Source organism: Ananas comosus, linkage group 17, assembly GCF_001540865.1.
Source record: "Ananas comosus cultivar F153 linkage group 17, ASM154086v1, whole genome shotgun sequence".
Taxonomy (NCBI): domain Eukaryota; kingdom Viridiplantae; phylum Streptophyta; class Magnoliopsida; order Poales; family Bromeliaceae; genus Ananas; species Ananas comosus.
Window position 1 is genome coordinate 571,146 of NC_033637.1, and position 121,886 is coordinate 693,031.

Sequence of the window (121,886 nt, forward strand, 5' to 3'; positions counted from 1 at the left end):
TATTAATTAGTCTCTTTCACTTTACAGCTATCAGGGTGTGACAATTAGTTGATTCTAAGCGACTAACTCAATTAGCCATGCTCTTCTCATGCTTCTGTCACTTCAACACTAATAAATTGGTACTAGTCGTATTCTAAAGTATTAGCCCCAAGGCTAATAAACACAAAACAATGGGATAAATGGGATATAGCCCGTACAGGGAGACATCTAAACCTTTAGCTCTAAGCAAATGGGAATCTAGCTTATCATGCTTAAGCTTGATCATTCTTTATGTCTGAACTTTGTCTCTGAAACCACCGGCCTACTAAGTTTTCTAATACCCTATTAGTTTTGAGAACCCACAAACTGAACAAGATTATAAAATTTCTTTTAAATCTGAGAGGAACAAATGGGAGGAAAACAACCATATATCTGTATCCTCGCAAAACACTAAAAAAGTGGTGGTTGTTGTCTGTTTCCCTATTTTCTTGTTCCTCTTTATTCTCATCCTTACATCTTCTAAACCGATGATGATTTTTATTCGTGTGTATATATATATATATATATATATATATATATATATATATATAGTTGATGATTCAGTTGAATGCGTATAACAAAATGATTTATTTTTTTGTTTCACATAATCCATATCATGTGTCAGATCCCAACATTGTAGAGTTCAGTTAATTAATAGCTCTTATGTTTGCTATAATTGACTCATCAACTATATCTTAAATATATCTAGCAGTATCAAATAAATCTATTTACTTTAACACTAATTTACTTTACAATCTGACCATATACTTAGTGTAGTCGGCTAAAATTTAATGATTGGTATTTAAATTTTTAAGTTGGAAGTTTATTTATTTATTTATTTTTTTTTGTTGTTCTTGTCTGGTGAGCAGAACATCCGAAAGAAGCAAGAAAAAGAAGCGGAAGAAAAGTAAAAGAAAGCAAGCGGAGAAACGGAGAAAATGGCATCAAGGTTCCTTCTTTGTTGCTACAAAAGATTAGTAGCTTACAGGAGGTGGGTGGGACCACCTATCTTGCACAGAGAGAGTTTTGTGGGGGACCCACCCCCACGTATCACATCGTTATCAAATCTGATGTTTCCTGAGACCTCACCACCTCCCCCGCGATCCCATCCATCACAAGCAAACCGCCCATTCATTCCTTCGGGCCGGGCCCGCCGTACACCGCAAAATTTTTCCAGAGAAAAGAAGAAAAATAAGAAAACTAACAAATAACAGCAGCAACACGAGCAGGAACAAGCGCTCCTAAAAGAAGTTTCACCTGGGTGGCTCTTCATAGTCTGAGATTTGGAACGATGAGTTTTTTTTTTTTTTTTCCATTTAGTTTGTACATCTTGCTACCGATAAGAAGATTAGTCACATAGGGCAATATGAAAATGTTTTGAGCATTCAAAGTACAGTTTGTTAGCGCATTATTCCGCTGAATATTGAGACTCTAAAGCAATTGATCGGAACGTTATATATTCCTTCAAATCTCGCCTCCGCCGATTCTACGAGCTGCTCCTGCAATAGCATCCAAGCCACAGTTCTTGAGTACTACTTAGTTACAATACTAGCTAGTGTTTATCACTATCTAGGGATTAACAAATGCAATTAAGCTCGGTGCTGCTAATTACCAATAATAAGGTGCCGACGGGGTTGGCTTGCACGCAGTTTGGTTCACTAAACTGAACACTGATCTCGCCGCCTGCGGCGCCTCTTCCAATTCCGGAGCGCACTCCAAATTCACGCCGAACAATCTCAGCCGCCGCTTCGAGTGCACCACTGGGGCCGCCTCCGCCGCGCCCTCCACGGCTCCGTCACCACCATCTCCTACAGTTCCAAAGAGCATCATAATTCGTAAGCTAATCCCTAGCTACAAATTAAATTAAATTAAATTCACAAGTATTTACAACAAAAGCAGCAATTTGCGTGCGTGTTAAATAGATCGACGGACCTGCACGAAGAACGCTGCTGTCGTATGGTTGCACCGAGCCGAGGGAGGCGTACGGACCAGCGGTGGGCGCGGGGGCGGGGCTAAAATGCGGCGCGGCGGCTGCGGGGTGGGGTACGGGCGGCGGGCTATCGTGCGGGCGGCGTCGGCGACAGGCAATGTGGAGGCGGTCGGTGGCGGCGCGCGTGCGCTCGAAGAGGACGACGTCGCCGGCGTCGAGGCGCTTCTCCTTGACGTAGCGGCTCCAGCCTTTGGTGAGCACGTAGCTCTGGCTGCTCGTCCAATAGGAGTAGCGGAAGCACCAGGGCTTCCCCGACTCGTCCTCGAAGCTCAGCAGCAGGTCCTTGTCGCACGCCTCCGACGCCAGAGGGAAGTGCTTCTCCGCGTGCTGCTTCGGGATCACCAGCCGGTTCAGCTTCCCCACGTCGCTCGGCGTCAGCGGCTTCTCGAACAGGCGCTCTCTGCACTGTGTCTGTGCATGGTACTGCTGGGGGTTCATGCTCATGGCCTGCGCGTAATTAGGGAGAGGTGGTTGCTGCTGGTGGTTGGCGGGCATGGTGGTTAGGGGGAGAGATCGAGCTAGGGCCGAGGAATGGTGGAGATGATGGGTATATATGGTGTTCATCAGAAGCATATATGTAGATATTATATATTGTGTTGCATTTACAACCTCTCAAGAAATGAGGGGAACTTGAAATAAAAAAAAAAAACCCTTTATTAATATACAGTTAGGAGAAAGAAGAATAATGCCGAAGAATTAACTAGACATGTAGTAGATACTATATCGATCTCTATGTAAATGTGTGTGTATATATATATATATATATCCTAGAGAGAGAGAGAGAGAGAGAGAGAGAGAGAGAGAGAGAGACCTGGTGAATGTTTATCTATATTAATGAATTATTATATATATTATATTATAGAGAACTGTAGGTGGACAGGGAGAATCAAGGGGTTTAAAGTGTGTAAAATTAATTACTATATTTATTTATTCTAGGGCGGGTGACGATCGAGGGGGGTTTGATGATCAGGCGAGGGTACATACAAATTAAGAGAGTGGTGCATGCCTGACGTGGGCTCATCCTAGCCGTCCATTCGGGAGTGCAGATACATGTGGGTTGTTGGGAGCTCGAACTCGTGCCTGCAGTGAAACCAGTAGCTGGTACACCTGACTCACTGGCTCTGGTCATAATTTGAAAAAAAAAAAAAAAAAAGAGAAAAAAAGGCAAAGAGCTGTTCATGAAGCATGTCCTTTATAATAGTGCTCAAATAATTCGAAGAGAATTAAACTATTGCCTCGACCTATTGCATCTGTACATCCCATGCACTGTTCCATATTATAATTCGAAGCACTTCTTGATCAATTAGATAAGCTATATTATTACTTCACATTTTGGATCAACACAATAATTATCTTAATTCTAGTGCTTCTTTCTATTTTTCTTGCTGTGATAGACATTAAAATGAGCATTTAATTAGATGTCAAATCCATAAAACTCTAGTTCGGAATTCATTTCAAACTCAGTGTACACTTCTGATTAATTGGCAAGATGCCGTCAGCAACTTTTAACAAGAAAAAACAAGAAGAAGAAAAGTTATTAAAAATTCTCTAAATAATTTTTTTCAATACTTTTGCCAGAACCTTTAGCTATAGCAGCTTGTAATTAACATGCCCTAGGTGCTTTTCCTTATCGTAGATTTTTTTTTTTTTTTTTGTATTAAAAGAAAGAAGTTCTACAAAGACTATGGCATCATCTGAGCAATTAATGTACGCGGTACACACATTCAAAGTGACATTTGAAATAAATAGCAGGTGTATCTAAATCAAACAGCCTATGGTACTGCTATATATCCTACTTTGATTTCAAAAATTTGAGGCATCTTAGCAAACTTCGTCCGCACAATGCTAGCTAGCTTTCTTTTGCCAGTCAAAACGTCAGAGAAACTTCATAACAAGTACGACAATGAAGCCATTGTTGAATTCGGCACCTCACCCCTCCCCACTTTTAAAGTATTGTACCTCATAGAGTAGCTAGGGAGAGGTCAAAAACTTCTTAGCTTTAATGGCTACAACCAGTTCACCGTTCCCACTCAGATGCAGATCCAGGTCAACTTGCTTTGGGTTATTTAATTTTCTGTACCATGCACACCAAGGAATTTTTGATAAGTTTAGGAATTAAATATTAATTCCGAGAAGTAATACATTGGCCTAGTCTGGTATTGCGGTGACGGCTGTAGTTGTCATTATAATTTTTTATCATCGAAGAGAAAATATTGAAATGCTTTTTTTTTTTTTATATTTTTTGAGTCTTCCAATGTAAAAGTTGGTGTTTTTGGAAATACGATCCCAAACTAGCTAGAGTAAATGTATGTATATATATATAGCGTGAAATAGCGATCAGATGCATAGTAAAGATCAGATAATAAAATTAATAGATTGATGTATATATGGCATGGAATCAATAGATCGATCTAATATAAGATGTCCCAGAATAGTGTCCAACAACTGGCACAAAGCAAATATTGTAGGGTATTTCTCACGTGGCACGGCATTAACGTTCCTGCTTTTCTGGGTATCCCAAGTTCACAGCACTTAAAAAGAGGAGATATTATAAAAAGGAAATAAAAAGGAAATGGGATCAGATAGGGCCAGAAGAGATGGCCTCACTATATTCCAATAATTAAGCTGGAGAGGAAGAAGATAAGATCCTGCCCAATTTCCCCTTTCTTTTTTAGCTTCTGTCGTGTCCAATCCGAGAACCTCACAAAACTTCTTAATTCCACCCCATATATGTATAAATTCCCTTTTTTCCACTGTTCTCTTTGTATGTATTTGAGTTTCTCCTCCTCTTTTAACTAATCATTCAACCCACCACCTGCCCCTTTTTCTATGGCATATACGACACAACAACTGTAGACCTAGCTCTCGGTGGACCACCTTTTGTCTAAGTTTTTTTTTTTTTCTTTTTTATTTTCCCCCCCCTCCATGCATGTACATCAATGAATGGGTATGTTATGAACATTGAATATGTATGAGATAAAAGAGGATGGCCTTGTTATTGAGATGAGAAAACACACGTAAATGTTAAATATAAAAAAAAATAACGATTATTTCATATTATTTATTATCAGTAAACACACTCATTTTATTTAATCAAAGAACTTTTGTTATAAGGCTAAGTATCCTCAAAAATTATGTAATTCGAGGACTTGCTCCATTTTTTTCTTTTTTTTTATTTTTTAAAAAATAGCATGTTATCGTTTCATTAAAAAAAAGTTGAACTAGAAAAAAAATTAGAAAATTATTTAATTACTATAAGAAAAGTAAACATCCAAAGGAGTTCACAGAAGGGCAAAAAAGAAAAGGAGAAAAAGAAGTTTAACAGCTGCAGAATTTTTTAAAAAATAAATAAAAATTATTATTCCTACCAACGAAACTAACCGTCGAAAATATAACAAAAGAGGTAGAAGGGCTTCGAGTAAAATCAAGAGTAGATTGAATAACTGCAGAGTGAGGACTCAGGTACAACTTAGTCATACAAATTATTGCACTGCATGCATAAATCTCGACTTCTATTCAGGTTAGTCAAAAAAGGTGGCCACATATTAATGTCCACTATAAGTCGCACTTTTTGGTTGCCATTAAGAAGGCTCGGATTGATAAAGGATGGTTATCCAAAGCGCTTTTGATTAAGTCCTCGGAAAACTTATTTACAAGACATTCTATCCATTGAATTGTTGTATATATGTATAGAGTAGAGCTAGAATACTTGTAAAAGTATCACCCAAGTGATACTTGTGTGTTTTTAGCCCTTGGATGGAGAGATGTGAGGTTGAGATGATGGTGGTAGGTGGTGGTAGATGGTGGTAGGTGGAATAGTGTTTGATCCAAGGACTATTAGTAATCAAAAAATAGATCCAATGACTAAAAACACACAAGTATCACTTGGGTGATACTTGTAAAAGTATTCTAGCCTTACTCTATATGTGTATATATATATAGTATATATGGACCGCAACTCAATTTAATTTTTCTGCACCGGCCGTCCCTAGAATAAGTGGCAAAGGGCTTGGTGGTTGGTACCCGAGACCCAAGTTCGAATCCTAGTTGATTCAAATTTCTAACTAAGTTTATTTTTAAATAAGATAAATGAAGCGGGTAGCATGCTATCTATTTCTTAAAAAAAAAAATTTAATTTCTTTGCTAAATGTTTCTAAAAATTGAGTAATAAAGTTATCTACAACCTTTTTCTTTCTTTCTTTTTCACTCTTTATTTATAGTTTTTTTTCTTTTGTGAGAAAATCCGTAGGTTGTTTATTAGCAAATTAAAAGTACATAAAAAATGACAAAGAGTTAGATAATAGATGAATATGATCGTAAAGTTGTATTGGCATGCAATATTAAGAGTATCTGTATTTTAATCTCTTCTAACATAGGAGATAGTAATATTTGGATGCAAGTATAATAAATTTCTACGGTCGCTAATGAGAGGAGCAAAGGGCCCAATTTGACGACAGTGTGTTAGTAGAAAGAATAGTAGAAATTTGATTCCAAGCATAAGTGAAGTATTGCCCACGCCTCTACGGTCCGGCATGTGCGTGTGTGGCGGACCTGTTTCTTTTTGTAACAGTTGGAATGTGGACTTGCGTGTAGGAACTGGTCCAGCCCCTGCTCACTAGAGTCGTAGATAGGTCCCCCTCCCTATATATATATATAGGACTCGGCGTGCTATTCTCCTCAGGGCCCACCAAATCCGTGGCCCGTGGGGTGATGCTACTATGACCCGCGTGTCTCGATCGCCACTACGGCGACGTCGGCGATGGCCCATTCACAATAATTTCATTGGGTCGTGCATCATGTATAGCTTAAAAATGCAAACTCCATGGATTCAGAAGAAGCGGGAGGAGTTTTTCATCTATATGCCCTCTCTCCATTTTCTTAGCAAGCCGGAAGTCGAGAATTGATTTTTATCTCTATGTACCACTCTATTTAAGGCAGGCCTTGACGAATTTTTCGCAAATCGAAGCAGAACAAGAAAAAAAAAAAAAAAAGTCTTTGTCTCCAACTTTATTTCCTCAACTAATCAAGACGGATTCGGAACAGATCATTTATTTATTTTTATTTTTTATCCTCATTTATTGCTCCATCAGTAATTCTTGTCCGTTATCGACTGTCTCTAGCGCAAGTGGCAAAGAGCTCGATGGTTTTTACCCGAAATTCTAAGCTCAAATACTAATTGCTTCATATTTTCAATTAAATTTATTTTTTTCAAAAAATTGAAACAAGTGGTATACTACTATCTTTCTTTAAAAAAAAAAAAAAAAAAACACATACATTCTTTTCCCGCATACTGTGAAACTGAGCTTAGAAATATTTACTTTCAAGAAAAGGCGACGCCAATCAGCTTGACTGTGGGAATAGTTTCTACGTAGTGGTGCGGGACAATATCTCTTGTTGTTGGTGGGGGGAAAAAAAAGGAAGAAAAAGAAAGCCTTTGAGAATTGTGTCAGGTGGCATGCTCTAGTACATGGACCTGGTCCCCTACCAAGTTTGTGTCCACACCAACTCGGGCACATGATCCGAGCCTGACACCGCCAAGCTCAAATCACCTAATTACATAAATGTGGCAGAGCTCTCCTTGTCCATTTTGCAACTTTTCCCCGCTTGTAGGTCCCCAGTATAAAGAAGAAGAGGCCAGATAATTCCAATTCTTTACATGTGAAACACACTATATAAAAAAAGTTGGTCCATTTAGGGATCACAAGCGGAGTTCCTTCCTAACACACGATTGGGCGACCCAAATGGGACCTAGGATATTTGGTCCAAAATGTATAAGCATGATAAGTAACAGAGGTTAGATTTGGATACAGTTTTGTATTTAAGACTTTTGATTCATCTATTTTAGACTCTGTGATTAAAATGAGTTTTACTGATTTTGATAATTATTATTTATTTTATAAGAATTGGATTCTGATTCTCATTTTATTCTGGATTGAAAGTGATTCATTCTATTTATAGCCCAATTTGACTTACTGAAACATGGCCTTACTGAAACTGGCCTCACGGCCCTCACCCCAGGAAAGCAGGACGGTGATCATCCTCCTGCGGAAACCTACCATTTCATTTTCACCTAAAAGAGAGGTACAATATGGTAACATTTGTTGAATCCTTCATGATTTTTGCAACAAAGAACTGCATAAGGTGTGTTGATGATTTTTTGACAACTCGAACATGAAAATTGCGGGCAAAAAGCTCGGCAGGAATACTGAGAACTAGTAACGAGGAAGTATACAGAAGATTGATATGTGAAAATTAGGTTTAAGGAAAAAAAAAAAAAAATCTTTTGTTGCATCACAAGCCAACATCCACAGCATGCAAATTAAGAACTATGTTTGCCATAGAACCAGATCCTCGTATAATACTTAACGGAGGTAGCTAAAGAACATAATAGCAACACATAATACAATGAAAAAAGAAACAGATAAATCCGCGTATAAAAAATATCCACCATTCCAAAAGAATATATAATACCGCTGTTGGTATCTCTGTTATGTCTCTACAATCTCCATCCAAGAATTGGGAACTATTTTCTGCAGAATTAAACAGCTCACCGTCGGCGGGCTCTTCTTCAACATTAATAATTCACAAGCACAAAAAGGTCCCTGTGGCTGCATAATAGAAGCCAGTGTCCAACTCAACACCCCACTAGTTCAAGCAAGAGTGCAATCTGGTAAAATCTGTGTTTAATATAAGATGATCAAAAGGGAAAAGGCAAAGAGCAAACGGCATCAGTAAAATTGTGGACAAACTAAGCCAACATTCCTGTTACAAATTGCTCTGCTTAGAGAATAGCTACCTTTAAAGCAGCTTCAGTCACTGGAACTTGCAAGGCCAACCAGCTTCAGCATGTTGCGGTCCTCCTTAAACCTCTCGAGGACTGTCCCCTTAACAGCATCCAGCTTTTCGCTCTGTGGGCCCCTTGTCTGAACACCCCAACATTCAATTACTTCTGGTCTTATGTTGCTTGTCTTGGAGAGGCACGGACTGTTGAATGTAGTGCATGAAAAGGTGTGGCCCTGATCAAAATTCCCGGAGATGAAGAGACCAAAATGATTTGGCTGCCCTCCAAAGCCGATTCCATTGGGAATGCTATCTGAGCTAAAATTTACAGCACACTGAGATTACGAGCAATCAGTAAGAACATGATTTATATTCAGTTTTGGAGGATCGCTAAACTTGAGGTAAAGAAGTAAAGGATTGCTAAACTTGAAGTAAATACTCTTCAAAAAATGAAAATACAACAGCAATTTGTTACTTGTGATTTATCAACCTAAATATAGCAAGAGATTAGTACACTGATAACAATCGACTAAAAAGCATAACAATAAGAATTATATTAGCAAGTACAGAAATATTATGCATCTGATTTCTTTTGTACAATGAACACCTGTACAAGTAAACTAGGAACAAGTGAATTAACAGAGGGTATATCACTAAATTAAATTACTTATTCATTAATAAATTTCCCCTTCTATAGACAATTGATTGAAAGGAGATGGTATGAGACAATCAATGAAATTTCGGTAATCAACAATCATATTCTGCTATTAAGAACTGCTGGCACCAAACTTATCAATTTTTTATCCAAGAGAAAATAATATCACATAACAAGATGCAAGTAACAATGGACCTGGGAAATATAATAATTTCTTCCATAACTAACATATATCGGAAAATAGTCAAGTAAATGTTATTCTCAAAAGCAAAACCAGATCAAATGTGATAGAAAAATGCTGTTCAATACAAGCATACCCATTGTAAGTTATTGTTTGCTCCTGTAGGACGAAAGATGGATGCTTGAGGATATAGCTGGAAGAGAAAAGACTTCATATCACCATAAAAATCGCTGTGTCTTTCCCACTGCTGAGATGCATACCCTCCGTATATGAAACCTTCTGTATCTTTGATAATCAACACAGTTGGTCCATCTCCTCTCCTGTAGATATAAACAAAGGCCGACCCAGTGCTAAATCAATGGTGCATATGAGTTCTACATGCAGAAGAGATTGCCTCATAATAAGGGCTAAAACTTCGTGGCAAAGTTTGAAACAAATAAGTTCATGTAAGGCTATTAAATTTGTGCAACAGTTTGTGATGGTGTTGTGTATTACAGAAGGCGATTCAGAACCAATATCATATATTTAACCGAGCCAAATAAATATGCCTGAACTACTAAATGTAGAGAATATTGCAGAAAACTAAAGATAAGTTATACAGAGGATTCAGACAGTTAAATGAGGATTTGTAGCAACATTAACCTATTATTCTGTTCTTTCTGATAATTTCTGGAGAAGATAGATGAACCTATACCTGGATAATTACTACAATCCAAATCTAGCCTCATTGTAAGATTGTATAACAGAGAATCAATATCCGTTTTGTGAAATCAAATGACATGGAGAAACAGACAATATCTAATGTGTTTTGACTTGGGTTAAAGGCTTTTCAGATAACAAATCATGTATCTAAATACGACGGGACCATACAGACGGCAAAATGAAATGGCTTTACAGGCTATTGGCGCCATCAGACTTAGACATTGATAATTGAATATGACAAGACTACTTATATTTAGGTGAGTTTTGAATTCCTCGTCGTAAGTGAAAGTAAACAGTTTCATATATCAGTATCACAGAAACACCACACCCCCTAATAGGGCCCGCCTCTTAGCGTTCAAAATCAAACAGATCAAAAAGCGAAAAGGTAACTTTAGGTGCTCACGCTATGTTGCCCAAGAAGGTGTTGAAACTTAAGCCATTAAGTGCACTATGGTCTAAAAGTTTCACTCTTCAGCTTCATTCTGAGAAAGGTCCCCCAATATGCCCAGCATATTCTTTTCTCAAAATTAGCTGCTCCGAGAGAAATTCGCAGGATGCTCCAATGCTGTGAACTTGAAAGCTGGCCTGCCTACAAAACAACGTAAATCAATATTGCAAGGGCCACGTATTATGCACCTTTGCAATTGAATTAAATGGAAATAAGACCTGAATCAGGCGGCATCAGCAACTTCCTAGGAACTTCCTCACAGATGGCACAAGATTGCACGCAATTTCTTAAAATCGGCTAGAGACATAAACTTTTCAGTTTTTCTTCAATTTGCTTTGAAAATGTTGCCGCATTGAGAAATACTTCAAGTGTTTCCTGTTGAGAGTGTGCGCATTTTCATCATTTTCGGGAGAAAATATTGTTTCATAATGGATTTTAGAACAGCCTCTAGATCGGACCTGAAAATTTGTTAGTGCTAAATGAGGATTGTATATGCAGAAGAGAAGAAACAAGCCCTCAACAAGTTGCTTTTTCAGAGAGTATTTACACTACAAAACACAAATTACACGTTCAAATGCAAGGACTCAGATGTCAATTCCTTTCAAGAGGTATAACACAGTGCAGCCATACCTTCCAACATCGCCATCCCCTCCACAATCACACAACTGGTAGATAAATCCCTCAATATCATGTTCGCGACCCCTTCTATATGTTACCTAACATAAACAGGTGACACAAGAGAAGTGACTAAGAATACGGCAATTGCTGGCGAAAACTAAGTAGAGAAGTGCAGAAGCTGCGTAATACAATGAAACATATTCGCGGCAAGCCAATTATGCCTTTTGATTTGATTCAACGAGACAGTTTCCGGCTAAAATGCTAATGATGATAGTGACAATCATTCCTGTCAAATGGACAAAAGAAGAAAATCAAAAATACATCAAATATATTGTTCGTCCTGAAGGACCAACAGAACGCGAGGCATAAAATGAGACTCGTTTTCTGAAAATTAGCGAATAAAAAACAAGTAAACTCAAGCCTAACAATGAGTACAAACATCGAGTAAATCTACATAATTCTTCCGCACCCTCCTTGTCGACTCAAAGAAAAAATAAATTATGCATGGTGATACATCACAGAGATCGAAAGAAAGGGGAAAGGAGCACAAAACTTTGGAGATGATTGAATCGCTCGGTACTGACTTCTCATCGTTCCGCTTCTGCGCCGACCAATTGAAACAACCTCTCGCCCAGCCGCGGCGAACCCCCAAATACGCCTATCAACACCTCATAATCCACCATTAACTGCAAACAAGCATTTGAGCCATTCGATCGAATGGAAGCGAAATAACCCCAAAGTAGTTCGGCTGTACCTGAAACACGGAATGGAGAGCAGACTTGCCGTTGCTCTGCGACTGCGCCCGCGAGGAGACGAAGAGCGATCTCAGATCCTCGAGCATCTTGTGCGAGATAAGCCTTTCCATAGATGATCGCGGGAAAGATTTCTAGGTGTTAGCAGAATGAAGAGAGAGAGAGAGAGATGAGAGACGAGAGAGGAGAGAGAGAGAGACGTCGTTGGTGGGCGGTGAGGAAACGCGGTGTCGGTAGAAGGCGACTGAGCTGCCTTTGCCCCCATCACCTCGACGCAGCACTCCCCGTCTCTCGGCCGGTTGTGAGTTACGTACAACTGGGTCTATAATAATAACTTAGACCCTTCAACTATAGACAATTTGGCAAAGTGGCCCTCAATTATACTTCAAAAGAATTGCGTTGAGGGGGCACCTTCACAAATAATACTATAGTTGGTGACGGGTTCATCATGCAATTATTTCATTTCCTTTTATTATTTTTATTAATTTCGGCGCTTCGAGTGTCGAAGGCCAGCTAACGTTCTCCACGGACACGTGGGCAACTTATGGCCATAACGATCACACGTAAGTCGGGTAAGTGTAGTCATAACCCTGAGAAACCCGGGGGGCAAACCAAGGGAGGTGTGGTCGCGCGCGGCGGAGGGGCCGGGGGCATGCTACGGCCTACCTGGCTGAGCCAGCATACAGAGCTCGAATAACCCGGAAGAATAAACCAAACCCAGACTATAAGTCTTATAACCAGCCGAGCCAAGAATTCGTCGTTCGGCCCACCAGGTGGCGTACGGGCCATTTGTTTTACGTTCGGGCCTCGTTAGTCGGCCTTTCCTTTTTTTTGCCCACACGTAGAATCGGTGTGCCAAACAAACTTCGAATGATTTTTTTACAAGATTATAGTATTACATAAATTTGGCCTTGTTAAACAAATTTTGGTCACAGGCGCTCCAAGAGGTAGGCATCATTCACAAGATGCCGGGTGAAAAAAATCAAAACACATCATTGCGTTGTATGTTCGTCAATATGATATAGAATTCTGTCCGCGGGCATAACACAATTTGGTTATTTATATGTGGAGACCTTTTATTAAGGTCTGTACGAGTTTATACAATTCCTGCAGAGCATCTCATTTGATTCCCTGTGGTACTTGTTGCTTATGACTTCAATGGGATGCGTATGAAGGATTACGGGGTGGCAGGAGCAGTTAGGCTCGTAGATGATTTATATCAAGTTTTTGCAGCTCAAAACACAGTTTCGAAATTGTTTGAAATCACGGAGCGGTAATATGTTCTAATCTGAGAAAGTATAACAATTTTTTTTCTCGACACATATCCATACCAAGTCCCATTTGATAAGTGGAGAGAGAGATCAACCTCTTTCTTCGCCTTTTTTCTTTATCAAGTAATGATTGTCCTCAGGTAGGTGTTTCACGAGCAAGCCATCACGGGATCAGCGAAATCAAAAGCCTGAATGTTTGCACTGAAGTTGCAAAATTTTTTTGAAGAGAAGCGTAGCACGGCTACTCGCTTCAGTTCAGTAAGAAACCTGAATTAATGCTACATGGATGAGGCAACAAGGCTCGAAAGGGGCGCAGAAAGGACCCCCAAAAAAAAAAAAAAAAAAAAAAACTACAGTTGATTCAGTCCAGCGAAAGCTTTCATCCACTCTATCGACAACTGAATGATCTGTAAATACCTACTGTTGATTACTGCAGCTTGTCGGGTGAAGATCTCCCGTTCCGTATTTGGAATTATTATTTTTTATTTTTTTTATTTAACATGCAGAGTCATGCTAGTTAAAAGATGTGTGAGCTGCGGTGAGAAGCCATTTCCACACCGGCAACAACTGGATCGAGATTATTACATGAATAATTGCATTATGCTTTTTCTCTGTACCTTGGAACATTGATTCAACTGTGGGGCATCAAGGGGCTCATAGGATTGTGGTGAGACTGAGTTATAGATGGGAGAAGGAAACAATAAAGCCTTTTTGCTTGAAAGTGGCAAACAACTCCTCAGCCATAAAGATTGCAAAGAAAGAAGGCTTGAATGTTTTTCGGATGGCTTTGCTCACTTTTTGATGTATATTCTTCTTTCTTTTCTTTTTTTGAAAAAAAAGAGAGGTATTATCGTCTTCATATTTTTTTTTAATACATAAGCTAGCCTTCAACAAAATATTAAAATAATTAGCTTCAAACTTGAGAATCTCATGTTTACCAACCACGAACCTCTTTTTTGTCTCTTCGCGCCTAAGGACCGGTCGGTTTCTCTCATGATGTTATTCACTCATCAACTAAGGTGTAGTTTCGTTTCGCAATTGTCAAATAGAAATCAGAAACGAAGTCCATTAGTTTGCTTTTCGCAGTCCTAAAGGCTAGATGGTGTGGATTAGCATTTCCCTCTGGAATAATATCAACTTTGAATTTGAGAGACCCATTAGGAAGGGTTTTAACACGCAGGGCAAGCTATGCTCTATTACCAAGTTGTGTAGTCTATAGTGGATTATTGGTGTTGTTTCTATTTCGAATGTTTACTCTTCATTGAATCATTTATAAGATTAGCTATTGATTTGATTATATGAACACATGCATATGTGACGTAATATTGATTTTCAACATAGGAATATAACTAGTGATTCCAGCACGCATTGTTCGCGTCATAAAATACTGGACATATTTTCAAATCATATCTATGAGTTACAAAAATCGACCGTCGCCTATCGTAAGTGCAAAGGGTTTGATGTTGGTAATTCGAGGTCCAAGTTCGAATCTTAGCTTTGATTTATATTTCTAACTAAGTTTAAACAATCATTTTGCCATCCTTACCATGTACTGGTTTAAATCTTTCTTCTTTTTTTAGGAGAGGAAAGAAGAATTACCTGTCTTCTATTTATTAGGAAAAAAGTAAACGAAACTCTATACAACAAACAATTAGAGGAGTAAAACAAAAATGCAGAAAAAGGGAAAGGTCAAAGGGGTGGACGGTTTCAACAAAAAAAAAAAAAAGATAAGGAGAAAGAAAGGGGCAAAGAAAAGAATAACTAGAAGATTTTATTTTATTTTATTTTTTTATTATGTTGGTTTAGCGGCATGCTTTACCAAAGCCAAGAGCGCTTTGTACACCCCGGAAGATCTGGGGCAGATTCACACTTCTGTATGTGAATATGATATTGTTCTCTCTGAGTAGCGCGCGTTGCCAAAGTATGACAGTGAATTAGGTTGTCTAACAATAAAAATGCGGACTATCCACCGCCCTAGAGCAAGTGCTAAAGGCTTGGTAGTAGTATCTGAGATCAAGTGTCGAATCTAGTTGATTCACTATTTTCAGCTAAGTTTATTTCTAAATAAATAAACCGAACGGGGTAGCGTGCTATCTATCTCTCAAAAAAATAAATAATAATAATAATGTGTAGTTGCTTCGTATATAATATGTTTACCGGATCTATTCAAATCAATCCCACATCATTAGCTTAGTCCAGAAGACAGTAGACCTGCATATCCTCCCTTCTAGGCCAATGAAAATACTCACCCTACCAATTGAAACTTTCAATTATTTCCATAAATTAAATCAAAATATCTATTCCAAGCTCGTGAGAAAAGTGAGGCGCTACTCGGTTTCTACAATCAATGACTCTGCACATTTTGTATATTCCTTCCCTAGTCAAACATTTTCCCACCTTTAATTAATCTCCCTACTTTAGTATCTTCCAAGACAACAGGAACATAAAAATGGGCACATGCCACTTCACCAACCAAGCGGATAAACTAGATCAAAAAATATTAAGCCATGCAATATCCCACCATTAATTTAACCCTCAGTGCTAAATTATGAGCTTGGGACGAGGATTAGTACTAGTTGGTTATACGTCGGGTTCCAAATTCCATTGATTTCTACTATTGACTCTCTTTGTCTTATATTGTGTATATTATAAAATCGTTGGGGGTGGTGGGAAATTTAAAAGTGAGTAAATCCATCGAAGTCTCGCAGCAGCAATAACTTTTGACTGTATCATAGATTCGAAAAACCCCTAATTGCTCTGCTTTTAGACTTAAAGTTGAGCGATTTAATGCTCACTCTCATGGGTAATTAAACAGGCGGCTCTTAATTAATTTTGACTTTGTTCCTGCATCATAATTTTTTTTTCTTTTTAGAGATCTAGGTGCTTTGTCATGTATACATAACAAAATATATCTAACCAATGTAAGCATACAGATACAAAATGTGTGAGGATGCGTTGTGTTGCGTGCGCCGCGACTGTGCATTAATTTTTTGAAAAAAAACCCACCTTTTATGTGGTTAAGCTTCTATTATCAGAAGACTAAGTAAATCGATTTCTTTGAATATCTGAATGGAAGAGCAATGACACGAATTTAGAGTTGAAAATCACGACTTCCGAACTTTTTGCGCCACAATTGTAAATTGCAAGTGAAATTGAATTTTATATATCCCTATCTCATTAGGTCCAAAAGGTAACTCAGGGATAGTTTTCTCATTTATATGATAATCATATCGCTAAGATAGTAAGAAAACTAAGACGGTTTGATTAATAGTAAATTCAGTAATTCAATTTTATTTTAGAAAAAACTGTTGGATGGTACAATCAATTTGAGCCAAAATTTCCGGGATCAGGTATGCAACCTCTATTCCACCGTTAATGATTCTTTTCTGATCCAATTAATACGAGATTATAGATTATCGCAAAGCAATTCTTCATGAAGATATATTGTCTACACCGATTGTACCTAGTATAGTTGGCCAAAAACTTGATGATGTTATGTCGAGATTCTAAGTTTCAGAGTCAGATGTTGAGTTTAGTTTTTAAAAAAAATGAACGAAAAAATAATACAGCTTGTGATCACCTGGGTCTATACTTTTACCCTTAATGCGGCATGCTTTGAAAGGTCGCTCATATCATTTTCCTCCTTCCTTCTCGAATATTAAGTGTCTGATTAGTGTGAAACAACTCAAAATTAGGGCATTTTGTAAGAATACAGAAAAAAAAAAAAGAGAGAAGAAAAAGGAAAAGGGAGAAATGTTAATTTGACCAAACTGCTTATGCTCAACAAAAAGAGACTAATTAATGGTGTACTTATCTTATGTCTTTCCTAAGTGAAGGCATTCATGAGCTTACACGTTGTATTCATATCTCATTGAAGACCCCATTTGCTTAAATTAGGTGTATGTATTTAAGATCATTATTAAGCATATAAGCAGAACCCACATTAATTCTATTATCTGCTTGAGTAAGCACCGAGATGCCTATACAGCTACCGTGGCAATAAATTCCATTAGCATTTACGTGGAATATTATTCGGGATTCGACAAGATATAATTATAGATGACATGATAAAGGGAAATCACTTGCATTTAAAAAGCTTGGCAAATTATTCACAGACGCATAATAAGTTGGTTTATTAAAACCTTTATCGTACCTGAATCTAAAATCTTTTCACTAAAGTTTCTCTGTTAGAACTAATTCCAAAAGTTTAACAAAGAATAAGTAAATAGCATTTAACGGTTGAAGGCTGATACGCGTGCATATGTTGTAACAAAAAATGGTTAACTGTTTCAGATTGCTTGTTCATATTTTTCAGTATTTATAGAAACTGACAAAACTAAGATGCGTGTAGTTTTATAATCATGTGAAGCGGGATACTTAATTTCCCTTTTCTCATGGATAAAAGAAAAAAAGCAGTAATAGCTGAAATCAAAAAATGTAGAGTGCAGAGCAATCCGCGGATTCGCCTATTCCGGGCATGATTATGTTTGCAATATGCGCGATTAGTTCCGCGCCCGGATTGTTTGTAGCGGTTGTGAGAAGCATCGCGCATTTTGAGTAGAGGTTTCCGCCCGTTAACTAACGTGTGTTAGACGGCACGTACCCGCTGGGCTAAAATAGACACGTCAATTTATTATTGCGATTTCACTACATTACAATGATTACATGAACGGATGGAGCCTTAACTTTGTCTGTCCTATAATTTTCCAAGGCTTATAATTTCGTGACGCTCTTTTCTATGCCAGAGTTCCCACTTGTTTAATTTGCAACCCAAGTTTGTTCATTTCAAGGCCTACAATTTGCAGTCCCTCCGCTCCATTCCTTGATTCATGTAAATCCCACAGTACTTGTCACTTCATCTCATCTTCGAACGGAGACACAAATAGGAAAAATAGGAGAGAGAAAGATATTTAAATAATTGTTTATGTTGTATTAACCGAGAAAACCATTGACTTCTCTCCTCGTAAATTGTGTCCGTATATAATAGGCCTGGCGAGAGCTTCCCAATACTTCACCCCACATCAAAAGCCATACTCTTATGTCCGTTGTAGTTTCATCTCCAACCCCTCTCAGTACTTCTAAGGCTCTTCTTTCCTGCTCTACGGTCATGACGCAACAGTCCTTGATCCTGTGTGTTACTCTAAAAAGACTTCCTTTCAACATAAGTAAGAAGACAAAAAACCAGAAATCCGAGAAATGAAGAAGAGTTCCCGATGAGACCCATTGATAATTTTTATCCGCCTTTTACGTGAACAGATAAACAGGGATGAGCCAGCAGAACGGGCGCAAGGGGCTCAAGCAGTGGACCTCCGGCACTGAACGTGTCGCCGCAACGAGCGGGGGAGGCTTCTAGAGTCGATGGCGGTCAAGACAGCGGATTCTTCTACGAAATCTTCCCCGCAGCTCGTGACTTGTCCTCGCGGGAGAACGGGCAGGGGCTGAGGTGCCTCCGGTAGCCAGAGGCGACGGTCGATTGGTGCCTTGCAGCCGCTGCTGCCCCGCGGTGCCTTCATGTACGTCAATGCTATCCGAGGAGGACCCCAGAGTGCCACCAAGTGCAAGAGCCCCGTCCCCTCTCGACTTCCTCGCCAAGAAGCACGGGAAGAGCTGAATATTTTACTTCGTAACTTTTTATCCCATTGGCAGAGCATCGACTGTACTTCACCATTTGGCCGTCGCGCGCCCTCTTCAGCTTCACGCCAACCATCCCTTGATCAAGCTCAATCGCATTGCCCCCTGGTCTGCCTAATTCAAGGAAACATCCTCTGCAGTATCACTCTATCTAAGTTGGTGCCCTACTTCTGCATTGAGGGTATAGATCTTTCTAATCCCCTAATCCTAATCACTTAACACTTTCACGCCGCATCTCCTCTCTTGCCTTCTCCCTCTCTCTCCCTATTGGCTTCATATTATAGTTGTGAAGATCACTGTGTTCCTGAGCTTTGAAGACTATTAGAGCGGCCATGCCAGTTTCTTTTATAGAATTCTTCTTCTTCTTTCTTCGTCAGCAGGAGCCTTTAACATCTATTTTCATTCAGTGAAAAAATAATAAGCCTCATTAGCTCTAAGTATCAAAGTAACCTCTCACATTAATTTACGACCACATATCCAATACTATGTTTGGGCTTCGCCGGGCGCCGCCCTCCCCCACAGGTCATTGAGTTTTCCGTGTGCTGGTAATGCAGAGGCCCAAGTTATTGAAGTAACCATTAAAGATCAATTTGAATGCTCCAGGTAATCTTCGAGACCGAGTTGCCGGAACAATAAGGGATTTACGTTCACATGATAAATTTACAATTTATTTATCTCACCCATCCTCTCCCCTCCCACTCTGACTTCCCCTTTCCGAATTACTAACAACTGAAACTAAAGTGGCGCTGCCACTTTCACAATGCAATGCACGTCACTATTTCCACACTATTTTTATGTCCCTCACCCTCCTCCTCCCTCCCCGACCTTCGCGCCTCTAATCTACTTGACCGAGTCCTAACATGCTCTCTTCATGCTTTTGCTTACGCCGAGAGCCTATGCTTGGCGGCTCCATCTACTTCGCCTCCTCCGTAGCATTTCTATATGGCCCCTACCAGGTCCCACTCCTTCTATTACCCTATCCGCACCCAACTTACTTACCGGTGGCCCTCCCTGTATCTTTTATTAGCCCGTACGCGAATATTCCACGCACTTACAAAGCGCAACGAATAATCGCTACATCGGCACTGCATGCTTAGCGATCGGTCCTTATTATGTGCCAAATAACACCAACAGAAAACGACTGGAGATAGGAAAAGAGTAGCTCAAAGAGCAGAAATACCGTACCTGTCGAATTTGACATTCTTACTTCATACGGTTTGGCCGACCAACTCCAATTTTGGTAACATCCTCCCGTGTTATTCGTATCGATCGTGAAAAATAAAAACTCCGCCACCCGGAGAATTCTAGAAAGCCAGTCACCATCCGTTCAGCACTTTTCACGCGGTCCGCAGCCTATCCTCCAAACGACTCGCTGAACTTGCCCATACAGCACTGAACATTTATAATTAGCTTTTTAAATAACATAAATGAGGAGATAGATGAAGATTATGCAGCTATTTTCAAATGCAGCCAATTTGTTATGGGAATATTAGAACACACACCTGTACAGGAGATGCGTATTAACATAAGCCACTACCTACTATTGCGATTGGCAGGTTGTCAAGCAAGATCAGGCGTACAAAATGTAACGCGCGGCCCAACTTTAGTTGACAGGTCCTGTTCAATAGCACGGTCTAGGACAGCTAGCAGTTGGCTCGCCAAAGCAAATACACAAAAAAAGACTCTATTATATTACTACTTTATATACTATAATACTATATATATATATATATGTCTTCGTATACTGTATATGTATAAAATTGAATTAAGAAAATGAGCTAGAAATCTGCAGGGAGCATTCGCTGCCAATTGATCAGCGACCACGAGCGGACAAGCATTGTATGGCTCGGCACACTGTATTTTGCAAATGATGCACCGTTTAAAATCGAGAACAATACTGAGAGCGTGAACAATGTAGTGGAATTTTTAAGGCCCCTCTGTATATGCAGTCGACACATCGTGAGCGCACAAAAGAAATGCTTGTGCATCGCACTGGCATCTAATTATTGTTTTATGCAGGTCTTTCCTAGGCTACTGAGCGAATAAGCCTACTTGCTGGCTGTCAGAATATCTTTACACTCAAACTAACAATTAAACTATCCAACAACTGCCACACGAGAACGTTTAACAACACCGTAATTGACTACGAGTAACAAGTGAGATGTACAGTCATAAAAGAAGATGAGACATTGAACAACAAAGATTGGTTGTCAATGTTCAACAATCTATCAATGCCTAATACAATTATAATAAAAGCCATATGATCAAATGATGCATTAGGAAGCACGAAACTTCAGGTAAAGTACTAAAGACTTGCTCTCAGAAAACTTATCAAGATGGCAATAAATTGTGAAGATATATGGCTATGTAATAACTAGCTTTGTATCGGATTGCCCTATAAACATACTCATGTCTGGTACCATTCATTTAGCTATCTTTCGCCAATACAAAATGTTTAACCAGATATCCTTTTCTTTTGCTATTAGTCTATCGCCTTAGGCGCCATGTTTGGTTGCACGGGCACAAGGCGACGCGGATAAGAGGTACTACCCTTCTCCTTGTCCGCCCAAAACTACTATTCTGGAGGGTGGGAACAAGCTATTCCCCACCTAAGGGTTACTTGGTCCCAGTGATACCCGTGTTAAGGGTGGAATAGCTTGTCTTCCCACGGTTAAGTGGAATAGGTGCGGACAAGTTGTTCCTACCCATTTTCTTTAAAAAAATTAAAAATTAAAATTTTAATTTTAATTTTAGTTTTAAAAATTTATAATTGGTAATTTCAAAATTCAAGTTTATAGTTTTAAATTTTAAATTTTAAATTTTAATATAATATTTTATATTTTTTTAATATAAATTTTGTTATTTATATTTTAAAATTTAAATTTGATCTTAAATTTTAAATTTTAAATTTTGAAATTAAAAATTTAAGAGTTTAATTTCAATTTTTGAATTTTAAAGAAAGTATTTTTAGGATCACCTTGCTTGTTCCACCAGTAAAATTTAAATTTTCTAAATTCAAAAATTAAAATTTATAATTTTAAAATTACAAAATTAAAAATTTAAATTTTAAATTGTTTAATTTAAAATTTTAAATTTTGATATTTTAATTTTTTTATATTTAGAATATGATATTTTGTATTTTTAAATTAAAATTTCATCTTAAATTAAAGTTCAAAATTTAAAAAATTAATTTTTTAAAATTATAAATTTGAGATTTTAAAATTTTAAATTTTAATTTTAATTTTTAAACTTTAAAAGTTTATATTTTAAATTTTAAAATATAAATATAAAATATAAAAATTTAAATTCTAATATAAAGAAAAAAATAATATCATTATTTTTTATTTATAAATACTCACTTTAATTCTTATCCCATCTTATCTAACCAAACGCTATTTTTCTTATTCTCAGAAATACTCAATTTTCATCCAAACGGAAAATTCATTTAATCCCCGCTTATACCTCAATTTATACCTATCCCTGGAATACTCACTTTTTGCTTATCCTCGAACCAAATGATACCTAGGCTTCATTTGGTCTGGACATAAGTAAGAATTAGTTGTTTCAGGGATAGCTATAAGATGAGGTATAAGGTGGGTATAGAGTAATTTTGTATTTGATTGAGTATTGAATTTAGTTCAGGGTTGTAACAAGTGGAATAAAAAGAATAGTGGATGATTATAAATAGAAAATAATGATATTGCCATTTTTATTATATTTGAATTAAAATTCTAAAATTTTATATTTAAAGTTTTAAATTTAAATATATAACTCTTAAATTTTAAAAATACAAATTAAAATTTGAATTTAAAAATTTCAAATTCGAAAATTCAAAGTTCTAAATTTTCAATTTCAAATTTTAAATTTAAGGTCAAATCTAAATTTAGAAATATAAAATTTTAAATTTTAATTTTAAGATTACAAATTATAAATTTTAAAAATTTATAATTTAAATTTTAAAATCTAGAATAATTTTAAATTTTAAGATTACACATTATAATTTTTTTTATTTATAATTTTAATTTAAAATTTAAAAATTAAATATTGATGAAAATAGCTATTCCCTCTCCTATTCCAAAGGGAGGGATGAGATTGCTATCCCTTGCCTATTTTTGTTTGGGTATAACCCTTATACCCCAACCACATAGAGTGTTAGAAAGAAAGCTGCCATAAAAAATATAAAAACACTAAACAGAAGATATAAACGAAAAGCAATTCATTAAACAAAAAAAAAAAGGAATTACGACAGAAGAATTACATCTGATTTCTCTTTTTCAACGCTCAGTCTAAACTCGTTGTCTGAATCTCGTATCCTTCGTTCGTTTCATATAAGTTTAGAAAAATACCGATCATCCCCAGTGCAAATGGCAAAGAAATTAGTGGTTAGTACATGCGGTCTCAAGTTCGAATCCTAATTGATTTATATTTTTAAGTAAATTTATTTTTTAAAAAATAAACGAAATATATAGCATATTAATTTTCTCTCAAAAAAAAAAGTTTAGAAAAACTCGTGCGCTAGGTGCATACAACCCTCATGGCTAGGGCTTTCTATCTGTCTCGAACCAAGCTGTAGGACTCCAGCAAAGAGCACTCAGCCGTACTCTCTCGAAGTTCCATGGATAGCCCTCTTTCTACAGGCTATGATGGTATTTTTATATAATATATATACCACTCAAAATGTGCCCAATCCTAATTTAATTAGGACCATCCAAATGTACCCAATCCTAGTTTAATTAGAACATATCTACTATAATTTAAATTTAAAACCTATCAATTATTTTTTAACAGATTTAAATTGCCATCCTTATTTAGTTAGGATTTAAATACAAATCTAACCTAATCCTAGTTCTTCTAATCATCTAAGAATATCCAATAATATTTTGGCAACAGCATGACAAGTAATTTATTGAATAGAACGATATCGATCCAGCATGTGCTACTATAAAATAAATAAAAAACTAAATGATATTAGCAGAAAATTTTAAAAAAAAAAAGATGAATTTAAACTTTAGATAGATAATCACAATGAGTATCTCAAATACTAACCGAAAACTATCCTATCCGCAATACTTTGTTCTTTACTTCGTACAGATAATGTATTGACTGGTATTAAAAAAAAAAGGGGACAAAATTCACCTGAAACTTAGTAAAAATATTCATACAGAATTAATGAAACATTGAGCAAACACATCAAAAAGCCCTCCTTCGCAGAACTACAGAAGTTGATTAGTCGAAATGCTAAAGGTCAACAACAACAATGTAATTAAGAAAAATTTGAACGTACTTATCATGCTTCAGGTTTTAAAAAAGTTCTTCAGAAAAAAGGAAAAAAAAAAAATCATGCTTCGAACAGTAGAATTTGCACAAGCGGTTAGAGAAAGAGAGAAATTAAGGGTTGGTCGTTAATTCTAGTCTATTTATATTTAGGCTTGTTTCTACACGATAGAATTTCAGGACTCTAAATATAGGGACCGTAGTTCCATTGGGATTAGGATTTAGGAGCGATGTGATCGTAAACGCTTCCAAAATCCAAAATTCAAAATTCTCATAATTCTACTCGGTCTCACAGTACACGTAAAACTAATTAAATCCTAATCGGAGTAGGCATTGTTGTATTATATATTCATGCCAAACCTGTATGCATAGACATGTTTTTTCGTAAGAGAAGATACTGAGGCTAGAAAGAAGATGATGAAGAATTCTTTGAACGTGCATGTTCGGTCGGTTTGGGCAGGAAATGTCGACTATGAGTTCTCCCTCATCCGCTCTCTCGTTAAGCAGTACCCTTTCGTCGCGATTGATACGGAGTTTCCTGGCATCGTCTTCAAGTCCAAGACCAACCCCCGATGCCTCTCGTTGGAGAAGAGATACGCTCTACTGAAGATGAACGTCGATAGCCTCTGCCTCATCCAGGTGGGTCTCACCCTCTCCGATGCTGACGGCCAGCTTCCCGACCTGGGCACGAATGGTGGTGCGCACTTCATCTGGGAGTTCAACTTCCGAAACTTCGACCTACAACGCCACGTTCACAATGCCGAATCCATAAAGATGCTCCAAGAGCAAGGAATTAACTTTGCGGCGCTCCGCACCCACGGTGTCGACTTCCGCCACTTTAGAAGGCTAATCCTGTCGTCGGGCCTCCTCTACAACCCGAAAGTGACGTGGATAACTTTTCACAGCTCTTCCGACTTCGCGTACGTTATGAAAACTCTCACGGGCATCGACCTACCGATGCAGATAAAAGACTTCCTCTTAGTGCTCAAGCACTTCTTTGGACCGCGCATTTACGATATGAAGCATATGATAAAATTCTGCAACGGACTTTATGGAGGGCTCGAGAGCGTGGCTGCGCAACTGCGGGTGGAGCGGATAGTGGGGNGCTCTTCCGACTTCGCGTACGTTATGAAAACTCTCACGGGCATCGACCTACCGATGCAGATGAAAGACTTCCTCTTAGTGCTCAAGCACTTCTTTGGACCGCGCATTTACGATATGAAGCATATGATAAAATTCTGCAACGGACTTTATGGAGGGCTCGAGAGCGTGGCTGCGCAACTGCGGGTGGAGCGGATAGTGGGGAGGAGGCACCAGGCCGGGTCGGATTCGCTACTGATGCTGCAAATCTTTATGAGAATGAAGCAGGTCTATTTCGCTACGAACGACGCGCGCATGGAGAAGCATATGGGTGTGATTTACGATTTGGAGTTGGAAGATTCTACAATGCGACCTGTTGTTGCTACAGCACTAGTAGAAGGACCGCTGGAAGCAATATTTTGCGGGGTCAGCCCGCTGGAAGTAGGTTTTTGCGGTACGACGAATCCGACAAGTGCAGAAAATATTTTTGCACAACAACTCCCTGGCTGTATGACTCAACAACTTCCACTCCCACCGTGCCATATGGCTCAACAAACTCCAATCCCGAGCTTTCCCTGGCCGTACTACTTTGCTTCTCCTTTTTAGCTTGTTAGTAAAAAGTTTCATGCAAAAAAAATAGCATGCTACCGCTGTCGGTAGTTCGGTGAGGCAACTAGGTCTCGAAGTCAAAAAAAAAAATACAACATGTAATGGAAAGGTCAAAAAGGCTTTGGAGCAAGCGAATATTTTTAGTGGTTAATTTTTTTACTTTTAATAGGGCACACGACTCTTTATTCCGAGTCGTTTTTTGACTCTTTATTCTGAGTAATTCGGAGTCATTTTTTTAGTATTATAGTTACTTGAACATTAATTTTTTATTCTGATATTATTTGAACAATTTTCCACACGCCAATCTTTTTGGACTTCGCAAGGTGGAACTAATTTTTCTATATTTTTTTCTTAAATAGTCTAAATTAAAAGGAAGATACAATTATGCCACGCTGCTTTTGATAGACAAGAAAGTACTTGAAGCAAATGCCTTTTGATAGACAAGAAAGTACTTGAAGCAAATGCCTCCGCTCTCCTCACCCTTCCCCTTTCATCCATTTCCAATTATTACCCTTCCCCTTTCATCCATTTCCAATTATTACACTAATATAGTAATTTTTTTTCTGCTTTTTGAGAGAGAGAACAATAATATGCTATTCACTCTATTCCTTTTTTTTTTAGAGAGAAACTCTGATAAAAACTTAAAACAATCAGACTACAAATTTTAAACCTCAAATACCGATCATCTAACTCTCCACGCAGGTACTAATAAAGCATTATTCTCGCTGCAGAGCGTGAGACTTTTACTCATCATGTAAACAAAAAGAACCATGCACTTTTGTAATTTATCCACCAGTTCAGCAGCATCCCTACTATCACGACGAGTAATCATTCTATACCTCAAACATTGAAAAAGAGCAAGAATTTACTATAAACAGAGAAATTGTTTGGGCAACACAAAATACAATAAGCTAATCAGATAAATTTGAAAAGAACAAACAACAGCAACTTCGTGTTTTTAATGGAATTTAAGTTGGCTGGAAAAAAGGAAGAAACAAAATTTTCGTCAGTTTAGTGCTGCACACTGCCGACTTTCTCAGATGAAAGATATAAATCATTTGATCGCTGTTAGCAGCATCTACACCTCGTTTACTCGAATGCTGAAGCTCTTCCACTTTCAAAGCAAATGAATGTCAGAGATAGCCATCGCAAAATATTTTATATAACACTGCAATTACTAGCAGATGAATTTTCCGCACAACGCCCAATACTAGGACTGAAAACGCCTTTTACTTCGCCTTTTACCAGTGCTAGGACTGAAAACGCCAACTGATAGAATTGTAGGAGGGAGCCGAGTCAACTGCATAAAGCGCAAAAGTTTTGTTAGTGAACATCAGTGATTGTTTCACCAACAAACTGAATATAGAATTAGAATGTTTGAAGACAACAAGAGAATACCAAATAAAAAAAAAGAAAAAATGAAAAAGGAACAGAGAAGCTAACCATCTCCCCAGCATGCCATTGTGAGAGGCGAAGATAAAATTCTTTGAGCCATTGTAGTGAGGTCATTGAGACTTAGTTCATCTATACATTTTAGAAAATGCTCGACTGGTTTCCTGAAAAATTAAATAAATAATACTGATGAACATGACGACCCTAAATACTGGAGTTTCTCCAAAAATGTCCAAAAGGAGAGATAAGATCCAATATACCTGCACCCGTAAGTCAAAATTTGCCTTCCTATGTCCTCTGTAACAATTGCCTGAAAGAAAATTAAAGAAAAACAGCAAAAGAAGTTTACCATGAAAACCAAGAAAAACCAAGTATAGCCAGGAGCAGTTTTTTATTACCCTGGATTCTAGGTTCATCAAAACAGCTGATTTAGTTGCATTTTTGGCCCGACTAAGTTCAAGTTCAGTCACTGAAAACATGTAAAAGTTTAGACCGGACTGAGTTATCTGCATAAAGATGTCTACAAGTAGCAAGGGAGAGAGAATAGTTTAAGTGCGTCGGTATCCTACCCTGACCGGGGGTTGCAATAGCGAGCAATTCATTAGTCGCAACATCAACTGCTTTTTCAACAAAGTTTGATCCCTGCACATTCCTTCGAAGTTAAAAAAAGTTTACAAAACTAAAGTTCAAAAGCAATCTAAAGTTTACTGCCCATTGGTATAGACTATTATGCCCATTTTATCGACCATCACACCACGTAAATCAACATGAATTAATACTTTAGTTTGAACAAATTTACCGTGTCACCAATTCACTTCAGTGTTAAGAGTAATGCCACTATAACAACTAAAATTGATCATTTAGGATGCAAAAGAATCTTAGGAAGCGTTTTTAATTTTATTTCCTTGTGGTAAAACTATAATAGACCATTTTGAAAGAGAACCACCAACTTCCTGTTTTCTTTTTTTTCTTTTTCCTTTTCAGGTTCAGGAAGAAGAGTCTTTTTTTTTGGAATTTTTTGCTTCCTAAACTGACTAAGTTTGTAAAGACGGTCGAAGAGGCCAAACAACAAAAATTTCAATAAGACTAGATATAACATAATAATGTCTTACGGTTGTTGAAATGATGCCAAAGAGACCACTGTCGTTGTACACGCTACTAAATGCTGAGAAGGATTGCACTTGCTGATACTTATTCAGGACGCGAAGATCTGTGCATCAATAAAGGTGCTCTTTAAGTCATTTCAACAAGAAAACATTGCCCCACAGACAAATGATAACTTTGTAAAGTGGAAGAAACAGACTAAATGAACCGCCATTCAAATTAGAGAAAAAGTACTATGTTGGAACAACCAGCTAAAAATCCAGTCTTATTGAGTATTACATAAATTCACTCTTCTAATTAGATGACGCTAATAAAAAAGTGAGAAAAAATGTAAATAAAAATGCTTCCTTGCTTCAGATTAAAAAAAAGAAATCATTTTACATAATAATTTTCATTATTAATTCTCACAAAATACCACATATCTATAACAGTAGACATATTTAGAAAAATCTTGAGTAACACAAAACAATATAAAGAGCACCAGGAAAGTTAAGGAACTTTCAAAGAAAAGTATGAAGTAGCAACTCACATAGTCGAGAATGCATTCCCTTCCCAGGACCACCAGAAGAGAATGAACCACCGCCACCCATCAAAGTCTGTTATACAATAAAGCATGTGAATTGTTAAGAAACATGAATGAAATTACAAAGACAGAATTTATTCCAGATTCTATACGATTCCAAGAAATGCCATTTGTTATAACACTTAAATTATCGTAATACCTGCAAAACGGTCAGGGTAGTAGCATCTCTCTCTTGATGCCACCCCCCTGGAACTTCAAAAGCCAATGCCACATGGGTCATCTACACAAAGGAAACAGATTAGCAAGGACTCAAATCTGAATACAATGGACTAGAGTATGAAACTCGGAACCACTAATAGTATGTGTAGCTATATTTTTAACTCAAATTATATGCAGTCATATTACCTCTGAGTCTGCTTTGTGCCTGAAATCACCGCCAACATATGCAGATTTTGGCACTTCTATAGTGGGCCCTCTTCCTAAGTCACATAACAGAGGTTCAGCAATATCTATGAAATTTTGATGATTAACCCCTGATGCTGCCAAAACCAGGCGATCGGCAGTATAATTTTCCTATCAGATGAGTAACATCATTTTAACATGTCACAGCTTCACAATATATGCATGTATGTCTTTATTCCACAAGCTAATCACACTAGATATAGTCAAAAGAACCTTACAAAGTAGAATTTCCGAACAACAGAATCATCAATTCTTTCTAAAGCCATCTCAGGGGCCACTAGTGGATTTCCCAAGGCACCAGAATAGCCAACAAGGTGAAGTGATTCCTGAAGAAACTTTTGAGGATCCTTCATCATTTCACGGACTTCTTCTTTAACTTTTGCCAGCTGGAAAAAAAAAATCACAAAAAGATCATTATTACAAAAAAAAAGTTTTTGCAAGTTATTATGGAAAATTACATCAGCTGCATTCTCACCTGTTGTTCAACCTCACTATGAAGAAACATAGGGTTCCTGATGCAATCAATGAGTAACTCAACAGCTTGCGGCATGTAGGCCTTGAGGGTATCATAACTATATCCCATTTGTTCTCTAGAGGCAGATGCACCCACATTTCCTCCTGTCACCTCCACATTACGTACTATTTGCAAATGGGAACGGTTTGTCGTATCTTTAAAAGTCAATCTTTCTAGAAGATGGGTAACACCACGAGAATCCTCATTTTCATATATAGAACCAGAATCAACAAATATTCCTAGGCAAGCAGCAGGCCCCTGTCATGATCAAAATTAAGTAGTAGCCATGCAGGACATTAGCTGATTAGCAACATGAATAGTTTTATGCATAGCCTCTAGTGAGGAAAAGTAGTCTTATGTAATTAATGGAAACACTTGTAATCAACTCCAAATTTCTCTATTCCATAAGCAGGACAAACAGAGACATGTGCATGATGATTTTGAACCAGAAGAGAGATTTCAAGTAACAGCAGAGCTTTTTACTCCACCATAATAGATTAGTCTTTTCAATCAACTTCTGTGATTTTGATTAAGAAAGAATTCCTCAGTTAGGCACTCCACTAATAATATGGAGAAATTGGCCAATTTTACAGACAAATCAGAAATGAAGGGGAAAGAGTCTGTTTAGATACACTACCTGGATGATTTTAAAATGCCAAGGCAAATAAATCCTCTAGCAACAACACAACAGACAAAAAAGTAGTAATATATAGGCACATAAGAAATTAATGGAATCAATGTCTCAGCGAATAATCTAACCGCAATTTCAAAAATGAAACTTAAAGATACTAAATAGGGCATCATTAAAGAACAAAAGGAAAATTAATACAAACACGGAGGCACGCAAACTATGAGCATACCATGGAATCTTCTGTAGCAATCTTTACTCCATTCTCAAGTGTGGTGATTTTAGTGGGATATCTATCTTGAGAGTTGAGGAGGCACTGCGGAAGCTCGAGGCCCGGCAAGGGACGAAAGAGAGGCGGAAAACGCCTAGCATAGCTCCCTTTGGACCACAAAAGAGGTTCTTGCGATAGAAATCTACGCATCAAATAGTGAGCTGTTCTGTGATAATCTCCATTCTCGAGTAACTGCCATCAATAAAGGGTTAAAATAAAAAGCAATGAAAGTTTAACCACATTATAGCTGTTATTGTACCTCACAACCAAAACATGCAAAAGTAATGCAAAAATCAAAAGATTCATTTTGTGAATTTTAGCAGCATTTCATGTAACAAAGTATAACATATTGGCAAATAACTAAGTCGATGACAAATTTGTAGATATAACAAATAAAAGTTTGCGGATGCATAATGGATTTAGTATTATGAAGGCAAGCTTGTCGAATATAAATATTTAAAAACACCGTTATTTAGAAGTTTAAGCTTTTGAAGAATAACAACTGTTTCACATAATTTAATATAGTATCAGAGCATGAGGTTCTTATCAGGTCTCTAGCTTCATTTAATTTTCTCGCATTTAATACAAGTCAATATATAGTAGTTTAAGCTTTTGAAGAAAAATGATTGTTTCACATAATTTAACAAAACTAGTTCCTAATAGACGTAAAAGAATACACATGCATGTTTACGAAGGGCTAGGGCCTACGACAAACTCAATCCAATTTTCACTGCTACCCTATGTTAGTTAATTCACGAATTATTCGCGAATTTTTGAGGAAACGAATTAAACGGCCAAATTCGTATTTTTCGGAAAAATTCGGAAAAAAGCACGTATTTTTGATAAAAAATACGAGTTCGCATATTATACGCGCGCGCCGTATTATTTGGCCAAAAAAAGGCTTCGCGCCCGCGCGCGCTCCCGCTCGCACCATCGCGCGCTCGCGGCTCGCGCTCGCACCCTCGCGCGCTTGCAGCTCACGAGCTCGCGCGCTCGTGGCTGGCGGGCTTCGCGGGCCGGCTGGCCCAAAACAGAAAATACAAAAAAACACCCTTTCCAAACACCTCGCCCAAAATAGGAAAAAAAAAAAAACTCTTTCCGAATTTTTTACTTAATTAGCTTAATTTTCTAGCTATTTATTTTTATATTCTTAAAAAATATGAATATTTATGCTAATAGTATAAATTTTGAGAGAAAAAAAACTTAATTTAATAGCCGAATTTTNCACAAACTAGTGATTTTTTTTTTTCAGAAAATAATTATCAAGCAAGATATTTACTGCTAGGGCATGGAAAACAAAGATCTACAGATAAAACCCAAAGAAAAAAGGGGGCAAAAAAAAAAATATTCACCTTTCGAAGTATTCGATTCGAGGATCGAAACATCGTTCCAGGAACTCAAAGGAAAATAATAAAGAAAAATTTGTGATCCTCCTCTACACTCTTCCGGAGCTTCCTTTTCTCCCTCGACTCCGGCGCGGGCGAGCGACGGAAGTGGAGTTCGGGTTGCTGCTATATTTTGAGGTCGTAGTAGGGTAACTACAAAATAACGGGTCGGGTCCAAATAACTAAAGCCCAACTCTGATCGGGCCAGTAGAATTCTTGGTCCATTATGGAGAATTTGGGCCGTAATGGCCATGGCACTTGCCTGGGCCTAAAACCATCTTTGATTTACGCTTCGGACGCTCCAAACTGATCCTGGGAATTGATTTGGGCCTTAAATAGCTCATTGTTCAAATCAGGCCCATAACTTTTTGGACAAACTACAAGCAAACAAACCTGCGCTTTTCAGCCCATCTGATTCACCTCGGTGCAACCTTTTTGTGTTCTTAATTAGAATTTTTTTTTTTGTTTCTTTGAGAAAAAGGTAGCCAGCTACCTTGTGTTCTTAGAATCAGAAGCCAGGCTATATATGTACTAAATTCCCATAACTGGGACCTGAACTTCGGAGTGCCGTGGCGGCGCAAACAGTTAGACCTAAGCACCATGTGGTTTGTTATGGCGAGCTTTAGCCTCCGTTTGATTCGGAGTTAAGAAAAAAGCAGCTATTTCAGGGATAGAGTTAAGTTCATGGTTAAAGTGGGGTTAAAGTTTTTTTGTGTTTGGTTGGGAGTTGGAGTTAGTCTAGAATAATGAAAAATAGTGTTTGGTTGGAGTAGGTGGGATAAGAAGATAATGATTGATAAAGAAGAATAATGATTGGTTGGAGTAGGTGTGATAAGAAAGATAGTGAATTATTATGAATAGAAAAAAGTGTTTGGTTGGAGTTTGGTGGGGTTAGGTGGAATTAGCTAATCCGGGATAATTTATTTGAGGTAGGGTTAGATGGGGTTAGCTAATCCCACCTATTTTTTGAAATGTTTGAGAATAAAATGGGGGTTAAAGAGTTATTCCATCTCTTAATCCCCAACCAAACAAGGGCTTAGAGTTTCACGGCTGCGATTTTGGTAAAATCCAACCTCTTAACTCCTGCTGCTACTTCTACATTAGAGAAAAAGTTTAGCGAAGCGATATGTATGTCGTGCATTATAGACTTGACAAACTTTGCTGTCGACATGATTGGACAACCATCCATGTGCCAGCGTGAACTGCTCTTATGTTTCGAATATGGCATGCTCTTGTGTTTCGAATATGGCATGCTCCGGAGAGAAGAATATTTGAAGACGTATATACAGTTCGAATTAATAATTGTCCTAATCCTTTTTTTTAATTCTCTTAACCTCTCAACTTATATAGAACTTCAAGAGCACATGCTATCCAATTATGCTACTGAAAAACTTGTGTCAGCTTAATTAGCTTTTGGGTAGGATCAACTTAATTCAGCAATTAAAAACTCACATATGCTTCCGCAGGGGAGGCCTAACAAGAGACATTGGGTCCTATTGGTGGATATGATACTCTCTTAGATTCCTCCTTTTGTCTTTTAATTAAAAAAAAAAAAATTAATAGCCAGAGATGCAACTCGTTTATGCCTTTANTGATCCTCCTCTACACTCTTCCGGAGCTTCCTTTTCTCCCTCGACTCCGGCGCGGGCGAGCGACGGAAGTGGAGTTCGGGTTGCTGCTATATTTTGAGGTCGTAGTAGGGTAACTACAAAATAACGGGTCGGGTCCAAATAACTAAAGCCCAACTCTTATCGGGCCAGTAGAATTCTTGGTCCATTATGGAGAATTTGGGCCGTAATGGCCATGGCACTTGTCTGGGCCTAAAACCATCTTTGATTTACGCTTCGGACGCGCCAAACTGATCCTGGGAATTGATTTGGGCCTTAAATAGCTCATTGTTCAAATAGGCCCATAACTTTTTGGACAAACTACACGCAAACAAACCTGCGCTTTTCAGCCCATCTGATTCACCTCGGTGCAACCTTTTTGTGTTCTTAATTAGATTTTTTTTTTTTTTTTTTTTCAGCGAGCTACCTTGTGTTCTTAGAATCAGAAGCCAGGCTATATATGTACTAAATTCCCATAACTGGGACCTGAGCTTCGGAGTGCCGTGGCGGCGCTAACAGTTAGACCTAAGCACCATGTGGTTTGTTATGGCGAGTTTTAGCTACCGTTTGGTTCGGGGTTAAGGAAAAACTAGTTATTCTAGAGATAGGATTAAGTTCGGGGTTAAGGTGGGATTAGAGTATTTTTGTGTTTGGTTGGGGGTTAGAGTTAGTTTAGGATAGTGAAAAATAATGTTTGGTTGGAGTAGGTGGGATAAGAAGTATAATGGGTTATTATGAATAGAAAATAGTGTTTGGTTGGAGTTTGATAGGGTTAGGTGGAGTTAGCTAAACCGGAATAACCCATTTGAGATCGGGTTAGCTAACCCTATCTATTTTTTAAAATATATGAAGATAATATGAGGGTTAAGAGGTTATTTCACCCCTTAACCCCCAACTAAACGGTGGCTTAGAGTTTCACGGCTGCGATTTTGGTAAAATCCAACCTCTTAACTCCTGCTGCTACTTCTACAGTAGAGAAAAAGTTTAGCAAAGCGATATGTATGACGTGCATTATAGACTTGACAAACTTTGCTGTCGACATGATTGGACAACCATCCATGTGCCAGCGTGAACTGCTCGTGTTTCGAATATGGCATGCTCTTGTGTTTCGAATATGGCATGCTCCGGAGAGAAGGAATATTTGAAGACGTATATACAATCCGAATTAATAATTGTCCTAATCCTTTTTTTTAATTCTCTTAACCTCTCAACTAATATAGAACTTCAAGAGCACATGCTATCCAATTATGCTACTGAAAAACTTGTGTCAGCTTAATTAGCTTTTGGGTAGGATCAACTTAATTCAGCAATTAAAAACTCACATATGCTTCCGCAGGGGAGGCCTAACAAGAGACATTGGGTCCTATTGGTGGATATGATACTCTCTTAGATTCCTCCTTTTGTCTTTTAATTAAAAAAAAAAAAATTAATAGCCAGAGATGCAACTCGTTTATGCCTTTAAGGTTTGCTGCTTAATCACACACTAATGAAACAAGATTAATTCTTAATTAAAAGCAACGTTTGGTTCTTAGAGGTGGTCGCAAATCAAAATGATAAAAAAATCCAGAGACAATGATTGACAAGATAGTTTTGGAAGCATACAACAAGGCTACGATCGATTTCGGGTTGGCGCTGTTCTACAGACAATTTTAGAAAAATCTTCATGTGTCCAAAGAGCATAACCAATTTATATCTTCGTAGCCAACAAGCTAGCTAGTTTCAGTTGTTGGCATTTTGTGATAGTACTTTCGCTTCTAACCCATTAGGCATGCACCAATTGTTGCCATTTTGTGATTGAACNAAATTTAAAACTATAAACTTGAATTTTGAAATTACCAATTATAAATTTTTAAAACTAAAATTAAAATTAAAATTTGTTCCCCTTAAAAAAAATAGGGGTGGGAACAACTTGTTCCCACCCCTATTCCACTTAAGGGTGGGAACAAGCTATTCCCACCCTTAACGGGTTATCCTGGGACCAAGATAACCCGTTAAGGGTGGGAATAGCTTGTTCCCACCCTCAGATATAGTGTTTGGGGAACAAGGAGGGGATAACCTCTTATCCCTTCCCTTGTTCCCCAACCAAACAGGGCCTAAGGCGATAGACTAATAGCAAAAAGAAAAAAAAAAATCTGGTTAAACATTTGTATTGCGGAATGCTAATAATTGGTACCAGACTGAGTACTTGATTTATAGCAATCGATACAAAGCTAGTTATTACATACCATATATCTTCACAATTATTCCATCTTTGTGAATTTTCTGAGACTCAAGTATTTAGTATTTACCCTGAAGTTTCGTGGCTTCCTAATGCAGTCATTTGATCATTGCTGTTTATTTAATGTGTATTAAGGCATTGATCAGGATTGTTGAAACATTGACACCATCTTTTGTTGTTATGTCTCATCTTTCTTTTATGAGCTTCATCTCACTTGTTTACCGGTTAGTCAATTACGGTGTGTTAAAGTACTTGTGGCATTGTTGGATAGATTTAATTGTTGTTTGTATGAAAGATATTCTGACACAAAGTAGGCTTATTGCATCAGTAGCCTAGGAAAGCTCTGCAGTGAAAACAATTTAGATGCACAAGTGCGATTGCACGAAGCATTTCTTTTGGCGCTCACGATGTTGTTCGACGCATAACAGAGCCCTTAAAATTCCACACATTTGTTCACTCTCATATTTTTCTTCGATTTTAAACGGTGCCCATTTGCAAAAGTTACATGCCCAGCCATACAATCTTGTCCCCCGTGGTCTGCTGATCAATTGGGCAGCAATCTCCTGCAGATTTCTAGCTCATTTTACTTATTCAATTTTATACATATACATATACATACATATATATATATATATATATATATATATATATATATATATATATATATATTCTTTTTTTTCGTATTCTTTGCGACACTGATCTGGTCCTAACCTGCTTTGGAACAGGACTTTAAATAAAGTGGGCCGCGCTTAGTTTGTCCCTGATCTTGCTTGACCACCTGCCATATGCATGTAGTAGTGGTTATGTTATACATCTCCTGTACATTTGCGTTCTATATTTCCATACAAATTTGCATTTGAAATAGCTCACTAATCTCATCTATTCTCCTCATTTATGTTATTTAAAAAGCTAATTATAAATGTTCAGTGCTGTAGTGCAATCTCAGCGAGTCTTCGGAGTAGCTGCGAGAGCGTGAAAAATGCTGAACGGATGGTACTGCTTTCAAATTCTCCGGTGGCAGATTTTTATTATCATGATCGAATACGAATAACACGGGGAAGGATTACCAAGATTGGAGTTGTTCGCAAGGTTGTATGAAGTAAAATTCAAATTCGAAGGTAGAGTATTTCTCTTTGAGCTACTCTTTTCTTATCCCAGTCGTTTTTGTTGGTGTTATTTGCACATTAAGGACCTCTAACATCTCCGATTACGATTTATTCTTTCGCTTTGTAATTCGTGAATATCCGTACCGCTAATAAAATACAGCCACATACGTAAGTAAGTTTGCGGAAGTATATAGAATCGTCTGTAGGCATATAACATTACGCAATTTGAGCCCCACATGGCTCTCCTTAATCAAAGCATGAAGAAGCACTTAGGACTCGGTCAATAATAGACCTAAGGTCGGGGAGGGATGAGGTGAGGCATAAAAGTAGTGTGGCAATAGTGACGTGCATTGCATTAAGTGGCGCCATTAAGTTTCATTGTATGTATTCGAAAGGGAAGTAATGGGAGGGAGAGGATGGTGGTGGAAAATAANCAATAGTGACGTGCATTGCATTAAGTGGCGCCATTAAGTTTCATTGTATGTATTCGAAAGGGAAGTAATGGGAGGGAGAGGATGGTGGTGGAAAATAAATTGGTATTTATCATGTGACGTAATCCCTTAATTGTTCCCAACTGTCTCAATTACTCTTGCATTCAATTGATCTTTTATGGTTACTTCAATACTTGGCCTCTTGCATTCATCAAAAAACTATGACTCCCCGAACCAACATAGTATTATTATTTCGTAATTAATGTATGAGGTTACTTTATACTTAACTAATGAGGCTTAATTATTTTTCACTAATGAAAATAATTAAGCTCTGCTACGAAGAAGAAGAAGAAGAAGAAGAATTCTATAGAACAGAGGAAATGGCATGGCCCTCTTACATAGTCTTCAAAAGCTCAGGAAACATGATCTTACAACCTATATATGAAGCCATAGGGAAAAAGGAGAAGCAAAGAGGAGATTCCTGGAAATTTAAGTATTAGGAGTAGGATTTAGAAGATCTACCCTCAATGGCAAGTAGCCACTTAGGAAGTGATACTAGCAGAGGATGTTTCCTTAATTAACAGACCAGATGCATTGAGCTTGATCAAATTTGCTAGCTGAACGGCGACCAAGTTCAATACATCTGCTCTGCCAATGATAAAAGTTACGAAGTAAATATTCAGCTCTTCCCGTTCTTCTTGGCGAGGAAGTCGAGGAGGACGGGGCTCTTGCACTTGGGGCACTTGGGGTCCTCCTCGGATAGCATGACGTACATGAGGCACCGCGGGCACCCCGCAAGCACCATCGACGTCGCCTCCGGGCTACCGGAGCACCTCAGCCCCTGCTCGTTCTCCGAGGACAAGCACGAGCTCGGGGAAGAGTTCGAGGAAGAATCGCTGTCGACCGCCATCCTTCTAGAAGCCTCCCCCCTCGTTGGCGGCGACACGTTCAGCCGGAGGTCCACCTTGGAGCCCCTTGCGCCGTTCTGCTGGCTCATCCTGTTTTATCTGTTTCACGTAAAAGGCGATAAAAATTGATCAAATGGGTCGCATGGAACTCTTCTTCTTTCTTTTCTTTTTTTTTTCTTCTTCTTATTTGAAAGGAAGTGCTTTTAGAGAACACACATGATCAAGAAGTGCTTGCGCATACCTAGAGCAGGAAAGAAGAGCTTTAGAATACTGAGAGGGGTTGTGGAGATGAAGCTACAACGGCAAAGGAGTATGGCTTTTGGATGTGGGGGAAGTATTGGGGAGCCTCCCAGGCCATTATATAGGACAATTTAGAGGAGAGAGGTCAATGGTTTTCTCTTAATACAACATAAACAAGTTATTTAAATATCTTTCTCTCTCCTATTTTCCTATTTGTGTCTCCTTCGAGATGAAATGAAGTGACAAGTACCTTGGTGGGGGAGTTAATGGAATTCAAGGAATGGAGCGGAGGGGACTGCAAATTGAGGCCTTGAAATGAACAAAATTTGGGTTGCAAAATTAAACAAGTGGACTCTGCATAGAAAGGAGCGTCGAAATATAACATTTGGACAATTATAGGACAACAAAGTTTAAGCTCCATCCGTTCATTATCATTGTAGTAGGTGAAAAATCCAATAATAAATTTACGTGTCTATTTAGCCCAGCGGTGCGGTCCGGTCCTACGCGCGTTAGTTAGGGCGGAAACTCTACTCAAATCGCGATTGCCTCTCACAACCCTACCAAACAATCCGCATGAACTAATCACATATTGTAACATAATCTGCGTGAACTAATCGCGATTGCCTCTCAACTCTACATTTTTATTTTGCTTTTTACTTCTTTTTCCTTACCATGAGAAAAGAAAAATTAGTCCCCTTCACATAATTATAAAACTACACGGTCATCTTCAGTTTTGTCAGTTCTGTAGAAATGAAAATATTAACAAGAATCCAAAACAGATTAACCATTTTTGTTAACTACATATGCAGCGGTATCAGGCCTTCAACCGGTTGAAATGCTATTTACTTATTCTTGTAAACTTTTTGAATTAGTTTACAGAGAAACTTTAGTAAAAGATTTTATTCAGTAGCATAAAGGTTTTAATAAAACCAACTTTTATGCATCTGTGAATAATTGCCAGCTTTTTAATCAATGATTTCCCCTTCTATCATGTCATCTATAATTATTATCTTGTTCGACAATAATATCACGTAAATGTTCTTAAATGGAATTTATTGTCACGGTAGCTGTAAGGCATCTTAACTAACAGAGTAAATAGAATTGAATGTGGGTCTGCTTATATCTTAATAATGGATCTTAAATACATACACTATTTTAAGCAAATGGGTCTTCAATGAGATATGATACAAGACGGTGTAGCTCATGAATGCCTTCAACTTAGGAAGAATAGATAAGTACACATTAATGTCTCTTGTTTGTTGTACATAGAGCAGTTTGGTCAAATTACATTTCTCCCTTTTCCTTTTTTCTCTCTCTTTTTTTTTTTTTCTGTATTCTTACAAAATGCCCCCATACTTTTGATTTTTCCACTAATCAGACAACTTAATATTCGAGAAGGAAGGAGGAAAATGATGATGAGGACCTTTCAAAGCATGCGCGCATCAAGGTAAAAGTATAGACCCAGTGATCCAAGCTGTATTATTTTTTTCGTTCATTTTTTTTAAAAAAAACTAAACTCAACTATCTGACTTGAAACTTAGAATCTCGAATAACAATCATCAAGTTTTTGGCCAACTATACTAGGTACAATCGGTGGTTAACAAATATATCTTCATGAAGATTGCTTCGATTAATCTATATCTCGTATTAATTGGATCAAAAGAGAATCATTAAACGGTTGGAAAGAGGTTGCATACCTGGTCCCGAATTTTGGCTCAATTGATTGTACCATCCAAAGTTTTTTTAAAAAAAATTGAATTACTAATTTCTATTAATCAACCGTCTTAGTTTTCTTACTATCTTTAGCATATGATTATCATATAAATGAGAAAACTACCCTGAGTTTACCTTTTGGACCTAATGAGATAGGGATATATAAACTTCAATTTCACTTGCAATTTACAATGTGGCCAAAAAGTTCGGGAGAGTCTGGGATTTTCAACTCTAAAATTCGTCATTGCTTTCCATTCAATTCAAAGAACGATCGATTTACTTAATCTTCTGATAATAGAAAGCTTAACCACAAACAAAGGTGGGTTTTTTCAAAAAATTATGCACACGTGCGCGCACGCACACACGCATCTCCACACATTTTGTATCGTGTATGTACATTGGTAGATATATTTGTTTATGTATAATGGACAAAGCACCTAGATCGCTAAAAAGAAAAAAAATTATGATCAGGAACAAAGTCAAGTTAATTAAGAGCCCCTGTTTAATTACCATGAAGTGGAGCATTAATGCTCACTTTAAGTCTAAACAGGAGCAATTAACGGGGGTTTTCGAATCTACAGTCAAAAGTTATTGTGCTCGAGACTTCGGATGGATTACTCACTTTTAAATTTTTCCCACCACCCCCCACGATTTTATAATATAATAATATAACAAAAGAGAGTCAATAAGTAGAAATCAATGCCGAATTTGGAACCACGTATACAACTAGTACTAAATCCTCGGTCAAGCTCATAATTCTAGCACTAGGTAAATTAATGTGGGATATGCATGGCTTAATATTTGTTGATTAGTTTTATCGCTTGGTTGGGTGAAGTGCATGTGCCCATTTTTATGTCCTTGCTTGTTCTTGGGAGATCTAAGTAGGGAGATTAATTAAAGGTGGGAAAATGTATGGACTAGGGAAGGGAATACAAAATGTGCAAGTCATTGATTGTAGAAGACCGAGTACGCCTCATTTCTCACGAGCTTTGAATAGATATGTTTGATTTAATTTATATGGGAAATCAATTGAAAGTTTTCAAATTTGGTAGGGTGAGTAATTTTCATGGCCTAAAGGGAGGATATGCAGGTCTATGTCTTCTGGACTAACTAATGATGTGGGACTTGATTTGAATGATCCGGTAAAATATTATATAGAAGCAGTACCATTATTATTATTATTTTATTTTTTTTGAGAGATAGATAGCACGCTACCCGTTTCGTTTATTTTATTTAGAAATAAACTTAGCTGAAAATGTGAATCAACTAGGATTCGAACTTGATCTCAGATACTAACTACCAAGCCTTTTAGCACTTGCTCTAGGGACGGTGGATAGTACCATTTTTATTGTTAGACAACCTAATTCACTGTCTATATTTGGCAACGCGGCTACTAGAGAGGAACAATATCATATTCACATACAGAAGTGTGAATCTGCCCCAGATCTTCCGGGGTGTACAAAGCGCTCTTGGGCTTTGGTATAAGCATTGCCGCTAAAAAAAATAAATAAAATAAAATAAAATAAAATAAAATCTTCTAGTTAGTTCTTTTCTTTCCCCTTTCTTTCTCCTTTCTTTTTTTTTTTTTTTTTGTTGAAACCTCCACCCCTTTTGCTCTTCTCCTTTTTCTTCATTTTTGTTTCTCCTCTAATTGTTTGTTGTATAGAGTTTAGTTTATTTTTCTTAATAAATAAAACAGATAAATTGCTATCTTTCTCTCCTAAAAAAAGAAGAAAGATTTAAACAGTACATGTAATAGATGGCAAAATAGGTTGTTTAAACTTAGTTAGAAATATGAATCAACTAGGATTCGAACTTGGGGCCTCGGATACCAACCATCAAACTCTTTGCCACTTGCGGTAGGAACGGTCGATGTAACTCTATAGATATGATTTGAAAATATGTCAGTATTTTATGACGCGAACAATCGTGCTGGAATCACTAGTTATATTCCTATGTTGAAAATCATATTAGTCACATATGCATGTGTTCATTATATCAAATCAAATAGCTATCTTATAAATGATTCAAATGAAGGTAAACATCGAATAGGAAACAACCCAATAATCCATATAGAACACACAACTTGGTTAACAGAGCATAGCTTGCCCTGCGTGTTAAACCCTCCTAATGGGTCTCTCAAAATTCAAAGTTGAGTATTATTCCAGAGGGAAATGCTAATCACCCATTCCCTTTAGATGCGAACCAAGCAAACTAATGGACTCGTTTCTGATTTCTATTTGACAATGCGAAACAAACTACACCTTAGTTGATGTGGACATACATCATGAGAAACCGACCGGTCCTTAACGGAAGAGACAAAGAGCTTCGTGGTTGGTACATGAGATTCCAAGTTTGAAGCTAATTATTTTATATTTTGAAGCTAAGCTTATGTTTTAAAAAAAAAATGAAACGGATAATACGCTATCTTTTTTTTTCAAAAAAAGAAAAGAAAGAAGAATATACATCAAGAGAAGTGAGCAAAAGCCATCGAAAAACGTTCAAAGCCTTCTTTCTTTGCAATCTTTATGGCTGAGGAGGTTGTTTGCCACTTTCAAGCAAAAAGGCTTTATTGTTTCCCTTCTCCCATCTATAAATCTCACCACAATTTCCTATGAGCCCCTTGAATGCACATTGAATCAATTTTCCAAGTACAGAGAAAAAGCATATGCAATTATTCATGTAATAATTCTCTCCAGTTGTTGCCGTGTGGAAATGGCTTCTCACCCAGCTCACATCTTTAACTAGCAATGACTGCATGTATAAAAGAAAGAAAGAAAAAAAAAATAATAATAATCCAAGTAAAATTTGATTCAGTGTCAAATATTCAGGCTTTTGATTTCGCTGATCCCGTGATGGCTTGCACGTAAAACATACCCTGAGGATAACATTAGCTGATAAAGAAAAAGGCGAAGAAAAGTTGATCTCGCTCTCCACTACAAATTGACTTGTAGTGGATTTTGTCCGAGAAAAAGAAATTGTTATTACTTCTCAGATTAGAAATATTTACCTCGTGATTCAAATAATTTCGAAACTGTTTTGACTGCAAAAACTTTGAATAAGATCATCTACGAGCTAACTGCTCCTGCCACCTAATCCGTCATACGCATCTCATTGATAGTTCAAAGCAACAAGTACAAGGAAATCAATTGAGATGCTCTGCAGGAATTTATACTCGTACAGACCTTAATAAAAGGGTCTCCACATTAAATAGCCAAATTGTGTTATGCGCGCGGACAAATTCTATATCATTTTACGAACAACAACGCAATTTGATAGTTTGATTTATTTCCCCATCTTGTGAATGATGCCTACCTCTTGGAGATTGACAAATTTTTTAACAAGGGCCATTTATGTATATATATCTTGTAAAAAAATGAAATTCGAATTTGTTTGCACACCGATTCAACGTGTGCAAAAAAAAGGAAAGGCCCACTAGCCGAGCCCGACCGTAAAGAAATGGGCCGTACGGACCTGGTTGGCCGACCGGGAATTTCTCGCTAGGGTCTGGTTATGACTTATGAGTTGGGTTTGGTTTATTGTACGCGGTTTCGAGCTCTGTATGGGCTCAGCCCGAATTACGTGTGATCGTTATGGGCCATAAGTTGCCACGTGTCGTGGAGAACGTTACTGGCCCTTCGACACTCGAAGCGCCGGAAATTAATAAAATAATAAAAGGAAAATGAAATAATTGCATGAGAACCTCCCAACTATAGTATATTGTGAAGGTGCCCCCTCAACGCATTCTTTTAAGTATAATTGAGGGACTTTGGCCAAATTGTCTATAGTTGAAGGGGTCTAAGTTATTATACAGTTGTACGTAACTGCACAACCGCGCCGGAGACGCGGGAGTGCTCGTCGAGGTGATTGGGGTGGCAATGGGCAACGCTCAGTCGCCTTCTACCGACCCGCGTTTCCTCACCGCCACCAAGTACTCTCTCTCTCTCTCTCTCTCTCTCTCTCTCTCTCTCTCTCTCTCTCTCTTCATCTGCTAACCCTAGATCTCCCGCGAATCATCCATGGAAAGGGCTTTCTCGCAACAAGAGCTCGAGGATCTGAGATCGCTCTTCGTCTCCCTCGCGGCGCAGTCGCAGAGCAACGGCAAGTTCGTCTCCCAATCCGTGTTTCAGGTACTAGACCGAACTACTTGGGGTTTTCGCTCCAATTCGATCGAATGGTCAAATGCTTATTTGCGTTAATGGTGGATTTGATGGTGTTGATAGGCGTATTTCGGGGTTCGCGGAGCGCTGGGCGAGAGGTTGTTTCAATTGGTCGCGCAGAAGCGGAACGATGAGAAGCTCACGTACGAGGATCTCATCATCTCCAAAGTTTGTGCTCCTTTCCCCTTTCTTTCGATCTCTGCTGATGTTCACCTGCATAATTTATTTTTTCTTTGAGTCGACAAGGGGGTGCGGAAGAATTATGTAGATTTACTCGAGTTTTAATCAATTGTAGCTTGAGTTCACTTTTTTTTATTCGTAAATTTTCGAAAAGAGCTCAATTTTATGCCTCGGTTCTGTTGTCCTTTAGCAGAACAATAAATATTTTGATTATTTGTTTGATTTTCTTTTTTGTCCATTTTGTCAGGAATGATTGTCACTATCATTCTTAGCATTTTTAGCCGGAAATTGTCTCGTTGAATCAAAATCAAAAGCATAATTGGCTTCGCCGAATATGTTTCATTGTATTACGCAGCTTCTGCCTTCTGCTACTTAGTTCCAGCAAATGCGTATTCTTAGTCACTTCTTGTGTTCACCTGTTATGTTAGGGTACATATGAGAAGGGGTCGCGAAATGATATTGAGGAGTTTATCTACCAGTTGTGTGATGTGGGAGGGGATGGCGATGTTGGAAGGTATGGCTGCACTGTGTTACTACCTCTTGAAAGGAATTGACATCTGAGTTCCTTGCATTTGAACGTGTAATTTGTGTTTTGTAGTGTAAATACTCTCGAAAAAGCAACTTGTTGATGGGCTGTTTCTTCTTCTTCTGCATATACAATCCTCATTTAGCACTAACAATTTTCAGGTCCGATCTAGAGGCTGTTCTAAAATCCATCTATGAAACAATATTTTCTCCCGAAAATGATGAAACTGGCGCACACTCTCAACAGGAAACTTTGGAAGTATTTCTCAATGCGGCAACATTTTCAAAGCAAATTGAAGGAAGAACTGAAAAGTTTATGTCTCTAGCCGATTTTAGAAATTGGTGCAATCTTGTGCCATCTGTGAGGAAGTTCCTAGGAAGTTTGCTGATGCCGCCTGATTCAGGTCTTATTTCCATTTATTCAATTGCAAAGGTGCATAATAGTGGCCTTGCAATATTGATTTACGTTGTTTTGTAGGCAGGCCAAGCTTTCAAGTTCCACAGCTTGAGCATCCTGAGAATTTCTCTTCGGAGCAGCTAATTTTGAGAAAAGAATATGCTTGGCATATTGGGGGAGCTCTTTCTCAGAATGAAGCTGAAGAGTGGAAGCTTTTGTACCATAGTGCACTTAATGGCTTAAGTTTCAACACCTTCTTGGGCAACATAGCGTGAGCACCTAAAGTTACCTTTTCGCTTTTTGATCTGTTTGATTTTGAACGCTAGAGGCGGGCCCTATTAGGGGGTGTGGTGTTTCTTGGATACTGATATATGAAACTGTTACTTTCACTTACGACGAGGAATTCAAAACTCACCTAATATAAGTAGTCTTGTCATATTCAATTATCAATGTCTAAGTTGATGGCGCCATAGTTGTAAGCCATTTCATTTTGCCGTCTGTATGGTCCCGTCGTATTTAGATACATGATTTGTTATCTGAAAAGCCTTTAACCCAAGTCAAAACACATTAGATATTGTCTGTTTCTCCATGTCATTTGATTTTCACAAAACGGATATTGATTCTCTGTTATACAATCTTACAATGAGGCTAGATTTGGATTGTAGTAATTATCCAGGTATAGGTTCATCTATCTTCTCCAGAAATTATCAAAAAGAACAGAATAATAGGTTAATGTTGCTACAAATCCTCATTTAACTGTCTGAATCCTCTGTATAACTTATCTTTAGTTTTCTGCAATATTCTCTACATTTAGTAGTTCAAGCATATTTATTTGGCTCGGTTAAATATATGATATTGGTTCTGAATCGCCTTCTGTAATACACAACACCATCACAAACTGTTGCACAAATTTAATAGCCTTACATGAACTTATTTGTTTCAAACTTTGCCACGAAGTTTTAGCCCTTATTATGAGGCAATCTCTTCTGCATGTAGAACTCATATGCACCATTGATTTAGCACTGGGTCGGCCTTTGTTTATATCTACAGGAGAGGAGATGGACCAACTGTGTTGATTATCAAAGATACAGAAGGTTTCATATACGGAGGGTATGCATCTCAGCAGTGGGAAAGACACAGCGATTTTTATGGTGATATGAAGTCTTTTCTCTTCCAGCTATATCCTCAAGCATCCATCTTTCGTCCTACAGGAGCAAACAATAACTTACAATGGGTATGCTTGTATTGAACAGCATTTTTCTATCACATTTGATCTGGTTTTGCTTTTGAGAATAACATTTACTTGACTATTTTCCGATATATGTTAGTTATGGAAGAAATTATTATATTTCCCAGGTCCATTGTTACTTGCATCTTGTTATGTGATATTATTTTCTCTTGGATAAAAAATTGATAAGTTTGGTGCCAGCAGTTCTTAATAGCAGAATATGATTGTTGATTACCGAAATTTCATTGATTGTCTCATACCATCTCCTTTCAATCAATTGTCTATAGAAGGGGAAATTTATTAATGAATAAGTAATTTAATTTAGTGATATACCCTCTGTTAATTCACTTGTTCCTAGTTTACTTGTACAGGTGTTCATTGTACAAAAGAAATCAGATGCATAATATTTCTGTACTTGCTAATATAATTCTTATTGTTATGCTTTTTAGTCGATTGTTATCAGTGTACTAATCTCTTGCTATATTTAGGTTGATAAATCACAAGTAACAAATTGCTGTTGTATTTTCATTTTTTGAAGAGTATTTACTTCAAGTTTAGCAATCCTTTACTTCTTTACCTCAAGTTTAGCGATCCTCCAAAACTGAATATAAATCATGTTCTTACTGATTGCTCGTAATCTCAGTGTGCTGTAAATTTTAGCTCAGATAGCATTCCCAATGGAATCGGCTTTGGAGGGCAGCCAAATCATTTTGGTCTCTTCATCTCCGGGAATTTTGACCAGGGCCACACCTTTTCATGCACTACATTCAACAGTCCGTGCCTCTCCAAGACAAGCAACATAAGACCAGAAGTAATTGAATGTTGGGGTGTTCAGACAAGGGGCCCACAGAGCGAAAAGCTGGATGCTGTTAAGGGGACAGTCCTCGAGAGGTTTAAGGAGGACCGCAACATGCTGAAGCTGGTTGGCCTTGCAAGTTCCAGTGACTGAAGCTGCTTTAAAGGTAGCTATTCTCTAAGCAGAGCAATTTGTAACAGGAATGTTGGCTTAGTTTGTCCACAATTTTACTGATGCCGTTTGCTCTTTGCCTTTTCCCTTTTGATCATCTTATATTAAACACAGATTTTACCAGATTGCACTCTTGCTTGAACTAGTGGGGTGTTGAGTTGGACACTGGCTTCTATTATGCAGCCACAGGGACCTTTTTGTGCTTGTGAATTATTAATGTTGAAGAAGAGCCCGCCGACGGTGAGCTGTTTAATTCTGCAGAAAATAGTTCCCAATTCTTGGATGGAGATTGTAGAGACATAACAGAGATACCAACAGCGGTATTATATATTCTTTTGGAATGGTGGATATTTTTTATACGCGGATTTATCTGTTTCTTTTTTCATTGTATTATGTGTTGCTATTATGTTCTTTAGCTACCTCCGTTAAGTATTATACGAGGATCTGGTTCTATGGCAAACATAGTTCTTAATTTGCATGCTGTGGATGTTGGCTTGTGATGCAACAAAAGATTTTTTTTTTTTTTCCTTAAACCTAATTTTCACATATCAATCTTCTGTATACTTCCTCGTTACTAGTTCTCAGTATTCCTGCCGAGCTTTTTGCCCGCAATTTTCATGTTCGAGTTGTCAAAAAACCACCAACACAAATTATACAGTCCCTCCTTCTCGCAAAAATCATCAAGCACTCAACAAACCCCACCATATCTCTACCTCTCTCTATAGCTCAAAAGGAAAGCTGGTAGGTTCTCCGCAAGGAGCAAGAACACCGTCACAGCTCTCCTGGGGTCAGAGCCGGGAGCGCCAGCGTCAGTAAGGCCATCTTTCAGCAAGTCAAATTCGGCTATAAATAGAATGAATCTACTTGGCAATGGCCAGAATAAAACGAGAAACAGAAGACCAATTCTTATACAATACATGATAATTATCAAAATCAGCAAAACTCATTTTAATCACAGAGTCGTAAAATCGATGAATCAAAAGTCTTCAAATACAAGGCCGTATCCAAACCTAACCAACTGTTACGGCACCATGCGACTACATCTAAGACCGCCAAATCGTCGTAGGCCCGATTCGGGTCGCCCAATCGTCGGGGGCAGGACGGAACTCCGCTTGTCGATCCCCACGAGCACCGACAGTCTTCATATAGCGTGATACGCAGCTAAAGAATCGGAAGTCACCGGCCTCTTCTTCGAGACACCGGCGCCGCACTACAACGCGGGGAAACGGCGACGAAAATGGCAAGGAGAGCGACTGCCACAACGAAAGCAATGGCGAGGCGATGCGAGCATGGCGGAGGCAGGCTCGGATCAATGAGACCGAGATGGTGATGGACCCACAAACTCGGACGGGGACCAGGTCCATGGAATAGATCATGACAGCCCACGGCAACACAAGGACTCAAAGGCTTTCATTTTCTGCGCTTTTTTTTCCCCCCACCAAGCAACAATAGCTCATACTGCCCGCACCACTTCGTCGAAACTCTTCGTCCACCGTCAACCGTCATTGGCGTCGACTTTTCTTGAACGAAGTGAGTCTTGCTAATTAGTTATGCTCAATCCTCGGGTCCAAAGAATTTTCTTTCTTTTTTTTTTCTTTTTTTTTTCTTTTTTTTTTTTTAATGTTCTCTATTTTTGGTAGCACAAAAGCATCACCACTTCATCATGTTACTTACAACCTTTTTGGGTGGGGAGGGAGTGGTTTAAATCTCAATGTATCATAAATACGAATATATATATGTAGGTCTATATAAGATATTATATAATTGAAAACTTAACAGGGGATCATACTTTCCGTAATTGGTTGCGTGTATATTATAATGCTTTAATTGGTACCATCGCATTGTGCAATTAATAAATCAAATTTTTAAATAAAGAATCCGAAGTTCATATGAAGTCTAGCAAACTAATTTGTTTAACTAATAATACACTGTCACGCACTTGTACTCATAAAAATTTTTTACCGTTTGATCTACCCTTTAATCATTTTCATTCGTTAGATTATACTAGTCAACCAACCATCTATGCAACTCTAGGGGGCTCACTATCAATCTAGTCGTAACACTCTCATCCTAACCGCATACTTTTTCATCCGAACGGCCGAAAAGTTATGAGTACAAAGGTCTCTATACTTATATAAGTATGATAGCTCCAGCCTATATATATCTATATCTATATCTATACTATATATAAAAGCGTATAGAAATTCCGACAATGACAGACGGAATCCAAAAAAGAATAAAATAATATTCCCTGTGAATGATTGTAATTAATTTTTTAAAAATATCTCAAATAAAAGCGAACGGTTATGATCAATCTATTAAATCTCTACTATATCCAAAAAAAATAAAATAATATTTTCTATGAATGGTTATGATTAATTTGTTAAAAATATCTCAAATAAAAGTGAACGGTTATGATTAATCTATTAAATCTTTATATATCCAAAAAAAATAAAATAATATTTTCTATGAATGGTTATGATTAATTTGTTGAAAATATCTCAAATAAAAACGAACAGTTATGATCAATCTATTAAATCTCTACTATATAAAAATCTATTCTCTACAAATGGTTATGATCAATTTGTTAAGAATACCATTCTTATTCATCTATTTTACATTAAAATTAAATTTTGATTTTAAATTATGAATTAAATTTAAATTTTGATATCAAATTTGAATTAACAATTAATTTTTTTATTACAGTAGATGAAAATTAAATTTTAAATTTTAAAGTAAATGTGAATTAAATTTTGATGCTTTTAATTTAAAATACATATTTAAATTTGATTCATCAAAAATCAAAAGTATATAAAAATGTTCGATGTATATAAAAAAAAGAATACTGTAGGATATTATAAATATTTTCNTCGACGATTCGAAAGTCGCAACATCGAAAACGAACTGAAAGCACGGAAGGCTCCGTGCTTCCCATAGCATAGTAGCCTCACTCTATATATATATATAGTGTCCGGCTACTATAAGCCTCTTGTACTCATAAGTTTTTTACCGTTTAATCTACCCTTTAATCATTTTCATCCGTTAAATTATACTATTCAACCAACCACCCATGCAACCCTAGGGGGCTCACTATCAATTTAGTCGTAACACTCTCATCCTAACCGTATATTTTTTCATCCGAACGGTCGAAAAGTTATGAGTACAAAGGTCTCTATACTCATATAAGTATAATAGCCCCAGCCTATATATATATATATATATATATATATCTTGAATTTCAGGTATCAATAATTATATTATTCGTTACTCAATTAATTCTGAGGGACCAATTGAATTACTCATCACTAAATTGTCTTCGGCGCGCTAAACTATGTCCTATGAATATTAATATATCGCTTATTTGCTCGTATGTACATGGTACAGAGTGCAATAATTTTGGTAACGCTTAGATATATATTTCACGGAAGAAACGTTCTTCCTGCAGAGTTTTAATTAAATATATCTAGAGAGAGATACTGCCAATTTAACTTACTGTGTTCAACAGTTTTGGCAATATTAATTATAAGGTAACAGTGTCGACCCTCTCTATTTACATCGCAATTTTATCTTATCTTATTACAGTAAACCAATGCTGAATGCATGCCACTCAAACATGTGTAAAATTGTCAAAGGCTAAATTGCAGTGTAAATCTCAGAATTTTTAGCCATTTTTCATCCGGGTCTTTCAGTTTTCACATTCGATTAACACTTGCGCGAACCCGAATTTTGAAATTACCCCTCTCTAGCCCTTGTCACGAGAAAGTTACTGATGCTACATCGGGTGTCTTTGCATGATCAAATCCATGGGGCTTTCCATCCATCACACAATTTTAGGCCAACAGTTCATTTCTAAAATAAAACAAAGTTCTCTTTCTTTATAGATAGTGCTAGTGCACCCTTGGGAGGTAGTGACAACAATGTAGCACGGCCAACCGGGCACGATACTTTGGTGCAAGACGTAGACACCACGGCTGATGTATCACATCAAGCCACAGCTCATTGCAATAGAGGCCAATTGTGACTTGTGATCGATCGGACCCGATTAATTATGATCATGGATCAGTTTACACTGGGTCGAGCCCGATTTTACGATTCTGATTGCATATATCGATCAAATTATACATACAGGGGTGCGATTAATGTGACTTTGGGTGCAAGGGCCCGGGTTTCTTTATTGGGTGTAAATGAGAGTGGTCCAATCGAAGAAATAATTGTGATCCCAGTGTGGTTGATAAATAGATTGGGCACACTATCATACGTCGCTTACCTCTTGGAATTGGAATAGCTTTTTTCTTGTCAAAAATAATCAACAACTAAATTCTAATTTATAAGGTGGTAGGAAAATGAAACAAGCTTCTGTAATCTAAAGAGTAAAGTTTTCTAGCTAGTTTTCTTCTACATTTTGCATGAGAGTCATGACCCCAATGTATTTCACTCGAAGAAATAACTTTAAGCAATAGAACATAGGGGAGTAGCTTGATCGTTACGGTCATCATCAGTACATTTATAGTGTCCAATCTATGGATTATCTGTGGAGTACTATATAAATCATTAGCTTCTTGTCCAGTTTTGTATGACTAGTTAGGTACAAGTTTTAAATAATCCAAGACGAGTCTCTTCTCAGTAACATGAGAATAGCATGTGTTCTGGATAGGGACGGCGCACATTTTGTTCACCCTCATGCGCAGGATATTAGTGGTGGGGTTGATTCGTGCACAATAACTTTTTGCGGATGGATTTGCATAGAATTAATCGCATCCTTCAAATAGGCAGTAATTAATTTCGCTGAACACGAACTGTACTACATATTGCACCGATTGTCTAACTTAATAAGATTCCAAAAGTACGAAGAATTACAAAGCACTATATTGATCTAAACTTGTCACTCTATCTATAGTACAATATAAATAATGGTACATAAGTAATAAAAATAACCTTGAAGGGTCACAGAAGTTTGGTTTGAATATATGCTTGCTGCATCCACTACAACAGAATTAGGTTATAGGGACACATGTTTGTGACATTTTTAAATAAGTGTTTCATTTATGCTAAAACTTAAAAACACATCTACTAATGCCTAAATATAAAGCCCAATCCAACCAAAAATAAAAGATTACTCTACTCAACCCATCACACCTAGTCCATTTGGCCCGATTACAAACAGAAAAGAAAAAAAAAGAAAAATCAATTACCATCTTTTCTTCTCTCTTCACTCAATCCACTGAAATTCTAGACGAAGAGCCTTTACTGTCGCCCTCCTACGCCACCGCAGCCAACGAGATAGAGTTTCGGCGGTTGCTAAATGCTTAAATATGTGTTGGCAAATTAGCAGCACTCTTTTAAATTATAGCGACACTCTTTAACTGTCACTATATACCTAGCGACCGCACATATAGCAACACTTTTTAAAAGTGTCGGTAATTTTAGCTAGCAGTACTTTTTTGACATGTACCTATATTCAAAAGTGTCGCTATAAACCGTTTTTATTGTAGTGATCAAAAGTTAATATAAAATAAAAAGATGTTTGAAATTCTTTATGTAGCTGGCACCCCAGCTGGGGCTAGAATTTTCCACAACATCTATTGCATCTTCTCATTGCGATGAAGCTACAAATTAAAAAGAATTTTCAGACCATCCTAATCTCAAAAAAGACGATCTAATTATATTATCGAGGGTACCACGTTTGGCTCTATTTGATCCGTTAGCATCAAATCTCTATATTAATAAATCCTAAAAAGAGAGTTATATAACATGTTTGTACTTTTCTTCCCAACTCCAGCTATAATACCATACTATGAAAGCCTAAGTGGATAAAAAATCGGCGTTTACAGTGCAAAGTAACTTGAATAATATTTTCCTTTTTTGGTTTTTGTTCTTTTTTAAGAGACGGCGCATAGGCTCATTTATATATCCTCCATGTTATAATAATCTCTTGTTTAATTTGGAAGCTTAATTAACCTTATTAATTATTAGAAGCTTTACAAAGCTTTGCACGTGGAAATATTCTCTCTGCACTCATATAGGGGTTTCTGAATGATTTTTTAAATGTGTTAATTAAACAAGGGAGAGTGGGTCAAACCCAAACTCTCCCGTTATGCGTGCGGAGATCCCTCGTTTGCGTGCGGGTCTGATGCGAAGCTTCCAAACCACTTAAGTGACACCACTTAAATTCTAATAATATAATTAAGGGCACATTGGTTTTCTATCCTAGTTCGTACTCCTCAGCATAACTCTTAAAATCATTTTGGTATATAATTGTATTCGACAAATTTTTAATAATTGATTTATGAAATGTGTTATCTAAGATGCCAGGTGTTGCCATCTAATAATTGATTATGAATCATTCAAACGAGAATTTCTGGTGGTTGTTCAAATCTCGCTTACCGAATAATTTCTTTATTTTCACATACTAAAGGCTTTGCAAATTTTTTTTTTTAAAAATAACTGACATTTTATATAATGAGAAGTTTCTGCATAGAAAGAATTGATAGCTAGGGAGATTCACTATGCATGGTTCTTGAACTTTTATGTCGAACATTCAATGCCCCGAGTTTTTAAAAGCATTTTATTTTGATCCTTATTCTCATAAACAATTTGAAATAAAATGTTACCTACGCTTCAGGCATTTGTACATTTTTGTATCATAATTTTGATGGTCTTGCCTCCGCCTCATATTATGATTACAGTATTTATCTGTATTGAAATTAGAATATTAGCTTAGCAATACGAAAGGTAGAGTAAATCTGCGAATGCAGGTATAGATAGTAGTTTTATCTACAATAAATGGCTAAATTTGGAATATGTTCAAAAATTTACTCAAAAACTTGAAGAGGAATATACAACATAACTAATAGTTGAGGAACGGACAATTTGGAAATTTCGATCCTCAATAAATCTAAAAAAAAATTTAAAGCACCTAACACTCCAAATTGTGGGTATAATAATTTATGTATCTTCACACATAATTATATTCCAATTTCAGTGCGACAACCAAAGTAGAATTCAAATTGCTTCTTTCTAAAGACGACAATAATAATTGCGTTGTTCCGAGACCCAACACTTCTTGTAATTTTCTTTTATTTTTTGTGAAATTGGAATTGTGTTATTGAGAGCCGCATCGAATTTGATAAACTGGGATTAACAAGCTCTGACATTTTCGGTATTCTAATGGGTCCACAGTTAAATTACGTGCATTGGTTTTGAGGGAGCATTTAAGAACGTGACACTCTATTGCGCCACTCTTTTATCTTTCAATTTTTTTTTTTTTTTCTGAGGCTATTATTAAAAAAATAAATTGAGGATCACACCTTACTTCTTTTTTAGTCAAATGGAGAAACCCACTTCCCAATGGTTTGCAACCACCACCCACTGATTTGGATGTGTTCCACTGTGTGGATCTGAATTGTTTGCGAAACTTAAAAATACCCATGTGATTAATTATTCTTTTGATTTTGTTTAAAGCACTACAATTCAAAGAGTTATTCCAAAGTATCTACACTTCTGAATCATAGGACAAGTGATTGTTGCTCATCATAATGACAGTTTCCACTGTACAATTTAATGCTGAAATAGATACATAATAAAAAAAATTCGCAATTTAAAGATGAAAAAAGGAAAAAAAAAAAGAAAAAGAAAAAAGAAGAAAAGATAGGTCTAATCCTTTCAGCAACCATGGAAAACAGATAGAAAGAAAGCTCAATTATCTTATTTATTACTCTACGGCTAAGCTCAGCTCACTTTCTACTAAATCGATTTCTTATATAATACGGTCGTCGGTTAATATTTCTACCTGATAATAGCACATAAGGTCTTTTCGTACGTACATTTTAACTTTAATTTATTCCTTTTTTTTCCTAAACGAAAATAGTGGTGAGACCTAAGAAGCTTTTAATGCCTATTAACATAACGCTTGTTCTAAGCGCTATACTTAATATATTAGCATCTCAAAACCAGAAACAGAATACATAATGTTTAAGTATATATTGTAACAAGGCTCTTCATTTGTCAAGGCGAGGGAAAATGCGGAGGAAACGACGTACAGGTACTTGATTTGGAGGTGAAACTGTTTACACGACACTTGCAATGCGGGGACCGACACCAATAAATTGAGCTCACGGGGTTCTCGGTTGAGCTCGGATTGTTTTGTTATTACTGACTCTACTTCAACACGGGTTTCAGGTTCTCGTCTCTCGTAAGAATAGCGATTACGCCCCGTGCATTTGTACTACATCCTTTTAAGGTGTTGCTAATTATTTCACCACCCTGTTCGCATCAAATGTTGCTATATTACTTTTCGCATCTAACTTCATCAACTAAACCCATGCTCGCGATTTCGTTGTCATCATGTTATGGTATATTTGGTTCTGCTGCGGGATGCATCACTCCGCCGCGCGAATAGAGATTCCACGGGAAGTTGCTTTTTCGGTGGTGAAGTGTCAATTTCGCAGTTTGCTCGGTAGTGCGAATTTGACGTGTTAAAATCTTAGAAATTATATTGATGAGGAGATTGTGCTGCGCTCGCAATTAATCCAGTGCATGATTACTTTTGTAAATTCGGCTGAAGAAGTAGGTCCAAACATACTCTTATTAGACTCGGCAAAAGTTGCAATTTATTAGCTGGGCCAACCTGTGCATTTATATTTGTTTGCTAATTTTCTTTCCTTTATACGTTTTTTTTTTTTTTTTGCCTTCATTGTTCCGTGCCTACTTGGCTTGGAAGAACAAGGACGTGGCATTCAAAGAGCACCTAATAATTGTTTAAATAATGTGATCCCTTTTTTTTTTTTTGGAAAGCTTAAGGGTCCGGTTGGTTCAACGTAAAACCATAAAAAATAATTTTTTGTAAAGAAAAAAAAAATCAGTGGGAAGAAAATTTTACGTTTTGTAGTATTTGTGTTCGTAGAAAAAAGTAATTTTCATTAATATTTGTTTAGTTCGCGAAAAAAAATGAATGAAATGAGTTTTATGTAGCTTAAGTTTTCGTTATCCGTCGAAACAGCGAAAAACGAAAATTTCAATTTTTCATAAATATATAAAAATACGTTTACGGAAAAATACTTTCACGTCGAACCATACAAGCAAAAAAATATTTTTCATACCGACAATAATTTTTCGGCTTATTTTACGCGCAAACTCCCCCTAAGCTAAAATACTTATGATACCCTATTAAAATATGTGAAACATCGGTTTCTTTTTCCAAAAACTTTTACTAAAATATAGTATAATAATTTTTATATTCGACAATAATTTCTCCATTTTTTGAGGGACATGGTTATCTAAATTTTTTATAAAAGTGGTGGGGGCAATGACCCTAATTAAATATTGCCTGAAACTAAAGGGTCTTAATCTAGTGTGAATTGAGATGAACTGCTTCAGCCCACAATAATGAGCCCATCACCCACAAATGGGTGGGATTTTACCTCTTAATCTCCAAGTCAAACTTAATTTTAGAATACNTTCATCAACTAAACCCATGCTCGCGATTTCGTTGTCATCATGTTATGGTATATTTGGTTCTGCTGCGGGATGCATCACTCCGCCGCGCGAATAGAGATTCCACGGGAAGTTGCTTTTCCGGTGGTGAAGTGTCAATTTCGCGGTTTGCTCGGTAGTGCGAATTTGACTGTGTTAAAATCTTAGAAAGTATATTTATGAGGAGATTGTGCTAAGCTCGCAGTTAATCCAGTGCATGAAAACTTTTGTAAATTCGGCTGACTCGGCAAAAGTTGCAATTTATTAGCTGGGCCAACCTGTGCATTTATATTTGTTTGCTAATTTTCTTTCCTTTTTTCCATTTTTTTTTTTTTTTTTTTTGCCTTCATTGTTCCGTGCCTACTTGGCTTGGAAGAACAAGGACGTGGCATTCAAAGAGCACCTAATAATTGTTTAAATAATGTGATCTTTTTTTTTTTTTTGAAAGCTTAAGGGTCCGGTTGGTTCACTGTAAAACCATAAAAAATAATTTTTTGTAAAGAAAAAAAAATCAGTGGAAAGAAAATTTTATGTTTTGTGGTGTTTGTGTTCGTAGAAAAAAATAATTTTCATTAATATTTGTTTAGTTCGCGAAAAAAAAAATGAATGAAATGAGTTTTATATAGCTTAAGTTTTCGTTATCCGTTGAAACAGCGAAAAACGAAAATTTCAATTTTTCATAAATTTATAAAAATATGTTTACGAAAAAATACTTTCACGTCAAACCAAACAAGCGAAAAAATATTTTTCATACCGACAATAATTTTTCGGTTTATTTTACGCGCAAACTCCCCCTAAGCTAAGATATATACTTATGATACCCTATTAAAATATGTGAAACATCGGTTTCTTTTTTCAAAAACTTTTACTAAAATATAGTATAATAATTTTTATATTCAACAATAATTTCTCCTTTTTTTGAGGGACATGGTTATCTAATTTTTTTATAAAAGTGGTGGGGGCAATGACCCTAATTAAATATTGCCTGAAACTAAAGGGTCTTAATCTAGTGTGAATTGAGATGAACTGCTTCAGCCCACAATAATGAGCCCATCACCCACAAATGGGTGGGATTTTACCTCTTAATCTCCAAGTCAANCATTACACAACTTATTATTCGTCTTAGCTCTAACTAAAAGGACAAGTTGCAAGACATTATCAACGTTTCATTTATGATGGAACTAAATGAACAAGCTAAGACTTAGATGCTATGCCGCTAATAAAGGACCACCTTTTGGCTCAGGCCAATAAATCACCATATTAATGTTACAGTGTACCATTAATACAGAGGTCATATTTGGGTACTAAAAATCAGGGCGATGATATGACTACTCTCAATAAAAGTGCCCAACTTGCATTCTAAATTTCTACACCTGAGAATGAGATAGGCTTTCTCTGCACATCTTTACTCTTCTTGTGTGCCTCACTAATTGCTCTATTGAATAATGGACACCAACAAGTTTCGTAAGGAACCGACCGTCCCTAGAGCAAGTAGTTAAGGACTTGATGGTTGGTATCCGAGATCCAAGTTCGAATCCTAGTTGATTCACATTTCTAGCTAAGTTTATTTTTAAATGAAATAAACGAAGCGGGTAGCGTGTTATCTATCTCTCAAAAAAAAAAGTTTCGTAAGGAAAATTGAGATAAAATCAAAACAAGAAAAACACACACACACACACACACACAAAAACAAACAAAACAAGTGAGATCCATTGATCAAAATATAAATAATGTGTGAATCTTCTTAAATTAAGCTTTCTCTTAACAAATCATGCTACAATTACTGTGGAGCTGGAATTAAGTCGTGTTCTCCAACTAGTACACTTTTAATCAATCTGTTGGAGTACTATTAATTGACATTGTATATAGTCCTCACAAGTAGGTGAACTAACGTTTCCGTTTGATTAATTATTTTTTCTTGTCCATATTTTGAAGCTAGTGAAGTTTCCCTATCACAAAAGATTGCTTGGCTTGATTCAAATTAATTGTGACAGCTGTTATGGTGTATTGTAGAACTAATTACCGGAAAAATTCAGATAGTCATCTCTTTCTCGTATGAATGTTATGAAAAGCAGTCCAACTGTAAGTTACTTTAGGCCGACCGTCCCTGTTGCATGTGACAAAAAATTTGATGATCGATTGATATTCAAAACCTCAAATTAAATGATAAGAAATTTGATAGTTTAACAATATTGGCCAGGATATTAACTATCAATTACTTTTGCGCACACGATCACTCCGGTCGCTAAAAATGTTGCAAATATGATATGATGTGTCACTCTTAGTTCGTTAATCAAAGTATTGATATATAAGGGGACGATCAAACTAGGTTGTGAAACTTTTTAAGTTGATTCATTTTGTTAGATTTATGTGGCAGTGAAGATGAGACTGTGGATCATTTATTTGTACGATGCACATTCAATAAATTTCTGATGTTCAGCTTACTTAACGGTAAACATATCCCGAGGTTTATGGTAAAGATCAGGGATGTCTGAAAATTTCTAACTAAGAATCGCGCACGAAGGGCATCAACGAAAAATTTGACCAATGTTGCAATATGTTGGTGGATAATCTGGCAGGAAAGAAATAACATAATTTTTAAAAACCAATCTTCTGAACCCCTAATCATGATTAGACGAGCTCAAGACTTGGAAAGGGAGTGGACTGAGTTTTGCAGCTCTAAGTGAATTTTTTTTTAGTTTTACTTTTAAATTTTATTTACTTACTTTATTTTATTTTATTTTTCTAAGTTTTCTTTTTTTATCATTTATTTTTATTTTATTTTTTGGTATGGTGACCTGTATCTTATTCGAGTCCGATTTGCTTCAACTTTTGTAGCTAAATTTATTTTCTATATGAATGAAGCAGTTAGCATGTTATCTTTCTCTCAAAAAAAAAAAAAAAAGTTTTGGGCAATAAAGTTGCAAATTATTTCATCAAATAACAAAGTATTCTTTATATTGCAAAATATTATGTTGAACTTGAATGCGGTACAGATGCAGTTAAGTTCTACAAAGACCGGCTATCATCTATAAAGTGTCTCTTTTTTCTCTACTTCTCAAATTAAAAAACAAACATCAATATAGCGGTAGTATAGTCAGGGGCTTTGTTTTTTTTTGTTTTTTTTTTTTTTTTTTTAAAAAAAAAAAAAAAAAGTTGGTGACGAAAACGGATTTATTAATAGTCATAAATCATGCATATTTTGTAGCTAAATTTATTTTCTATATGAATGAAGCAGGTAGCATGTTATCTTTCTCTCAAAAAAAAAAAAAAAAGTTTTGGGCAATAAAGTTGCAAATTATTTCATCAAATAACAAAGTATTCTTTATATTGCAAAATATTATGTAGAACTTGACTGCAGTATAGATGCAGTTAAGTTCTACAAAGACCGGCTATCATCTATAAAGTTTCTCTTTTTTCTCTACTTCTTCTCAAATTAAAAAACAAACATCAATATAGCGGTAGTATAGTCAGGGGCTTTGTTTTTTTTTTTTTTTTTTTTTTTTTTTTTTTTTTTTTTTTTGTTAAAACAAAAATCCAATACCAAATTATGAACTAATTGGAGGAGGGGAGAGTTGGGCTGCACATTTTAGCCAAGGTTAAGTTTGGAATGTGCTAGAAGAGCAGACTCTGTATATGAGAAACAAATTGAAGTCGCATTAAACGTAATCAAATTTAATTAACAAGTACCAGTTGAAGTTAATAATTTATTTGTTAATATTAAAATGAGTTTTATTTAATAGCATTATCCACACTACATGATTTTAAAAAGATTACTTAGTCTGTCAACCTCCTTCACACGATTGCATGATCGAAGTGTAATATGTCAACGTCCAATGCTGAATTGACGCGAAAGAGTGCACGCAAAGTAAAAGATCATAAGCAAAGTAAGTGTAATATGTTAATATCCAATGCTGAATTGACGTGAAGGAGTGCACGCAAAGTAAAAGATCATAAGCAATGAAGGGCAATGGTGTCCTTCTCTAATAAATCTCGCAATTTATTTATGAGTGCATGCGTGTGCGCGGGCGAGAAAGAAGTTAATTTGGATGCCTAGGAAGATGTTGATGGATCAACACTGCTCACTAGAGCCTGAGACCAAAAACATAATAATGGATTTTCACAGGGAGAGGCGAATGAATAATTAAGGTAGTGATTAGTTGTACAAATGAGAAACTCATGATCAACACCCCAACGTACCCCACATCTCTTCTTAATTAATTAATTAAAGGCCAAGATCCCACCCAAAAAAGGGGGAAAAAAAAAAAAGAAGAAAAAACAGCAGTAAAATCCAACTGGGGCGCCTCTCACACCGCTTCTTAGTTCTTACGAACGCGCCAGCATCCTACTTTCAGAGAAATGTCATTAATTAAACACCTTAGTTACAAAAAAAAAAAGAAAAAAAAGAAAAGGCTAGCGTATGTTAATTATTATTATTAGTATTAATATTAATTATCATTTTGCATTCGTTGTTTGTTGCGACTTGAGATCCTAACACCACCCGGTGAGATTACCGCGGACGAACGCCGAGGCTCCCAACGACTCGTCCACGTGGCACGGGGTGGTACCAGGATCTCAACTCTTTGTCCTCGTCTCCCGCCGCGCTTTCCTCGTCCGCCTCCCAATCACGTGCCCGCGCACGTGCGCTCACCGGCGCGCGGCGGCGGAGGAGGGGGGGGAGAGCGCCCCCGCGGCCCAAATCTCGGCGAAGGCGCGGAGGATGAGGTGGTGGTGGTAGGGGGAGTTGAGCGCGAGGAAGCGGTGGAGGAGGTCGCGTAGATCCTCCCACGAGTACATCTCCATCTCCACGATCATCTGCATCATCGAGTCCCTGAAATCGATGTAGGGGTCCGACGACTCCTTCACCACCGCCACCCCTTCCTCCACCTTCTTCTTCTTCTTCTTCTTCTTCTTCTTCGCCCCCTTCTTCGGGCTCTCGAACGCCGCCACGGAAGGGGACGAAGAGGAGGTTGTGGTGGTGGTGGTGGTGGTGGTGGTGTTCATGGTGGAGGTGGTGGAGGTGGTGGTGGTGGTGGAGGGGGAGAAGGGGCGAAAGAGGGGCTTGGGGTTTTGGGGACGGGTTTTAATGGGCAGGGAGGTGAGAAAAGATGGGAGCTTTGGGCGGCGGCAGCCGCAGCCCACGTCCGCCACCACCACCGGGTGGCGTCGCACGACGAACCTCCTCCGCCCTGAAGAGGACATTGTTAGATGTGTTGTGATAAGTGGGTTTCCCTTGGGACAGCGAAATATGGCCCTTTTAGGCTATAAAGGTCGAAGCTTTGCGCGTAAAGTTTACTTTCTCTGTTTTTAATATATAGGATAAAAAGCAGAGCGCATGAAAACGAAGCAGAGTAAAGGAAACGGAGGGTGTATAGGGTATACTACGAAGTGGGTCTTGGATGGGACAGGGAAATACGGCTCTGTAAAGGTCGAAGCTTTGCGCGTGAAAACTCTACTTCCTCTGTTTTCAATATGTAGGAGGAGCAGACTAAGCAGAGTTTGCGGGTGCAAAACAGGGAATGTGTAGGGAGAGAAAGGTGGATACGTAATAGACGGAATTGAGTGGGGACAATAGAGAAAGGGAAATGGGGTTGCTTTAGGAGGAGGCAAACGAGGGGGAGTTAAGGGGAAGGAGATTTAAGAAACAGAGACGTACAAGTCATGGGCGATCGACTTTTTCTTTGTTTTTGTTTTTTGTTTTGTTTTTTTTTTTTTGGTTTCTTGCTATTGCGTGAGGAGGAAGAAGCGGTGGAATGTGATCTCTTTTTTTTTTTTTTTAGACTGTGATCAGTTTAGTTGGGGGATTCATATAGTTGGCCATGTGAGCTTTTAGATCCTCTTTCCTCGAAATTATGTGGTAAAAAGAAAAAAACAAAAATCCATGGATACCCCCTGAGCTGTAGAAAAATTCTAGAATGCAACGAGCATAGTGGTGACGTGGCGTAACAAATCAATCAAAAATATCTTTTTAAAGATATATATCCCATCACGATTATAAAAAAGTATTTTTATTGTACTTTTATTTAAAAAGAAGAAATATGATTGGCTTGTTATTAATGACGTTGTGCAAATGTGATAGTGTAGAATTTCTCCTAAACTGTAGGGCAGTTTAACATTAGTTCTATCATTACTTTCTTTTCCTAATTATAAGTTTATAACTTTTCAAATTTAAATTTTTTTAAATTGCATGAATTTAGTAATTGAATAAGAAATTTTGCTAAATTCACCTTAACTTTTATTAACTTTAATTGTAAATATAAAGTGAAATTGTAATGGCTATTAGACAATAAGTGGTGACCAGATAAAACAAATTAACTTCTAAAGCTAGAATAATTTTAAACAAAAAAAAAATTATATATATATATATATATATATATATATATATATATATATATATATATATATAATAAAAAAAAATCAACCCACCATATAAGCAACATAAACAAATTATCTCAGAAGACNATATATATATATATATATATATATATATAATTAAAAGAACTTATTTCAAAATGGCCTCTCGTTGAGGGAGCAGTGACGTGTGGTCCCCACATAAAAGTGTGGGCTCCATTTAACTGTTTTTTTGGCCCAACAGGTCCACAGGGATATTATGGGCATACAGGGATTAAAAATGGCTATTGCGGGAATATTATTAGCTCACGTGATGGGAAATTATTATTATTGCAGGCATTAATGCATCAATTTGAATCCACCACATCACCGTATAGTTCGAATTTTGGATTTTGTAGGTGTATATATGTAGTTTATTATGTGATTCTCGTAGTAGTTTGCAAAATTTAGTCTTTGATTTGGTGGGACTTTTGTGGTATTAATTAAGAGACTCCATAGGGGAGCAAATCAAATTGTTAATTTCTCTCCTTCAAAACTTTGAAAAATAAAAGGTGGGTGTTCATACCTTTAATATGATATACTACGGAGTATAAACCTCTACAAAAGCACTGTTACTTAGTAGTTTAATTAAGTTTTTGAAGAAAAAATAATTATTACAGTTTATTTATTATGATATCAGAATATGCACTACAACAGAATTAGGTTATAGGAACACATGTTTGGGACACTTTTGAGTAAGTGTCCCATTTATGCTAAAACTTAAAAAAATATCTACTAATGCCTAAATATAAAGCCCAATCCAACCAAAAATAAAAGATTACTCTACTCAACCCACCATACCCAGTCCATTTGGCCCGATTACTAACAGAAAAGAAAAAAAAAAAGAAAAATCAATTACCATCTTTTCTTCTTTCTTCACTCAATCCACTGAAATTCTAGACGAAGAGCCTTTCCTGTCGTCCTCCTCCGCCACCGCAGCCAACAAGATAGAGTTTCGACGGTTGCTAAATGCTTAAATAAGTGTTGGTAAATTAGCAGCACTCTTTTAGGTTATAGCGACACTCTTTAACTGTCACTATATACCTAGCGACCCCACATATAGCAACACTTTTTAAAAGTGTCGGTAATTTTAGCTAGCAGCACTTTTTTAACATGTATCTATATTTAAAAGTGTCGCTATAGATCGTTTTTGTTGTAGTGATGGGGTTTCGAATTCAAATTATTTAATTCAAAGTTCACGTCTCACTGTTTTCTAATAGCTAACTTTATCAATGAGACACAAGATACAACAAGCTTAATGATATCAATGCTTGATTAAATACATATTGTTTTACCGGCCTTTTTCCTTATCTAAATTTTTTTCATATTTGCAGGAACTTTCTAGAGGATTATTTAGAGGTTGCATAAGTTCGTTTTAATAGCTAGCAATTGATCAGAAGCACATTTCTCTGTCGACTAGTCTTGTAGATCATGCCAAATCAACTGTTTATTTTTTTTATAAGTGAAAATTTTGACTGTTTTTTAGGGGGGTTAACATCATCCTGATATCACATTATAAAATTTGGCGATTTCTTTTATGCGTTCTTATCTTTGAGTTGTAAACTAGCGAAGGAAAGACTTGGATGACAATATCTTAATATCGCAACGTCATATATTACCGAAGGGATCGTAGTAAGAAGCTTCACAACGCCTTGTTGTATAACCTAATCCTCCTCGAGCTCCCTTAATCTAACATATATATATAAGCAGTATATGTAGTCTTAACGGCGCATCGGTACACTTTAATTGATGATATTTATTGATCTTACTGACGAGGATAGCGAGGACTCATAATATATAAATAAATATAATTGATTTATGCACCTGTATGCCATGTATTTGTATATATACCGTAATATAATCTAGATAGGTAGAATCTGCTGCTTCTGCATCTGACTAATAATGGCAGGCGTGACATCGAAGACATGTATGAAGTGAAGTATACTTTTTTGCAGGATATAAATGGATCAAATCCATTGATATCGTTTCCTTATAGAAGAATGAGCTTTGAACGCAGCAGAACTGCATTATTAATGATTGAACTGGAGCAGGTCTTTTGACCCCCAAAAAAAAAAAAAAAAAAGAAAGAAAGAAAGAACGAAAGAAAGAAAGAAAGAGACGAAACGAAACGAAACCTTATCCAATATATATAAATATTATTAGTTAGATATAACTAGTGGTAATTATTAACAGTGGTCCTATCTAAGACAGAGAGTCACACTCGTGGGCTCCACAGGCCACGAAGGTCGGTCCAGCAGTTGTCGAAGCTCGTGGGCCACGTCGGGCCCACAAATGGTCATCTCATTTTAGGTTGCGAAAAGTTGCATTGCAAAACATTATGCATCAAATAAAAGGACTTGTTTGGTAATACAGATACAATTGAGCAATAAGGAGTAGCGCGAAAGTGTATTGTTATTGAATTCAGTGAGATCTATACAATATGTTATTTTTTTTTTAAACTGCACCTTTTGGTCGTACACAACGCCCGGTGAAGGAAAACACAAGTTCAGGAGCTAAAACAGATGGTATCAGGTCCAGGAGGGCCTAGTTCTAAATTGGACCGCTAGCATTATAGGCAAATATTAATTACTTTTAATGGCGCGCTCTATTTGGTCGTTCATGATCATGTGTAGATTCATAAAGCGTAGGGCCGTGCTCTTGTGTAATTATGTTGGGATACAAAGGAAATTAAGCAACCTTCAAGTCGGGTGCACCGTGCACGTGCATGGTTTAACTTGGTGTGGATGAGAAAGTAACTGCGCACCTGCTAGAGATTTATAAGAGTAGCTACGCCCATGAGTTTCCGGGAAAATCTGAAAAGGATGTACAACACAGAAAAAGAAAGAAGCAAATAAGAGAAAAAAAAAAAGAAAAAAAAAAGAGCATAATAATGTAGTAATGTATGTACGTTGTGGACTAAAAATTAGACCATGTCTGTTATAAAGAGAGTTCCTATTATAATGACCTCTTGGAGGCCTAATAATGGGCTGGGCTTCGTTGATTCTGAACGTATTATGGAGCTGGGCCGGGCCCATTAACATCCCAAATTACACGAGAACTATATATGGTGGTTATTAACGTGCACTAAACATTCTTTCCTGCATACATTTTAAATGAGGAAAGGAGTTCACATTATTTAATTGAACGACCAGGTCAAATCCCTACTGAAAAAATTAATAAATTTTTACCTGGCGGGTATCGCACGCAATAAAATAAAACTGAAACAATGGCCAGATGTTGGAGCGAGTGCCCGTGTAAAATAAAACCTTCTGGGCAAGCTATCTAACTCATTAAGGGCATAATTAAAGACCATTGACTAGGACTAGTCATATTTATTAGCCACATCAATGGCATGTCAGAGTCTTAAGTGCATACATGCATCGTAAGCCATAATAATGTTAAGTGTCACCAACCGTCCCTAGAGCAAGTAGCAAAGAATTTGACGGTTGGTACCCGAGATCCAAATTCGAATCCTATCTGATTCACATTTCTAGCTAAGTTTATTTCTAAATAAAATAAACGAAACAGATAACGTGCTATCTATCTCTCTCAAAAAAAAAAAAAAAAAATGTTAAGTGTCTTCTCTAGCTGTGAAAGTTTCGGGATTAAGCAAAACATTATACTTTATATGCTTGGGATCTGCATAATTTTGTGTTAGATTAGTTGAACAAGATTTGAAGGTCGATCAATTGAGTTTTGAGAAGATATTCTCAGATGGAGCATGCGATAAGAAGATAAGAAAACATTAATATCAGCCTAACATGAAAATATTCTGACAATAATTTTAACATAAATAAGGTTGACGAGAAGAAGTAAACATTAAAAACTTCAGCCTGACAAATATAAATAACTAATAAAAAAACTGAATTACCCGACCAACTGTGAACATAAGAAAACACCTAATCCTGTGACTCATTCAGGATGTTTTGACAAAAAAAAAATAAAAATCAAAAATAAAAACACAAAAAATCAAGGTGGTGGTGCAGTGAAACTATCTACCTTCTTTGCTGTTTTCCACTTGGAACGGTAAAGCGCTTCGAATTAGGTGGCGGGTCTATGATCGACCACCCGATTGTCCATTATAACAACTAGAAGAACAAACAAAGAAGGGTGAGATAGGAAGTGTAATTAAGAAAAAGTAAACAAAAAAAAAAAAGGGAAAATAAAGGAAAAAAGAAAAGGAGAGAAAAAGGAGTATAGAGTAGTTTTTTTTTTTTTTTTAAATTACTAGCTAGAATATTACTAGCAAAACAAATTCAATGTGATTAGCTAGATTTTAGAATTTGATCAAGCATTAAACTACATATAGATCGACCTTGGTTGGAATGACCCAATTTGATTTGATTTGTTAGCTTGGAATTGGGTAGTGGGTGGGGTTTGGTTGGGTTAGCATCGTCCAGTCAATCTAACCGAGTTGCTCTAATCATAGGAATTAATAATTTAAGGGGTGGGTTAGAGCAAGTCCAACCATATTTGGTGGAACATGTTTGGCAGTTACTTAGCCGCGCATAGTCTTCAAAATTGACCGCGGTCCTTTTCAGTTGATTTAGAATTAAAGAAAAATACTATCCAGTGTGAATTTTACACACGCTTATCTGAGGATAAAAGCTTCTCATAGCTAGATTAATGGACAATTATTAACTTTTTAATGACTAAAATATAAGATTTATTTTATGTATATAAGTATATAAATAAAATTGTTCTTCTTGCAAATGCTCTATAAAATAGTTCTGCACGATATATTGTATTTGGTTAGTTTCATTTATCTTGGATGGTTGAAAATTAACTTCATTTGCGTAAAAGAAACTTGGCCATCCTCAAAAGAGCACGCCATGGTTGATATCATACCTCGCGAACGAGTAAACCATTGACCTAAAAAAGATTTTTGCTTTGAAAGTGGGACAGTGGAGGAAGCTTCGAACCAATTTTCTGAGCATTGCATAGAAAAAAAAAAAAGGACCATTTGAGAAACTACTAAGGTAGATGTTTGACTTTGAGAATTAATTTCCATTGGAGAATATAGTTACACATGTTTCTAATTAATGTTTATAGATGAGTTGTTATGCCGATAACACAATTTGGTTGTACGAGAGGAAATTGCTATTCCCGTGGTTTGGCGAGGAATAATATTTGGCAACTCACCGACCGTCCCTAGAACAAGTGGCAAAGAGTTTGGTGGTTGATATTCGATGTCCCAAGTTCGAATCCTAGTTGATTCACATTTCCAGCTAAGTTTATTTTTAAATGAAATAAACGAAACGGGTAGCGTGTTACCTATCTCTAAAAAAAAAAAAAAATTGGCAACTCATTCAATTATCATATCTATTATCTAAGAATAAAAATGTATAAATTTATTCTCTCAAAAAAAAAGAATATATAAATTTATCTATTTACCTCCTAACTTATGTATGATATTTGAATCATAATTAACATTTTCCAGTAGAAGCGAGTAATGAATAATTATGTTGATGTCGTATCATTACCAACTTACCTCTTGGCGACTGAAATATATATAGATGCTGCCTCATTCTTCTGCTAGTCAAATTAAATCATAAAATTAGGCCTCATTTAGTATTATATTTATTTTTTTATTTTTTTAAACAGAACTTTATATATCAAGATGTGTAGTAGTGGACAATAGATTACTTGTGATCATTTTATTAAAAATCTTTACTTGAACAACAAAAATAATTTAAAAATATTTTTTTACCTCTAATTTAATTTTTTAAATAAATTATTATTTATTTTCAGTTATTAGTGCAGTGGCAAAGGATAAAAGATTTGATGATTGATATCCGAGGTCTTAAGTTTGAAATCTAATTGCTTCACATTTCTAACTAACGAATAGTATACTAACTTTTTCTCTAAAAAAAATACTTTTATTTATCACAATACTGAATATATTATAAACTAACCAACTATAATAATAACAAAAAAAAAAATAACATATTAAATTATATATATCTAGTATTTTAGAAAGTAAAAAAAAAAAAAAACCAAACGTGACGTTTTATAATAAATTAACTCTTTAGTTGTCAAAAGAAAAAAAAAAAAAATTTGAAGTGTTCCACATTCTTAGGTTGAACGAAATTTTCCGAACTCCGCAGCCCTTACCGAACCGGACCGCCGTAGACCGAACTCGCACAACCCCCGTAAGCCACGTGGCAGCCTCACAGGCTTCGACGGCTCTGAGGATCTCCCAAGTTGCAATCCCGAGTACCAATTCTAACGGTGGGTCACACGTGAAATGACAAAACTACCCCTCCCTCCGCCACTAATCCACTATGGTCACGGATGCCATGGTCAACCGTTTACAAATCCCACGAGATACCCCTCATGCTCCCACCCCTCAAGTCCTACCATATTACATTACCGTCCATCCCACTTTTCCTTGGCGTGCACTTCTTCCGAGGCCCCCCCTCTTCTTCCCCGCAAAGCAACCCTTTTCTCCCCCCACCCCTCTCTCTCTATCCTTCATCGAGACGCCATTTCCGTACTCGTAAGCTTTTTCCCAAACAAGTATTTGTTTATTGGCGATCGAAGAGCGAGATCTGAGTTCCTCACAAGTGCTTTTGCTTATCGAGCTCGAGATCACTTCTCCGCCCCCAAGTCGTAATCAGAAGCGCATTTTTTTTGTTTCGAAGATGTTGGGGGACTTCCTCACCAATATACTTGTGTAAGTATGATCAAATTCGTTGCAGTTATCTGTCGTTCTCGTTTTCCTTTAATTTGATCCTTGAATTGATCCGCGATATGAGCTTTTGTTGTTTTTAAATAAAAAAATTGGGGAAATGATAATTGTTGTAGGTTGCTGTTCGGATACGCTTATCCCGCATTCGAGTGCTTCAAGATGGTGGAGCAGAGACCAGGCCAGATCGAGCAGCTTCGATTTTGGTGCCAATACTGGTAAATTTAGTCCTGTTTCTTCAAATTAGTTACTCTGTTTCTTCTTTTTTAAAAAAAACAAAGAAAAGAAAAGTCCTGTTATTTTTGAAGCTGCGATTAATGAATAAAAACTTAGGAGTTTCTATATATGATGATTCTAACTTGTTATGATTGGTTGGTGGGGCTGATTCTAATAGTACATGAGAGAGAATTAGCTTGGAGATTGATTTCTTTGAGGAAATAAAATTTAATCTCAGAGGAATAATTAGTCAATGTTTTGAGCTTAATTTTTTTGCCCCGTTTATTAGGGATTGATTTGATGCACAAGGTTATCATAGGATGTGGGGTTCAGTTAAATTCAATGACTTGGAATAGGAATTATGTGGCTCTCCCCTGATTCAGAACAGAGACTAGTCAATTTTGTTAAACAGAGACCTAGTCATTTCCAACTCCTCTTTTTTAAAATTTTTTTTTATTTTTGAAAACTAAGTATGTCTCCGCGCTTGAAATGGACCAATTCAGAGATAGAGATTTGAGACATGCCTGAGAGAGCGAAAATGGATCCGGCACGGATCAAAGAGAGGACAAATCACATCTGAGTTCATTTTCGTAATCTTTACCCTTTTCTTTTCTTTTTTTTTCTCTCTCTCAAAAAAAAAAAAAAAAACTTTACCCTTTTTCTTTTTTTAAGTCTTGAGTTCACTTTTCCTCCAGGAGTGCAAACATAAATACATAAATTAATGGGCTTGCTAGTGTTGGAGACAATTGATGATTAACCGGATAGACATATTAAATACCCATTTTCAGTCTTAGCTTACACAGTTATAATAAGTTAGTTACATAATGAATCAGAGAAATCTAAAAGATATGAGTTATTCTTTATGCTTGTTTGTTTCCCACAGGCGATTCTGGTTATGTTAAGAATTTCTTTTGCTGAGCTTTTCGCTAACTATATGTTGTGATTTGCTTCTTCTGAGTCCTGCTTTTGGGTTTTTGCTTTTGCTGTAGTTTTTAGTTCTTTAACTCTTTTTATCTACTTCTCCTTTTTCTTTGGGCCCATTTGGGCCTTTCCCGGGCCCTCCCTGTGTGTTTCGGCTTTTCTCAGAGCAGGTCCAGAGTTTTTCAGCCTATTTCCTCCCTCAGGAAAGCAAAAGGCAAAAAAAAAAAAACAAAGAAAAGAATTTCAATTGTTGAATACATCTTGAATAACAAATCGGCATTGTATCTAAATGTTGGGATTTTTTGGTCGTACAACCAGTAATAGGGTAACGAAATTGTAAGGTAGTTTATGTCTCTAAAATAACCAAAAGTTGGAGACAATCTTCGGACCAATTCAGGCAAAAAGGGCGTCACAAAAATCAGACAATAGATGTACCATCCTCGTTCATTGTTGCAAGTTTTTAGTTACCAACAGAACAAAAGCTGAAAAACTAATGATCATCTCATAGAAATGGATTAGTAGATTCGGAGATAAACATGTAGGAGGAAATAAATGCAGTTGCAGTGGAAAAGGGTGTGAAGGGGTTTCAGCGGATAACTAATCAGGGCTCAAAACAATTATAGCTACCAAACAAGTATTTCAAAATTCATACAGCACCTTTTCCTTTCGCTGTTCTACATTTTCTATGAGCTTCAAATGTTTCCGCCAGCATGTGCTCACTTTGCTTCTGCTACACCAAACTGCAGGATTATTGTTGCAATCGTCACAGCGTTTGAGAGGCTAGGAGATGTATTCGTATCATGGTAACAACGATTCAAGTTGTTAATAATGGTTTCACTTTTGCCGGTTGATGCAATTGTTTTAACAACCTTTTCTTTGTTCATGAAAGGTTGCCAATGTATGGAGAAGCAAAGTTAGCCTTCTTTGTCTACTTGTGGTACCCGAAAACAAAGGTAATCCGAGAACCCCGCCAAAACTTATATCAACGTAACATTGCAGTAAAAAGAAGGATTTCGCGTCAATATTGGAAACCTCTTCTTATTTACAGGGCAGTGATCTAGTCTACGACACTTTCCTGCGGCCGTTGGTTATGCAGTATGAGCCAAATATCGAGCAGAGGTTGCGGCACCTGAGGGCTAGATCGGGGCAGCTGCTCATCTTCTACATCAAAAACTTCACCGACAAAGGAACGCAAATGTTCCTCGAGGTCCTTAAATATGTGGTCTCTGAGAAATCTAGACTAGTAGACTCCGAGGTAATTTTTTTTGCTTTTACTTCTATGCTTTAATTCTGTTAATGCATTGTAGGTGTCGATTTTGTGCATCTAAGTCGTCGGATGAGTTTTGCCTGGTAGTTAGAGGACAACATAAATATACTTATAATTAAGGTGATAATGATCGAAGCTGTCCTAGTTAGTTACTGGTTTGTTGACCGACTTCTGCTGACATTGACCAAAAAAAAAAAAAAAAAAAATCTGCACAGCCAAAATAAAACATCATTGGTGATGTATTAATTTGTAATTAAATATATCAAATATTTTGAATACATTGACCATGATGGAGAAGTTAAGTTTGATCCAAAGTAATCCTCTATTATTAATTAGTAGTGCTTAAAATTAGAACCTATAACCGGCCAAGTTTCCGAGTCGACCACCTCACTTCTTTTCCATTTTGGCATGAGCTTACACTAGGATAACCATACATTGGGAGAGTAAGTGTTCTTAGGACTCTTCTTTGCCTCTTAAACACAAAATTATCAAAAAAATATGTATTGCAAGTTAAGCGACGTGCTCAGTGGATGAATTGGTAGAGCGGATCCAAGTAATAATCTCTTCTCTTTGCCAACCACACACATGGCTGAACAGAGCAACAGACGCAGGCATATCCTGCTACGCAACTCTCTATTTTTGGGGCTTTGTTTTGCTTCCCAGTGGCTGTGGGCTCTTTTAAGGCTTATGGTAGAAGCGGAATTATATCGTGTAGGGGAAATGCGATGGTGACACATAACAAAGCAATAGCGAATCCAATCCAAGAATTGGACCCACCTTGTTTCCCCCCCCCCCCTAAAAACTTTTGCTCTGTAGCAACTAGACAGTGCCAAATCAGTTGAAACCAACCATTCAAGGCAGCGCCACCTCTTTCACTTCCTTTATTATAATTTTGTTTTATGCCATGTTTATTTTCCTAACGCTCAATCTCTAACAGGGGAACAAGCGGTCGGGATCGCACCCGATCACGATCAAGCGGCCGACCGTCTTCGACGAGCTCACGGCCGACGAGTGGCGGCCGGAGGCTTATGCCGACGCGGTTGAATCCCCACGCGCTGCTGCACGTGCGAAGCCGCGGCGCTCCTGGTTCAGCAAGCACTAGGGAGGATACGTGTGTAAAGTGAAACAGGAGAGTACATAGAATACAATGTGGATGCGAACTTGCCAAGATAGGATCATGCAGATTTATAGATGAAACAGTGGTGATTGTTATTTTCTTTTTGTATTTTCTTTTTTCTTTCTTTTTTTCCCCCTATTTCCTTTCTTAGCACTAATTATTATTTGATTAAATTCACAAATCCCTATCTGTTAGCATCTATTTGTTCGTCCCATTCTTCTATCTATTTACAAATCAGGACGTAACCAGAAGAAAGAAAAAAAAAAAAAAAGTAAACCAAAATCAAATTCAACAAATTGGAAGAAATAAGAAAATTGTAATAGCGTGAGACGGCCATCGCGAGCCTCGGTGCTTACCGCCGCCGCCGTTATCGGCCGAAGAGGCGGCCGAGGAAGTCGAAGCAGGGGCCGAAGAGCGCGGCGGCGCCGCCACGTCCGGCGCCGCCGCTGCTGCAGCAGCAGGCGAGGGCGAGGAGGAGGCGGCAGAGGCGGCTGCGGCGGCGGCGCGAGGGCTCCCGCATCGACGGCGTCGGCTGCAGGTAGGCGTACGCGGCCTGCTTCACCAGCGGGTTGCTGATTCGGATCTCCGCACAGCTCCCTCCTCCTCCTCCGCCGCCGCCGCCGCCCATGGGGGAGTCGGCTGCGGCGGAGGCGGAGGAGTACCTCGGCGACGAGAGGATGTCGCGGAGGCTTGTGTATCCCCGCTCGGATCCGAAGCTCCCGCTCTCTAATTCCGAGCCGCCGCCGCCGCCGCCGCCGCCGCTGCCGTTGGGGATCTCGATCGCCGGGAGCACCGCGGTGGCCCTCCGCCGCAGCGAGGGTTGCTTCTTCTTGTCCGACGACGACGACGACGACGACGATCTCCAGTGGCGGAGCTCGAAGTCGCCTTTGCGGCTTCGGCTCGTCTCCTCGCCTACCATGGAAGGGCCCGCGGAGGAGGCGGAGGAGAGAAGAAGAAGAGGAAGAGGAGGAATAGGAGGGGGTCAGCGGAATAAGTATCGAATAGTTAATACCCGATCTATAAAATAGGTTTTTGAAATTGATGTGTGTGTGTAATAATATTGTGGTTTAGGGCGAAAAGTAAGAGCTCCAGAAAATTTGGGCCGTGTGAACGGGTTTTGGAGAGATCGAGGGAGACGGGGACGAATCGTGGCCGTCGGATCGGAGGTGACCCAACCTGCGTCTGATTTCTGATGCGCTGTTGTTGGTGCGCTCAATTATTGGATCCGCGTCAGCGCCTTAATCCCGTTCTCTGTCACGCCGCTCACTAATTAGGCTTTTAATTTTTTTTTTTTCGGGGGGTTACAATTAATTAATTAAATTAAGTTAATTACAAGTAAACAGCGACGATCAGGAAGCTAATTAATTAAATAATGATGTAATTAATTAACGAGGGAAGAGGTGGTGGCGTGGTGGGGCGTCCGAATCTTGATGCGATTCGGAATGGAGGATGGGGATTGGGGGTGCTGTACTGGGGCGGGTTTGACCCGGGTGGAGTTGGCCGCCCAGTGGAGCCGCGGGGAGTGGCAGACCCGAAGTTCAAGGTGTGGCCGCTCTCTCGTTGCAGTTCAGCGTGGGGCCTATCATGGTCGGAGTTCTCTACCAAACGTTTTATCTAAAATAATAAATAATAAATATATGTATATAATGGATCATTATCTTGTATATATAATAGTATTAAAGATTTACGAAAAGTGTTTTTCTTTTATATATTATTTCTATTTAAAATTATAACATTAGTCCGCGATTAATTTTTTTCTTCTCCAATGGCTTACTAAACACCCATAAAATATCTTGCAGAGAACACCACCCCAACCTTTATCTGGATTTAATTGGTGATATATTATTTTTGTTTAAAAGCGTTGCCAATGAATTAAAATGTTTAACTAATTTCCGCTCTATCATTGTTGCGGAATTTTTTTTTTTTTTTAAAAAACCTGTTAAATTTACATACCTGAACTTCTGTTCTGGTTTTCAGACAATTAAACGCTGATGATGCTTAATCTAACTTTTTAACATAATACAGGTGGCTCTTGGAAGCTTTTGCTGGACAAAACGGAACTGTTAACAACAAAAAATGAGGGATTTAAAAAAAGCATCAAATTCTGGATCCATCTCATCAGCTGCACTCCTCTGATCTCACAAAAGAATACAACTCCCTGGCGATGAGTTCGTTCGTCTGCTACACTCCAATCGCTGTCCCACGCTCAAGCATTTGTATGAACAAAACAACCATTAGATCATAAAAACTGCTTACCGAGATAGAGACAGAAGAAAATTCACCAATAACTCAAATTCCATTTCACTTGGAACTCAGATCCCATTTTAAGCAGCAAAGCTAGTAATCTGGCAAGGCAGCATCTAAGCTCAGAAAGTAGCACTTCTTTACATTATAAGATAAATATAGAATAAGAAAACAACCTCTGCCCACCAAAAGTCTGGGACTTGCAGAAAGGTAGTCCAATTTCTAGGCAAAAAAAAAAAAAAACAAATGACATTGTGATCTACTGGGCGGACGGATCTGCTTAGATTGCCTAAAGTAAAAGAACCAACAATGAGAATATACATCTACTTGACCAACTGAGCAAGATCGGGATCATTCGTGTCCAAATCAAGCCAGCCGTATAGGCGCATGTACTCAATGTAATGATCGGGAGGCTTTACAGCTCGAGGATTCCTTGGAGCAAAAGCATGCAACCTTCGTACATCTCGGGCCAGCCATCGAACAAAGGCTCGATCCAATGGAGGCATAGCTCTTACTAATATTTCCTCGCGCTCTTGCTTCGCTGGCTTGTTCCCCATCTCAACTCACAATCTGAAGAGAGAAGGAAAAGTAAGGAATCAAATTCTCAGAGACAACTATCAATGGAAAGACGCGAAAAAGAATTCAGCATATGTTGTTCTAATAAATGTCGGGAGCACAAAAGAAGCCTGCTAGCAATTATGATATAAGTTGGATAATATCAACAATTTTCACTATTTTTGTTTTGTTCAACCACAACACATTTCCCACACTGAGCAATATAATCAGGCTCTTCAGTTCAACCAAAAAAAGACAAGATACTTGGGTCAATTGGCCTCCTTTATTCTGTTTTTCTTGGTGTGCAAACTTGTCTTCTTCAAGAGCTACCTACCTGCTGCTGGTTTCAAAGATTATACTGAAAAAAAAAAAAAGAAGGAAGACACGCCTGATCCAACAAGATGTCGTTTATTCTATCTACTAGTGTGGGTGCAAAATCAGAACAAAGATGTAAATTTATGTTCGTCTCGCCCTTAAAACAATACTTGAAGTGAAAAAAAAAACCCCTCGAAAATGACACTCTAGATTTCTCCACTAAAAAACTCAGACAACTGTCAGTTAACCTGTATGCAAATTTCTTTCTCTAAAAAGCTCAGACAACTGTCAGTTAACCTCGACACACTATGAGATCTCAGCACCGCAATCGTCCGTTGCCTAATCTCTCTTCGTTAATCCAGAAACAGCAGAAAGAACCCCCATTTCTAAAAACACAGACATACTCCGCCAAGAAAACATCCGTTAGCCGCTCGTTAATTTGAAGCAGGCTCGACCTTTAGATGCAAATTATTGTTCTTAGAAGATCGATAGTCCAGATGTCGCTTGAGTCCGAGAAGACACCACGGCTCAAGACTTCTTCTTTAGAGACAGATGTTGAACTCGCAGTTCAGCAAATGTTTGTTGGAGCACGAAGAGACCAAACAAGATGTAGACGAAGCAACGCAGATCATAATTCCGCACTTTTTTCATTTTGAAGAACTCTTTCCAGTTTCCACAAATCAATAGGAGTAAATTCATGTCGATTCCGCAGCAATCATCTCAAAAGAGTCTACAAAAATTGGCATTACAGCAAACAAGTCTCCACTGAGTACATGACAGATTTTTTTGTTTTCCTAACCTACATGGCACAAATATTACCTTAAAAATCTGTAAAAATGCTAATTCACAATTAAAACATGATCTGTGAAACGGAATGCTGAGATTCTAAATCAATTCTCGAATTGCGTCGAAGGTAATTGAATGCGTGAGACAACCTTCCAAAGGTGAATTAGGGTTTCGAAAGGGGCTAATCTAAACATAATAAAAGGAAAAGAAAAATTGAAATAGTAAAGATAAATTGAGATTACAGAAGGAGAAGAGAAAATACAAAGAATTTTTGGGTGAGAAATTGCGTACCAACGTGGAGCCTTTGCCGGTCGAATGTTCGCGTGCACCAAAGCATCCGGGGGGGGGGTTCGAAGATACAAGGCAAGATAAGGATTGAATGGACGGACAGATGGATAGATGGTGATGAAATGTCACCGTCGGATCTCCTGGAGAAATGCTGTGTGTACAATTGTACATACTGCAACAGAGCGTACACCTAACATTTATCTAATAATGTACAAATTTATCCAAGTTCTTTCATATTTTTTGTTAAAAAATTAATAAAATATAAATAGATTATTAATTAGAGCTATCAAAAACTGTATTGTGTACTTTACGCTCGAATGTATGAATAGTATTGCCATTAGTAAATTGGAAGAGCAGGAACAAATTTTACAGTAATCTTAAATACCTCATCAAAATATTTATCAATACGCATACACTACAGCTATATGCACATAAAATTATATTATTATATAAATAAAATTTATATAAATAAAGATGCATGAATGCCATAAAAATAATGTTGATAAAGCTGAATGGTATGCGTTGCATTCCGTTTTAATCAATAAAAGGTAATTTTTAATTCTACATACATGCACGTACAATAAGGGAGCAAAGCTGCAAAAGTTCTCTATATATTGTAGATGTGATAATAAATTCATATAACACTCTATGTATAAAATGGTTAAAAACTTTCACATTAGTTTAAAGTTCGTAATTAATGTTTGTGCTAAAATGATTCATATATATATATATATATATATATATATATATATATATGAGCTCCTATATATGCTTTTAAAAGTACCAAGTTATTGGTGCTTGTAGATTTTTAGCCGTTGGATTAAGAGATGTGCGATTAGGATGATGTGGACCCCCTAGGATTGAGTGGGTGATTAGTTGAATAGTATAATCTAACGGTTAAAAATAATCCGAGGAGTAGATCTGAAGGGTAAAAAATTTACAAGCACCAAATGCTTGGTGCTTTTACAAACACCATAGTCGGACTCATATATATATATATATATATATATATAGTCTTTTTTGAAAAAAAAAATTTATGCGTCAAATAACAAATTTCTCTTTATATGGATATTTGTGCTAATTATGGTTTCATTAGAAATAAAGCAACAATTAAATCATATAACAAAATAATTGTTGTTCTCCAAAAATTTATGGTATTAATTTTTTTTATATTTACATTTAGCAACTCTCTTCCGGTTTCTCTCTATTTATTTACCTATTTTCGTTCCCTAACCTTCCTTTGAGAATTACGGACGGTTTCTAATACAAATGATAAGAAATTTGGTACTTGGTATTTGAGATCTTATATTAGAAACCTAATTATTTCATATTTCTAGTTAAATTTATTTTTTAAAAAATAAATAAAATAGATAGTATGTGGTATTTTTCTAAAAAAAAAAAATCTATGACAATGATGAGCCAAACTATCATATAAGAACGTAAAATAGGCAAAAGAGTGTAGAAAATATAAGATCGCTATATATATATATATATATATATATATAAATAATAATATAAATTTTAAAACTTCTTATGAATTGATGAACGCCCTACTATCAACAAGAATTAAAATTTATTATTAGGCCTCAGAACTTTTCAAAAAAAATTTATAGTATTACAAAATTTTTCAAATTTTTTTAAGAAAAAGCAGTACTTTTTCTCTTTTCATACCAAAATTCATTTATTCGCAAAATTTTAAAAAACTTATAGTCAACTAATTATTATCTAGATATTAATTATAATGTTATATAATTAACTTATAAATAACTATAATGTTGAAAATTATTTTAAATTAGTGCAATTCTTATTTTTAATTTAAATTCTATCATTTTAAAAAATATTTAAAATTTTACAAAATACTAAACTTCAATTAGTGTCTTAACTATATAACCTTTAATTACACTTTTGTACCAACAAAATTTTAAATTAAATGACGAATTATGATGATGAAGGTGAAAAAAATATAGTGTAGTAGAGTTAATTTCTTAAAACTATTAAAACAAAGTTTAAATATGCAAAATCATAAAACAGATAATATTATTTGTTAAAAAAATAAAGTCATCTAATTACTATCTAGATATTCATTACAATGTTGTATAATTAAATTATAAATCACAATTGACACCGTTCCTAAAGTTGATGGATGAAGTCATTAATCACTTAATAAATATTCGTTTTGAAATAAGCGTGTCCCTTCGTTTTTCTATAATTGTCTTTTTGTTTTCTTAAAATGAGTTATGATAGTCTAGAATTGTATGTGTCTTTTAGTATTCCTAAAAGTGTCTTTTAATTTCTCTATGAAATTAAAGAGTGCATTAATGTATAGAGAATATGAAGGGTCATTTGAGAGGCTATAAATATGTAATGATTTTATGATGAAAAGCAAGTTAAGTTGAGTTGAAGTTTCTACTTTTATTTGAGAATAAGGATTTCTTCTTCCTCCTATCTCTTAGGCAGATTTTCTGTGAGAGAAGAGTGTTGTTCAACCATTGTGTTGGTGGATTCCGCATAGCGGTGAGTGTGCTCGAGTTCGACGTGGTGGATTCTACGCCGGGTCGAGTATTTATCGTGTTATATTGGTCCTATCTCCGCGTCCCCTCTAAGTTCCGGCGTCAACAATAATGTAGAAAATTATATTAAATTAGATATTTATAAAATTTTACAAAACACTAAACTTCAATTAGTATCTTAAGGTTAAAAATATAATCTTTAATTTTACTTTTATACCAAGAAAATTTAAATTAAAAGACAAATTTGATCATGAAGGAGAAAAAAAATATAGTGTAGTAGAGTTCATTTCTAAAAATTAATAAAGCAAAGTTTAAATATGTGAAATCATATAATAGATAAATATAATTTTTTTGAATTGTTTGGACTTAAATTTAAATACCTTTTTCCTTCTCTTGTATACAAAATATAATTGTGATTTTGTTCCAATAAACTCATAAATTACATTGCGAATTTCGATGAGGAAGCTACAAACAAAAATGTAGTGTACCAGAGTTAACCTTTAAAAATCAGTGATGTAAAATTTAAAATGCAAAATCACAAAATAGATAAACATAATTTGTTTGATTGTTTGGATTTAAATTTAAATTCTGATAGATAAAGTTTATTAGCTCATGATTGATGTTGTGGACATTTTCCATCCTCTATTATTGATAGGAAGTAAAAGATTTATTGAAAAGAATATTCATCTTGTGTATGATATTCTCTATAGCCAATATTAAAAAAAATAGTAGATAATTTATATTTAATTTTAAATTTTAAAATAATTTTTAAAAAATATAATTTTTATAAATAGTTTATTCTAATAATACATATTATAGAGGTTTAAATTGTAATTTTAAATTTATAAATTAGAATGATTGTGCTTTATATATATGGCTCAACAACCTTTATTCTTCCGGTAGTGCCCAAGAAATGTATGTGCTCATAGAAATGAATAGTTTATAGTTTCTTCAATTAGTAGAGAAAAAAAAAAAATTATGTGCAATCCTTTTATCTTTCAAGTATAGGAGAAATGGAGGTTTAAATATTTTCTTCTACAAACAAAAATATTAGAACTTTTTTAATTAATAAAGAAATAAAAAATTTAATATTTGATTTCTTCATCGTCTTGGCATCCGATAAACGTGGTGTGAAGAATCGAGATGTATCTTCTCCAAGATATGAAAAAATTCCTCCAAGAAACAAGGAGTTAAGAGTTTTGGCGAAAATGTATCTTCTCTAAAAAACGAAGAGATTTCTTCAAGAAACGAAGAGATTGAGGAGATATATTTTGTCCAAGAAAGAAAGAGATTTCTTAAAAAAATAAAGAGGTTGAATAAAAAAGTGTACACTTTAAATAAATGCAATTAATAATTATTAAATATTTGTAAATTATTTATTTTTATTATTTCTCTATTTTTTTTTTTTATATTAGTTGCCATGGGCAATGACATTAATTAGAACTTGAATTTGAAGAGAAAAGAACTATTAGAAAAAAATATTCTAAATATTATGTGAATTTCAATCAATTTGATGATGTTTATTTAATTGGTCTTCATACACTTACTGAACAGTTAGTTTTGTAAAATTATTTGTTTAAATTTTTTTTGTTAATATGTACTTTTTTTGAATTTTTTTAAAAATTGATTATTTACTTATATTTGAGTGAATTGTATACGATAAAATTGTACTTGTAGTAATCTTTTTAATTTACTTTCATATTTTTCGATGATTTGATGAATTAGTTGCATAGTAACTTGCTTTCACTTTGTAAATTAATTGTCTTCTCTAAAATATTATATAAAATAATTAATTAATGGCTAAATTATATAAAACCTCCCTGTCAAAATCCGATTTTTTACTTTTTTCCTCTGTCATTTAAAAACTTACACTTTGCTCCGTTGTAAAATAAAAAATAGTCATAAGAGGTATGGTGTAAACTGTGATACAAAATAACCATTTTGCCCCTCATCATTTTTGGCAACAGGAGAGAAGGCTGAGGGCATTTTTGACATAAAAATATATATAATAATATTTTATAAACAGAACCCTAACGGATCACTAACGGCAGGGGGTGAAGTGAACATTTTTCATTTTACAAAAGGGCAAAGTGTAGGTTTTTAAATGACAGGGGGAATGTGAAAAATCAAATTTTGATAGAAAATTTTCTGTAATTTAGCCTTAATTAATTATCACTTTTATCTTGTTATTTTAATAAAACTTTTGTTTTAGCACTTGACATTTATTTTGTAATAACAACAAATGGTTACATCCTGACCGTTGATATTTCTAGGAATACAATTGAAAGTTTTATTTGTTCAACTAATAGTTGTTTTTTCTTTTCTAACAAAATTTCATAACTCAATTAAGAGGTACCCATATAAAATATTACAAACTTTAAACAAAATACACATAAGTATTATATATAGAAAATATAGCAAAATGAAAAATATAAATTTGAATCAATAAGAAGTAAGATTTTTTTCTCTAAATTATACTCATAAAAAAATTCTTGAAGACGATGACGAAGTTTCAGTGATGAATATCACCGAGTCAAAGTTTTCTCGCTTCAAAAAAAAAAAAAAATCATCAATGACAACAACTAAGACAATAAAATTAGAATGAATTTAACTCTTCTTTCATTACTTCATTTTAATCTAATCTATTTTCATGTATGGATGTTCAAATTTACGTTTTTATTTTACTATATTTTCTATCCAGTATTTTGTTTATAGTTTGGAATATTTTATAATTTTTTAAATATGACATTACTATTTAAATATAATATTATTTATTCATTAATTTATTAATTTATTTAATTATATTAGAAAAATCTATACGTGCAACGCACGTGCACTGACTAGTATATATATATATATATATATATATACACACACACTTAATAAAACTCTCCCCGTTACGATGAGCACCCAAAATGTTCACATATACCATCACTCCTTCCCCAATTTCATAACTGTAGCAGAAAAAATTATAAGTAAAGTAAATAAGAATATATATAGAAATATAAGAATATAATATATTTATAAAATGTTAACATTTTTAAAAGGTATAAATGTAAGTAAAAATTGAGTTCATTACACCATAAATAACAGCCTTAATTGTTTTATCAAATATTCAAACACAGAACTAAATTTATTGTATGAACATTTTGTTACCATAAATAGCATTCCAGCCAACTGTCATCTACGTACCTCCTTCATAATAATCATGTGTTTGAAACTTTATTATAATTTCTAAAAAGTTAAATTCGATGAACATGCTGGCAACGCTTAAGCTACTTCTGGGTATCCAACTAACTTACTATACTCTCTCTCTAAAACAATTTTAAATCCGTGAATATTTTTAGCAATCAATATTTGCTCAAGTATAAATAAATTATATTGAGCATCTCTCACGTGCTTTTTTGAACGCATGAAGCTTTCTATGCTTTCGTGTTGTTTATGATGATGTGACATTCAATTCGATAATCGATTTAGTTATACATGATTTATACTGTTAGAATTATCTAAAAATTAAATTTTATAATTTTTTATATCATTTTCTAAGTAATTAAAGGGTTTAAAAATAACTATTATAACGACCGATACGCGCGGTACATGTTTGTTAGTTCAACCATGTAGAAAAATTCAAATTAAATTAAAATTTAATAAAAAGCTATAATTGCGATCATTAACAAGATCAACACTTTTGATTTGAAATTTATATATTTTTTTACTAATTTTTAGGAAATTTTTATTTTCAATCATTTATTTTCAATTTTTTTGTTCACTAGGCAAGCGAGTCATAAAAATATAAAACTTAATTTTTAAATAGCTTTAATACTGTAAATTATACTTAACAAAGCTAATAATCAGATTCAACCTTCATCATCAAAAAAAATTTAAAAACACGAAAATATTTATACTTTTTAAAATATTTATACTTTTCAAAATATTATTTCTTAGCTCCTACAATATGAACTTGTAAACAACCGTCCCTAAAGCAAGTATTAAATAAAATAAATAAAACGAATAGCATACTATCTATCAAGCTAAAAAAAAAATAAAATTGTAATTATATAGTTTTTTTTTTTTTTTTTTTAATTGCCCTCTCCCTGACATATATTTCTTCCAAACTTCCAATCCCCGTCGCTGTCGCACGTGATTCCAATCCAGCTGGTCCCTACTCTCCAATCGCGACCTGCCCTTTTCGCCGTACTCTTCACACCCAGCCTCGTCGCGTGACAGATCATTTACCCATCTCAAAACACCAAACACGGTGCAACCATCAAATCCATCGTTACACGAATATTAACGTACACGTTTCCATCATCCAAGACCTTTCTACCCATCTTCCTGTTCATCTAGAATACTATTTCATGAACCCGATACCGTGATTCGCGGAGCACTGAAAGCTACGATAAGAAGCTTATACGATGCCTAGCTGTAATGACCAATTACGGAACAGTTCGGTTTAAGTTAAGCTAATCCGCGAGTTATTATAACGAGCTCGAGTAATGCACTAATGCCTCTGAGAGGAATTAGATCATTCCCTTCGATTCCTACTTAAATAAAGGCCGCGTGATGAATAAATATCCGTACGTAGCGAACCCCTACATTTCTACGTCCCTTTTATAGCGAAAAAGCCATGGCGTGAAGTCCCAAGTTGATTCACTTCTCCGTTCCCTTCTCCGAGAAACGAGCGGAGGCGAAAACCCTAACACACTCGCTCGTCGTCCTCGTCGTGTTCGTCGTCTTCTTCTTCGATCCATGGCGATCCGGAGATCGAAGTAGCATGATGTAGGAATCGTCGCGTTTCGAGTAAGTCGGTTCGTTTCCATGAGTGTGAGATCTCTTTTCTCTTCTTCGATTTAAGCTTTGCGGGTTTCGATCGCTCTCGTTGCCAATGTATTGGGATTTAGCGTTGTGATCTCATGTACGTTTCGATGTGAGTTGTTTGAGCTTTGTCCTTGAGACTACTATTTGATTTGAGGAAGGAGCCCTTCTTTTTTGATTTCCAGGACCTGGGTTTTTTATGCGATTTTGTATTGCTTTTTGTGTTCAAATCATGAAGGGTGGGTCTTTTTTTACTTCTCTGCAGGATTAATTGTGTTATTCTCGTTAAAAAGTGGTTGAGATGTTACCTGGAGAATTGGAGAATGGCTCTTTCAATGGTTCCTTCTTGATACTTAATTTGGGGAACAATACAGTTGGATTGGGGAACCCTTGCATGTTTCCTATTCCGCCCAAATCTCTTCATCAGAGATCGATAGATGGGGCTCATGACAATTCAATCTCTATTGGGAACACAAATGCTAGTTCCAATATTCCCACAGAAGAATCACCTAGAGGATCATCGGAACATAAGAGGAATAAGATGTTATCTGATGAATCAGATGATCCTGACTGGGTGCCAGGGATGAGGGCTAGAAAGAGAAGCAGCAGTCTGGCTCTCAGAGCAGCAAAACCAAATGCACTTTCTCCTCCTGTCGGTAGTAACAATTCTGATATTTCACAGAGAGGTTTCAATGGTACAACTGCCTCAGGAACTGGACAGCCGCCGCAGTATCTGGTGGGCCTTTTGAACTTCTTCGGCTGGAAAGTGCTTTTTCGACCTGGGTTTGATGACTATGTTTATATATCTCCTGCTGGTATCACTTTCTACTCCCTTCCGAAGGCTTTTGAGACCTTTCTACTTGGTACTTCCAAGTATAAGGAGAAGCTGCCGGTGACATCTGTTGGAGAATTCCCTCTTAGAAGTGCTGATAATGGGAAGAGATTGCATGAGACAAAGAGGACGAGTTCAGTGGTTGGAGAGGGTGCCGCAGCTTCTATGTCAATTGAATGTGTTAATTTGACGCAATTCTCACAAAAGCCGGACAAAGTGGTTGAGAATACGAGAACCTGTACTGAAGATAATAAAGCGAAGAAGATTGCAGCGAGCAGCTGTTTGATCGCAAATGAAGCCAAAACTTGCAATGACGATGCACATGATGAAAGGAGAAATTGTAAATTTAGACGATCAGTTCGAATAACTAGGGGAGACATTATTGGAGCAAGTTCTGTGGATGCTGCTCAAACTAAGGCTGCATCATGTAGAACAAAAAGGGATGCAGTGGGTGATATAGTATCTGAATATCCAAATAATAAAGTTAGAAAGTCAAACTGTAGAGATATTGTTGTTTTAGAAACTGATCGAAGAAACCAAAAGTGTGTATCTAATAAGAAGAAGTTGGCTCGTGTTTGGCGGTCTAGGCGCGGAAATAGGAAACGTGTTCCCGTGGATGCTGAATTTAATGCTGAAAATATGGTTCATGACAACTTGGCTTCGAGCACGTCTGTTGATAATAATGCTGTTAGTGGGAATTTCTGTGCAAATGACAAAGGCTCTAGTGGTGGAGACAAAAAACTGGGTTCATCTAATATTACTGTTTCATGTCAATCTATTTTTAGTGATGATTGTGCTATAGCTGGAACTAGGAAATCAATGCGTATAAACGGAAAACACGTTCCTGTTAACAATGAATTGGAGTGTGAAATGGGTGCTGACGATGGCATATTTGAGCATTTTAAATCTGCAACTTCCAGAGTAGCAAAGAAGGACAAGCAGGAATTAGCAACTTCTGCTGAAGATGATGAAATGGATGTCAGCACTCATGTTTCTGATGATATGCAGTTCAAGCATAGTGATGCTAAGAACTTTGATTGCCAAAATTCCAAACCTCATAGACAGTTGGAGAGTCACGACTCAAAGAAAAACCATAATAATGAAAAGATTCCAATATCTGAAATGTCCTCTGCGAAAAGTCGGAAGACAGTTGTGAAAGAAAGTTTGATCAGTGAGAAGAAAAAGGGGAATCGAGCATGCCGACTAATTCTTAGGAGGAAAGGGAAAGACGACCGTAACAACAGATCTCCTCTAGAAACAAAATATACTATGCTGTCCTGGTTAATTGATGCAGGCGCTTTAACTGAAAATGAGAAAGTTATGTATGTATCAAAAAGCAATACAACTAATATTCTTAGTGGTTTGGTGACTAGAGTGGGAATTTGTTGTGACTGTTGTAAGGAGGTCATGTCATTGTTGAAATTTGAAGCTCATGCTGGTAGTAATCTTCAGCAACCTTGGAGTAACATTTTCCTGATGTCTGGAAAAACTCTATTACAATGCTTAAAAGAAGCTTGGGATCAGAAGAAGATGGAAAGCCAAACTGGTGTTGAAACAGTAGGAATTGATGATCTGGATCCTAGCGATGACACGTGCGGGGTTTGTGCAGATGGTGGGCACTTGATATGCTGTGATGGATGTCCTTCTACTTTCCATCAAGAATGTTTGATGCTTAAGGTTAGACTACGATGTTTTTTTTGCCATTCATTGACATCCGTTTTATTTTGGAATAACTAAATAATATGCTCGCAAATTTGCAGAAACTGTAGAGAGTGAAAGTCGGGATGATAATCCTATGATAGGACCTAGATCCTACATATAAAAGTTAAGAGCTGAAGGTGAACATATGAAAACTATAATTCCAACTGTGGTAGGATGAACAATGATTTATGATTCTGTTTTATTATTTCCAATTTTACCAGTATGGAAATCTTGATGACTAGTCGGTGACACGTATAATCCTCAAATGCTTTTATTTTGTATATGTTCCTTTCGTAAGTATTATGGGATTTCTCCTCCCGATTGAATTGTATCCTCTCTCTTAAGTTTTTACTTTTGTTGTACGGTCAGAGGATTTCATTTTGTTGAAATCCAAGCATAAATTGCTAATTGGGCTCTTTTGTTTTCCTTCAGGTTCTTCCAGAAGGCTGTTGGTACTGCCCTTACTGTAGATGTGCAATTTGCACAGCATCAGAATATGGATTGTATGGAGTTCCTGAGACTTTGAAATTGCTCATATGCAAACAATGTGGCCGTAAATGTAAGTAGACGACGTCATCACTGCATATATGTTTTACTTTCGCTGTTGGATGCTTGTTGTCCTGAAAACATTTATTATTATTATTATTATTATTATTATTATTATTATCTTTTACTGATATGGGCATAAATCCCTCTGCAGATCACCGAAAATGTTCATCAGGAAATGATACACTTGAAATGGGTTTATTCTGTGGGGAGAAGTGCAAAAAGGTAAATATTGCTTTCTGCCTTACAAGAACACATTTGCTATTCGAGACAACTATCTTTATATCTGTTTCTCAACGAATTTCTTGTAATTACTCTTTCCATTTCAGTTGGCGAATCAACTATCTAATGTAATAGGTGTTACAAATCATATGGAAGGTGGCTTCTCATGGTCTCTTTTACAAATTTTTGGTGAAGATGAGGCAGTATGCTCTAATTATAGAATGCCCTTTATACTGGAATGCAATGCCAAACTTGCCATGGCTCTCTCTGTGCTAAACGAGTGCTTTCTTCCTCTGATTGACCGAAGAACAGGCATGGACATGATTGGCCAAGCAGTTTTTAGCCGTGGGTAAGCTACTTATATCTTCTTAATGAATTCTGCCGATGAATTCTCATTGCAAACAATTCACAATCCTCCATACATCAACTGTTACAGCAACTTTCCTATAACATTCACACACACTTTTAGCAGTTAGCCTATGCATTTTTATATCTTTCATTTGCGCTCTTTTTATTAATGCTTTGATGTTAAATTTGTTTTTGTTTCATTAGATCAAGGTTTGACCGGCTCAACTTCCAAGGATTTTACACAGTGGTTTTGGAGAAGGATGGAGAAATTATTTCAGTAGCTTCATTAAGGTATGGACTTGTATCAACATTTCCCTACTTTTTGTTTCTTTTCTGTCACATTCTTTTTCTTTTGCGCTTTTATGTTGATCCACTATTTCTTTCTGGAGATGGAACATTTTGGCTCAGGATTTAACTGCGGCAGATTAGCTATGCTCTTAAACAGTCCTCCCAGATCTCCATCATAATCCTTCTTATAAGCTCCCTTTATTTTACACTCTTTTGATCCTTTAACAGGTTTCGAGGGACAAATTTTGCAGAAATGCCCTTTGTTGGTACACGACCGATATACCAGAGGCAAGGAATGTGTCATCGCCTTCTGCGAGCTGTCGAACAGGTGCCCAAATTATTTCCAATACACTATGAAATTGCTTGTCCTCATATTTTTAACCTACGCAAACTATTCAAACTAATATTTGTGTCCTCTTTTTGCCTCCTCTTCGTTGAACGTGGTTTCTTTAATTTATAAATTAAGGTTTCAAACCTGATGCCTTTCGGGTACTCATTTGCTCCTTAAATCTAAATAAATTAGATCTCTTTCCATGCTTGTCCTCACACAACCAAATTTTTTATTCGATTACCAGATGTTGTCGTCACTGCACGTAGAAAAGCTAGTAATTCCTGCCATACCTGATCTAGTGGAGACATGGACTCGGTCGTTCTCCTTCAAACCCTTGGAATCAGCTCTGAAGGATGAAATCAAGAACCTGAGCTTGGTGGTCTTTGCAGAGACAACTATGCTAGAGAAGCGCATATGCAGCGCAGCAGCAGCTCAAGAAGAGGGTATCTTTCATGCTTTGCCCTGTTTTTTTATTCAAAAATCATGTCTATATCCTAAGTCGTTCTATATGCTTCCTTAGCAGGTGATTTGCAGACTAATGAAATCTGTAGCTCTGCAACAGGCGCAGAGGAGGCCAAGGAACAACCGGGCTTTTGCGGTACAGGGTGGTGGACCCTCTCCTTCACTGCAGCTAATGATGCTCAACATAATTCATCCGTTGCCCATATTGACTCCATATATTGTGCCCTTTCCTTCGACGATCTTATCAAAATCAGAGACTGAACCGCTTTTGCTGCATGAATTTTGTGCTGTTACTCAGGGTATCAGGGTTTCTTTCTACACAATTTTTGTCAGCTATAGTTTTCTATGCTGTTTTTAACTAGGCAAATAGAGAATATAAAGAGCTTGTAAAGTCACGAAATTGCTCTACATGAAGTGACATTTTGTAAAGGCTCGTTGGTTTTGTATGTAGTCTTATCCGTGAAATTTGTTTTCCAGTGTTTGCTTGAGTTGGTAATAACAGCAAATATAGCAGATTTCAGTATATACGCATCTGGCTGGAAGTGTTGAGACATTTCAATTTCGTTCGAGCTCCTACCACTTTTGCTGTATTCTCGAACAGTTTTAGCAAATTTTGTGAAGATGGGGTTTTTTTTTTTTTTTTTTTTTTCCCTCATTATGGACCTATGGTGAAATACTCTCTCCAAAACTTCATTTTGCATTATAATAACTGCGAGATTGGTTAGTTTGTTATCTTAATTTCGTCAATCATGTAATAAGTAGGGTAATGCTAATTGTTAAAAGATGAAGTCCCTAGAAATGGCCCCTTGCGGAAACAAAAGCTTATTAAGAGATGCACGAGAATTCATAGGCTCTAGCGCAGCTGTTTTGTTAATGGGCCCATCTGCTACCTCAGGCCCAAATAGTCGCCCATTCAACAGGGCCGCAACAACAACAAAGTGGGCCCGCTCGCGGAGAAGCCTAGAGCTCGGAGGCACACCCGATAACCCGTTAAGGATCGATAATCGCCTTTTGGAATACGCAGCGGCAACTGGCTAGGGTTCCGTCCATTCCATGCAGCGGCAACTGGCTAGGGTTCCGTCCATTCCACGGTTCTCTCCCGATTCTTACTTCCTCGCTTCTCATCAAGGTGAGACTCTGCAACTTCTTCTTCCTCCTGATTTAATATATTATATATTTTTTCTTTCTTTATTGTTGCGGCTTCTTACTCTGAATCTCGGTGTTGATAACAACAAGGAGGCGGCTCAAAGGATTGATCAACTAATCGCTATGATTATTCCATTGCTATGATCAACTAATCGCTATGGATCCACACTATGGTCCATAGTAATTTAATCGAGACAATTTATAAATATAATCAGTTTGTATGTAAAAAAGAGAATTTGTCTATCTTATGTTCATATCTAAATCAAATGATCCTAATATTAAGTATGAAAAATCTGGTTACGATTGAGTTTGGATTGGGTTGGGTCGCGTCTTGGACCAACGTGTGCGAGTCAAAATTTGGTCTGCAACCACGTCGAGTCCAGATTCCAAGCGGCAAGTAGTCTAAAGCAAAACATTTGGGAGTCAAAAGAACAAAGATCCTCAACGAATGCCTGGTTGAGTCTACTTGGTCTCTAGTGATAAGCTGATACCTTCCTGTTAAAGATTAGTGATGTATCAATAATTATGTTTGCATTTTCATGCTTCCTCCATTCCTGTTGATTCTTTATTAAATTACGGTTCAGATAAACTGGAGTTTCTGAAATGCAACTCAAATCTGTATGATGTAGATTCACGTATGTTGATGTTTCGGTAGCCACTGTGCAACAAAGCAGTCTTACCATCAAGTTGGAATTAAATGAGGGGAACTTTCTGGGCAGATAATGCCATATAAGCACTTTTAATGTTACTTCTTGATAGGCTCTTTTACTTTAAAGTAGGAACTGAAATGAAAGACCTTGATTAGGCTCATAAAGAGAAGATGGTAAGGTAGAAAAGTAAAAGCTACCTTTGGTTTTCTTTTTCTTTTTCTTTTTTTTTTTTTTAAAATATTTTTTAACATTTTAACATGGACAGATTGCCTGTTGTGACCGAACTTTTAAATAGTCGGTAGCCGGTAAGAACTGAGAGGACAAGGGCAAAGATTTCATTGAAGTTTGATCTTGATCAGCTGTATCTTCTTTTTTTCCCCCCTTTTTTTCTTTTCTTTCAGGCACTTCTTTTGTAGCATTGCATGGTACTTTTTCCTTGCTAATTATTAGGGTTGTCCTTGTATGTGTCTTTTGGACCATATGAGACCAGAGCTTTTGACTGTGACCTGGGCTACATTTGAAAGGAGACGAAGCACGCTAAGATTTGGGGTGCCTCCTGTTTCAATACCGGAGAGAAAATGCTTTTGCTTCAGAAGAAGGAAAATGAAGTGTTAGATAGAGAGAAGCAGCACTTGGAAGTTCTGAATCATCTTCATAAGCAACTCTCTAGCTCATAATAATTAGCACTAAACCGTATATTTGTAGATGATATCAAATGCGAGGTGATAAATAGAGACACTGCCGCTTGGGATGCTTACATGCACATGACTTTCAATTGTGATATTACGAATGATTGTTGCTGCCCCTTTTGCTTTTCTCATTTCTTTTCCTTTTTTCTTGTAAAAGACTGGGGCGTACGAATAATACATGTATTTTTACAAATTCATCGCCATATCTTTTTGGTTGGTTATAATTTGTTTAATTATCTCTTTCTTCTGGTTCTTTTTTCTCTGTTTTTTTGATATCTTTCCTTTATGAATTGCAGGCTAATTGAGTGGTGGATGCCCATGATATGGACTATAATAAAAACTGCCGATGATGATTGAGGAATGAAGGAATATCTCTCGGAAGTTGTGTGAGGTATTTTATATGCTTTTGTTCTTGTTTTTTTTGTTTTTTTAAGTATCCCTAATAAGAGAGCATGAAGCTCTTATTTCAATGCAAGTGCATGTTAAGATGACCGGTCCACAACACTGTTTAGTATGTTTACCGTAGCTAGTTAGTTCCTTATTACAGGCGAAGCAGTAACGTATTTTAAAAAGCTTAAGAGATACTGAAATTGGATTTGGCATCATGGTGGGTCTGTTTTGATAATTGTATCAATATCTCTAAAGAAGGGCTCTGGCCCTCCTCCTAACCTTTTAGGAAAGGCTGCGGACGCACACCAAGTGTTTGTATCTTTGCGATTAAACGTCGGTTAATGAATCGTTTTCCCATCCAGCTCGGAACTAGTAACAAAACTATTCTATCCACTCAGCTTTTATGGTAAGGGGGGGATGCTCAAAAGCCTTAACTTTTTTTTTTTTTTTTTTCCTGCATAAAACTAATGTGGGTGTTTGTGTGAGGGTGGGGTGTGTTGGGGTCGCTTTATTCCTTATTCTTTGAGTCTCAGAGGAAAGAGGCCGTACACAGTTCCCGATTCTTTCAGACCAGACCAGACCAGACCAGACCAGACCCACCTTTCAAAGAGATCCTAAAAGAAGCCCATCAAATTTTTTTAGTGGGGCCCAGCAAAAGATGAGAGGTCACAGGCCCACATCAGATCAACAAAGAAGCATCATCATCATAAGATCAGAAATCATCGTTGTCGGTACGCCTCCCTTTTTTCTAATCTCAAAGCAAAATAAAGGAGTACGTTTGCAATGGCATGCAAAGGTTAGGGGGCAAAGGTTAGAGGGGGTGGGGGGTGTGCTTCTTTGATTAGCTTTGTATTAGCGCTTCATTATGCAAGGGATGTGCCGGGTTGTACTGCGAATATTTGTTGTCATTTTAATCATAGGTAATATGTGGTGGTCTAGTTGAGGAATTAATGATTGCAAAATATTATTATTTTTTTAATGATATTTTTTGGATGCTGTGCTCCACTTTAACCTGGGTTTCATTGCGGCCTATCTATGTGGAAATTGATATGATTGTATAAAGGTTCAATTATAATTAATGAGTGGTTAATAGTTGGGTTGCAATCAATTAAGCAGGAACTTTTGTTCTCAATGTATTTTACACTAGTTGCTGGTTTGTTTTTCTTTCAGCATTTCTGGCTTCTGATTAACTACTATAACCGTATTTTTTATGTCTGCAACATATCAATAAAATTTTGGTAAATGATAATCTTAGTAATCATGGGCCTATTGTACCATTTTGGCCACTTTGAGAGTACTCCTAGAATTTTATATTGAAATCTGGTATCCTCTTATTAAAGATTTCTTTTGCAGTTCTACTTAAGTATTAACTTGTTTTCTCCGCCTATGCTATTGAAGAGGTTATATATATATATATATATATATATATATATATATATATATATATATATATATATATGTGTGTGTGTGTGTGTGTGTGTGTTTGTTTTTCTATGGCTGTTTGATTCGGGGATAAGTAAGAACTGCTTATTACAGAAATAGATATAAGTTCAAGTATAAATAGGAATTAGATTAATTTTGTATTTAGATAAAAATTGTATTGCTTCTGAAAATAAGATAAATAGTATTTGGATGATTAGATTGGAACAAGAGAGATAAAAGTTATAATTTGAAATTAAAATTATATTATCTAAATAATTAACATCAAAATATTACTTAAAAGTAATAAATTAATATTAATAATTATAAATAATAAATTAGTTAAATAATAATAAATTATAATTAAATTAATATATATATATATATATATATATATAATATATATATATATTAATTCTAAAGTATAATTTAACTTTTTAATTAGTTAGGAAATTATTTTAGTTAGATAACTAGTAAAAAAAATTATATTATGATACAATAGAAATATTAATGGTTGATCAATATAAATATTAGTTTATAGATAAACACATTAAATTATTAATAATTAATTAGCTAATTAATTATATTTAATAAATTAATAAATTAATTTATTATTTAACGATGAATAACAATTTAAATATATTAATTGAATTGATTAATAATTTAATATTATAATTAAAATTAAATTTAGACTTTAATTAATTTTGTTTCCATTTGAAAACAAGTTTTTTCCATGAAAAAAGATTGAACAATAGTTCTGCTCTTATACCGGAAAATTCAATTTCAGTATCTTTGAAATCAATTTGCAAACTGATTTGCTCAATTACTAAATTATTTCAAGACTCGAGAATTATTGTTCTCAAATACTAAACACAACGTTTGGGGATAAAGGGGAAACAAGGGGGGCTTAAAATGCAATTAATTAGAGCAAAGTACAAAGCCCATATCTCATGTAAACTTCCACTCTACATGTATCTGCAGGGCTCAGGCTCAATCGCGCTTTGCAATTGGAATTTAAAGAAGAGAAGAAGCATACCTACATTGGAGCAGTAAAGCCTGAATAAATTACTAGCTGCAGCGCGTAGGCTCTGTTTAACCCTGCTGTGTGATATAATACTGTTTAATTAATAGTAAGATAATATTATATTGAAATTTTTGTTTTTGGGGCTTAAAATTGTTTTTTTTTTTGAGAGAGAAAGGTAGTACATTACCTGCTTCATTCATTAAGTAGGTGAAATCAGCTACATAGAGTGAAGCATCTTGGACCTCGAGAAGATACTTAGACAATTAACAGACAATAACGAAAGGAAGAGCCCGATAAAAAAACTGTTATTTCAGTTTCGAGGGGGACGTAATTATACTGGAGAAGAAAACAGCTCTATGGTAGGTGCAAAAGCTTTGTAATGATTGGGAAATGAGCGTAGATTAGAGCGGCACCAAACTGAGGGTGTGTTGCATTCTAAATGGATGTTCACTGATTACGTGGTAGACCAGGTCCAAGCAATGATTTCTTAAAACGATTGAAACTATTGCCTATACTGATTAAAAGTTAAGATATACGATCATAAGCAGAGGTTTTTGTGAGAAAATATGATAATAATATTTATTAAGTTTGGAATATATGATAATAATTACCTAGTTTGTAATATTATATCTTGTCCAGTATAAAACATCTATAGGGCTCTCTTTTGGATTAGTACAGTTGTCACAGTGGCCAGGTCCGGTAGGTATAAGCAGGATGATGGTACGTATAACTGTAGACTGATTCGGATAGCTCACTGCCACGTCAGATAATGCACGAGAGAAATCTAAAACTATGTTTGCTGCAAAGGGAAATGATTTCCTGCACCTGGTCCATCTATACCCTTGCGCACCACTCGTCTATTACTCTCTCGCTTTATCAATTTTCCTTCTATCCATTCGACACTGATGGCTAATAGATAGGCGGTGCAGAGTTACACTAATGCACCGGATGCATGCAGTAATTTTGAAGAGGGGAAAGAGAGAGAGAGAGAGAGAGAGAGAGAGAAAGTGATGGAGTCTCCTGTGCTGAGCACATGCAATTCACTTTGCATTAGAAAATATACTTTGGACCCAAATTTAGCCTCCCCAGCAAGAAAGGCACAGCCCACAATTCCATAAAATTTACCATCCCTGACACCATAAAAAGCTACTACTACCTCACAATAATAATAATAATAATAATAATAATATTAAACAATATAAAGCAGAGCTAGATAACTACTTTGATATACATTACATATACTTGCCTACTCGCCCACACACACACACACACACACACACTCACACACACACCGTCACCATCTTGATGTAGAATAGCCTTCACTATTAGAACAGAGAGGCATTGACAACCCAACCTACACAACAACGACAACAAACGCTCCCCACTCTCAAATCCCCCTTCGAATTCTCCACCCACCCTATTTCTCTTCTCGTTTCCTTCACTACTCCTCTCTCCCTCGCTCTCCCAGACCCAACATCATGTGATGAAACTCACCGAGAAAAACTCCCTACAACTACTACTTCGTTGATCCTCCTCTCGTTACGAACAACAACAACCACCATCACCGCTGCCGCCGCCATCATCGCCAATACAACAACAACCACAACGGCAACGACGACGACAGCAGCGACAAGGACGGTAACGTCGACGACAGTTAAAACAAGATGAGAGCAGGAGGCTGCACTGTGCAACAAGCGCTGACAGCAGAGGCAGCGAGCGTAGTGAAGCAAGCGGTGAACCTGGCCCGGCGTCGCGGGCACGCGCAGGTGACCCCACTCCACGTGGCCAGCACCATGCTGTGCTCGTCGTCAGGCCTCCTCCGCGCCGCGTGCCTCCAGGCCCACTCCCACCCGCTCCAGTGCAAGGCCCTCGAGCTCTGCTTCAACGTCGCCCTCAACCGCCTCCCCGCCTCGTCCTCCGCAGTCCCGATCCTCGCTCCCCCGCCCGGCCCGCTCCACCACCACCACCACCACCACCACCATCACCACCACCTCCACCACCAACCCCCCTCCCTCTCCAACGCGCTGGTCGCCGCTTTCAAACGGGCCCAGGCCCACCAGCGCCGCGGCTCCATCGAGAGCCAGCAGCAGCCGCTGCTCGCCGTCAAGATCGAGCTCGAGCAGCTCATCATCTCCATCCTCGACGACCCCAGCGTCAGCCGCGTCATGCGGGAGGCCGGCTTCTCCAGCACGCAAGTCAAGACCAATGTCGAGCAGGCCGTCTCATTGGAAATAGCCGCACCCATCACCAGTACCCCCTGTAACCCTAACCCTAACCCTACCAAACCCAAGGAGGCCATCGCCGGCCCCTTGGGCCAATCTCATCAGCTGGCCAAAGCCGCCAGGCATTTGGACTCGGTTAGGGGCGAGGATGTTGCGAGTATTATGGAGTGCCTAGTTAGCAGGCGGAAGAGGAGTATTGTGGTTGTAGGGGAGTGCTTGGCCACCACCGAGGGAATCGTCAGGGCGGTGATGGAGAGAGTGAGCAAGGGAGAGGGGCCTGAGGGTTTACGCAATCTACAGTTCCTACCCCTCTCGCTCCAGTCCTTCGGACGCATGTCGAGAGACGAGGTGGATCACAAGGTCGGAGAGCTAAGGACGTGCCGAGAGGCTGTGTTGGTGTTGGAGGATCTTCAGTGGGCTGTGGAGTTTTGGGCTGGCTGCGTGGAGAGGCAGAGGAGCTATTATTGCCCTGTGGAGCATGTGATTATGGAGATTAGGAGCCTGGTTTGTGGTGGCTGCTTAGGAGGAGGCGACAGTAGTGGACTCAGCTTTTGGTTGATCGGGTATGCAACATATCAAACCTACATGACATGTAGGGTTGGACACCCTTCGCTGGAGACTCACTGGGGTCTTCACCCCCTCACTGTTCCTTCTGGTAGCTTGGGATTGAGCCTAACCTGCGACAGGTGACTGACCAATATTCCCACTTTATGCTTATGCTTAATTTGCAATATTAATGTTTAATATTGGATCAACATTAATTTGGTAACTGTCATAGTCTGGACTAGTTTAGTTTGTTTGTTTGATTTGTTTAATTTACTTCAATCCGATGAATGTGAAAGACTTTTTTTTTTTTTAATTTAATTAGTTTCTGGTTATGTAGTTTTCTTTTCAATTTCAAATAAAAGTAGTGATCAAATTTTATTTTTTTTTCTTTTCATCTGGAAAAGTTACGTACGCCATCACATTCTCTCTCTCTCTCTCTCTCTCTCTCTCTCTCTCTCTCTCTCTCACATCCTTCTTTTTCTATTGCCCTTTTTATTCCTTTCCATGTTACAAGTGTAGGTTGCACTTCATTTCAAGAAACAGATCCACATTTGATTTCACTACAAGAATCATCTAGTAAACTAGCTAATATTTATAAGACTCCGTCAGCGGGTAACTCTTAGCCATTACCAATATCAAAAAAAGAAAAAAAAAAATTGAATTCAACTTAAAAAAAAAGAAAGAATATTTCCTTTTTCAAATGTCTTCTCATTAATGGATTCTTTGGCATAATATGTTGGCTTAATTAACTCTTCATCAGTGATTCACAAATGCGAATGAAAGCAAAACCGGGTGGAAGTGAGTCATGCTGGTCATTTTTAGAAGGTGGAGGCGAGAGTCAGGTAACTTGTGCCGATTGTTCAACCAAGCTTGACACAAATGCTCGAGGCCTACAGCATGCTTCTTTCAGCAGCCGCAGCTCGATTGCATCGAACCTCCCTTCGTGGCTTCGGCAGTACAAAGAAGATAACAGAAGTGCAAGCACCAATGATGATCAGGTAATCCTCGAATAATTATTCATTTATGTTAATAGCTATACAAAGATAAAGTCCAAGAACAAAGTTTTTCCATCAATTACTAACCCCTTTTTGGCGTTACCTTTTTGTCTTTTCTCTCTCTCCTAGGGTTGTATCCAACTAAAAGACCTTTGCAAGAAGTGGAACTCAATATGTAGTTCATCCCATGGAAACCAACACCATACATCAGAAATGACTCTAAATTTTTCTTCAGTATCTCCATGTTCTTCCTTATCTTCTTACGATAAGTGCAACCCTAGCCTCCACCAGCTCCGTCAACCTTGTCCACTCCAACTAGAGGCCGAGCACCCGTGGAGGGAACATCGCAAATGGCTCTCAGAGACTACCAATGAAGGGCTTGAACCCATGTCAAGAGTCTCTTTGGAGTGTGCAAACCCTAGGCAGAACCTTAGCTCCGGTTCCTCAGATGGCACGATGGAGGTGGAATGTCATTCTAAGTTTAAGGAGCTAAGTGCAGAGAATCTAAAGACACTTTGCAATGCATTGGAGAGATGTGCCCCATGGCAGAAGGAGATGATCCCCGATATAGCAAGCACTATCCTGCAGTGCCGATCGGGGATGCGGAGAAGGAAAGAGAAGTCGAAGATGACTAGGGTTAAGGAGGACACATGGCTGTTTTTCCAAGGGAATGACATTGATGGCAAAGACAAGATAGCTAGGGAACTTGCTAGCCTTGTCTTTGGCTCTCACAATAGTTATATCTCAATTGCACTGAGCACCTTCTCATCAACTCGATCTGATTCTACCGATGATCTCGGAAACAAGAGGCCACGATCGGAAAAAAGTCATAGCTATCTTGAGAAGCTCTTTGAAGCTATATGCGACAATCCACATCGTGTGATCATGATGGAAGACATCGAGCAGTTAGATAGCTATTCTCAGGTTGGTATCAAGAATGCGATCGAGAGCGGTAGTTTACGGGGCTACAATGATGATGAAGTCAGTATTAGTGATGCTATTATAATTTTGAGTTGCGAGACCTTCGACTCGAGGTCTAGGGCTTGCTCTCCTCGAATTAAACAGAAGATGGAGAGTGAGGAAGAGAAGGAAGAAGTAGGTGAGAAGGAGACGGATTCTAAAGGTTTTTGCTTGGATTTGAACTACTGTGCTGAAGATGACATGGAGGAATGTTTTTTTGATGATGTGTGCCTTCTAGAAGCCGTCGATCGTGCGTTCTTCTTCCGATCACCAGGGGATTTGTAATGTACGTCTTTGTTTCACTAGGATTCTCGTTTATGTTTTTGCATTCTGAATCTTGATATTCACCCTTTTTTTTTTTCCTTTTTGTGAATTATGAAACGAGGGCTAGGAGGGTTGTGTTCTTAAATTATGCATGCTGGGAACACTTGTATATTGGTAGTCCTTTCGTGGAATTGGTTTATGACATCTCTCTCTCCCTCTCTCTCTCTCTCTCTCTCTCTCTCTCTCCAGCATACAAATAATTAAGTATTGGTATTGTATTAAAATATGCGTATACAAGATGGACTACATATTATACGTTCCAATATTTTTTTGCAAAAGGTTTTATTACATTTTTGTTTGAGAAAATGAAAAAAGTATAGTACTTATCTAGCCAAGTATTTTATGTTACGTTCACATGCGACTGGTGGGTTAGCATGCATGATTAACTCTCTTTTTTCTTCTTATTCTTTTTTTTTTTCCCCTTTTTTGTGACTGTAATGTAGGAATGAACTCATTTCATTAATATAATTAATACGACATTGAATCCAACAAAATAAGAAATAAAAACACTCCAACAAATAAATGCCAGCCCCATCTTCCTTTGCTGGCTTTTTCCTACAAAAAAAAAAGTGAAGGAAAATGAATCAGCATCGAAAAGTACTATACATAAATATAGATGCATGCAATACTTCACATAAAATAACCGACCGCCCCTAGAGCAAGTGGCAAAGGGCTTTGTGGTTGGTACTCGAAACCCAAGTTCGAATCCTAGTTGATTTATATTTTCAGCTAAGTTTGTTTCTAAATAAAATAAACGAAGCGGGTAGCGTGCTACCTATCTCTCAAAAAAAAAAATATATCGCTCTAAATTAAAAAAAAAAAAAAAAAAAACTTCACATAAAATAGTGTACCTCTTACTTTCTATTTGTAATGTTCTACTGGAACTTTTACCCCTTTTAATTAATTTGCTAGTGGATAAGAAATGAATTTGATGTGAATTTTGCTTCACAACTTAATCAGCCAACTTCGAACGTTTCTTAGCCACAAATTTGATGATTCATCAAATATAATCAAAGTGTGAATACAGTATTTGTGTTAATCTGTAGTTTTTTGTGCCTTTAGGATAGGTCAGGCGGTAGGGATCTGCTAAGCCCTATTCATACTGAATGGTTTCTCAATATAAAAGGAAAATGAGAAAAAATTTTACGTAGTGCATGATATGATTAATAGCTTTTTTTTTAATAACAATTTATTATCAAGTTAATTATTTAATATCAAAAGCACTGTTTAGTCTAAATTTTTATATTTTGTACGATTAAACTGTAAATTCTTCCTTCTAAGGGTATATTACTTCAGTTCTCAACATTGATAATTAAATTGCAATCTAGGTCAACAGACTTAAGCACTCAGATGACCGACAATAAATAATGAGATTATGAGAAACCACAGATCGATCCATCCTTAAGAGCTTAAAGAAAAATAAATATAGAACATAAATATTACGAAATACCCTTTGATTAATTTTATGCCCATGATATTTGAAACCACTTGATAAGATACTTACCTTTATTCTAGAAATAATTAGCAGCCCCAAAAGAACTTGGCTTAAGGGCAATTAATTGAATATTGGGCATCCATTATCTCTTTTTTAGTGATGTCAAATGGCAATTACTGGCCCTACCTTCATTTATTTAACCCTCCCTTCTGTGCCCTTTACACTAATTCCCATTATGGAAGCATTTTATTGTACATTAATTATGTTCCCCGGTAGGTGCTACATCTATTAACCATTAGAATGGTTTAAATCATTAAATCTAGAGAAGGGTCATATACAAGCTGACACAATCTAGTGTTGCTTGATTGGAGAATGAAGGTGGTTGCTACCTCAACCACAATTTCACAATCATGGCCTGTATTTCTCAAAAGAAAAATATAAATAATAAAAAAACAATAATGGCAATAATTTTGTACAGCTTAGAGCTGGATGCAATTGCATGATGATTACATGAGCCGTGTATGTACGCATTAATGCGATAACAAGAAATTATAGACAATTCATTGGAGATGTATTACAGTATGATTCATAACTTAGTGTTTGTGCAAAGGGGCAGCCACTTTAGAAGGCAAAAGAGCAATCTTCCTTAAGAAATATCAAAAGCTCACTACTTTTCATGCATGGTGATGCGATTTGAAAAGGAATCACTTTTGCCTGCTTTAGATTTCACAACCCAACATTCTCATCTTTGGAAAGTAGTGGGGAGTGAAAAGCTTAACACAAAATAAAGATAAGCATCTTATAGTCTTTAGACCTTAAAGTTAGTGCTTTAGAATCCTAAAAAGATAATCTTCTCTAATCTCCTACACCTCATTAAGATAAAGCACCCAAGCGTAAGTAGGGTATTTGTCGTGTATATGACTTTGGAAAAATTACAAGAAAGAGGGCTTTGAAATATGTGGATCTCCCATATGTGGAGCACAGAGGAGAGGAACAGTACTACGTGACACATCCTACATGCCTGTTTATTACTTTTACAGTAAGGTCTAAACTAATTTAATTACATGCTATGCTTTTATATATATTAATTAATTTGCAGCTAGTAGCCCTTTTATCACCTACAATCTCCCATCTTTAGAAAGGATAAGACCACATCAATCCAAGTTTCCCAACTCTTTGGCTCTCTTATCCTTTTTAATACCTCCTTTCTTGGATAGTGATATTAATTAATAGTCCTAAAGTTAATTAGTTGCATTCATTGAATTAGGAGATAATGACCAAAATTTTTTTTGAGAAATAAGGTAGCAAGCTACCAGCTTCATTCATTAAGTAAAATAAACTGAGCGTACAAAGATGGAAGCAGCTTAGGCCTCCGAAAACACAAAAATAACAGACAAAAGGCCAAAAAGGGGAAAGGAGGTGAGAGGGGAAGGTTAGAGAAAGAGGAGTAAGTCTAGTGTCGCTTCAAGTCAGCATGAGCTGTTTATATACATAGCAAATTAATAGAACAATTCTGCTTATACACTTTTAGTATACAGGTGTAAGATTTACAAAGTAGCATCTTAATTAAAGGCTAGAGATTTCTTCGCTTGTCTTATCAACTTCTTTATTAGCACTAAAAATTTACAATTTTTTTTTTAAAATCCTAAAATCATGGATGGTAAGATTTATACCTTATAATTAATGGAGCGTACAACCAGCATTTTTCTCATAAATATTGCACTGTCAAAATAATAATTCTGTCTCTTAATTAATTTGTTCTAGTATGTGTGCTCGCATGTAAGTAGACAAGCCTTTAGTGCGTTCTTGAAGTGCATGGGCTAACTAGTCATAAATTAACCAAGATCGACTATATAACTGAAGAGAAGACCACAAAAACGTTAACTACATAAACAGAAGGTAAAGAAAACTGAGAGGAAATCCAACAAACTCGCTAGCTAGCTAGCTAGTTGTAGCCCTACAAGCTAGCTCTTTGAAACGAAGGTTTACGTACTTCTCTCCATGCACAAACTATAAGGCACTATTGAAAAATAATTAGGAAAATATAAATGTTCCAGATATATATACAAATTTATTTCTTCACATTTCAATGCTTTCTTTTTACATATTTTAAGGAAAAGGCTATAAGCATGGTCATACCAAAAGGCGAGACAGTACACTGAGAGTGCTGTATACTATTACTGAAGGCTTTGGGACTTCCCAGTAAATATAGTATCCCACGTATTCAAGGGATTCGTGCCAAATTTATATTATTGTACATGTTGATATATTCCCTCGTTGATTAATTACATTATAGTAAGTGCTTCTTTTGTGGCCAAAGAGCACCAGGATACATGATATTCTCTCGTATACTGTAGAGGGAGAGGACGAGACGAATCCGAGGAGTGATCCGAATGGCTCTATGGCCAAGAAATACGCATGCCTTGCATGTGCATGCGACTTAGACCCATTGTATTTCATTCACTGCTATGAGAATCTCGTTGTGGAGTCTCTGTTGACTGTATAATCTTTGTGGATTACATAACTGATCACAGCGGAATAAATAGATAAGATCACCTTTTGACTACATCTAATTGATGCATTTCCACTACATGCATGCATCATCTAATAAATTTAGCCATATATAAGTCGACACACCATAGTTTGGCCTTCATTTGCATGCCCACATACAACATCTGGTTACAACTATAATAAACCAAATAAAATTTAATTAAAGACTTAATTACCTGCAGTTGCACCTACAGTACAGCATGAAATACTAACCCGCCCTTATATATATATATGGAACCTCATGATATGTACTGTACTAGCTAGTTCTGATCAATTTTGATTAATGCATCTTGTTAATTCTGACTCTCGTTTATTGTTAAAACAACTTAAAGCGGTCTATGGACTTATTTTCATTTTCACTTTATTTATTTATTTTTCTAATTTTCCTATTTTATTTTCATTTTTATTTTTATATTTTGGTGCGGTGGCTTGTAACTTTTTTGAGTTCGAATTGCCTTAAATCTTATAGCTGAATTTATTTTCTATATGAATGGAGCGGGTAGCGTGCTATCCTTCTCTCAAATGAAAAAAAAAAAAAAAAAAACAAAAACAAAAACCAATCTTTGCACTTACCAGCAAAGATGAGGAGGAGACCAGAGTTGATAGATTTTGACCACAAGCACAAATATAAATTTGAACTAGTTAAACAGGCAGACAATAAATAAGGCTAATAGCTACCTCAAAGATTTGAAAAACCTCATGTTGCTCTAATATCATGTAAAAAACACTTTAAAAGCTTAAACTAAGTAAGAACGATGCCTTAATCATTTATATTCACAAACTTTCGACCACATGCCAATGGAAGAAGGAATCCTAAAAGTCATAAGCAGCAAAATAACCGCACAGACCTATTTCCAAGCATTTGTTCTTATCTTGACAAACATAAAGAATCAACGAAGTGGAGGTAATCGAAGGTTTGAATGATATATTATTCCAATAGAACATCGGAAATTAATTAACAGCAGAAGTGGTAAACATGTCTCCACCACAGAAGCCAACTTCATCTTTTATTATTCTTCTAGCGATAATGCAAGATATGCTCTAAACTTTCTGAGAAAAAAAAACGATATCTGTGGTATTGCTGGTAAGCCGAAAGTAACCAATGTGAATGAAATAATTTAAAGAACTGGCTGAAATATCCAGAAAAACTTTATATTCCTGAGAATTAACCCCATACTCAGATTGACTGAAATAAAGGAACTCAACTTTCATGAAGAAATATATAACAAGTTGCAAAGGTGCATCACAATTGATTTTATTATGCGACAAGTGGAGATGGCACAAAAAGGTGTCATATTCTATTTATATATATGCTTTGCAAAAATGTTCACATTAGCACCAACCTGGAACTAGGACAACCAGCATCTAGTGTCGCTAATAAAATAGTTATATATAAAGAGCTTGTGCAAGTCTATAACACATCAGACATGTCTCTTTACAGGCAAACTGTCCATAATCACCAAATGTGATTCTGTAGTTTCAAAAATTATATTTCCGTGGTGTGAAACTTGCATGTATGTAAGATTAGGATGCTTTTAAAAGCACCATATTTAATTGTGATTTTCAGAAAGCAATATTTTGACCCTTTAGCAGTCATTAGACAAGTACAGGAAGTGGAAAAGGAATGTGCTGAATTTTGCTGAACCAAGTGATCGATGGATTTTAATTTTGCATTGTAATCTCACTTCTTTTTGTTTCTATTTTTTTTTTTATTGATTTTTTTTTCTTTATATGTCGTTCTTAACTTTTTCGAGGCTCCAATGCCTCAATTTCTATAGCTAAATTCATTTACCAAATGAATGAAACGGAAAAAAGCACAATATTTAATTGATTGTGGTATTTGCATCACTATGTACGCACACACATACATACATACATACATATACATACATGCATTCACAAATGTTTGTAGGCATGTACTCATCATGTATGTGTAATTCATCTTTTCTACAACGTTAGCTTTGAACTCTTTAATTGGATTAATGCTATGTCCATCTCAGATGGGAGAAAAATTTGAACACCGAAAACTATACCATAATTGTAAATATATACAAAAACTTACCTGAATTAGGGGTCATTTTGATTTGGCTATCTAATCTTTCAAAATTTTAATTTTACTATCCATATTTTCAATTTATTTAATATGAGTTAGTCAATAATATTTTGATTTCAAAATTTAGATTAATTACTTATGTTAATAAATTTATAGTTGTGGAAATTATATAAATTATATTAACTAAATTTATAAAGATAACTAATGCATTTATATTTTAAAGTCAAAATGTCATTTACCGACTCTCAAATCAAATAAATTGAAAGATTGAGTACGTAGCAATATCAAAATTTTGAAGGTTGGATAGCTAAATAAAAATAGTGCATATATAGTTTAGAACGATAAATTCTATACATTTTTACCTATCATAAAAAGATCGAGAGATTCATACAAATCATAGGATAGTTAGCCCCACATAGCTCGAAGAATTCAATCGCTTTAAGTTGCTCTACTCTCATCTACACTCGGGAGAGTGGGCTATTGTTAGCTTCAATTTATTCGCAATCAAACTATCAGTGAATAAAACAGCATTCGCTGCCCTAGCAATTTAATGCTTGATTGCCAAATATTGAAAGATTTCATTGATTTCCAACAAATTTGATCCATTCAAAGTGCTCCAACATGTCAGATGCCCCATCAATCCACAGAATTATTCTTTGTTCCCCAAGCTAGATACCTTATAAGTAGGCCTCAACTTATCCAATTGTTCATAAACACTTCTTGTCATTAGGCATTAAAATACTGATCATCTCTAGCTATCATGCTTTCCAAACGGCAAAACTATCATATATATATATAGGTGCATCCTTTGGTAGTGAAAAAATAGCTCCTGATTTCGTTGTTATAGACCTCTTCGATAGAGTCCTCTCTCAGAGCCTTTTTGAAGTGCCATTTGAGTTTATGCAATACATATTTCTTCTTCTTTTTTTTTGAGGGAAAAGCAATATATATTTCAACAGAAGTGTTATATTTTTTGCACCGTTACCAAATTGGGAGGAGCCAAGTTCGCCAGTTATGGCCTGGAGATTGACGAGTCGGCTGTACGTGGACCGCCCATCCTATCTCAGTCCATTTCCTCCCAACTTTGAATCCTCCGTTCCACTGCTCAGTGAGCTCCAACCTGATTTAAATGTTAAGTTCTTTACAAAAAATTTAGGTGGTTAAATCATGTAATTATGCTATGAGATGGAACGGATGGAGATGGACAAGCAGTCCATGCATAGCAGATCTTTAGTTTATTTGGATTTAGAAAGTCGATTAGCTAGATCACTGAGTGTTTTTTTTTTTTTTTTTTTACTTTTCCGCAAGTGGGCTTCATGGTGACATGAAAGACAAGTCCTCGAGCTTTGCCCTGGGATAAAGTGAGACGTCACTAAAGTGATGGTGTTCTTTTAATCGGCTAAGAAGATTAAAATATAAAGAGGGAAAAGGGGTATAATAAAGTGCGTAGAATGAGAGACATACTTATTAGACCAACCTCCTCCAACTTTGTGAAGAGCCAATCAGCTTCTCCTTGAATTATTCTTCCCCTCAAATCCCCCCACCTCTAAAGATAAATGAAGAGCCAACTTGGAAGGAGATGTCTATCTGGGGGCTTATTTTTATGTATCTTTTGCTGTAAGGATTCAAATATTTTGGAGATAATGGTGCTTCTTGTTAGTGCTTGCCTTTCTCCTTTTACAAAGTGCTGCAACGCTTTTTAGGACCTCAAGACAAATGCTTTTGGTAAAGATTGGGTGCTTTTTCTCGCATTAAACATAGTAAGAAATGTAGAGTTAGATCTAACTATGGCCATTCCCACCTGATTGGTGCTTCTGAAAGAAGCTCAAACTGCTGGTAGGTTGGAAACCGACAATATCACTTTGCGGAGCTCCAAATAATTACCTACAGATTATTGCATGCTTATTTATTTACCAAACAGATTGGAGTTTGAAGATTTTTCAATTGCTGTTTCTGAGTATTAGACCAAGTACGAAGTTTCTCGTAGACAAATTTAACACAGATGGGCAGTTTATAAGGATTGACTAACACTAAACATTTAATTCGCTTGCAAAAGGAGTGACGGTCAAAAGTCATTGTTGAACAACGTAAACTGATCATGATCCACTATCAAATTTTATCTGCACAATGAAAATTATCAAGGCACCAATTAAAAAGATGAGCTGCTTATAAATTAAGACTAGTACTCGAAACAAATATATATATATATATATATAGAATTAGGCTACTATGCTATTAATAGCACAAAGTCATTGGTGCTACCAAGTTTTTGGCCATTGGATTAAGAGATGTGTGGTTAGGATGATGTGGGGCCCCTAGGGTTGAGTGAGTGGTTGGTTGAATAGTATGATCTAACGGGTGAAAATGATCAAAAGGGTAGATCTAACGGCGGAAAACTTGGTAGCACCAAGTGCTTCGTGCTATTAATAGCATAGTAGCCGGACTCTATATATATATATATATATATATATATATATATATGATGCATGGCATGCAATTTGAAATTCCATATGAACGATCACAACCTATACAATCTTCAAAAGTTTCATAAATTAAAATCCATCAGTTCTATGTTTGCAGAGCATAAATTTTGACAAAATCTTGTAACATCTGTTTGTGTTTATTGTGTTAAAAGAAACTAGGCAGCATTTTCAAATGTGCGAGAGGACATATATATGCTCTATCCAACGGTATCTAGCACCTTAGTGGAATGAGGATGTTGCAGCTGCAGTAGTGACTTAAAAGTAGAAGAGTCTTTTCATATAACCAAAATTTTATTTTCGTGCAGCGCAAGCCTCCGAATGCACCCTGTGCGAGATCTAGCAAACCAATTTTTTACTGCATGAAAAGATAAACTCATTCCGTCGATGCACTACTCATCAGAATTCAGACATATATAGTCTCCACTGCTCTCACACTTAGTTTAAAGTTTATCTGCCGCACTGTTTCGTGTGAAACTACTGTTTATCTGTGCCAACTTCTTAGATAACATTTTTCCAAATGTATAAACACATGAATCTTCGTAAATCTTTTAAGTGAATTGTGAGAGGGGTGTTACTTACAACAAACTCTCTGCGAAGTACAAAGAAGAGATCATATGGGCACTTTAAGAATCAGAAGCAGCTCTTACAGCTTTCTCAGATAAATGTAAAAGTCCATTTGTTCATCAGCTATTAACTCTTCCGATAAAACCATAACAAGACAAGCTGCAAAACCCCCAAGGCCCACGAGGAAAAAGCCCCTACATTAGCATCTGCAAAAGAGACAGCAAGCATGGGGACAAAGTTTCCACACCTCTGAGGCTTTTAGCAGTACTCTTTGATAAGGGCAAAAAAAAAAACAAAAAAAACATAAGCCCAGATTGGCTCTCTTTTTTTTTTTCTTTTCTTTTCTTTTCTTTTTTTTTTTCTCTCACCGCTCTCTCCTCCTTTCATGGGAAGGAGCCATGCATGAAAGTAAGGGAATTCTCGGATCAAGAAGCCCTAAAATCCAAAAAAACTTGATAGCTAAGTCTATCCTAGCTCTATGGCTTGCGGGGAGGGTTTCATCATTTGAAAGTGATGAATTGGGGGATCCGAGGAGATGGGCCCTCTCTCCATATGATATGCTTTAGTTTCGAGGGAGAAGAGCTAGGCCTAGAGGAACCAATTCATGTGATCCTCTTCTCTCATCTTTCTTGTTCTCTCTCTTTTTTTTTGTTCTTAAAGGGAAGAGGACTGGTCAAAAAGGAGGGGAGAAGAGGCCTGCATGGTGTGAGGAAGAATAATGTGGGAGAGAGTGACAATTGGGGAAATGATGGCCGATGCTAGCTTTTGGGCAAGGATAAGTCATTGTCCTCAGAAAGAATTTTGAGCAGGCCAGGGGAGCTAAAGCTTTTAATTTGTATCATATGGGAACTTAGCTGCAGCATATAGCTCTTTGTGGGATAGGTAATAAGGTGTCCGGAAAAGAAATGCAGGCCAAGTGACTCATAATTAATGGAAGAAGAGGAGCAGCAGTCCTAAGAAGACAAACATCCCATAGTGGCCTGGCTAGATATATACTTGGTTCCCTTAACTAGGTTCTAATTATGATAGTGGAGGCTACTTTTATGCAAGGCATTCCGCTAATTGGATGGCTATATTTAACAGTTAACACTAGCCTGTTATGATGGCAAACTCTAATGAGTAAAGCATCTCATGTGTGATTAAAATGCCATCTGAGGCAAAGGAAGGGTTGTTATAACTTGTGCTAGCTGCACCTACAAAAAATGTCTACCAAAGTTGCGGCGCTTTTTTTTTTCTTTTTTTAGAGTGATAGGTAGCACGCTAGCTACCCGCTTCGTTTATTTCATTTAGAAATAAACTTAGCTGAAAATACCAATCAACTAGGATTCAAACTTGGGTATCGGGTACCAACCATCAAGCCCTTTGCTACTTGCTCTAGGGACGGTCGGCACATTTTAACTCCTAAAAATGGTAGGTGAGGTCTCACTGTTTCATAGTTACAGCATTGGATTTTTTTTTTTTTTTTCGTGTGTGAAAACTCTATTAGTGGCCTGCAGTAGTATAACTAATTAACTAAAAACTAGTAATTAAATAAAGTTGGTCAAAAAGACTTCATTGTAGCTTCAATAAAAAGTTTCAATGATATTTATCTCCGTAGATACGCATGGTTCACCGACCAGAACCAACGAGCCTTAGCTGGCTTTCAAGTAAAAGAACCTTAAGGTGGTTTGGATCTCACCACGAGAAATTGATGGTTTTGTGCGTCGTAAGCAAGGAACTTAGGTTCGGGCAGAAAATGTAGTAACCGATCGAGCCCGTCAAATTTGGTGGTGTCGCTTGTTGCGACCCGACTAGAATTGGGCTAAAAAGATGAATACAATTTTTGGGCCCATTGAAGCCCAAGCTAATTAACTGTGATCCAGCCTGTATCAGGACATGTCGTGTCGTGCTTCGTGATCTTCAATTTTTCAGAACCTGATTCCCTGCAAGGATCCGTTCGAGTCCCGAATTAGGGCATGCTTGGCTCCAAGCCTCCAGATGGTTTGAGGATAATTTGCTCTAGAATTTCTTTTTCTTCAATTATTCTTGACTGAGTGGATAACACATTTGACGCTTATAACAAAGATAGCCCCTTATAACAGATAACCTTGTGAAAAGAGGTTGGACCGAAGACATAGTCTGTGTGTTGTGCGGAATTGAAGTGGAATTTTTAGATCACTTGTTCACACAGTGCATATTCATCAAATTCTTTTTAGTGATGGGTGTGGAGGGTGTTCAGGCTAGGGATCTGAAAGATGACGTTAATTCTGTCGGGGATAGGTGATTGTTTAGAATTGGATTGCAAACTACGCGTACTAGACTAGTTGAACTAGTGGCCGACTGGTGGATCATATCGAAGGTCAGAAACAATATAATTTTTAAAAAGATCTAGCTGGCCCAGTGCTAGCAGTACACAAGCTTAAGCAGTTGGCGAAGCTTTGGAAAGTTCGCCTCTCAGCAAAGCGGATCGCCTAACCTTTTTTCTTTTTTTGACTTACCCTTGAGACCCACGATGCCTCATCCGTATAGCCTAGTTTACCATTCCAGTGAATGAAGTGGGTAGCGTGCTACCTTTTCCTCTAAAAAAAAAAAAAAAGATAGCCCCACAAAAAGCAAAAGCAGCATTGAGAAACAGATTATACACACTGAAACCCAATTATCACCAACATACTATTAAGTACATTAATCATCTATGTTTGGAAAAAGATAAAGAAAAACAAACAACAGCATGCTTCTTCTTCAGGGGAATATAAGTAGATATCATGGGGCAGGATCCTTTCCGAAGCCCATCAAAGCATGAGTAACAAGCATCGAACCCCTGCGTGTGATCTCCGCTAGCCGTCCCACTAAGGGAAGCTTCACAGTGTCTCTGTTTTTCAAAGGCTTCTTATCCCACCTAATATTTCGTAGTGAAACAGATGAGTTGCTAATATCCACCATTTCATAAATATAATCTCATACTGCTCGAAGACTGTTTAGATGCATGAATTTGTAATGTTGCCTATTATTTCCAACACCTAGCAATGTTGCCCACCAATAAACAACAATAATTAAATGAAGAAGAACTGACCAGTCTTCATGGCGGATGACCTTTCCTTCTTCAATTTCTAGCTTAATAAGTGATGCTAGATCAACAGCTTTCCCGCAGAATTTGTAATGTTGCTTGTTATCAATCAGAACCTGAAATATGCAAAAACATTTATAGCAAGGAAAGGACCAAGCAAGTACATCAATTAAAAGGAAAAAAAAAATGAAAGATACACTTCAGAGTGTAGTGTGAATCCAAACCTCGACTTTCCCCGGTCCAATTGCATTTTCTTGTACAGTATATTCAACAATTCTAGATTCACTGAAGACCTGAAATACACTAAATTGTAAAATAAACAAGTTGAGATATATTCAGAAGATAACTACATACTGATAGAGAAGTGAAACTTCTACAGTCACGCACATACGTATATAGAGATACGGAAAAAGTGGAACTTTCGGCCTGTACTAAAACACATCTTGTACAACAAAAAAGCTGATCGAGTATATGACAATTTTATACCGATCAATCATCCATGTGAAAATAAATCAATGGAATATATACTACTATTTCTTTTCGAGGATCAAAGAAGCTGAGTTTCTGCAATCTGGAGCTTGGCTGTGATCGAAATTGATTTCAACTTAAGCTCAGGTAGAGTTGGGGAAACTTTAGCTCCAACTTGGCTCATGGAAATTTCGAGCTAGCTTGATCTTGCCGTATAAGCATGATATTAGAGACGAAAGGAGGGGCTCATAACTCATTTGAATGACATACATGAACGTGCACACGCGCATAGGCACGCACGTACATATATACACACAGAGATATAATCTTACAAGTTACAAACTTACATACACTCAAGTAGGCTTTTCGGGCTTCATTAACTAACCTAGATTGCAATCCTGGCTCGAGCTCCGCTTGTTTAGTTAATAAAAAAGCTGGAATTCGAATTGAACTGTATAGGGACCCACCGAAAAGTGGCACTAACAAAACATACAAGAAACATTCCCAATAAAAAATAGCCAAAGAAAATAAGATTCAAATGGTACTCATCTCAAACTTCGTGTTTCCAGTAACCCCCTTGCTACTAGTTTACCTAACTTACATGTTTTTTAACACTAAACAGGAAAGTCCAAAACTTTCAAATTTGTCTAACATCTTATGAATATTATAACAAACAAGTCCCCCAATCCGCCAAAATTACTCATCGCTAAGAACGTAAAAACCTCTTTTAGAAGTAAATCCAAACCTTAGGAAGCGAATAAAACGCCGACTTGATCTGCTTCACTCTGCCAAGGAGCACCTCACACTTAAGATACGGAAAAAAGCATAAAGATCTACTCTTTACTATACAAAAATCCTAACAATGAGCTCATACCCACGAGCGCGCATGAGGGGATCCTCGAAGGTGGCGTTCGGAGCGTAAATTTCAAAATCTCGAGCTGTCGCAGACGATCCATATCTGTAAACGATCGCCACCGATCCCGATTAAGGCGAATTCGCAGCACCGAAATCGAAATAAGAAAGCAGGGTAAGAGAGTTCGAAACTGAGTAGAAATTAGGGCCAAAATCGGGTGAAAGCTAGGGGTCGAACTCACAGGTTGAGGAGGTGGGGGATGATGAGCTCGGAGAGCCCACGCGCTTGCGGTTTCGGGTCGGATTTTGCGTCGTCGGATTCCTTCGCGTGTTGCTCCGCTCGGCTACTCTCGTCGTCCATCGTTGCACCCTACTTGCGCATTCAAATGACGAGGAAGATATTTCTCTTTTCTTAAAGAAGAGATAAATTAGAAAAATAAAAAAAAAAAAAAAAAAAAAAAAAAAAAAAAAAAAAAAAAAAAAAAAAAAAAAAAAAAAAAAAAAAAAACACAAAGATTAGAGTGTGTGGTGTTTGGGTAGGAGACGATACGGAAGCAGGGAGCGGCCGCCGGCTAGCGAGAAAGTCTGGTTCATATCTGCACCACATCATTAAATTATTTTTTTAAAAAATAATAAAAATATTTTCCATAATTATATTATTATAAAATTAATTTAAAAAATTATTTAATTAATTGAAAATATAATATTATTATTGATATAATTGGTGCATTCTAAAATTTTTTAAAATTAATGGCTTGGAATGTTGCTACGTGGCACTCTCTCGTCCCATTAGCTAGATTGTGGCTGTTAACAACCTCAGGATTAAATTAATATTAATATATATATATATATAAATAAATATAACTAATGGGCCTGAACTGGCCGGGCCTGAAATGGGCTTTGAGTTCGAACCCAAGGTTTGGTTCAAATCTTGGGTTGCAATTTGTAAAGGACCGGGCCGGGTCGAATCTTGGGGTGTAATTCGTATGGGGCCTGCAAGATAGCCCATATTACGGCCCAATTCTCACGCGGACGATTTGAATCCATCAGTAGTACTACCATTTGATTCAACTCCAATAAGCATTACAACGTTTTAGTGGGCCAGTGTGAATGAAGGCAACAACTAACAAGCAAACACAACTAAGAAAATATATCAACATGTTGTGGCCACTCTTGTAAATACCAACATACATAGCATGCACAAAATGTGAGAGGTGAAAATCCACCCCTAAAAAGGAGCAAGATGAGGAGCAAGGCGAAGGAGAAGGGGAAGAAGGTTCGAAAGCAGCTAGTGTGGGCAGATGAGGTTGGTGGGGTGCTTGCTAAGGTGGTTGGAGGCATTGATGGAGGGGTAACTACTGCTATTGCTCCGGGAGCTGGGCACGACATACCTGGGAGCTCTAATGGCCATTTAAGAGGCCACCAACTGTTCAATGGCCATTTAAGAGGAAACCCCCAAATCGAGTGGACGCGGCAGACGAGGATGGCGGAGTTGCTTCCAAGGTGCAGCGGAGCCTGGGTGAAGACAGGATGGCCTTGCATCCGAATGGCAAGGCGTCATCTATTGAACTTAGGATGGATGGTAATGATGGACACCAGGAAGGAAAAGAGGGGTTATTACCTAGTTCAACTCTGGGAGGAGGAAGGAGTAGGTCGGGAGCTGGGAGTAGGTACTCCAACTTCAGCATTCGGCCGTCCTATAAAGAGGCGTTGTTGCGGAGGGGGCCTTCAGGTCTTCATCAACCTGCCATTCCACCCAAGAAATCCCACTCCTATTTAGGGCCGAAGCTCCTTCGTGGCAAGATCCAAGCCAGGAAGTGCTTTCGGTGCCTGGCGACGGATCATCTAGTTGCTCAATGCCGGGATCCTATAAGGTGCCGTAGCTGTCTTAGATTCGGGCACCGGGCGCAGCAGTGTAAAGCTAAGGGTGGAAACAGGGTGGGCGAAGAAATGTTCAGGCCTCTTCATCGACAGGATAGGCATCACCAGCGCCCGGGAGGCCCGATACGTGCACCGGTGGCTCGCCCCCCTCGCGCGAAGGTGTTCGTTCCCCTCACGGAAGAGTACTTACGGCGACGAGAGTTGCGTCGCAATGCTGTCCTCGCGGACGTTCTACGACCCGCAAACCTCGGACAGGATCCCATTTCCGTTATCAAAGCTGCGATGGCTCGACGGTTTGGGGGGTACAACGACGACTTCGCGGTTGCCCGACACAGGGAGAGGGATTTTGCCGTCTTCCTACCGGAGTGGGTGGCCGCTGCAGATCTACTTCGGAGAGAGGTGCTGTCTTTAGGCGAGTTCTGGCTTCGCTGTTATCCTTGGGGGAGACACTGGAACGCCCGCCCACATCGGTCGGGGTACCGGGCGTGGATAAGACTGTTAAACCTTCCATTCGAATGCTGTACTATTCCCCGGGTGGCGGCGATCGTAGGGGGATTTGGGCGATTTGTGAAGGCGGACGCCGTATCCAGAGCCAATTTGGACCTGCGAGCGTTCCGCTGCCAAATCGTTCTCGACTCACTGCTTGACGTCCCTCAGAACCTGTCGGTGGTGTTGGGCGACGAAGTCTTCGCCGTCATGGTCCACCTTGAACACTGGGAGAGGATCGAGGAAGGAGGGAGGGTCGACCCACCGCAACCCCCACAGGATGGACAGGAGGAGGGAGGATCGACGATCAAGGCGAGGCGGACAACAACCACCGACACGGTGGCGAAGAAGAAGAGCAGGAGGCCGCGGACGAGGAGATGGAAAAAGAACAGGGAGTCGTAGTGGAGGCTGCTGGTGCACGGCAGACCAGCCAGGACCCAGCCAGCAGACTGGAGAACCGTAGGCTGGAATTGGCGAGTAGAGGTGGAAGGTCGGGAGAGAGTGCTTGGAGGAGTCGGAGTAGGCGGCTGGTGGTGAGAGGTGGAGATGTGCGAGGCGAGGGTCGCCTGGCAGTGATTGGCAAAGCAACTAGCCCCACGATGGAGCGGGCAAGGAGGGGAGCGGGGTCGGCGGCAGAGAATCGAGGCTGGAGCTGGAGAAGGTTAGCAACGCCTGGTGGGGGAACTAAGCGAGGCTCGGGTGGGTTGCCGGCGAGCGACGGACGGCGGAGGGGTGCGACGTCCGTCGGGAGCGGCTCGGACGGCGCGTCGTTCGAGGCCTGTGGAGCGCTCGCAACGGTCACCGGTGGCGTGCGGGTCGAGAGAGGATGGGCACCAGATACGAGGATAGGGGAGAAGAAGCTGGGGTGCAGTGCATTCGCGAAAGTGGAATGGGTAAAAGCTGTACAGGGAAGTTGGTTAATTAATTTTTTCCCTGCTTTGGATGGTTCGTGCACTTATTCCAAGGTTGGAGGACTAAGTGCAGTAGTTGACTTCAAGCAATCGGATTTGGTGCCGGGGCCTGTGACGTCCTTTGGTTGTGTGCTCTGGTCGGCCTGGGGCATGGAGCTTGTGGGGTCGCGTGTCTGCCACCTTGCACCACGACCATGCCTGGGGCTCGCCAGCTGGGGCCATGGAAACGAGAAGTGGGACGATTCTGCCGCGTGGGGGGCCCATGGGTTGGTGGGTGCTAGTGGGAGTGGTATCTCGGCTTGTCTGGTGCCACGCTGTGTGGATGAGATGGGTCGTCGTGACCGAAGCCTTCAGCAGGATGGGCCCTTACTGATCACGGCGGGGCCCACGGAGGTGGCGATGGGGAAGGAGCAGTGCTCTGCTAGGGAGTCGGAGTGGGGGGGCCCGAGCAGGGTGGAGGAGAGTCAGCCTTTCAGGACTGCGGCAACGGAGCCTTTCGGTACTAGGAGCAGCTTGCGTTTGGCAAAGAGTGGGAAGACTTCGATCATACAGCGGGCCATGATCAGGAAGGCTAATTTACGGGAGGGAGGCGATGAGAGCGGAGGGGGTCGGTCGGTCAAATTTCTGGCGCGCAAGAGCAAACTCTGTGGTGTGAGACTAGGAGAGGCGGAGGCGCGGAACTTTGAGGAGTTTCTGGCGCGCTGTGCGTAGATGGGGAGCTTCTCGCAGATGTGTGGGCACCTTTTTTTTTGGGTTTTGGGTTTTGGGGTTCCGGTGTCCTTAGGATTATATTATGATAAGTGTGTGTAGCTGGAACGTTAGGGGACTTAACAGCTCCTCGAAGCGGGACGCCGTTAGGGCGGTTATCTCCAAGCATTGTAATAGGATAGTGTGTTTGCAAGAGTCCAAAGTGAACTTTGTGTCTAACTCCTTCTTGCGTAGCTTCGGTGGTCCTTTCCTTAACAAATGTGTTTACCTCGAATCCAATGGTACCTCGGGGGGAGTCATCACGTGCTGGAATTCGCGGGTGTTCACCGGCCGCGATGTCCTAGTGAGGAAATTTTCGATTACTGTGCTACTTTTGCATGCCAAGTCCGGTATTAGTTTTTACGTCACAAATGTTTATGGACCCGCGACATGGGACGGGAAGGAGGAGTTCTTTTCGGAAGTGGCGCAACTGAAATCGTTCTGTAAAGGATGTTGGATCATTTGTGGGGACTTCAACTGCATCAGAAAACAAGAGGAGCGGAATGGAAAGACTTGGAGCGTTAGAAATATGACGCTCTTTAACAACCTTATAAGTGATCTGGCACTTATAGATCCTCCGATGATGAATCAATCATTCACGTGGTCCAACATGCAGCTGAACCCGACTCTTGCGAGGCTCGACCGATTCCTAATCTCTACGGAATGGGATCAGGAATTTCCACTATCCAAGGTTGTAGCGTTACCTCGCGTCACATCGGACCACTGGCCTATTCTGTTGTCGGTTCAGCGAGAGAACAAAGGAAGACAGAAAATCTTTCGATTCGAAGAAGCGTGGCTTAATCACGACGGCTTCCAATCAAAGGTGCCTGGATGGTGGGCCGAGGGAGCGACTAAAAGTTCAGCCGTGCTTACCTTTTCTGCGAAGTTGAGACACTGCCGACAAAGGATTAAAGAATGGTGTAAAAACGAGTTCTATAGCATCCGAAATCATAAGAACCTTCTTATGGACGAAATCCACAAGTTTGATTTAGCGGAGGAACTTGGAACGTTGCCCGAGGAGGGTGTTGCGACAAGGGAGGAATTAAAAGACAAGCTGCGGAAGGTCTTAAGCGACGAAGCCGCCATGTGGAGATCCAGGGCGAACCAGCACTGGTTGCGGGAGGGGGATAATAACACGAAATATTTCCATAGTTTTGCTAACGGGAGAAGGCGGGCCAATGGAATCGGAGTAGTTACCGACAATGGTCGTGTTTATCAATCAGAGGAGAGTAAGAAGGAATATTTTTTTCGCTACTTCCAGCACCTGTTTAAGGCGGACGACACGGCGCCGCACTCCTTTGGCGACTGGAGTGGGCTTTTTACTTTTAGGCGGGTCTCGGTGCCCATGATGAGGAGGTTAATGGCGGAGTTCAACGTCGACGAAATAAAGGAGGCAGTATTTCAGTTAGGTAGTGATAAAGCTCCTGGACCGGATGGGTTCCCATTAAGATTCTATCAAACGTTTTGGGATGCCCTAAAGGGAGATATCCATAATGTCTTCCAAGAGTTATACGAAGGCAGGATCTCGACTACTCCTCTTGACTACTCCTTCATCTGTCTAATTCCTAAGAGAGAAGGGGCGGAGAGAGCCAACGAGTTTCGGCCTATCAGTCTTATAAACGGCATCCAAAAGATCATTTCGAAAGTCCTCGCTAATCGACTGGCAGCTGTTATGAACGAGTTAATCTCTCCCTCCCAATCTGCATTCTTAAAAGGGAGAAACATTACCGACGCGTATGTTACAGTCTCGGAACTTATTGGATGGGGTTGTAGGGAGGCTATTGAGGGGGTTGGTATAAAAGTGGACTTCGAAAAGGCGTACGATAGGATTTACTGGCCCTTCCTCTTCAATATTCTCCGATGGTGGGGGTTCGAGGAGAAATGGTGTGACTGGATCAAACAATGTGTATGCAACGCTAAAGTAGCTATTTTGGTCAACGGCGAGCCGACTAACTGGACCAAAACTAAGAGAGGGGTACGACAAGGAGATCCATTATCACCATTCCTATTCCTGTTAGTGGCGGAGTGTCTCGCTAGACTGACCAGCACGGCCACCACTAACAACCTCTTTGTGGGCCTTGGTCCTTCACATGAGAGTCTAACGGCACTTACTCAATTTGCGGACGATACGTTCTTTTTCTCTGTGGCAAGGAAACGATATATGAGAAATCTACGACTTATGTGGAGTTTATTCGAGTGGGCATCTGGGTTGAAAATCAACAGAGAAAAGTCTGAGCTCTATTACCTGGGACGGATTGAGGGCAAAGCGGAGAGACTTGCGCTGTTACTCGATTGCAAAGTGGGGTCCCTACCCACCACGTATCTAGGCCTACCCCTCTCTCCTAAACCTCCCACAAAGGAGGTTTGGAGAGGTGTTATTCAGAAAGTTCAGCACAGAATAGATGGTTGGCAGGCCAAACTCCTCTCGAGAGGGGGTAGACTTATCCTAGTCAATGCGGTCCTCACCAACCTACCACTGTTCTTCCTGACAGTGTTTAAGGCGCCCAAATGGGTCATCAAGCGTATTGACGCTATACGCAGAGATTTCTTTTGGAATGGCCAATGCGACCTTCCTGGCAGGGGGTGCCTGGTCGCGTGGAAAAACGTCTGCTTGAGCAAACGGGCAGGTGGGCTAGGGATTCTAGACTTAACCGCCATGAATACGGCTCTTCTAGTCAAATGGTGGTGGAGGTTTCATACTGCACCCCATTTGCCGTGGATCAAGATTATCCGGGCTTTGTATTATCGTAGAAGAAGACCGATGTGGGAGGGGAGAGGGTTCCGACCGTCTTCACACTGGTGGAAAGGGGTGCTAACCACTAAAGATTTTTTCAAATGGGGGACGGACTTTCAACTGGGTAACAGGAGAGCGGTTGACTTTTGGCTTGACAGATGGTGTGGGGATACCACACTCCAAGCGTCCTTCACAGAGCTATTCACACTACTGGATCGAAAACCTAGGCTGGTCCGGGACTGCTTTGGAACCAACGATTGGGATTGGAATAGGATCTTGGGCGATGAAACGACTGTCCCGCCAACCCTGCGCCCAAGCATCTCAGAACTCAAAGAAAGAGTTACTAGCTTTTGTATTGGACTGACAGAGGACAGGCTAGGGTGGAGATGGGATAGGAATGGTTTATTTTCAGTCCAATCGGCCTATCGCATGTTGAATGACGGGGGCACGAGAGACGAACGGGGTAGTCTGATTTGGAGACTTCGCACCCCACTCAAGATCAAAGTCTTTTGTTGGCTAGTGCTTAAGAAAAGAACACCTACGGCCGTTAACCTCAGTATGAGGGGTTGGCCTGGAAGTACGGCGTGTCCGCTGTGTAGGATTCACGACGAGTCAGTGGATCACCTGTTCACCCAATGCGTCTTTATCAAGTATATCATGGTAGCGGGAATGAAGAAGTACAGTTGGGGGAGATGGGCGATGACGTCCACGATGTTTGGGATAAGTGGAGGCGTACGGATGGTGGTCTAAATAGGAGAAACGGCCTACCTGCGCTAGCAGCATGCTGGTGGACCATTTGGAAAGCTAGAAACGACCTTATCTTTCAAGACATACAGTTTGACCCAGTAGGTGTGGTGCACAGGCTCAAGTATCTGATCGACTCTTGGAACGAATCTCTCTAAAGTTTAGTTTTTTTTTTTTTTTTTTTTNACATACAGTTTGACCCAGTAGGTGTGGTGCACAGGCTCAAGTATCTGATCGACTCTTGGAACGAATCTCTCTAAAGTTTAGTTTTTTTTTTTTTTTTCGTATT

At 37.6% G+C, this 121,886-nt stretch overlaps 13 protein-coding genes, 1 long non-coding RNA gene and 1 pseudogene across 32 annotated transcripts in view; 7 read left to right on the plus strand and 8 right to left on the minus strand.

Annotated features, from left to right (window-relative positions):
• LOC109723547 (pentatricopeptide repeat-containing protein At5g04780) overlaps positions 1-1,439 on the plus strand; it is a 6,070-nt gene extending 4,631 nt beyond the window's left edge. For 6 of the 9 annotated variants that reach the window (XM_020251963.1, XM_020251969.1, XM_020251970.1 and 3 more), the window contains one exon: positions 1-1,439. This exon is cut by the window's left edge. The gene's annotated coding sequence lies outside the window, so the exon portion shown is untranslated. The other 3 variants (XM_020251964.1, XM_020251971.1, XM_020251972.1) reach the window with 1 other exon arrangement.
• LOC109723548 (B3 domain-containing protein Os11g0156000-like) lies at positions 1,315-2,785 on the minus strand. The gene is made up of 3 exons (XM_020251973.1): positions 1,951-2,785; positions 1,631-1,826; positions 1,315-1,517 (listed from the first exon to the last, which is right to left on the minus strand). The coding sequence occupies exons 1-3, from the start codon at positions 2,579-2,581 to the stop codon at positions 1,505-1,507; spliced, it is 840 nt and encodes a 279-aa protein (XP_020107562.1). The 5' UTR covers positions 2,582-2,785; the 3' UTR covers positions 1,315-1,504.
• On the minus strand, positions 8,319-12,257 carry LOC109723295 (annotated as a pseudogene).
• Positions 24,735-26,006, plus strand: LOC109723296 (probable CCR4-associated factor 1 homolog 11). Its single transcript, XM_020251622.1, has one exon. It carries the CDS (start codon positions 24,735-24,737, stop codon positions 26,004-26,006), a length of 1,272 nt encoding a protein of 423 aa, XP_020107211.1.
• On the minus strand, positions 26,857-32,415 carry LOC109723574 (mitochondrial-processing peptidase subunit alpha-like). The gene is made up of 13 exons (XM_020252004.1): positions 32,256-32,415; positions 30,865-31,095; positions 29,966-30,262; positions 29,709-29,876; positions 29,434-29,601; positions 29,228-29,308; positions 29,035-29,101; positions 28,514-28,611; positions 27,971-28,043; positions 27,800-27,870; positions 27,662-27,711; positions 27,453-27,565; positions 26,857-27,309 (listed from the first exon to the last, which is right to left on the minus strand). The coding sequence occupies exons 1-13, from the start codon at positions 32,286-32,288 to the stop codon at positions 27,260-27,262; spliced, it is 1,500 nt and encodes a 499-aa protein (XP_020107593.1). The 5' UTR covers positions 32,289-32,415; the 3' UTR covers positions 26,857-27,259.
• On the minus strand, positions 37,993-39,172 carry LOC109722857. 3 transcript variants are annotated; one of them, XM_020251026.1, is made up of 2 exons: positions 39,049-39,172; positions 37,993-38,657 (listed from the first exon to the last, which is right to left on the minus strand). In XM_020251026.1, exon 2 carries the CDS (start codon positions 38,645-38,647, stop codon positions 38,330-38,332), a length of 318 nt encoding a protein of 105 aa, XP_020106615.1. In that variant the 5' UTR covers positions 38,648-38,657; positions 39,049-39,172; the 3' UTR covers positions 37,993-38,329. The 3 variants fall into 3 exon arrangements, with proteins under 3 accessions (XP_020106615.1, XP_020106613.1, XP_020106614.1); XM_020251024.1 differs by lacking the exon at positions 39,049-39,172 and adding an exon at positions 38,800-39,042; XM_020251025.1 differs by lacking the exon at positions 39,049-39,172 and adding an exon at positions 38,775-39,042.
• On the plus strand, positions 44,288-48,446 carry LOC109723541 (TLD domain-containing protein 1). 3 transcript variants are annotated; one of them, XM_020251957.1, is made up of 9 exons: positions 44,288-44,442; positions 44,539-44,641; positions 44,735-44,839; positions 45,280-45,365; positions 45,539-45,780; positions 45,855-46,044; positions 46,824-47,007; positions 47,645-47,963; positions 48,083-48,446. In XM_020251957.1, the coding sequence occupies exons 1-8, from the start codon at positions 44,390-44,392 to the stop codon at positions 47,948-47,950; spliced, it is 1,269 nt and encodes a 422-aa protein (XP_020107546.1). In that variant the 5' UTR covers positions 44,288-44,389; the 3' UTR covers positions 47,951-47,963; positions 48,083-48,446. The 3 variants fall into 3 exon arrangements, with proteins under 3 accessions (XP_020107546.1, XP_020107547.1, XP_020107548.1); XM_020251958.1 differs by having other exon boundaries at positions 48,093-48,446; XM_020251959.1 differs by lacking the exon at positions 48,083-48,446 and having other exon boundaries at positions 47,662-47,739.
• LOC109722862 (transcription repressor OFP6-like) lies at positions 61,536-63,206 on the minus strand. Its single transcript, XM_020251031.1, has one exon. The coding sequence runs from the start codon at positions 62,639-62,641 to the stop codon at positions 62,087-62,089; it is 555 nt and encodes a 184-aa protein (XP_020106620.1). The 5' UTR covers positions 62,642-63,206; the 3' UTR covers positions 61,536-62,086.
• Positions 70,218-74,237, plus strand: LOC109722713 (putative HVA22-like protein g). The gene is made up of 6 exons (XM_020250829.1): positions 70,218-70,505; positions 70,637-70,735; positions 72,401-72,457; positions 72,544-72,607; positions 72,703-72,909; positions 73,859-74,237. Exons 1-6 carry the CDS (start codon positions 70,474-70,476, stop codon positions 74,021-74,023), a joined length of 624 nt encoding a protein of 207 aa, XP_020106418.1. The 5' UTR covers positions 70,218-70,473; the 3' UTR covers positions 74,024-74,237.
• Positions 74,230-75,439, minus strand: LOC109722714 (forkhead box protein D1-like). Its single transcript, XM_020250830.1, has one exon. The coding sequence runs from the start codon at positions 74,955-74,957 to the stop codon at positions 74,406-74,408; it is 552 nt and encodes a 183-aa protein (XP_020106419.1). The 5' UTR covers positions 74,958-75,439; the 3' UTR covers positions 74,230-74,405.
• LOC109722770 lies at positions 76,316-78,337 on the minus strand. 3 transcript variants are annotated; one of them, XM_020250902.1, is made up of 2 exons: positions 78,230-78,337; positions 76,316-76,852 (listed from the first exon to the last, which is right to left on the minus strand). In XM_020250902.1, exon 2 carries the CDS (start codon positions 76,837-76,839, stop codon positions 76,606-76,608), a length of 234 nt encoding a protein of 77 aa, XP_020106491.1. In that variant the 5' UTR covers positions 76,840-76,852; positions 78,230-78,337; the 3' UTR covers positions 76,316-76,605. The 3 variants fall into 3 exon arrangements, with proteins under 3 accessions (XP_020106491.1, XP_020106493.1, XP_020106492.1); XM_020250904.1 differs by lacking the exon at positions 78,230-78,337 and adding an exon at positions 78,088-78,159; XM_020250903.1 differs by lacking the exon at positions 78,230-78,337 and adding an exon at positions 77,608-78,051.
• LOC109722710 lies at positions 85,287-90,802 on the plus strand. 3 transcript variants are annotated; one of them, XM_020250824.1, is made up of 9 exons: positions 85,287-85,536; positions 85,817-88,060; positions 88,517-88,643; positions 88,785-88,855; positions 88,960-89,201; positions 89,405-89,491; positions 89,717-89,816; positions 90,064-90,262; positions 90,340-90,802. In XM_020250824.1, the coding sequence occupies exons 2-9, from the start codon at positions 85,853-85,855 to the stop codon at positions 90,540-90,542; spliced, it is 3,237 nt and encodes a 1,078-aa protein (XP_020106413.1). In that variant the 5' UTR covers positions 85,287-85,536; positions 85,817-85,852; the 3' UTR covers positions 90,543-90,802. The 3 variants fall into 3 exon arrangements, with proteins under 3 accessions (XP_020106413.1, XP_020106414.1, XP_020106415.1); XM_020250825.1 differs by having other exon boundaries at positions 90,343-90,802; XM_020250826.1 differs by having other exon boundaries at positions 90,382-90,802.
• Positions 91,266-95,731, plus strand: LOC109722680. 3 transcript variants are annotated; one of them, XR_002219528.1, is made up of 3 exons: positions 91,266-91,410; positions 93,063-93,887; positions 95,557-95,731. It is a non-coding gene; the product is annotated as an uncharacterized LOC109722680 (long non-coding RNA). The 3 variants fall into 3 exon arrangements; XR_002219529.1 differs by lacking the exon at positions 95,557-95,731 and having other exon boundaries at positions 93,063-93,157; positions 93,314-94,178; XR_002219527.1 differs by lacking the exon at positions 95,557-95,731 and having other exon boundaries at positions 93,063-94,175.
• LOC109722821 (protein SMAX1-LIKE 3-like) lies at positions 96,696-100,790 on the plus strand. Its single transcript, XM_020250971.1, has 3 exons — positions 96,696-98,507; positions 99,128-99,365; positions 99,492-100,790. Exons 1-3 carry the CDS (start codon positions 97,264-97,266, stop codon positions 100,605-100,607), a joined length of 2,598 nt encoding a protein of 865 aa, XP_020106560.1. The 5' UTR covers positions 96,696-97,263; the 3' UTR covers positions 100,608-100,790.
• Positions 112,319-114,545, minus strand: LOC109722716. The gene is made up of 6 exons (XM_020250833.1): positions 114,337-114,545; positions 114,117-114,200; positions 113,988-114,027; positions 112,999-113,067; positions 112,781-112,890; positions 112,319-112,606 (listed from the first exon to the last, which is right to left on the minus strand). The coding sequence occupies exons 1-6, from the start codon at positions 114,453-114,455 to the stop codon at positions 112,471-112,473; spliced, it is 558 nt and encodes a 185-aa protein (XP_020106422.1). The 5' UTR covers positions 114,456-114,545; the 3' UTR covers positions 112,319-112,470.

Coding starts and splice junctions, on each gene's coding strand:
- LOC109723548 (XM_020251973.1), bottom strand. CDS start 2,581: ATGCTTCTGATGAACACCATATATACCCATCATCTCCACCATTCCTCG. Junction 1,827..1,950: donor CAGCAGCGTTCTTCGTGCAG/GTCCGTCGATCT, acceptor TTGGAACTGTAG/GAGATGGTGGTGACGGAGCC.
- LOC109723574 (XM_020252004.1), bottom strand. CDS start 32,288: ATGTTTCGATCCTCGAATCGAATACTTCGAAAG. Junction 29,877..29,965: donor ATAGTGAGGTTGAACAACAG/GTGAGAATGCAG, acceptor TTTTTTTTCCAG/CTGGCAAAAGTTAAAGAAGA. Junction 29,309..29,433: donor GGCACAAAGCAGACTCAGAG/GTAATATGACTG, acceptor TCCTTTGTGTAG/ATGACCCATGTGGCATTGGC.
- LOC109722857 (XM_020251026.1), bottom strand. CDS start 38,647: ATGAGCCAGCAGAACGGCGCAAGGGGCTCCAAGGTGGACCTCCGGCTG.
- LOC109723541 (XM_020251957.1), top strand. CDS start 44,390: ATGGGCAACGCTCAGTCGCCTTCTACCGACCCGCGTTTCCTCACCGCC. Junction 44,840..45,279: donor AGGATCTCATCATCTCCAAA/GTTTGTGCTCCT, acceptor CTGTTATGTTAG/GGTACATATGAGAAGGGGTC. Junction 45,366..45,538: donor GGGGATGGCGATGTTGGAAG/GTATGGCTGCAC, acceptor AACAATTTTCAG/GTCCGATCTAGAGGCTGTTC.
- LOC109722862 (XM_020251031.1), bottom strand. CDS start 62,641: ATGTCCTCTTCAGGGCGGAGGAGGTTCGTCGTGCGACGCCACCCGGTG.
- LOC109722713 (XM_020250829.1), top strand. CDS start 70,474: ATGTTGGGGGACTTCCTCACCAATATACTTGT. Junction 72,458..72,543: donor GGAGATGTATTCGTATCATG/GTAACAACGATT, acceptor TGTTCATGAAAG/GTTGCCAATGTATGGAGAAG. Junction 72,608..72,702: donor TGTGGTACCCGAAAACAAAG/GTAATCCGAGAA, acceptor TCTTATTTACAG/GGCAGTGATCTAGTCTACGA.
- LOC109722714 (XM_020250830.1), bottom strand. CDS start 74,957: ATGGTAGGCGAGGAGACGAGCCGAAGCCGCAAAGGCGACTTCGAGCTC.
- LOC109722770 (XM_020250902.1), bottom strand. CDS start 76,839: ATGGGGAACAAGCCAGCGAAGCAAGAGCGCGAGGAAATATTAGTAAGA.
- LOC109722710 (XM_020250824.1), top strand. CDS start 85,853: ATGTTACCTGGAGAATTGGAGAATGGCTCTTTCAATGGTTCCTTCTTG. Junction 89,492..89,716: donor ATTTCAGTAGCTTCATTAAG/GTATGGACTTGT, acceptor ATCCTTTAACAG/GTTTCGAGGGACAAATTTTG. Junction 89,817..90,063: donor TTCTGCGAGCTGTCGAACAG/GTGCCCAAATTA, acceptor TTCGATTACCAG/ATGTTGTCGTCACTGCACGT.
- LOC109722821 (XM_020250971.1), top strand. CDS start 97,264: ATGAGAGCAGGAGGCTGCACTGTGCAACAAGCGCTGACAGCAGAGGCA. Junction 98,508..99,127: donor TTGAGCCTAACCTGCGACAG/GTGACTGACCAA, acceptor ACTCTTCATCAG/TGATTCACAAATGCGAATGA. Junction 99,366..99,491: donor CAAGCACCAATGATGATCAG/GTAATCCTCGAA, acceptor TCTCTCTCCTAG/GGTTGTATCCAACTAAAAGA.
- LOC109722716 (XM_020250833.1), bottom strand. CDS start 114,455: ATGGACGACGAGAGTAGCCGAGCGGAGCAACACGCGAAGGAATCCGAC. Junction 114,201..114,336: donor ATCCCCCACCTCCTCAACCT/GTGAGTTCGACC, acceptor GATCGTTTACAG/ATATGGATCGTCTGCGACAG. Junction 112,607..112,780: donor GTCATCCGCCATGAAGACTG/GTCAGTTCTTCT, acceptor ACGAAATATTAG/GTGGGATAAGAAGCCTTTGA.